Here is a 139,684-nt window from a genome sequence, read left to right on the forward strand (position 1 = left end):
CGACCAAACCTAAGTGGAGGCGTGTAGTGGTGATAGGGGATTCCCTACTGAGGGGAACAGAAGCAGTGATCTGTGGGCCTGACAAGATGTCTCGGGAAGTGTGCTGTCTCCCCGGGGCTAAGATCCGAGATGTAACTGAACGACTTCAAGGAATCATAAAACCCACTGATAAATACCCCTTCCTCTTGGTTCATGTGGGAACCAATGACACTGCAAGCAATAGCCTCTAGAAGATCAAAAGAGACTATAAGGCTCTGGGCAGGAAATTGAAGCAATTAAATGCACAAATTGTCATCTCATCTGTCCTCCCAGTTGAACAACGTGGCCCAGGGAGAGAGGGGAAAATAGTGGAAGTGAACAGCTGGCTTCGCAAATGGTGTAAACAGGAACGGTTTGGATTCTTAGATCACGGACTGCAGTTTCTTGAAGATAGACTTCTGGCAACCAATGGGCTGCACCTCACAACGGTTGGGAGGAATGTTTTTGCCAAAAACCTCAGAAACCTCATCAGGAGGGCTTTAAACTGACTAATGTGGGGGAGGGAGACAGTGCTCCTGAAGGTAGGAGTCTATCAATTGATGAAGATGATCATCCAAATGTCATAGACCAAATGGAGCAAACAGCACGCAGACCTAGTGGTGGGAGGAAATAATCCTTAAATAAGAGACACGGGGGAATGACTAATGGACTTCAATGTCTGTACACTAATGCACAAAGCATGGGAAATAAACAAGATGAGCTTGAGCTCTTGGTACAGCAAACTAAATATGACATAATAGGCATCACTGAAACCTGGTGGGATAGGTCCCACGATTGGAATGTAATAATGGAGGGATACAATCTATTTCAGAGAAACAGACCAGACAAGAAAGGAGGAGGAGTGGCGTTATATGTCAGGGATGTGTATACCTGTGAAGAGATCCAAGATTTAGAACCTCAAAGCCAAAGTGAGAGCATTTGGGTCAAAATTAAGGGAGAGAGGAATAACAGTGACCTCATTGTGGGAGTTTACTATAGATCCCCAAGCCAAACGGAGGACATAGATGATGCCTTCCTGGAACAGATGGCCAAGCATGCAAAAGGAAGGGAGATAGTAGTAATGGGGGACTTCAATTACCCGGATATTTGTTGGATGTCAAACTCAGCCAAGAGCATAAGGTCAAACAGATTCCTCACTGGCCTTGCAGACAACTTCATTGTCCAGAAAGTGGGAGAAGCAACAAGAGGAACAGCCATTTTAGATCTGGTCCTAACCAATGTTGATGACCTGGTTAGTGGGGTAGAAGTGGAAGGATCATTAAGCGCGAGTGATCATGCTCTTCTGAAGTTTACTATACAGCGGAAAGGAGCAGCCAAGCATACTAGGACTCAATTTCTTGACTTTAAGAAAGCCGACTTCATAAAACTTAGGGAAGTGCTGGGTGAGATCCCATGGACAGTAATACTAAAAGGAAAGGGAGTTCATGATGGCTGGGAGTTTGTTAAGAGGGAGATAGTAAAAGCACAACTTCAGGCAATACCAATGAGACGGAAACATGGAAGGTGCCTAAAGAAGCCAGGGTGGCTATCTAAAGAACTTTTAACTGAGTTAAGATTAAAAAAGGATGTGTACAAAAAATGGAAAAGGGGGGAACCACCAAAGAGGAATTCAAACAAATAGCCAGCACGTGTAGACCCAAAGTCAGAAAAGCTAAAGCACAGAATGAACTCAGGCTTGCTAGAGAGGTTAAAAGCAACAAAAAAGGCTTCTATGGGTATGTTCGTAGCAAAAGGAAGAACAAAGAAACAGTGGGGTCACTCAGAGGAGAAGATGGTGAAATGCAAACAGGGGACACAGAAAGGGCTGAACTCCTCAATGCCTTCTTTGCCTCAGTCTTCTCTGATAAAGAAAACAATGCCCGACCTGAAGAATTTGGAGCAAATGATTCAGCAGAGGAAACACAGCCCAGAATAACTAAGGAGATAGTACAAGAGTATTTGGCTACTTTAGATGTATTCAAGTCTCCAGGGCCAGATGAACTGCATCCAAGAGTATGAAAAGAACTGGCAGATGTGATCTCAGAACCACTGGCAGTCATCTTTGAGAATTCCTGGAGAACAGGCGAAGTCCCGGCAGACTGGAGGAGGGCAAATGTTGTCCCTATTTTCAAAAAGGGGGAAAGAGAGGACCCAAATAATTACCGCCCAGTCAGTCTGACATCAATACCAGGGAAGATTCTGGAGCAGATCATTAAGCAAACAGTCTGTGAGCACCTAGAAAGGAATGCTGTGATCACCAATAGTCAGCATGGATTTCTGAAAAATAAGTCATGTCATACTAACCTAATCTCGTTTTTTGACAGAATTACAAGCCTGGTAGATGAAGGGAACGCAGTGGATGTAGCCTACCTTGATTTCAGCAAGGCATTTGACAAGGTGCCCCATGATATTCTTGTAAGGAAGCTGGTAAAATGCGGTCTTGACTATGCTACCACTCAGTGAATTTGTAACTGGCTGACTGACCGGACCCAAAGGGTGCTCATCAATGGTTCCTCTTCATCCTGGAGAAGAGTGACTAGTGGGGTGCCACAGGGTTCTGTCTTGGGCCCGGTCTTATTCAACATCTTTATCAACGACTTGGATGATGGACTCGAGGGCATCCTGATCAAATTTGCAGATGACACCAAACTGGGAGGGGTGGCTAACACCCCAGAGGACAGGATCACACTTCAAAACGACCTTGACAGATTAGAGAACTGGGCCAAAACAAACAAGATGAATTTTAACCGGGAGAAATGTAAAGTATTGCACTTGGGCAAAAAAAAATGAGAGGCACAAATACAAGATGGGTGACACCTGGCTTGAGAGCAGTACATGTGAAAAGGATCTAGGAGTCTTGGTTGACCACAAACTTGACATGAGCCAACAGTGTGACGCGGCAGCTAAAAAAGCCAATGCAATTCTGGGCTGCATCAATAGGAGTATAGCATCTAGATCAAGGGAAGTAATAGTGCCACTGTATTCTGCTCTGGTCAGACCTCACCTGGAGTACTGTGTCCAGTTCTGGGCATCACAGTTCAAGAAGGACACTGACAAACTGGAACGTGTCCAGAGGAGGGCCACCAAAATGGTCAAAGGCCTGGAAACGATGCCTTATGAGGAACGGCTAAGGGAGCTGGGCATGTTTAGCCTGGAGAAGAGGAGGTTAAGGGGTGATATGATAGCCATGTTCAAATATATAAAAGGATGTCACATAGAGGAGGGAGAAAGGTTGTTTTCTGCTGCTCCAGAGAAGCGGACACGGAGCAATGGATCCAAACTACAAGAAAGAAGATTCCACCTAAACATGAGGAAGAACTTCCTGACAGTAAGAGCTGTTTGACAGTGGAATTTGCTGCCAAGGAGTGTGGTGGAGTCTCCTTCTTTGGAGGTCTTTAAGCAGAGGCTTGACAACCATATGTCAGGAGTGGTCTGATGGTGGTTCCTGCTTGGCAGGGGGTTGGACTCGATGGCCCTTGTGGTCTCTTCCAACTCTATGATTCTATGATTCTATGAAATTCATGTTGCACAATTATAATTGTTTGGAAAGTCTTGTGTAACGAACACTCTTTGCCTGAAGATTGGACTTTTTAGTGATAGGTAAAGTAATGGAAAAGTGAACTGGAAAGTATGGGATAACACTTGTCATTTAATATCACAAACAATTCAGAATTTAATGGTCATTAAATATCCAACATTGTCTAATCTCCTGCAAACCAATCAGAATAAATGCTGTAATAATCCAGTCATTTGGAGCCCCACTTCTATTTTGTTTCATGTAAATTGTATTCCATTGCTATTTCATGAGTGTTCAGGAAAGGAAAGGCGGATGTTGCCAGTCTACTTCTTAGGAAGATCCTTTGGTTAAATATGGCTTGGACTAATTAATTGAGGCTTGATCTCTTGACACCTGAATAGCTAACTGGAACATCCATGTAGAATGGCAGTGTATCTTTGAATACCCCATACTGATGAGAGGGGCACTTTCCAGATGCCCCCACCTGTTTGCTGCACTACACAGAGGTGAGGTTGTAGGGCTGCCAGCTTTTCCACTCGCCTCTGCAGCTTTGTCTTTAGCAGCAGTTTGATCAGCAGATATTAGCAAATGCTAATATCATTTAAAAAATGTGTTTTCTGTTTTCCCATACATCAAACTTACACTAAAGGCAGAAGAGCAGGCCACGCCAACTCTTTCTGGTGAGTTGCAAATCTCATATGCTGGAGATGAAAGTTTGTGCAGAAATCTGGACGTTCCTCTCCCTCCAGTAAGCTGGATTGTGTATATATCTCTTCCCTCTAAATAAACCTCATGTTCAATGTAAGCTTTAAAAAAGGTGACAGACAGAGATCTGTGAGCTGGTGCATCTCACCTTCAGCTGCAGTCTCTCAGCTGCTAACTGCAGTGAATGTTTAACAATTAACAAATATTTTAAAGGCAGAAGTAGTTGGCCTGCACAGTAGAATACTTAAAGCACTTGCTTCATATGTGGATAGTGCCAATTTATAATTTAATCACTAGTTTGATCACTTATTTGTAAAAGGTAAAGGTAGGTCAGGTAAAGGACCCCTGGATGGTGAAGTCCAGTCAAAGGTGACTGTGGAGTGTGGCGCTCATCTCACTTTCAGGCCGAGAGAGCCAGTGTTTGTCAACACACAGCTTTCACAGGTGGCTCTGTGGTCTAAATCACTGAGCCTCTTGGGCTTGCTGATCCAAAGGTCGGCGGTTTGAATCCCTGCGATGGGGTGAACTCCCACTGCTCTGTCCCAGCTTCTGCCAACCTAGCAGTTCAAAAGCACACCAGTGCAAGTAGATAAATAGGTACTTAGTTGTAGCTGGGTGGAGTCAGGCATTCCCTGTTACTGTTTATTGTCTCTCACCAACAAAAACAAAAGGTTTTGCTTAGTTTTCTGACTGGCGCATCCTCTAAGCCTGCCATTACAACTCTAAAACTTGTTTAGTCTTACTGAAGAGAATCATATTTGAATTGTTGCTATTAAATTCTAGCAGCTCCTGTTGGTACTTAATGTAAGCATTATTAGCTCCCATTGCCAGAAGACTTGTAAAAAAGAGGGTTTTTTGTAAATGTAAGGACTGCACAAACTGTTTCACAGTACAATTCCATGTGCCATCAGAGCTGACCTTACTGGGAACGGATGATGACCAGTTGGTTAGATGTGGACACAAAGCTCAAGTTGTGCAAACAGCTGACCAGCCACCCAAAGCTCCCATGTTCCAGACAGGCAGGAACACAAAATACTGCTGTGCTTCCATTCCATTGATGATGTGACTAGAGCTATTTGTGACTAACTTCTCTCACTAATTTCAATAGTGCCTTCAATGTGACTAGCTTCTCCTATGGATTTCAGTGGGATTTGACTGCAACTGACTTAATTTTCTGAATTGGGGCCATTGCATGTATTTTTAAAAACAAATGTTCAGTGGACAACACAGAAAACATTTAAAGAGAGACTGGAAAGGACACGACAGAAAGTATTAATGTTTATTTCTTTAAATAATGAGCACAGAAAAGAAGTTTATTTTATAGCATTTGATAAACATAAGTACCAAATATGGCAGTGGTTTTCTGTGAATTATATTGTTGTTGAGGTGAAAACTATTTACAGGTTTCAAGTTGAGGCAACATCAAGTCAATACTCCCAGGAATTAAAGTTTCAACTCAAGTTGTGTTAGATAAGGGAGAAGCAATTTTGATGCTTGTGATGAAAATGAATTGCAGTGTTTATATTCCAGAATTAGTCAATTGTGAAAGCTTCGTACTCTAAAATAAGTCAGTGTCTAACACTGAAATTCAGAATATACTGCAACAAACTGCTGCTGATTCATACTAGGGCTGTGTACACACTAACCAGTTTGTAGCACAAAATGATGTTTTTCTCAATCTGGATTCGTTCATGCGCATTCTCAACATGCTGCTTTCAATCTAGATTAATTCTAGATCCTGCCGTCCTCAAGGGTGGATGGGGTTACTTGGTAGGCATTTGAACCCACATGCCCAGGTTGGGTTATCCTTGTCTTTTCTTCCCTGCCCAAGCCAAAGGAGAATGAAGAACGAAGTGGCAATCACAATCTTAGTATGCACCCACCTAGAATGCCATTGGGCAGGTGTGGATACACCGCACCCTGCTGGGAATACCTACATCTGTTTCAAATGGGAACACTGCGGGGTAATGCAGAATCCATCTGCAATGAGCTTTTATTTTTGAAAGTTTTTAAAGAAGTGACAAAAAATATGCAGTAGCTTGTGTGTGGTCTATGTATGAAAAAGCCAAGTATTCAGTCTCCACTGATTCTTGCATAGCAGCCTAAGTGTTGTCCATGAGGCCCATGAGGGTCTCACTCTGGTCTATGTAAAGCTGCAGATTTTGGGCTAGATTCACACACACTTCAGACTGGTCGTCTTCTGTGCAAGCAGTCCATTAGGATTGAAGGCATGCAAATTCCACACAAAACCAGTGGTGAAGTTCAGTAATTTCAGACTCTGGCTAGAACTACAATGATCTTCTATAACGTTTAATGGTAGTTTCCTTTTGCCTCACTGCTCTGCAGCGCCCTCACATGTCACATTGTAATAATGCATTTTTATGTTATAAACCACGAGTGTAGATCCGCCCTTTGTCTTAAGGAGGTATCCCCTTTAAATGGTAATATGTATTACTTCACTTACTTCAAAATGTGGTAAGCCATCTGTGTTGTGTTTGAGAGCCCTCCTGCTCACTGAGTGGAGCCTTGGACTTCTGCCTCAAAGGAACCACTCTATAGTGCTGGGCACACGATGCCTATGTCTCATTATAATTGCCTCTCAATATGCTGGAGCTGAGTGTTGGGGAATTGTCTTTATTCATTGCAATTCTGTGTAGAAGGATAGCTTGAAATTGCTCATGCAATGCAAGTCCTGTCAAACGGTTATCAAAGTTATCGTCAGTTGGACCAGCTCTGCAAGCTTTTGACCTAAATATGGCATAAACACTGGATTGTGTAACCAAATATGCATTAAATATCTTTTCCAGTGGGGAAAACACTCAGAGCATCTTCTTCTGCTTTCTTTCCTACTTGCTCATGGCATCTGCTCTTACACAGGTCAATTTAACCGCCAATGAGTTCACTGTGCTTTGAAGTAACATACAGAAAGCTGGCATTCTTGTCAGCCATCAGGAATGCTACCTTAACCCAAACCCATATAGGTAATAACACAATTTCTAATCCATGTCAGTTGCCCAATGAAGAAAAATGGAATTGCCTAGTCAAGCAAGCACATAGAAATGTTCACAAATTTAATTTAAAAAATCAAAGCCCACTTCATATTTTGTGGAATTAAGACTATAGGAAATATGTAATAAAAATACTTTCTATAGGATTTAAAAATATGTACATATATAAGCCACCTTAATTTGAATGCCCTTATGATACGGGTATCAAGTGTACAGAACATAATGGAGCTTTCATGGCCTTGCCACAGCCTGGATAGAAGTCACTGGTCAGCAGCCTGAAAGGTTTGCCAAACTGCAACCTAGACATACCCCACCAATTCTCCTCCTGTGGAATAAACCTGCAAATTTATACATCAGACATGCTACAGCAGGTAGGAGAAGGTGGGTGAAGGGACCAGTGGACAAATTGGACAAGACGGGAGTTACAGCCTTTGCATCCTTTCCCACTGCCTCAGCCAAAAGCATCTCCAAGTGGCTGTCTGGATATGCATTGATCCATTCATTCAATCAAACCTCCTCCAGTTCATTGCTCTTCTGGCTGGAAGGGACCCAGCCAGCACAGAGCTATCCCAAAATCAGAACTATATAACATTCTAGCTGACAAAGAATAGATCTGTGTATTCTCTTCTGCACACAGCGATGAGCTTTGAAGTCTCTACATCCCAACGTGGAATGTTCTTGTTTGAGCCAAATGATCTGGTACAGCTTGAAAAGGATCCGATCCAGATGGCCTATAGTGTTTTGAGATTTATTTCAGTTGTAATTGAGGTCTCTCCTAACCAGACTGAATTATAATTAATCAATTGGCATGCTTAGAACAGGATTTGCAGAATGACTCTCGCAGCTCAAGAGTCTGCTGGTGGAAGTTTGAGAGCACCTTAAGTGCAGCTGGCAGAACCGCAAGCAGAGCCATGTTTGAAAAAGAGGAGTGACCCTCCTTGCAGTGGAGAAGGAAATCATAGACTCAGCTGCACGTTTATTTAAACATTTAAACAGCTTGTCTACAGTGGTACCTCGCAAGACGAATGCCTTGCAAGACGAAAAACTCGCAAGACGAAAGAGTTTTTTGTTTTTTGAGTTGCTTCGCAAGACGAATTTCCCTGTGGGCTTGCTTTGCAAGACGAAAACGTCTTGCGCCTTTTTCTTAAAACCGTCAATTCATTCCTATGGGAAACCGTCAATGCATTTCCTATGGGAAACCGTGCTTCGCAAGACGAAAAATTCACAAGACGAAAAAACTCGCAGAACGAATTAATTTTGTCTTGCGAGGCACCACTGTATATTGATTAGCATTGAAGGTAAGCTTTGCAGAAATAACTGGGAGGGGAAAACCCACCCCACCCTTAAAGCATTCAGGGGGGCCAACTAGAATAAAATATTTGGAGGGGGGACAGGTAATCCCTGTCCCACATAATCAATCACATGGCACAGTACACATACACCATTTGAATGGCAATGCCCATTAGCTGGGGGTGGGGCTCAAATATTGGGGGCGAAGACCTCTCAGCCCCTAGGAGTTGGCTCCTATGAAAACTATTAAGCGTCCCCCCCTTAATTTTAAGGTGTTAAAGGTAAAAGTGGATGGCTTCTAAGGTGAATGGAAAAAAATGGGTAGCCTTTATCATTGGTATCATGGTGTATCAGTCAATTAGATTTAAGGGTAATAATAACAAACTTTAAGAGACACAGATTCAGGTAGGTAGCCATGTTGGTCTGACGCAGTCGAAATAAATATAAAAATATAAAAAAATGTCCAGTAGCACCTTAGAGACCAACTAAGTTTGTTCTGGTATAAACTTTCATGTGCATGCACACAAAAGCTTATACCAGAACAAACTTAGTTGGTCTATAAGGTGCTACTGGACAATTATTGTTGTTGTTGTTGTTGTTGTTGTTATTATTATTATTATTATTATTATTATGAGATAAAGATATTCTGATTGACAGCATATATTTAAGTAAAGTTGGATTGCATTCTGGAAATGTTGGAAGAGAACTAGAAAGTTTGCATTTTAATTTTACATTAGAATCCCTTATCTTTGTCTGGAAACCAGAGTTTACCACATGCCACAAGGTCTTACTGAAATCACTGTGTTCATGCTGAGACTTCTGTCTGCATGGCCAAGACAGAGCGCACATGTTTTCCTATATCTTGCTCTTCCTTGGGAAGCTCAGACTGGCTTCCATGAGCTCTCTGGTGGTCTCCCAAGCCCAAACCTAAAGCAACAAATGCTAACTGACAATGTTGGGGGTCCAGTGTCCAGACCATTCACGGGGCCCAGACTCAAGCAGCTTTCATATCCGCTCAATTTGTCTCAACTGGATTTTTTTTTATTACCCTCAGAGGAACATGGCATATGGACCATCATGTTTATGCAGACTTTAAATGCATAAACATAGAACAGTCAATGATGGTCTTGAACTCATAATGTCCCTTTTGGGCTGTAAGAGAAAAGAGGAGAGGAGGGGAGAGGAGAGGAGAGGAGAGGAGAGGAGAGGAGAGGAGAGGAGAGGAGAGGAGAGGAGAGGAGAGGAGAGGAGAGGAGAGGAGAGGTGTATGCTGTGAAGTCACCAGCATCACTGCCTGGAGCACTAAAGCTGGCTTTATACTTTAAGGTAGGTAGCATGAGAGTTTGCTTGCTTTAAGGAGTTAGCATATGGGATCTGGCCTCCTACAGAGGACAGCTTCTCGCTGAGCTTTCGGTTGATCAGCTCTATGTGTCTGGTGTTCTTCCTGGATTGCCTGAGCGACCGCTTGACTTTCTTGACTCGGTCTCGCAGCTGCTTGTTGCGCTTCTCCAGGCTGGCCACCTTTTGCTGGAGCTGCTTCACGTGTTCTTCTTCGTCAAACAAGGCTTTTTGGACTGAAGAGCACATGAGCTGAAATGACATGCACAGAGTGACTGCTTTTAAGAAACAATTCCAGAAATCAGTTGATGGGGGACCAATGGGCATATCCTGGCAACCCTATCTTTTACAAAGGGGTTCTTTTATTGTATTTGCTATACTTCTGTAGCCAGCCCCCAGTAGATTCCCATCTGTTTTAGTGATGAAAAGGTGGCAGTGGCATTTTTGAATGGGAGCCAAGCTCCACTCCAACCCACAGTAGCCACTCGACATTTTAATTTACCCAAAATGTCATGTTCCAGCCCATAGATCTATGAAAGCTATAGATTTTATAACTCTACAGGCAGGTCTCAGACGAAGGTGTGCTCTACCAACCCACGTTCCCAGCATGTTCACACTCCTGTCTCAGCAACATCTATGCTGCCTTGGTCATGAACACAGAATGGAAGATGGCAGGATCCCCAAGGATGTGCTCTAGAGGTGTGAAGGGAATCCGCTGTACGGGAGTCCCTTGAAGGCAGCAGCAGTGCCTGGAGACAGGCAGGGAGGTCATGTAGCAGGTCAGGTCAGCTGTGACCAGAGGAGGAGTAACTTCTGGGAGGAGCACAGAGAGAAGAAATGCCATGGCACACCTGCATCAGCACAACCGGATGCCTTCATCTGCCCCACCTGCAGATAAAACATGTCTCTCCCGCATCGGTCTCTACAGCCACAGCAGGTGCTGAAAAGGTGCACTCTTCCATTGTCGCCCAAAACCGACAGGGTGCCAACAACATAAGGCAGGTCATAGACATTTTTGCTGTGTCTGCCATGACAGCAGCAGCAGCCAGGGGGGATAAATGTGTAGCCACATGGGCATTGGCAGCCCTGTGCAGAGGGGCTCCTAAAGTCTGGCACCAGGCCTGCCTAAAGTTACTGATCAGCTCTGCGCCACACTTGGCTTCCTCAGCGTGGCAGCCTCAGGGGCTCTCAGTTCATTCACTAAGGATAAAGAGGAAGAAGAGGAAGGGAACCCACGAGGCCACAGCCCAATGTTTAGAGGCTTAGAATCATAGAATAGAATCATAGAGTTGGAAGAGACCACAAGGGTCATCGAGTCCAACCCCCTGCCAAGCAGGAAACACCATCAGAGCACTCCTGACATATGGTTGTCAAGCCTCTGCTTAAAGACCTCCAAAGAAGGAGACTCCACCACACTCCTTGGCAGCAAATTCCACTGTCGAACAGCTCTTACTGTCAGGAAGTTCTTCCTAATGTTTAGGTGGAATCTTCTTTCTTGTAGTTTGTATCCATTGCTCCGTGTCCGCTTCTCTGGAGCAGCAGAAAACAACCTTTCTCCCTCCTCTAGGTGACATCCTTTTATATATTTGAACATGGCTATCATATCACCCCTTAACCTCCTCTTCTCCAGGCTAAACATGCCCAGCTCCCTTAGCCGATCCTCATAAGGCATTGTTTCCAGGCCTTTGACCATTTTGGTTGCCCTCCTCTGGACACGTTCCAGTTTGTCAGTGTCCTTCTTGAACTGTGGTGCCCAGAACTGGACACAGTACTCCAGGTGAGGTCTGACCAGAGCAGAATACAGTGGCACTATAACTTCCCTTGATCTAGATGCTATACTCCTATTGATGCAGCCCAGAATTGCATTGGCTTTTTTAGCTGCCGCGTCACACTGTTGGCTCATGTTAAGTTTGTGGTCAACCAAGACTCCTAGATCCTTTTCACATGTACTGCTCTCAAGCCAGGTGTCACCCATCTTGTATTTGTGCCTCTCATTTTTTTTGCCCAAGTGCAATACTTTACATTTCTCCCTGTTAAAATTCATCTTGTTTGTTTTGGCCCAGTTCTCTAATCTGTCAAGGTCGTTTTGAAGTGTGATCCTGTCTTCTGGGGTGTTAGCCACCCCTCCCAGTTTGGTGTCATCTGCAAATTTGATCAGGATGCCCTTGAGTCCATCATCCAAGTCGTTGATAAAGATGTTGAATAAGACCGGGCCCAAGACAGAACCCTGTGGCACCCCACTAGTCACTCTTCTCCAGGATGAAGAGGAACCATTGATGAGCACCCTTTGGGTCCGGTCAGTCAGCCAGTTACAAATCCACTGAGTGGTAGCATAGTCAAGACCGCATTTTACCAGCTTCTTTACAAGAATATCATGGGGCACCTTGTCAAATGCCTTGCTGAAATCAAGGTAGACTACATCCACTGCGTTCCCTTCATCTACCAGGCTTGTAATTCTGTCAAAAAATGAGATCAGGTTAGTCTGACATGACTTATTTTTCAGAAATCCATGCTGACTATTGGTGATCACAGCATTCCTTTCTAGGTGCTCACAGATTGTTTGCTTAATGATCTGCTCCAGAATCTTCCCTGGTATTGATGTTAGACTGACTGGGCGGTAATTATTTGGGTCCTCTCTTTTCCCCTTTTTGAAAATAGGGACAACATTTGCCCTCCTCCAGTCTGCCGGGACTTCGCCTGTTCTCCAGGAATTCTCAAAGATGACTGCCAGTGGTTCTGAGATCACATCTGCCAGTTCTTTTAATACTCTTGGATGCAGTTCATCTGGCCCTGGAGATTTGAATACATCTAAACTAGCCAAGTATTCTTGTACTATCTCCTTAGTTATTCTGGGCTGTGTTTCCTCTGCTGAATCATTTCCTCCAAATTCTTCAGGTCGGGCATTGTTTTCTTTATCGGAGAAGACTGAGGCAAAGAAGGCATTGAGGAGTTCAGCCCTTTCTGTGTCCCCTGTTTGCATTTCACCATCTTCTCCTCTGAGTGACCCCACTGTTTCTTTGTTCTTCCTTTTGCTACGAACATACCCATAGAAGCCTTTTTTGTTGCTTTTAACCTCTCTAGCAAGCCTGAGTTCATTCTGTGCTTTAGCTTTTCTGACTTTGTGTCTACACGTGCTGGCTATTTGTTTGAATTCCTCTTTGGTGGTTTCCCCCCTTTTCCATTTTTTGTACACATCCTTTTTTAATCTTAACTCAGTTAAAAGTTCTTTAGATAGCCACCCTGGCTTCTTTAGGCACCTTCCATGTTTCCGTCTCATTGGTATTGCCTGAAGTTGTGCTTTTACTATCTCCCTCTTAACAAACTCCCAGCCATCATGAACTCCCTTTCCTTTTAGTATTACTGTCCATGGGATCTCACCCAGCACTTCCCTAAGTTTTATGAAGTCGGCTTTCTTAAAGTCAAGAAATTGAGTCCTAGTATGCTTGGCTGCTCCTTTCCGTTGTATAGTAAACTTCAGAAGAGCATGATCACTTGCGCCTAATGATCCTTCCACTTCTACCCCATTAACCAGGTCATCGACATTGGTTAGGACCAGATCTAAAATGGCTGTTCCTCTTGTTGCTTCTCCCACTTTCTGGACAATGAAGTTGTCTGCAAGGCCAGTGAGGAATCTGTTTGACCTTATGCTCTTGGCTGAGTTTGACATCCAACAAATATCTGGGTAATTGAAGTCCCCCATTACTACTATCTCCCTTCCTTTTGCATGCTTGGCCATCTGTTCCAGGAAGGCATCATCTATGTCCTCCGTTTGGCTTGGGGATCTATAGTAAACTCCCACAATGAGGTCACTATTATTCTTCTCTCCCTTAATTTTGACCCAAATGCTCTCACTTTGGCTTTGAGGTTCTAAATCTTGGATCTCTTCACAGGTATACACATCCCTGACATATAACGCCACTCCTCCTCCTTTCTTGTCTGGTCTGTTTCTCTGAAATAGATTGTATCCCTCCATTTTTACATTCCAATCGTGGGACTTATCCCACCAGGTTTCAGTGATGCCTATTATGTCATATTTAGTTTGCTGTACCAAGAGCTCAAGCTCATCTTGTTTATTTCCCATGCTTTGTGCATTAGTGTACAGACATTGAAGTCCAGGCTTGGAAAGCGCAGGGACCCCTGGAGGGAAATCAGGCCAGGAGCCAACAAAGTATTTCAAACTACACCGTAAGGAGAAGTTCTGAAAGCAACTTGCAAGTGAAATAGGGAGTATTAATAGCCAAAAAATTAAACAAATGCTCCAACAGTGTCTCAAGCACAAAGCAACCACCTCTGCAGCCACCTACTGCTGTGACTCATTCTGTTCTGTATTACTTTTCTCTATAATTGCCATATGATTCATTTCTTTCTCTGTTTTTATTTTGCACTCCTCTGGCATGCTCTCAGGGAGTTTCCTGTTAAATATGTATGTGTACACACACACACACACAATTAAATAGTAGTGCAATTCAAGGTGGAAATGCATGTTACAAGGAACATGTGGCTGCTGCTGTAAACAGCACCCCAGAGTTAAATTCTGGTGGTCAGTTGCAAAGGCGACTCTGAGATCTAATTTGCACATTTTATTTGAGAATTATTTTTTATTCTGTGTAATAAGAAAATTTTGGTGGATTTGATCATGGTTTTAGTGCATATGTAGCGACTGCTTTCCCCCCCTTCTCCTTCTTTGGATAATGCCATCGTCTTTGGGTAGCACAACAATCAGAGGGGGCAGTTCCACACCCCAGCCCCTCCCCCGCAGCAGAAGCTGCCAGGGTGGGCAACAGCCATAGGAGCCAACTCCTAGGGGCTGAGGGGACTTTGCCCCCCCCAATGAAATATTGGGCCAGCCTCCCAAGTTGATGAGCATTGCCATTCAAATGGTGTGTGTGCACTATATCGTGTGATTGATTATGCAGGCTGGGACTCACCTGGCCCCTTAAATATTTTATTCAAGTTGGCACCCCTGATCACCCTCCTGCCCCCATCTGACAGGCCTGCACTCGCCCGTTTGTGGTGGGTGACAATCACTCCCCACTCCTCTCCCTCTGTGTCCGCTACTGTTGACGGGCAAGCGCTGGCCATGGGGCATGGAGGGTGACTTTCATCCTCCACACTCCCCGCCATCGACGGGCGAGGGCAGGTGCGCCAGGTGGAGGTGGAACAGGTCACGTGGCGCCAGCCCCCTCAATTGGGGGGGGGCAAGTCAGCACCCCTAGTTTGGGGAGTTTCATTTCAAGGTAAGGGGACAGGCAAGTGCCAGACTGCAAAATTCCCCTGGTGATTCCCTTTAATAGTTTGAGATGTACCGTTCTATGAACTCATCATTATTAATTGTTCTCATTATAACCAGATTAATCTGGGAGAGAATTCTTCTGGAAAAGTGTGTGTGTGAAAAACAGAAAGTCACACTTAGTACATTAAGCTGTATTGGCTATGTGACATTTAATCAACTGTTGTGTAGGTGTGAAAAATTACTGCTGGTGGTGCTTTAGTCAGTTTTATACTTCATGCTACAGTTTAATCTCTCCGCCCACTTACTGCCTGCCTTCCTACCAATTTCTAGCAATTCAGATAGGCACCCTTTGGCTAAGAGATGGTGCCAACCCAAATCTCTTGCTGTGATGATGAATAATTGCATGTTATCCTGCCTATTTTTTCATTCATTGTTTTGTAATATTTTCTTACAAGCTGAATGGGTTGGGGAGGGCAAGATATTTGTTTGCCTTGAAAAAGAACCATCAGCTAACAATCCTCTTGTATGAAAAGACTGGCCAGAACTGCCATCCACAGCTGGCGGCTTCAATTTGAGTCCCTATTACTAATCTGTTCTGAGTTCTCTGCATAAATAAAGCATTTCATCCACTACTTCCAGCCGCTACCTTTGCAGGCAAGACCCAAGGACGTGGTGTTTCACGTGTGTGTGCGCGCGCGTGCACACACAAGAGTATCTGTCAAATATTTTCTAACAATGCATGCCCATTTCAAGGAAAATCTGACTCAGACAAGGTTAATTTGCCCCCTCTAAACCCGCTGCATAAAACATATGTTCTCTCCCTATAAAGCTATTTTTTAAAGAATTGCCATAAACATTTATTTGCAAAAACTTCTATACTACCAACGTACATTAAAATGGCATGATTGTGAACAGCATAAAATCAACAATAAATTGCATCAACAAATAAATAAGTCACAGATCAGCAGATCAGTTTAATACATCAACATATCTGGATTGCCCCTCAGAGAAAGCTTGTGTCAGCAGATTTTAAGCAGGCTCCTAAATTTCAGACTTAGGCTGCTGGGGAAGGAACTCCTGAGGAAGTCCATTCCACCGTCGAACAGAATGTTCCTCCTGATGTTGAGTCTCAGTCTCCCTTCTTGCAACCTGACGCCATGGGTTCGAGATCTACCCTCCCTTGGGAGGTTCCTCCCCTAGTTCCTTCCCCCTGAGGCTCCACCGCCTTGCCTCTCAGGGCTCTGCGTGTTCTCAGAGAGCGCTGGTTTTGGATGGCTCTCTGCCACAGCCTCTTCCTGCTCACTGCACCCTGTTGCCTCTTCCGCTTCCCGCCCCCCCTTTCTGCTTTTGACTGCTCCTTCTTGTCCCACCCCCCATCTGAGCTGTGAGCCTTCTTCCCCTGGGGGCTCCCTTGGGTGGCGCCTCCCTCTGCATCCAGCCAGTCCCTGACCGGCAATCTCTCTCTGTCTCTTTCTCTCAGATCGTATTCCTTTAGGATGATTTATATCTGCATCAAGTTCAAAGGCAACTGGAAGCTTTTGGATCTTTTTGTGGGTTATATGTAAAAAATTAATAATCGGTTCCATATATTTATAAGGGTGGCCTAGTGCTTTCTATAAGATTGTAATGAAGGGAACATTTGAGAGTTCTTCTCATTTCCCTGGGTTTCTCCGGCTGGAGGATTCCCAACAATTTTCTGCTTCTGTGTATATTGCTGGAAAATGTGAGTATCATTTGCAAGTTTTGGCTAGCATGCCTATTGGCTTACCAAGATTCACTGACTCAGCAGAAAAGAAAAATTGTGGGGTGGAGAAACTCTCCCTTCATCTCTCTCCTCTGTTCATAAAAACTTGCTAGAAACTCTTTTTTAAATTATCTAAAAAGCACTGTGTTCAGCAGGCTTTGGGTTTTTTGGTGTGGTTTTTTAAAAAACCTCTCTAGAAAAAGAACTAATTCATTTAAAAGTATGATATTTGCTTCACTCGAATACTTCAGTGCCTGGTGAGTTTGAGTTCAATGCAGAAGAAGTATTAAAATGGTCCAAGGCCATAATTTCAAATGGGGAGCAGGGTTAGTAAAACTAAATGCAAAGAAGCTGAAAGACCCACTGCATACATTCAAGATTAAATTTTTTGGGGGGGGGGCAGGTTCTGAATTTCTTCTCATATTTTTTCTATTTTCATAGAATTATTGTCAAGAGACATTAAATAGTTTAAACACAAAGGAGTCATGTGTCATTTGTTTTTCCAAGGCTACTCCAGTCAGAATCGCACTTAGGCTGCAATCTTACTGTCTTTCCATCGGAGGAAGCCCCATGAAACAGAGTGACGCTTATTTTCAAGTAAGGATTAGGCTTGCCTCATAAGAAAATCTGCAGAGGGGTAGTCATATTCTCTTGAGGACACAGCACAATAATCTTGTAGCATGTTAACAAGATTAATTGTAATATAAACATCGGATGAAGTGAACTCAGTCCACAAAAGTTTTCAATCGGCTGGTTTTTGAGATGTCTCAAGATTCTTATTCTCTTAACAACTGTCATCTCTCAGCTTTGCTCCAGTGTTGCAAGTCTGAGAGACTAGTGATTGGGATACAGTGGGCCAGGCATGAGAAAGGATGTTTCTGTGCATCTGCTTAGGCCTGACGCTAAATGGTTGATGCCTTTCGTTATATGTATATCTATTTGTTGAGACATGTAATCCTAGAATTGCCTTGGGAAATAAATTGTGTTTGTGTGTGTGTGCACAATGAAAGGTTTGGGATATAGTTTATGAACAATTAGATTGTGGCATATATATTCCACGCTCTCACACATACAGAGCTACCTTCTCTGTTGCACGCTGTGCAGTTTGAGTCGAATGGAACAGACTTTCTGCAACCAGCAGCTACTGCTGCCAATGTTGGTAAGCCACAGGCTAGACTGTAGCATTACCTTCAGATTGTATGTCACCAAAACCTTTAAGTCTGCTTAAAAGGCACACTGTAGAATGTTCTTGAGGTGTATTTGTGTGTGAGAGAGAAACCTGTTCCAGTTCACTCTTTGAACCAAGACAGAAAAAGATATACTACATTATCTCTTTGACTTCATGCCCAGGTTTGGGGATCAGGGAGTACAGATCTTCATGTGACTCTCTCTGGGGATCTCTCCCAGGCTGTCTCTCCCTCAGAAAAAGGAGCCATAAACCAGATATTTATCTCCCCACTTTACAGGGTTGAATTTCTCATTCCTAGGCTGTGCTCATGCTCCCATTTACTCTGAATCGAGTATGCTCCAACTGCTGCTTTGGAAAGCAGTGTACACATGACATAAATACAATCCACATTTTTCTGTATCTATCCTTTCATGTTTTAAATGAAATACTATGATTTGATTCATTTTTCCCAACCTAGCTTTGGTCCAAATTGGGAAAAAGCATAACCTTGTAGTGCTTTAAGCCAGTGATTTGTACACAGATCTGTTGTGGAGACACCTTATAATAAATACCACCATCAGAATGGCATTGGAAAAGCCAGTTTGTCTTTGCCTCTGCCCGGATCCTGGCAGAAGGGGAGACCAGACACAAGTTTGGTGAGTTTTTACAATTGCCCTATGATCAGGCAAGGTGAAACACGTGAGAAGTAAGAGGGTTGTGAGCCCTGCTCCCAGTGACCACCACACACATGGCCAGCAAATGAAAGGGTTCTTCTATGCGTGCCCAGTTCTTTTGCCTGATGGGGGGTGCTCTGAATGAGCCCGTCATCCTCCCTCATGGGGATGGGTGTCACATGCTTAGAGCACATTAACAAAGCGCATAGATGGCAAGAAAGTGTACATGAATGCTGCAGGGGGGGGGGTTGGTCTGCATGGTTCCATAGTCCCCTCAAGCTTGCTTTCAGTGTGTGCATGGGCATGCAGGGTATTTCTGATACCCCCCCCCCATTATATGTTGCTACTGTTGTCTTCAGAATGCTGGAGAGTTCTCTAAGAGGTATATTCTCTGGGTGAACTCTTGTTCTTAAAAATGCTTTCAAAAAGAAATAAGCACCTTTGTACAGAGGGAAATGGTATACTATTTAAAGCACAATATTAGAAGATTACCCTCCGCTTTTAAAATCCAGTTTATAGTTCAGGAGCCATGTGAAAGGAAGCAAGTACAGTGGTACCTTGGGTTAAGAACTTAATTCGTTCTGGAGGTCTGTCCTTAACCTGAAACTGTTCTAAACCTGAGGTACCACTTTAGCTAATGGGGCTCCTGCTGCCACACGATTTCTGCTCTCTTCCTGAAGCAAAGTTCTTAACCCGAGGTACTATTTCTGGGTTAGCGGAGTCTGTAACCTGAAGCGCCTGTAAACTGAAGCGTCTGTAACCCGAGGTACCACTGTAATCTGATTTGCACAGAGCCCAACTGGATTCCCTTTGAGCCTATTTTGAATTTGTGCTAGGTTAATCTCAAGTTGGTAGAACATAGTTTCCCGGCCTCACCATTTTACAGAGCAAATTTCATCCCTAAAAGCTTTTTCAAGTACTTTATTAGTTTAATTTGCTGCAGGTACACAGCACATACTTTCCCCCATGTGGCTGCCATCTCCCTTTGAGCATATATGGTTTACGACATGTAAAGCTGCCTTGAGAGCAGGCTGGCACTTGCGTATGCTTTATCCTCTGCTTAGGATGATTGCTGTGCACCACTTGTGCATGTTTTTGCAATTATCGCATCATGTAGAAACCTGGAGAGGGGGAAAGAGAGGCTTTACCAGGAGTTTCAACAACCCATTAGCATGCTGCCGTCCTGAATTTTGTTTATGCAATCAATATCCGAAGGCAGGAACACAAGGAAAAGTGATTATCAGGACAGAAAGATCTCTAGGAACTAAAATGAAGGGAAGTGTGCCACTTTTTCATTGGATGCGCACAGACAAGCAGCCCCATGGCAGTTCATATTTCATAGTTTGGCACCAAATTCTCCCATGTCATTCACTGTAAAAGGAGGGAGGGATGCACACCATAGTATCTTCCTGTCGCTGTACGGGAGGAGGAGTTCACTTAGCTCAATAAAGATAAACCTCAGTAGAGAACTGTTTACACTCATGATAGTTCGTGTGGTTTTCCATGTGACTGCCCTGACTTATCAGAAACATGGGAGTTCCTTCATTCACCCTTCCAAGGGCATTCTGTACCAGGGGCTGCACCCCACAAGCCCACCAACTTCCCTTACCAAACTCCCCCCTCCCTTTAAAGGTAAAGGTACCCCTGCCCATACGGGCCAGTCTTGACAGACTCTAGGGTTGTGCGCTTATCTCACTCTATAGGTCGGGAGCCAGCGCTGTCCGCAGACACTTCCGGGTCACGTGGCCAGCGTGACAAGCTGCATCTGGCGAGCCAGCGCAGCACACGGAACGCCGTTTACCTTCCCGCTGGTAAGCGGTCCCTATTTATCTACTTGCACCCGGGGGTGCTTTTGAACTGCTAGGTTGGCAGGCGCTGGGACGGAACGACAGGAGCGCACCCTGCCGTGGGGATTCGAACCACCGACCATGCGATCAGCAAGTCCTAGGCGCTGAGGTTTAACCCACAGCGCCACCCGCGTCCCTCCTCCCTTTACACCTCACCAAAAACATCTCCTCCCCTTAGAGCTCACCCCTCCCCTTCCTTCTTGCCAAAACTGCTGCTCCTTCCCGGCTTAGACCTTGCTACAGCTCTGCAGCTCCTCTGGGATGCCTGCTTCTTTGCTCACCTGCCCAGCCCTCTCCCCCTCTGGGCTTCCCAAGCACCTGCTGCCACTGAGGTCAGCCTGGAAAGGAAGCCTGGAAAGAATACTAATGCTATTTTCTACAGATATCTATCCAACTTTGGAAATTCTTTCCCACAGCCTTTTCCTTGTGTCAAGGAGTTCCAGCCAGATGAGCAGGGTATATTGTTATTGTTATTGTTATTATGCTTAAAGCTTAAGCAAAAGCCTTATCCAAAAGATGCACGTTCAAGGGATGAGTTCCATGCAAAGAGGTCAAAGATGTCGAGCAAAGGACTTGTGGCATTTAGGGTGGTACCGTGAGAAAGGCAGGAGTCATGGGAGAATGAGAGTCAAAGACAGAACGACCGGCTGCAGCGTGGAGGGCTTTGCAAGGGACGGACAAAAGTCTTGTGCTGGGAATAGGTAGTAATTGTTTGCTTTTGCTGAGGATCTAACAAACAAGCACAGTTAACAAAAACCCATTTCACTTTACTGAAATTGAGTCACATACTGTTTATTCTAGTGGTGTTAGATGTATACAATACTTAGAAAATTTATCAGTAAAGAAATAGATGTCTATGATGCTGCGCTTGGAAATCAGAAATACATAAGCCCCAAACCAGAAAAATCCTTGCGGAGAAGCCCCATCTGTTAGATAGTTGCTAAAGGGCTCAAAGGTGCAACGGACATGCTGTGGATTGAGGTCACAGTCATACAGTAAGAACGCTGGAGGAAGCTTTGAACAGAAAGGTCTGTGCCTGGAAACCTTTCTCTGCAACAGAACATCATTTCAGCCTGACAACAGGAAAGAAGGCAACGCACTGAAAAGGAGACCTTGTTAGTTAGAAATAGGCTTGCTTGGCAAAATGGAATTCCCACCTTGTTCACAGCAGACTGAAACTGGTGGATTTGATAACATCCCATCAAAGCAACAGCTTGCAAATGAGAATTCTCTCAGCCTTACCGACAAAGATTCAGGGCACAAATGCATCACAATTGCTTACGCAACATTATATTAGTTTAAAAGTCATTCCTGCTCCTCCAAGTGGTTCTTTAATGGAAGTCTCAGCACCTTAGCAGAGCCACAGTCCCAAGGGTGGCTTTAATACCTGTTTTATTGTGTTTATTGTTTTTACACATTACCCTTCAGTACGGAAATTATCAGGGCATCTTACAGAATTAAAATTTAAAGAAGTAAAAATAAAACACGCTTCAGTGAAACAAAGCAAAGATGATGAAAAGAGGGGATGAAAAGAGCTTTGTTTCCAGATGTGTGACTGTAGGAAAGTTACCTTTCCAGTGCAATCCTATTTATCACAGGCTTGTAGAGTTAGAAGGGACCCCAGGGGTCATTTAGCTCAACCCCCTGCAATGCAGGAGGATGTCCAACCTCTGCTGAATTCAATGAAACATTTTCCCAGCAGTCAGGGCAGTGCTTGGGAAATTCATTTTAAATTGGAATTAGGGCAAGTTCAAGTTCATCCTGCCAAAAATAAACTAGTTCCAGTTCATACCTGCTTTTCTACATATCATTCAGGTTCAACTCAAGTTCACCCAGCTGAACCTTTTAATTCCTCGAATGTACAACTTGCTGTTGAAATGGAATACACAGGATGAGGAAGTGAAATCAGTAATGATTAAATGGGCACAAGATGTTGGTCATAACATAATGATGGCTGACTGGGAACGGTTATGGACCACTGGCATGAAATTTACGGCATGTAATGCCTTAAGAGAGAATATTATGAAAATGATATACAGATGGTACATGACACCAGTCAAGCTGGCAAAGATCTATCATTTGCCCGATAATAAATGCTGGAAATGTAAAGAAGCTGAAGGTACATTTTTTCACCTTTGGTGGACGTGCCCAAGGATTAAGACCTTCTGGGAGATGATCTATAATGAACTGAAAGAAGTGTTTAAATACACCTTCCCGAAGAAACCAGAGGCCTTTCTCCTGGGCATGGTCAGCCAACAGGTGCATAAGAAGGATAGGACATTTTTTATGTATGCTACAACAGCAGCAATAATACTCATCGTACAGTATTGGAAGACACAGGAGCTACCCACGCTGGAAGAATGGCAGATGAAAGTCATCGACTATATGGAATTGGCAGAAATGACTGGCAGAATCAGAGACCAGGGAGAAGAGACGGTGAAGGAAGATTGGAGGAAGTTTAAAGATTATTTACAGAAACACTATAAGATAATGAATGTTTGATGACACCAGATTGAATGTAAAAGGTTATTAGTAAAAAAGTGTAAAGATTAAGAAGATCTAATATTTTAAGATATAAGGAAATGTAATTATATTAAGATATTAAGATTATGATAAAATCAAAATATGACAGAGGGAAGGAATTTGCTGACAGAATATATGATCTGGAATACAGAGAAGGGAGGTCTGGGGAGGTCGGAGAAACAAGTTAATGCAAAGAATACAAGGAGATAAAAATTGTTTTTATTCCTTTTTATTTTTATTTTTTATATTTTTTGCTGTTTTGTGTTTGTATGTCGCTGTATTTTTCTATTTTCTGTTGTGCTGTATTTTATCTTTTGTTGTTTTATACTTACTGTAAAATCTAATAAAATATTATTATTTTTAAAAAGAACCTTTTAATTCCTCAAAAGTTCATCCTTGGGGGGGGGGGGAGTAAAATAAATTTAAATATTCAGAATGTTACAAGCTGCTGTGCTAAAGTGTAGGGACCAAAAGTAAATCAGGGCCCCCATACTCATAATATGATATATGACCCACAGAATGTCAATGGGTGACATTCTGTTTCCATGCAATGTCTATTAAAAGGACAAAGCCGCCTTCTATTTTCTGTTGTGCTGTATTTTATCTTTTGTTGTTTTATACTTACTGTAAAATCTAATAAAATATTATTATTTTTAAAAAGAACCTTTTAATTCCTCAAAAGTTCATCCTTGGGGGGGGGGGGAGTAAAATAAATTTAAATATTCAGAATGTTACAAGCTGCTGTGCTAAAGTGTAGGGACCAAAAGTAAATCAGGGCCCCCATACTCATAATATGATATATGACCCACAGAATGTCAATGGGTGACATTCTGTTTCCATGCAATGTCTATTAAAAGGACAAAGCCGCCTTCACTTCGTTTCTGTGCCTGTACTTCTTACTGCAAGCTGCTCCTGTTGGGAAAGAGCAAATCTCTTCAGCAGGGAAGATACAGGAAATGTCTCACAACCGTTCCTTCTGACTGCTTGGGAACAGTGATTAAATGACTAAGTGGCCGCAGCAAGAGCAGCTCCTCTGCATCTGCTCAATAAGCCTTAGAATGCTGTCTCCATGTTTCATATTCTAACTTCCTTTGTAGATGTTCCATTAATGTACTTTTAAAAAGAAAGAAACTGGTGCTGGATTCAACTAACACATTCACTAGCGGAAACCACCTAATTTGGCTCTTTAGTATAGAAGTAACCCCAGAGGGAATTTGAGAATGATGAGACTATTTCTCAGATAAGCCTCTGGCTTGTTCCAAATCCAGTGGGAGTCATTGGCTTACATGGTGATATCTCTGCTTATTTTGGTTTATAAGAACAGTTTTGGAATATTCTATTTATTTTACATTTTTAAAAATGTTTCTGAAAAGTGACTTATATTCTTATATGTTGTGTGTGTGTGTTCTTTTAAAGAAAAAGTGGTCCCTGCTGTCTTATGGATGGACAAATAGGCGACAATGAAATTCCTCTCGTGTTTCCTGGACTCTCCAACTCAGTGGTCTAAAGTCCTTTAGCCCCCAAGAGGCTCTTGCTTGATTCCCCACCTGCAGGCACATTCCTTGCTCTAGCAGCGACCAGCTGACTCAGCAGCTGAGCAATTTGCTGCTGCTGCTGCTGCTGCATTCAGAGGTTATGGACAGCCTGACCATTCTTCTTTAACCACACCATGTGCTTAGAGGCCTGCACTTCTCTTGCAACCATTCAGTGGAAACAATGGTGGGAATCTGAGGAAGCAAAACATGTTTGCTGACCAGTGAACATTGCTCTTAATTGCAAAACTAATAATAATAATAATAATAATAATAATAATAATAATAATAAATTTTACTTAAAAACACAATCCCAGAATGCTTTCAGGAGGGGCAAGATTCTTTCTCACACACCTACACTAGCCCTGTTGGTAGAGCATGAGACTCTTAGTTTCAGGGTCATGAGTTTGAGCCTCACCTTGGGCAAAGGATTCCTGCCTTGCAGGGCGCTGGACTAGATAACCCTTGTGGTCCCCTGCAACTCTACAATACTATGATTATATACCCACAAACTCCATTCCCAGGGCTCTAACTCAGAATCCTACTTGTACTTATTGTTTACCATTCTGCTGTATGGTCCAAAGGCACATGAGGCCACCCACTTGCTGAAGCTAAGCACATCTGGGACTGGTCAGTACCTTATTGGGAGACCATCTGGGAACCATGGGTACACCCAGTAGGGGATGGCGTGACATGCCTGCACCACTCACTGACCTTTGTGTAGCTGATTCGTGGCAGCACCCTGGGATGGAGAGGGCTGGTTGGTGGAGAAATACAAACACCGCAGCAGGATCATGAATTGGTTCTGCTGGCATGTTTGCACCATGCCAACCTCACTGCTGCCAAGCCCCTCTCCACCACAATACATGTCAGGGTGGGTGTATTTCACCATACAGTGGAATAATGTGGAATCCATTAAGAAAATTTGGTGATGGGTTAGTATTGTCTTTGACAGGTGTTAATGCAAGACAGATTTTCAAGATGTGTCTCCTCTTGCAACTTGCATTAGCCACAGCACAGTTAAAAGTGTCACAATGCTTTAAAATATCATACTCACATTGTAAATAAATAGCATTTCTGGTTGGGTTGTGCTCAGTCTTGCGTGTAAAAGAGTGCTTCTTGGTTCTGATTAAAAGCAAAATAGGCAGGTTTCTGGAATCTAATGTTTATGCACCATAAGGACTATTGCAAGATCCAATAGTAGTCATGGCCAGTAATATAATCAGGGTTGTTTGTATTCTGCAATTTCAGCAAGTGTTGAGCTGTGTATGTGCAAAATGTGATAAAGGACAGAGAATTTAAACTTCCAGAGAATCTTTCCTTTAGGCTGCAATTCTCTACGCATTTTCTCAGAGTAGACATGTATAGCAGTGGCATTGAGTGCCTTGCATAGGCTTCAGCTGGAAAGGGATAGCCTAACTTCTGTTGTCTTTGCTTGAGTAACCTCTACGTTAGATTATTGCAGCACATTATATGTGGGGCATCTGAAGACAGCTCGAAACTTCAGCTTGTGCAAAATTCAGGGGCCGCGTTGCTCACCAGGGCAAGACAGGTTAAGCATCTAACATCGATCCTGGCCTGACTACACTAGCTGCCAGTTAGTTTCTGGGCCTAATTCAAAGTGCTGGTTTTGACCTATAAAGCATTAACTGGCCCGGGACAGCAATACCTCAATGACTGTCTTTCCCCATATGAACTGACCCATCATTCTCTGAGGCCCTTCTTTGTGTCCCTCCTCCATAAGAAACCTGGAGGGCGGCAACTTGAGAGCAGGCTTTTTTCATTCTTTTATTTAAAAAGTTTGTTATCTTGATTTCCTATTTTTCTGGTAAATTTTTGCCATTTCTGCATATTCCCTAAGTTTTTGCATCCATTCTTCTTTTGCTGGGACTTCTTCTTCTTTCCCTTTTTGGGCAATGAAGTTGCCCATCCAACAGATAGCAGCACCTGGTCAGCAGACAAAGCTGATCCACAAGCCAGATGGTGCATTCTCAACTATGGTGAAATGCACTGTACTGATTTGTACTGGACTGGATGAGCTCCAGTAAACAGTTACTGAATCCCAAGAAGATGAAGGCTCTTTGAGTGGGTGGCTTCTGTGTCCAGGAGATAGGAAAGCTACCTGTTCTGGATGGCATCACATTCTCTCTGAAGTAGCAGGTGTGCAGCTGTCATGGACTTGCTGGATGCAGAGGAGTGGTGGGAGGCTGGGGAACCCCCAATGGAAGACAGCTCAGAGCCAGGGGAGTGGTGGTGGGATGACCATGAATGGTTGGCGGGAGCAGAGGAGGAGGTGATGGTAGCTGATGGTAACAGCGTTTAGTGAATTGGTACAGTCTGTGGCAGAGAGCAGTTCAGAATCAGGCAGAAGAGAGGCTGGAGAGGAGGGGGCCAAGAGACAGCAATAAGGCAGGTTGCTGAAGAAGCCAGGGGGTCTCTCCCTCCTGCTGCAACCAGTCCCCTTCCCACCTGGTCTCCCAGAATGAAAAGGGGACGGAGCAAAGACAGGCAAGGTGACGAAGTCTCAGGTTGCTTGGAAAGGACTCTGTGGGGAGCTGTGGGGAGACGAGGACCTTCAGTCCTCATAGCTGCCTCATTGGAGCAAGATCTACTGGCCTCCCAAGTTATCTTACTTATTTGAATAAAGAGCTAACTTCATTAATGCTATGTAAGTTATTGCTGACCTGCTCCTCACACAGTAGTTTGGGGCAATTCCTGGATACATCTTTGTCACTAGAGGCCTGTGTCCTCTGCGGCTAGGAGGGCCTTTTGCCCAGCACGTTTTTTCTTTAAAAAAAGGTTAGGGGTACTTTCATTTTCCTACTCATATTGAAATATTGCCCTTCAATGAGGCCAAACTTAGATTCACAAAATGTTATGGGGTATGCGTCTCCCTGGCGCCCCCCCCCCCGAAAAAAGCACTGCTTTTACCAGTTTTGTCTGGTTAGCTAGCTATGGGTGTTTCTGGACAGGGATTGCTTGGCCGCTGTAGTCCAGGCACTGGTAACCTCGAGGCTGGATTACTGCAATGCGCTCTATGTGGGGCTGCCTCTGGGTCTGGTTCAGAAGCTCCAGCCGGTGCAGAATGTGGCAGCCGGACCGCCAATGGTGGCACCATTGTTTGAAAATCTGCACTGCCTACTTATCTACTGCTGACCCAGCTTCAAAGTCCTTGTATTAATTTACATAGCCCTGAGCAACTTTGGTCCAGGATACTACAGGTAGCATCACTGAGATCACCTGAAGGAGTGTCATTTGACATGAGAAGAAACAGAGGCTTTAGTGTGACCAGCCCAGTCCTCCTCTGGTATACTTTGCCAGTAGATTCAGTATGCACCTTCTTTTTCAACCATTAAATGCCTGACGAAAACTTTGCTGTTCCACCAAGCTTATGCAAGCAATTAAGAATACCTATTTCCATAACAGTTAGTTAATGGTCTGATTTTACATTTTATGTGTTTTATTATATTATTGTAAACTGCTTTGTGCTGTTACAATGTAGTGGTATATAAATGTGTCTCCCCAAAAAGGTACCACCACTCCCCAGTTTGTCCACCCTTCATTCCCAGGCTGCACTCAGCTCTCACCTGTGGCTCCTAGAAGCCATCAGCCGGCAACCCCAGGAACGGCTTCCACTGGCCGGTTAAGCCAGGTGAGGGGAGCTGATGGGTCTCAAACCCTCAGTGAGTTAGGGGCTTCCCCTGTGTGGGAAGACAGCCTCCAGCGGATTGAGCGGATGAGATCAATAGTAGGTCCTGTCAGGTATGATGGCATTTCTGAGGTACAGACACCATAGAGTGTACAGAAGCTAACAGGAGTATTCTGGTGTATTCTAGCGTGTTTGGAAAGTTCCCACGGGAACAGAAACGCAGCTGCAATGAGATCACTTTGTTATCGGCTTCCCTCAAGGCCAAACTCCCCCAGGACTGTCTACAATTGCAGCCCAACTCATGTTATTCTCTCTCCCCCAGTTCATTCTCTCTCTCATTCTGTACTGATTTTTACTTGCTCAGTGTATATAGTATGTTTAAGTTTTATTTTACTGTTGTATTTTGCTGCAACTGGATTATTAAGAAACTGCCAATCCAGAGATCTGGTACTGAACTGTTAAGTTTATTTTTGCCTTAGTAAATCTTTACTAGTGTCCTGAGTCCTCTTTGGAGCGACACATCTTTTGGGAGCTGCTACTCTGCTAACAACTGAGCAGACAGGTCCCAGGGGTCTTTGGGGCATGAACTGTGCCAGGCCCAACGGCCAAAAGGAGGTTTCTGCACGTGCTTTGGAGGGAAGTGAGAGGCAGGTGGGGCTCATCAACCTGCGAAGGGAGCCCATCTAGGAGAAGGAAAACTCTTTGGGAGAAGAAAAAGCTAAGGAGTAAACCTTGAATAAATCTGGAGCAGAATCCATAAGATGGTTGGGTAGCACCCTGTACACCTCCTTCTGGCAACTCTTGCAGCCAAGCGTCTTGCTCTGCTTTTCTTGGGGCCATGTCAGCAAGGCCATGTTGTCTGGGCAGCCCAGAAGCTCCAGACACCCTGACCAGGCTTTCGCCCCAAGGAGGTCACTTCACCCCCAGAGGCGCACTCCATTGTATCTCGAGACAAGAAGATGCCAAAAAGGTATATAAATATTTTATAAATAAATAAATAATACCACCACATGCATAAAAATCGGGGTTCTGTTGTGTTTGGATGCCGTGAACAGGGTTCATACCAGATAAACTTCTATAGGTGATAATGGCCTCCACCCCTAAAGAGGAAACAGATGTGTGTTTCTCTTTCCTTGGCTCTCCTTTCTACGCTCCCTCCAGGCTGTCACAGAGGTCAATTTCCCCCTTTGATATTGAAGTTTAATTGCACCTCGCTCTTCCACTACTCTTGCTTTGAGTGGAAATAAATTACCCTTTGGTGCTGGAAGTGCAAAAGAGGGTAAGCTGAGGGATTTTTCTCCTTTATGGCCCCTGTAATGTAATGTACTAATATTCCAAACTAGAGAAGGAACCAGCAGTAAGTGTCTGTAGCCCAGGAAATGCTTATCTCTGTCTCCTCCTGATGCACATACACCAGCGTAACTGGGTGTCTTCATGCCTACCTTTTAGAAATAGAAGTAAGACTGTAAGAGGAGTCCTGCTGGATCAGACTAAAAGGACAATCCAGATCCCAGCCAGGACAAGCCAGGAAGCAGCAAGGTGAAGGCAAGAGCTCTTCCACAATAGTCTTGGCTGAGTGAGAATTCAAACCCTGGACTCCCAGGTCCAGCACTCTAACCATTGTGTCATGCTGGTTATGCCATACTGCCTTCTTGCTTCCTTTAGAAGTACAGCCATTGTGGGCTCCAGCTTTAGAGAGAGTTCCAAGCAAAGAACCAAATATAATGGGACCATAAGTCCCATCAAAAATGAGGACCATAAAGTGGAAGAGTATTGTTTGAGGGAGGGGCAGCCTTGCCAATGTTCTCTTTTGAAGGACTGCATGAGCCAGCCTGCGCTCTTGGGGATTATAGCTAGGGAAAATTATAGTCTCTGAAGATAGAATATTATAGATGATAGATAGATGATAGATAGATAGATAGATAGATAGATAGATGATAGATAGATAGATAGATGATAGATAGATAGATAGATAGATAGATAGATAGATAGATAGATATAGATGATAGGTAGATAGATAGATAGATAGATAGATAGATAGATAGATAGATAGATAGATGATAGATAGATAGATAGATATAGATAGATATAGATAGATATAGATAGATATACGGAACACTCACTGGTGCAACTGGAGCACACGGGATGTATTTTCCAGCAACAAAAGTTACCAGCAGGCAATATTTTGCAGAGTGTAGGGAGACAACACTTGAAATCTATGGCATTTTATAACATTGCTCATAAAAAATGCAAGGTGGTGTGAGAAGAGAGGACAGGTAGTTGTTGCTGGCATTTGACATGAGAGACAATGGAGTACACCTCCCCAGGGACGAAGTCAAACTGGTATATGAGTGACCTTCCCAGGGAACAAGCCTGGGCAGTGTGGATGGAGGTCCTGGGCTGCCCAAATGACAAGGGCCCCCTCTCGGCCTCACTGATGTGGTCCAAAGGAAAGCAGAGCAAGACATTTGCCACTAGCTTGGCTGTAGGAGTTGCCAGAAGGAGGCAGACAAGGTGCCATCCAACCGTCTTAGGGACTCCACTCTGGATTAGTAGAGGGTTTACTCCTGAGTCTTTTCTTCTTCTCCCCAAATACATCCTGCAAGGCAGCAGAGGGTTATCAGAGTTTTCCTTCTCCCAGATGGGCTCCCTTCCCAGGTTGACGAGACCCATTTGCCCCTCACTTCCATCTACAGCACGTGCAGGAAGCGCCTTCTTGACTGCTGGACCCATTCTTGGTCTCGCCCACTCCATCTGCCAGAGCCTATGTTGGCATGCAGGAGAAGCCCCTAACTCACTGGGGTTTGAGCCTCATCGGCTACCCTCACCTGGTTTAGCCGGCCAGTCGAAACCATTCCTGGGATGTGGCTGCTGTCACATGCTGACAGCTTCTAGGAGCCACAGGTGAGTGCAGTATTGGGACCAAAGGCGGACAAACTACCCCAGAAGGAGCACAACTTGTACCAGAGGTACTACTCCTCCCTTAACACCCTATAAACCCCACATGGAGTGAGAGTCATATAATGGCATCCATAAGACAGTTCAGCAAGCCAAGACTGTTGTTTGCCATCCAGTTGCTAAACTCAGTGTGCTTCTCTTGCAATCTCAAAACAAACTGCTCAGTTCAGCTGCCAGCCAGGCAGACTGAACGAGGCATATGCCGCAAATGTCGTAGCTGGCTGGTAGCACCCACCATTAAGCAAGCACCTTCAGACAGCAAATTATACAGATGCTTTGAAAGCAGGTAATTTTGCATATCCAAAGAGCAAGCTGGCAAAAATATTATGTCTTTAAATGCTGGTGAAATCTGATCTACCCACTCTAGAAGCATTTTCTCAAAGGAAAACATCTGTATCACCTGGGATAACTAAAATAACAACTGCACATTTATCATGCAAAATGGCCTTGAGATACATTTTCCCTTCAGCTTAAGGGGTGGGGGGAGCAAACGCCAAATTGGGTCCTTAGCCTGCTTTCTGCAAGTGGAATTTATGAGGCATAATTTTGATGGCTCACCTCACTCGGCAAGTGCATTTGTTTTCAATTGCAAACCCAGCAAAAGACAATGTGCTCCAAGAATATATTGGAGACATGCTCTCTCTCTCTCTGCTCCAGTGAGCAAGTCTATTTTCCCCAGTCCTTCTAAACTTGAATGACCTTTTAAGTTTATGCTTACTTCTCCTTTACAATTGTGATCTGGATGTGTCATATATGATCCCCCCTCCCCAAAAAATACAAATGGGTGAAGCTGATTTAAAGGTAAAGGTAAAGGTAAAGGTACCCCTGACCGGTAGGTCCAGTCACAGACAACTCTGGGGTTGTGGCGCTCATCTCACTTTACTGGCCGAGGGAGCCGGCGTACAGCTTCCGGGTCATGTGGCCAGCATGACTAAGCCGCTTCTGGCGAACCAGAGCAGCGCACAGAAACGCTGTTTACCTTCCCACCAGAGTGGTACCTGTTTATCTACTTGCACTTGATGTGCTTTTAAACTGCTAGGTGGGCAGGAGCAGGGACCGAGCAACGGGAGCTCACCCTGTCGCGGGGATTCGAACTGCCGACCTTCTGATTGGCAAGCTCTAGGCTTTGTGGTTTAGACCACAGCGCCATCCATGTCCCTTGAAGCTGACTTACAATGAGTTAAATCAGGGATTGGGAACCTGTATCCCTCCAGATGTGGCTGGAATTTATCAGTCTCAGCCAGCATGACCAATGGTCATGGATGATGGGTGTTGGCTTCCAACAAGATATGTAGTGACACAGGTACTCCACCCTGCGGACCACTGCTGCATTTAGCCCAGTATCGACCACTCTCTAGCTAGAAAGGCCAGGCATCAGAGATGATGGGAGCTGGAGCTCAACAACATCCAGGGGCCCAAGGCTGAGAAAGGCTGGTACTCTGACTACCAATGGATCTGTGTCTAGGAATAGGTATTTCCCATCATCTGCTACCCAATAAATAAATAAATAAATAAATAAATAAATAAATAAATAAATAAAGTTGTATGGATTGATATTTTTGTCATCTTTTAGCACATTGACACTTTGGTTATTTGTAATTATAATGGTTAAGACTATGTTTTTCAATTGTTGTATGTCATATTCAGCCTTGAAACCACTTTCAACCTTTAATAAATATACAGTGGTACCTCAGGTTAAGAACTTAATTCGTTCTGGAGGTCCGTTCTTAACCTGAAACTGTCCTTAACCTGAGGAACTACTTTAGCTAATGGGGCCTCCATTGCTGCTTCGCTGCCGCCATGCAATATCTGTTCTCATCCTGAAGCAATGTTCTTAACCCAAGGTACTATTTCTGGGTTAGCAGAGTCTGTAACCTGAAGCATCTGTAACCTGAGGTACCACTGTAATATATATTTAAAAGTATGTTCAAAATTTCTGATGCTGTTATTCAGGATTCTTTTGAGAGTAACCTTTTTGTCTTTGAAGTCACTTTTAGATAGAAAATCCCTAAAGCAAGATGACCTAATAATCAGGCTTATATAAATAACATTCTTAAGTCTAATCAATGCATGAAGGGGTTAAGGCCATAGAGCAAGCTGTCCTGCCAGGTTTGGCTCACCTTGGGAGCGACTGAGGATTCAAGCCTTTCTTCCCTTTTCAATCTACCTGCGAAGCTCAGCATATGAAGAGCCTTGAACTGGTTGCTCCAGCTCCAGTTTAAGCTCATGGCTCTTACAAGCCACTCTTGAGTTCCTATACCAAGTAACTAAGCCACGTTTTACTGCCTGTGCAACTTTTTTGCATGCTGTACAGAAAAGTTGAATCTGACCTTTGGAGACTTTGGAAAACCAATGTGTAAGACGGAATTTTTAGAATGTACAGGGGCATATTTTAAATATCTAACAGCCTATATTTCCATGCTTTACTTTGCTGCATGATTTGTGGTTTTAAATCTCTGCTAGGTTTTGGCTTCCAGGAATTCTCCTTCTATATACATACCTGTATTTTCATTGCTACGAACACTAAAAGTGGCATTCACCACCTACAAGGGGGAAATAACCATGTCTAAACATGCTGTGTCCCACATATTTCTATCCAATAAGCATAGGAAATGCCATGGGTTCATAGCTGTCAACTACAGATTTGAAAATAAGGGGCCAGAAGCCTTCAAAATAAGGGACCAGCAGCCAAAATAAGGGACCTGCAGCCTCACCTGTTCCAGGCACTCCAGTCTTCCTGTCCTCCTGCAGTCTGGTCAAACTCATGCTGGTAGCTTCGAGAACACTGTCCAACCAACTTTGTAACCAGAGGTTCAACTGAATAGAATCTGAATCACATGCACCACAAGGCCTATGCAGCCTCAACTTAAGATGGCTCCCTGGCCTGGCTTTGCATTGCAAAATTTGCAGCAGCACATCCAACAAAATGGCGTCCAGCATTCTAAAACCCCCTCAGCTTGCATTAACTAGCCACACACAAGGCATGCAAGCTCCACCCCCAGTCGTTCTTAGACTTCTTATTGGGTGAGCAACACAGCCAATCAACACAGTTGGAGCCTCCCTCCTCCCTGGCCGGCAGGGAGGGAGGGAAAGGAGCTGCTTCCTTTGAAATTTAAGGGACATCATTTAAGGGACATCCATCAATAAGGGACAGCAGCGGGACATGGCGCTGGAATAAGGGTCTGTCCCTTCAAATAAGGGACACTTGACAGCTATGCATGGGTTTCATGGTAAAGTTGCTTTTTAGAGGTCCCACTTTTGGATGAATATATACCTCCAATCCATTTATCTGCTTGGATGAATGTAGATTAAGATAAAGTAGTTGGCAGCAGGGGTGTTCACCCCATTTCCCCAAGCAGTGGGGTACTCTTTCCCTTCCAAAGGGCTTGTTTCCTTGCCAGGAAAAAGCACTAGGACTTAGGGGGGCTTCTGTATATCTGTGTCTACCAGCTGAGCATAGAAAAGCAGGCAAACTACCAGGTAGCATTAGTCAGTGAAGGGGCATTTCCAGAGCAAACAGCATGCCTTTGGAAACCCTCCAGTACCAAAGTTCTTACTTTTAAGTCAGCTGTAGTCCTCTTTCTTTCTCCTGCTGGCCTCTGTTCCTATTTTCCCCTGACACATAGGAGATCTGAGACCCCATTTAGGAAGCTTCCCCCACCTATTATGTCCTGTTGAGAAAACATCAGCCAATCTTTTTTTATTTATCCTTAGCAAGATCACCACCAAAAAACAAGTAGTATTAGATTCTCTGCTATAGAGTTGCCATATCTTGAAGAGCAAAAAAGAGGGCACCCCGAGCCACTGCCAGCCTGAGCTGGGGAAAGAGGCATGCGGGGGCGCAGGGCTGCTGCCGTGCCCATGTGCCTTTCCCCCAGCACAGGCTGTCCACTCACTCCAATGGACACATGAAGTTGCTGCATTCTGACACTATTGTCTTCTGACACAATGCCTTCCTCCCCTGACTTGCTGACACAGTTCCCATAAGGAAATAAAGTGTGTTTTCATCTCAGGCGCTAGTCAGATGTGCAGAAACGCAGCCTGTCATATTAATGGCAGGCATTTTGCTAGTTAGAAAGTGAGTTGTGTTTGAAAAAGCTAAAGCAGAAATCATCTTTGTAGAGCCGTAAGAATGCCTTGGGGGATTTTTCTATAACTATCTTGAGTACAATGGTGGAGGGTACTTTACTTCTTCATCTCCTTCACATCTGTTAAGTGTTTTCAAAAGCAGAGATAATTTATAATGGGGGAGATGCATTCCGGTGGCGAAAGACTGCCACTGACTTGGACAGAATGAAGGCTTGACATGTTCATATGTCAGCAGTTTAGTTTAATATAGAAGGGCTTTTGTTAGGGAGCATGACTTTGAACATTTTTAAAAGCAGGAAAGAGTGAATATAAAACTGTTCGGTGGATATATCTAATATCTAGCCCCAGTCTTGAAATGTAGCAAAGCATTAAGAAAAAGTATATTTTTTCTTTGTGGAAAAACATCCTGTAACCACGTGCTCTGCAGTTTTAAGTATAATCTTCAAGTCTGATGGAAGGGGAGCGAAGCATAATTATAGGAGGGGCAGGAAGATACCCCTCCCACTTCCCCTCAACTTCAGAAGCGGGGGTATAATTAATATAACCTTCCATTCCAAGTACAAACTCATGTGGCCTGAAGGCAGTTTGCATGGAGTGGTAAGTTATGGTTCATTCTATTAGCAGGATTGGGGAGCTTGCTAATGTGCATGGCTCAGCCACTCCCTTCCCTCCCATTTCATTCTCCCCCAGTGCAATCGGGATCAACAAGTCTCGGTTGGTAGAGCATGAGACCCTTAATCTCAGGGTTGTGGGTTTGAGCCCCACCTTGGGCAAAGGATTCCTGCTCTGCAGGGGTGGGACTAGATGACCCTCGGGGTCCCTTCCCACTCTCCAAGCCATGATGCCCAGCATTGCTGTTATGTCCAAACTGGGATTGTGGTTTATTTCTCTCTAACAAAACATCCTCAGCAAGTCAACATTATTATTATGGCTCATTGCAACATGAAAACAATGAGTGCATAGGAGGTGGATAACTAACTATATGTCAAAAACTTTTTTGGCTTTAAGATGGCAGCCTGAAAGGATGACCGTATTGTTTAATAACCATTTTTCTTGTGTTACAAAAGCCATCCAAAGCAGTAGTCTGCCTAATCTCATTTCAATTTTGTACTTTCCATTGTAAGTGATTTCCTTCACCCTTTTAAGACTACTAAAAGGACAAGTTGGTCAGCACATAACTGTGCAGTGTAGTTGAGCTACATAGTCAGCCATGTCCACAGAGTCATGAAATCCTATGGCATTGAAGAACTAGGACTCAACTATGCTCAGTCAATTATATTGGTATAACTGCGTTAAAAACATCCGACACCAGATAGCACTGTAGAGCACAAAACTATGCAATAATTATTTATAGTGTTTTTTCCTGTGTGTAGATCCAGCCACAGACCACCCCTGTACAAATATATCTGCCAAATATATCAGAAGTGAATCTTCAGGAAAAATAGCTTAGGAATTTCTAAGAACCTAAAAATGTCAAAACTTTTAAGTAACATATGGGAAATTTCTTAGTCAGGTTTTGATCCACTATTCTCCAGCATGTGTCTTCCATGTTCAGAAGGAAAAGGGATTTACACTCTTATGCTGGCCATGCCTGGGTTTTTTTGAGCTGTGCATGCGACACTGAAAAAGATGCAAACGCTCTTCTCTAAATTTCCTTTACTCTCTAGTCAGCAGGTTCTGCAGAGTTTTGAAGGGACTCTAAAAAGCTGTAAAAACTATTTTATCTAGGACTACTGTGGGTTCTTTATAGAAAAGGGAAAAAATGTGTATAAAATACATCCACAACCATGTACAACTAGAGTAACAATAGATCCACCATGCTAACTTTAAAAGTCTGAGAAACTGGTGCATGTACACAGCTTTAATAAAAGAAGTGCAAGGATCTTGTTTAAAACGGCTATGGAGATAAGGTGTTTCTTGTGCCTATGGGAAACCCAGAGGAAGGACTTAAGCACAACAGCCTTCTCCCCACTTGTGATCCTAGCAGCTGGTATGCAGAGACACTTTTGTTGGCATCCGTCTGCCTCAAGAGACCGCGGAGTGCACTTCCTGGGGTGAAATCAAACCACTGGAGAATCATCACACCTGTTGTGGATGCAGAGACTGGTGGTGCCTACTTGCTGCCTCCGGCCTTGTTTTTGCTTGCAGTAGCAAGGCCGGGCAGCGTGTGTGGAGGTCCTGGGCTGCCCAGATGACAAGACCTTGCTGATGAGATCCAAAGGGAAAGAGAGCAATAAATTTGGCAGCAGCTTGGCTGCAGGAGTTGCCAGAAGGAGGTGTACAAGACACCATCCAACTGCCTTAGGGACTCCACTCTAGATTTGTGTTAGGGTTTACTCCTTAACCTTTTCTTCTCCCAAAGACGTCCTGCAAGGTAGCCAGTACAGAATTTTCCACAGGATTTACTCCCGAAGCCTTTCGCACAAATGGGTTTAGCTGCAAGCTAGCAGAGGTTTTGGATCAGAGTTTTCCTTCTTCTAGATAGACTACCCTCTCAGGTTTATGAGCCCCATCAGCCCTTACTGTTATGTACTGAAGTTCTCACCCTGGGCCAGCAGGGGGATACTGTAGATAGTTATGCAAATAAGGGATCAAAAGTGACGTTCAGTGATTGGATAGTTTTAGAAAGTTGTTACAGTTACGTTGTACTGGAGCTCTATATAAGCAGGCTGACTGAACCCTTCAGCTCAGTTCTGTTCTGGCCTCTGAATAAACAAGAGCTGTTTGAAGAATAACTGTGTCGTCTGATATGTTCACCCACAACATAACACTTACCTCCAATGTTGGAGGTAGTACACAATCACCGATAGCTTTATCATCCATGAATTTGCCTAATCATTTTAAAAGAGTTTTAAAGCCATCCAGGTTGGTGCCATTACTGCATCTTGTGGTAGTTTTGACTATGCACAGTATGAAGAAATACTTCTTTTAATCTGTCATGATTCTTCCAATACTCAGCCCATTGTGTGAGCCCATTGTGTCTTCTGAGAGAGGGAGAAAAGGTTCTCAATATCTACTTTATCCACCCTGGGCATAATAATATACATCTCTATCATGTGTGCCCCCCCCCCCCCGCCTTACTTGCCTTTTTTTCTAAGGTAAAAGCCCCAAATGTCTCAGTGACATGGCAAAGTACGCTTCCCTATGCACAAATGTTGATGCTTAATTCTTGCGGTTACTGTCCTTCAGTTCAAGTATTTGTTTTGTCCTTTCTGCCTGCATCACAGCATCCGGTGAAGCACACGAGAACCAGCAGGACACTGTGTCTCTGAAAACTACTGAAATCCTGCCAGTTGCTGGTAAACAAGACCTGCTGTGTCGCCTGTAACCCAATCATTTTCCTGTGGCTTCAGGGAGATGCAATCTCTCAACCCCAGACATATTTTATCCTGCTCTATGTATTTTGACATTTATATAAACCTCTCGCAATCCAGTTTGGCAAACATGTGAAATGGCTAATGGAAGATACAGACGGAACCTCTTAAAAACCTGGAGCACACTTCACTGGAGGACAATGGTTCCAAATTCACCCAAAGTAATTTCCTTTTCCTAATGTCCTCAGATAGAAGCAAGGCACATAACTCCATGATCTTGGCGCATTCTTTGCGTCTCCAAATTCTCGGCACATTAAAAAGGGCAGAGCAAATCATGGAAAAATATGACAAAGTAGGACAGAAGGCATTGTGGTAATTGGGATTTTAATTCTAGTGGAATCCCAGTTTATTTTCACATCTGGAATAGTGGGATATGTGTGTTTCTGTTTGCCTCTTGCGCCAATCTTGTTTTTCAAGACGTCTATTATTTCCTAACAATCTGTTAAAAGAATAAATAAGCACATTCTTTTATTTAAATAGACATATCATGAGGAGCTTCTTCTTCTTACATAAATCTATGCAAAACTATACAAAATAAAATGAGAACCAGGCTTGTATAAGTTTGACTGAACCTATGGCTGGATCATGCAATTCACAGTGCCAAAATGGATGCTTGTCCAATCAGCACAGTCTGAGTGGTGGCCTCCTGCCCTGTATCCTTCTGGTAATGTGGAATACAGTCTGTGGTTTCAACCACCACAACCTGGTCTGTTTACAGACCCTCCAAGTGTCCCTGTTTTCTAGGGACAGTCCTGGATTCACAGAAGCCATTTCAGTTTCTGATTTGATCCCAGAATGTCCCTATTTTCATTGGAGAAATGTTGGATGGTATGGAGTTATGCAACCCCTTAGCCAAGGAGATAAGTAACTATGCAACCTTTAGAAGACATCTGAAGGCAGCCCTGGATAGGGAAGTTTTTTAATGTTTCATTATGTGTTTATGTATGTGTTTAAGCCAGTACAGATTTCCCTTGCTCCAATAGTCTGCATCAAGTGAGAATGGAGGGGTGCTTCACATTTTCTAAGAAGTGGTAACAGAAGAAGCATGACTGACTTCTGCTTCTTCTCCTACATGGCTGGGATGGAGGAGGAGATGTGTAGATATGTGTGGCCTCTCAACATGGGGCAAGGCAGGCATCTTTCCACATTCGCATAAGAACCAGAAACAACAGGAAAGGAAGCAGTTGCTACTCATGTCGGATGTTTGAGGCCCATATAATAATAATAATAATAATTTATTATTTGTACCCCGCCCATCTGGCTGGGTTTCCCCAGCCACTCTGGGCGGCTTCCATAGAAACAAAAAATACAATAAAATATCACAGATTAAAAACTTCCCTGAACAGGGCTGCCTTAAGATGTCTTCTGAATGTCAGGTAGTTATTTATCGCTTTGACATCTGCTGGGAGGGCGTTCCACAGGGCGGGCGCCACTACCGAGAAGGCCCTCTGCCTGGTTCCCTGTAGCTTTACTTCTCGCAATGAGGGAACCGCCAGGAGGCCCTCGGAGCTGGACCTCAGTGTCCGGGCAGAACGATGGGGGTGGAGACGCTCCTTCAGGTATACTGGGCCGAGGCCGTTTAGGGCTTTAAAGGTCAAGACCAACACTTTGAATTGTGCTCGGAAACGTACTGGGAGCCAATGTAGGTCTTTCAAGACCGGTGTTATGTGGTCTCGGCGGCCGCCCCCAGTCACCAGTCTAGCTGCCGCATTCTGGATTAGTTGTAGTTTCCGAGTCACCTTCAAAGGTAGCCCCACGTAGAGCGCATTGCAGTAGTCCAAGCGGGAGATAACCAGAGCATGCACCACTCTGGCGAGACAGTCTGCGGGCAGGTAGGGTCTCAGCCTGCGTACCAGGTGGAGTTGGTAGACAGCTGCCCTGGATACAGAATTGACCTGTGCCTCCATGGACAGCTGTGAGTCCAAAATGACTCCCAGGCTGCGCACCTGGTCCTTCAGGGGCACAGTTACCCTATTCAGGACCAGGGAGTCCTCCACACCAGCCCGCCTCCTGTCCCCCAAAAACAGTACTTCTGTCTTGTCAGGATTCAACTTCAATCCATTAGCCGCCATCCATCCTCCAACCGCCTCCAGGCACTCACACAGGACCTTCACTGCCTTCACTGGTTCTGATTTGAAAGAGAGGTAGAGCTGGGTATCATCTGCATATTGATGGACACCCAGTCCAAACCCCCTGATGATCTCTCCCAGCGGCTTCATATAGATGTTAAAAAGCATGGGGGAGAGGACGGAACCCTGAGGCACCCCACAAGTGAGGGCCCAGGGGTCTGAACACTCATCCCCCACCACCACTTTCTGAACACGGCCCAGGAGGAAGGAGCGAAACCACTGTATAACGGCCCAGGACTCTTGTCACCCTAGTGCAGGCTTCCAGATGTTTTGAGACTACAATTCCCATCATCCCTGACCACTGGTCCTGCTAGCTAGGGACGATGGGAGTTGCAGGCCAAAAACATCTGGAGGGCTGATGTTGAGGAAGCTTGCCCTAGTGGCACGTAAGGTGTTTGGTTGCCTGAGGTGAAAGACAAGGTGGCACCCCTGTTGCTGATATTAATATTGCAGTTTGAAGCAATTGGAAGCGTAAGAACTGACTCCTTTTGGAATAAATCATCGTCTAAACACGTAACAATATTATTCAAACTTTTACTGGCAGAACTCTTTAAAACAAAGCAGAATACAGCAAATGAAAGGTCTCTCTCTCTCTCCACGGAGCTGGTGAAAGGCGTGGCCAAGGGAGAGTCTCAAGGGCTGGAGAAAGAAGATTGGCAGGTGGTTTTGGCCCCTGGATCTGAGGTTCCCTGCTTTTGCTTGCCAGCTTCCCTGGGTTATCTGGTCGGCTACTGTTGGAGAAAGTGTTGGGCTGGAAGAACTTTTGGTCTCTCTTTAAATTTGGGGTGATAAGTAATGTTTAGAAACTAAAGTATGAACATCCTGGAACAACACATCACTCCCTTGTCATCTGCAGCTTAGCTACCCCAACTATTGTGCTTGTGAAAAGGAAGCCTGCTCTGTGTGACTGAGATACGCAAGCCCTGGTGGCATCGCTAAACCCTTCTGGGGAGATCAGACACAGCAGATCCTTGGGTGACATAGTGCACATTTGGCAGGATGTGTTTAAACTGCAGCCCTGTATAATTACCAGCAGCCTTAAGCAAAGAAGCAGAGTGTCTCTCCCCCCCCCCCCCCCCCGCTTATGAAAGAGTTCCCAGTTAACCCTTTGGAGGCCTAACATTTGTACAATGTTATCTCTTTGGCAACAAACGTCCGTATAGTAAAAGCTATGGTTTTCCCAGTAGTGATGTATGGAAGTGAGAGCTGGACCATAAAGAAGGCTGATCACCGAAGAATTGATGCTTTTGAATTATGGTGCTGGAGGAGACTCTTGAGAGTCCCATGGACTGCAAGAAGATCAAACCTATCCATTCTGAAGGAAACCAGCCCTGAGTGCTCACTGGAAGGACAGATCGTGAAGCTGAGGCTCCAGTACTTTGGCCACCTCATGAGAAGAGAAGACTCCCTGGAAAAGACCCTGATGTTGGGAAATATGGAGGGCACAAGGAGAAGGGGACGACAGAGGACGAGATGGTTGGATAGTGTCTTCGAAGCTACAAACATGAGTCTGACCAAACTGCGGGAGGCAGTGGAAGACAGAAGTGCCTGGCGTGCTCTGGTCCATGGGGTCACGAAGAGTCAGACACAACTAAACGACTAAACAACAACATCTCTTTGGCTGTTGGGTCTGCAAATTGCACACATTCCAGAAGTGAAGCATTGTTTAGTGTGCTGTGCCTGCAGGCTAACTTCTAAGGAGGCTGCAGATTTTTTTGCTCAGCCACATTCGAGAAATGGGTAGCAGTGATCTTAGTGCCTTTCACTTAAGAAACATTTTTTTTAAATCCAAATTGCATTTACTTTAGCTTCTCACAAACCTGTTTGAGACCTCTGAGAGTGACAAGAGGCATATAAGTAAGAGGTGGTCTGGTTGACTGTGATCTGACTGCCCTGCATTTTGAAGTCCAGGGAATAGGAAGCACATCCCAACACTGAATAAGCAGCTACTATATTTGCACAATATCATTATCCATATATTTATATTTCAGGAATAATATAGCACTGCTTGCAACCATGTTGGCTGAACCATGAGGAATGAAGGGCACAAATTGGAAATCCCAACGTTCCAGTTCCTCAGTTAGCTTGTTGCTGCCAGATGCCACTTGAGTCTGGTTGGCATTGCAAATGTAAGGAGTGGTGGCAAAAATGGACATGATTAATATCTGACAACCATTAATAATTAGTTTTCCTGTCTGAGGCTGTGTACACATTAGTGGCTTGCAGTGCAGTGAGTTTGTCCACCCCACCAGTACATTTCAAGTCACTTTCTTACACCAGAGAATGGAAGAGGATGTTTACCCGATTTGCTTCCCAGCCCTGAACTCCAATTCACTGACGCTGCCATCTGCACATGCTCAACAACTGCCTGAAATATACACACTTCAGCTGTGGGTGGGTGAACATATCAGATGACACAGCGATTCTTCAAACAGCTCTTGTTTATTCACAGGCCAGAACAGAACTGAACTGAAGGCCTCAGTCAGCCTGCTTATATAGAGCTCCACTAGAACGCAACAGTAACCATTTTCTGTAACTATCCAATCACTGAACGTCATTTTCAATCCCTTATTTGCATATGTGGACCTGAGTGAAAACTATCTACAGTATCCCCCTGCTGGCCCAGGGTGAGAACTTCAGTACATAACATCAGCTTAACTGTGGCTTCTGTTTTCCAATTGGATTGAGGGGAGGTGCCTCAAGAAGCTACAGGATGCAAGTGGGTACAGGCCAATGTCACATGCGCTTGGCTTCAAACACCTGCAGCAAGAGTCCACTGGGGGCAGAGCAAGTGGTAATATGGAGACAGCCTGTGTATTGTCACACACAAAGGTGCATTTGAGCTTCTGTTGTACTATTTATATAACTGTCTGGTCACAGTTCATGCCAAGGTGACATGGTAGATAAGGAGACAGATGGATAGGTTTGAATCCCAACTTGACCATGAAACTGATTGAAATGGCATCGCACTCATCCCTCCTCAACCTGGTCTCCTCCATATTTGTTTGGACTACAATTCCCATCAGCGCCACAGCCAGCACAGAGCAGAGAAGGCTGGGAAAGGCTAGCCATCTCACTGAACTGCTGGGAAGATAGAGTGGTACCACTGTCATGCAGGCCATTCTGAGCACCTCCTTGGAGGAAAAGTGGGATGCAATTCTAATTAATAATACACGGACACATGCAGGTTAGAAAGTGTGCGGAAGGCATTTGTAATGCAAATTAGCATTCTGGTCAACAGAGGCTTTGCATTTGTATTACAAGGTGACGAGAGCACTTCAAAGCCTTCTCTGAAAACAGCAACGTTGTGTGGGAAGAATCAGCTCAGGCAATCCCATAAATTTTAATTATCTCCATCTGTGAATGCAGATATAAATACCGTATTTTTTGCACCATAACACTCACTTTTTTCCTCCTAGAAAGTAAGGGGAAATGTCTGTGCATGTTATGGAGGGAATGCCTACGGGTGGCAGGAGGGATCTGCTGCAGTCGTGAGCAGAGGATCCATGGTTCCCCTTCCTTCCCTCCTTCGTGGCTCGCTTTGAAACAGCAAAGCGGGAGAAGAGCCGCTGAGTGGGGAGGAGAGAGGGACAGAGAGCCTGCTTCTTTAAAGGAGCAAAGCGGGAGAGGAGAGGAGCCGCTTACACGAGTTTAAGCGGCTCCTGTCCGGTTGGTTCCTTTAAAGCAAGCAGGCTCTCTGTCCCTCTCTCCTCCCCACTCAGCTGGCTAAATAGCAGCAAAGTTTTTCAGCGAGCCGGGGAGGAGGGAGAGAATCAAGAGCCTTTAAAGGAGCAAAGCGGGAGAGGAGAGGAGCCTTCTCCTCTTATACCCCTCTTCTGCATTATTAGCAGGATCCTTCTCCACCCACCCCATGCGTGTTCCTTGTCCCTTGAGTGCTTTTCCTTCCCTCCCCACTTAAAACATGGTTACAAAGCACGGATCCACATGGATCCTCAGGATTTTTACATTGGGTCACCCCAAATTCACCATCAGATCACATAGCATGTCCATGGCTACATCTTGCACCAAAAAAATCACGCACCCACTGTTGCCTGGGGCCGCAGTGGTGCAAAAACGTGGTTACAAAGCATGGCTCCACATGGATCCTCAGGATTTTTGCATTGGGCTACTCCAAACTCACTGTCAGATCACATGACTGTGGCCACAGCATGAACCACAAAAATCATACATCCACTGTTTCGTTTAGAATATTTTTTTTTCTTGTTTTCCTCCTCTAAAAACTATGTGCGTGTTATGGTCGGGTGCGTGTTATATAGCGAAAAATACGGTAAATGCTGCATCCACAAAAGGGAACATCCAACTATAAAACTCGGTCTACTTTGGAGGTTGATGCAGATTCCAAACATTCATCAGAAGGCATCCATTTTTGCTAATGTTAAGTGGATATGTTTCTAAAGTTAGGCATAGCTCATGATAAGCAGGTTATTTTAATTATGGAAGAAAGGGCAAGCACACTCCAGTAACATAATACATTTACACAACCAGTTTAAAGGGATGTTGTGTCATCCTAACTTTCATGGGTTCCCTGGGAATTACATGGTGTTTGTTTGGGGTGCTTTTGGGAATTCTGTGTAAGTGATCCGCAGTACCCTCAGGGAATCAAAGAGGTTCTAAGCAGAATTTGGCAATGTAAAACAGGATATATATTTTTGCAGTCTTGCAACTAAAAATGTATTATGCTATTAACAATCATGTAATTACGTATCTTAGCACCAAACTAATAAACAAAACATAGTTGTACATATCCATAAATGAAAAGGAGGAAATCCTGGTGCTGCAAGAGATCATATCTTATGTAGCCCTTGGCTCCTCTTCTGCGCCACGACATGTAATTTGCTCACACAATTTGAGTTAAAGAGGAATAAAATGAAAATAGTAACCTTTAAGATCTAGAACAGAAATTATTGCAGAATAATGCACATAATCCCAGACCTTTAAATAAAAAAGAAAGAAATAGAATTAGGATATGTAGCATTTTATTTTCTGAGGAGGAGGCAATCATCTCCATAAATCTCTTCCTCTACTGGTGTTGCCACTTCTTAAGGGTTCAGATTGATGGCGGTGGTTTTGAAAGCATAACAAGCTTTAAAATGTAATAAATGTGAGGAGCCTTTATTTGCCCTGTGGTTTCTGAGCCTTCTGGAAGACACTAACATCATGTATTCTCCTTATTCTTTATACTCATGCCAGATTTGATTCTGGCTATCCATTTACACAAAATCTGCTACCTTGCCACTGGCTTTTCGATCGCTGTCCTTTGCCCCTTCCTTGCATTCCAAAGTTGGTTTTCAATACATCTAAGAACTTCCTCACCAAATTATTCGGCTGTCAGTAATTATGGCATTCACAATATGAAAGGTCCCTTGTCTACTGCATCTCCACCAATTATCAGTACCCATATGTGAGAAGATGCGTAATGAATGAGCAAACATATGTCAAGGAGAATGCGGGGCAGACCTGAAGGATCTAGCTATGAAAGAGAGCTCCTGCCTTCAGGCCGTGCTTTGGGCTTCCCATGGGCATCTGCTAGGCCACTGGACCAGACAGGTCTTTGATTCCATCCAACAGGGCTCTTCTTATATGGTTAGATTCTCCAGTCATTTCTGCCAAAGGTTTCAAAAACCTATTCTGGGGTCCTATGCAGGGCTAACCCTGTTCACATGTTGAAGACATGGAATAATCATCTCATGTGGCAGGCACACCCACTGCCATGTCCCCATATGCCATGGGCTGGTTGGATGCAGAGGAATGGTGGGAAGAAGGCTAAGAGCCCAGGGAGTGAAAGCTGTCCAAGTGCCCCTATTTTCCAGGGACGTCCCTGATTTAGAGAAGCCATCCCAGTTTCTGATTTGATCCCGGAATGTCTCACTTTTCCTTAAGATGCCCCATTTTCATTGGAGAAAGGTTGCAGGGTATGGCGTTTTCTGACCACAGAGCCATCTGAAGGCAATCCTGTAGAGGGATTATTATTACTTTATGCTTATTTACTTTTATTATGTTTTTATATGTGTTGGAAGCTGCCCTGCATGGCTGGGACAACCCAATCAGATGGGCGGGGTATAAACAGTAAAATTATCATTGTGGAATGGGATGTCCCTATTTTCATCTGAGAAATGTTGGAGGGTATGGGAGTGGAGATGGGAAAACAATGAGTGGTCAGAGGGAGAAGACTGGGAAGAGGAGGTATTAGAAGCTGAAGGGGCAACAGGCTTAGTGAGCAGGGGGAGTCTGTGGCAGAGAGAAGTCCAGAATCAGAGGCAGAAGCTGAATCAGGCAAGTGGGAGGAGGGAGGCCAAGAGAAAGAGATGAGTCAGGCTGGTGAAGAGTCATGAGTGTATTGCAACAAGCTCCCCCCCCCCCGTCTCCCAGAGCCAGAAGAGGTGTGAAAAGGGCAGAGGAGAGGTTGAGTTGTCAGTAAGCTCCACTGCTACAGACATGGTCCCTAACTGCCACTGAACCCAGGGGGGGGGCTGGCTGGCTGGTGCTGCATATAGGCATGAGCCAAACATACACGTCCCACCTCTTCTATGTCATTCAATCATTGTTTTCCCTTTTTCCCTTTTTGAGTTTCAAACTTCTGAGCAAATTAGGAATGTGCAAGCAACTGCAGCATCCTGGTGCTGTGGTGAATCCTGGACGGATCAGCTGCACAGACCCCCCTCCCAGGCATCCTGCCCTGGGACTCCCCTTCACCCAAATGCACAAAATGGGGAGACTCTTCAGATTTCAGAATGCATCACCAATTCAGCTCAATGCCTTTCCCCATCCATGTGAGAATCCAGATAGGAAGGGGCTTTGCAGGGAGTTGTTTTTGCTCCGGTGGACCCCTCCCCATCTCCCCAAATCCCCTTCCTCTCTAGGAGTCTAGTCCGGTTCATTTTAAGCCACACAGAGAGAGCCAAACTTTGGGATAATATCTCTCTGCATCTCTTTCAAAGCAGGAGCCAAAGAGGAAATGCCTGCTCCACACACAGGTGGCAATGAAGAGCAAGGCAGCAATGCAAAGAAACTTGGCAGGAACCAAAGAGGTTTGGACACAGAGCAGACCCAAATGCTGGCATAGCTCAATCAACAGGGGTAGCACAACATTTCTGTGTTATGCAACAGTATATCTGGCAATCTTTTATATCATTGCAAATGTTAACTTAGGCTGCAGTCCTAACCTAATCATACTTCCACGGGAGCAAGTCCCATTGAACTGTTAAAGAGACACGTATAGGATGGCACGCTTAGGCAATGCCAACTTACCTGATAGGAAGCCTCATTGAACTGACCGAAACTTACTTCTGAAAAATCATGCACAGGATTTTCTTGCCTGATATCTCACTGATAGGTGGGTCTATGCAGCCACAGTGTTGAAGTCTCATTCATGCTAAAGAATGCATGGACAGAAGCTTCTTGAAAGGGTGAATTGCATGGACAAGGTAATGATTGTGTTTAGTTAATACATAGACTATCTAACCAAAATTAAATGAAGGGGGTGTTTCTTACTGAAAAATACAAGAGAAGCATTTTGGATAATGCATCAAGTCCAAGTCATGTCAGAGGGATAATGGCAGGAGACACAGAGCTAATGCCAGCAATTTTGCTCATACTACATCATTGCGGTGCTTTTGGCTTTCCAGGCTAGCTGTTTATATTTCTGTGAAAGCTGAGGTCTCCCTAGAACTGCCACATGAATGCACTGGCCCTTGATCTTTTGCACAGCACATATGCCAAGTTTGTTTAGTTAAGAAGACAAAAGTAAGACCATTAGCATATTTATGAAATGGGCTTAGCTCTCAGCATATCTGCTATGAACACAGAGAAAAAGGTTTCCAGGTTTGCCTGGTGCTTTGGCAACAGGGTATTGCCCAAGCAATCATCTGGAAAGACCAAGCCTAGCCTCTGCTACTGAAGCAAATGCTGCACTTTAGAGATGCTGCACTCTTTCCATTCAGAACAGCATCTTACAGAGCAATCCCAAGCCCAGCTGGTCAGGAGGGGGGTGTAGTGGAGCAGCACATCCACCCCCATATCTGCTCACATCAGTCGGGTCAAAAGTTGTCGGGGGGCGGGGAGCAGGGGACAGGCAAAACCAGCCTGATCCCCTCAAATAATGACCGCAACACTCCTGAAGAAAACCACAACTAAATGGACAAAGAAGTCTTCAATCAGAATCAATTGCATGAGGAAGTCTATAAAAGAACAGCAGATTATGGACAAATCGAGTTTCAAAAGCCCAGCAGCACACTTATCTTAAAAAGAAAAAAACACAGCCCACTGTTCACACAAATAAGGGTCTGGTTGTTTTTTAAGGATTGGGCATTCATTGCTATATAGTCTTTACAAATAATAAGCAGCCACTGTGTAGCTGTAGTTCTTGACAGGAGATGTGAAAGTGGAACTAGCATAAAAAACACAGGAAGTTGCTAGAGAAAACATAAAGCTCCTCACATTTCCACTCTCTCCCTCCCTGGTTGGGTCAGAATATCTCCTGACCTTTCAATCAGCATAAGCAGCTGTTTGACGACATGACATGACTGACAGTGCAAAAAACCAATGGAGCAATCCTGTATCTTTAATTGATTGCTTCGTGCCCCGGCGTGTCTTCCTTGAGACCCTTAAAGAATGCTGCAGGGGCCAACTGGCCTTAATCTCTCTTGTGATCTCTCTGCCTCCAGGGCTGGGAGAAAGTGTGTGCTAAAATTAGCTGTGTGTTTTCATTAGCTTTGGGAAGATTTGTCCACATGTCTTTGGGCATACCATAAACCCCGACCCGTGTAACTGCTGCAGCCTCTTGAAAAGTGCTGAGACATAGCAGCCACTTTAATTACTACAACTTCCCACTGTGGAATCTTTTATATATTTTGCAGAACTATAATTCCCAAGGCTCCCCAGGAGAAAGCCATAGGAGTTGAAGAATATTAAAGGAGTTAAACTGGCTGAAGTTTCTATGTTTTTTTAACAATTTGTTTTGATTGCTTTACTTCTTACAGGATAAAGAACATTTATACATCAAAAGAAACTTGCCACCCCATAGCTATGATACAGCACAGATTAAAGCCATGTAATACAGCAGATTCTCTAATACAATAAAATAAAAACAGCACAACATCTGGAATCAAACCAATCAAAAGATTTTATATTCTATAGAAAGATTGCTCGAAGTTTCTAGCATAGAGATAAATGCTATTTGTTTTGTCTGGCTTCCAGGCTGCAGTGTGTGTGTGTGTGTGTGTGTGTGTGTGTGTGTAAGGAAAAAACTACAATACCCAGAAATGTGGGGGAAATGTGCTTCAAATGTGCTTTAAAGCATAGTGTGTACACAGCCTGTGATTAAGAGCCAATTGGCCCATGCTGCAAAATCACATGCTACCACTTCAGCCTGCCAGAAAGGAGTCTCATGTTTGTGTGCCCTCGAGGGTGCGGAGTCCGCAGGGACCTACAGTGGTACCTCTGGATGTGAACAGGATCCGTTCTGGAGCCCCATTCGCATCCTGAGCAGAACGCAACCCACGTCTGCTCATGCGCAGGTTGTGATTCACCGCTTCTGGGCATGCACATGACGTCATTTTGAGCATCTGCACATGCACAAGTGGCGAAACCCAGAAGTAACCCATTCCATTACTTCCGGGTCGCCGCGGAACACAACCTGAAAACGCTCAATCTGAAGTGTCTTTAACCCGAGGTATGACTGTACTAGTATGGAGTAACTGCCTCTCAGTCTAACCTGCCTCACAGAGTTGTTATGAGGATAAAATAGGGGAAAGAATCTCCTTGAAAGAAAAGTGGGACATGAATGTAATAATAGCATATCCATCAACTGTCCTGATTTGAGCTGGACATACTGGAATTACAGAGGCCATCCTGGTTTCTGACTGGATCTCAAGATGTCCCATTTTGGCTCCCATGACAGCATGGCCCTGAAAGATGGGCATCCCAGTTTCCCTCTGCAGCATGTTGGAGGGTATGAAGACTATCCCAGGTAGCCAGTTGCTATGTCCAGGACAGAAATATTAGCAGCAATCAAATACAGGGTTCCCCAGCACTGCAGCCAAATGAAACTGTCCAGAAAAAACAAAAACCCTGCAACATGGTATTTTGATGCATGCTTTGATTGATTCTTAGATCCCCTTTTACCCTGTCAGCTGCATACGAGATGATGGATTAATTTTGCCCTCTAACTTGATTGCTCAAAAAGAGTACAACTGCTAACACTTAAGGTGTTACTAGGCAGTGACGGATGACTACCATCTATGCCTCAGGAGAATAACAGTGTCCCTAAAATATCTAGCCAACAAGCTCCCAACCAGCAAACTCATTCCAAAAAGAGGTCTTTGTTATATTGACTTATTTTAAAATACTTGCCACCTACCCTTCATTGTTACAGGCAATCTCAGAACAAACTACCAAACTCAAAATGAAACAGGTTCTAATTTCTGCCAAGCTCATTGCAAAACACACAAAAAAGGAAAGTGCTCATTTGTGATGATTCCTTCCAGAGGCATAAATTTGTGGAACCACAGAAGCAGCCTTTTCCTTAGCCTTTTCCATCGTGTGATGGTGCTGTTAGGAAGAGCGCTTGCTGCTGCTGCTTTCTTTTCACAGGCAACATGAATATTCATACTGTATAGTAAGGAAATGCTTACTATAAGGGAAACTCAAATGTTTAACAAAACCTTTGTTTAACAAAACATTTGCTGCTATACTCCATGGAAGGAGTCTTGCTTTTTTAAAAAATCATGTTTTTAAAATTAAAGAATATACACCTACCTCCTCCCCCGCCCCTTGCAGTCTGACAAGGGACAGCCCAGAAGTCAGCTATATCTTCCTACATAGCAATGAGCCCTGGGAGCTGTAGTCCAAACCATCTGGAGGAAGTCAGGTTGACTATATTCCAATACTGAACTGGGCTTTCTGAGTGTCATGGCTTATGTATCAAAAACAGCAGCACCATGCGCAAAAAGGAGGTATCAGCCAGCTTGAGGGAAACCCCAAAGTTTGCAGTACTGCAAAAAGATGTTTAGGTTTCTCACCCTAAGGGGGGAAGGGGTACCAAAAGCATCCACCATGAGGACTGATCATGCTCAGATGCTGACTGACAGTTTATAGGTTGCAGAAAACAAGGGGCAGATGGAATGGACTATCCAGGAAGAAGGTTTGGCTGGCTGAGTGGCTGAAACATAAAAAGAAACACTCCACACTGCAGCATTTTGTTGCAGGTCCCGTGTGAGTGTGTGTGTTACAATTGTAAGTAATTCTTACAATAGCCTTGCAAAGTACAATTATTCCTAATACTGCAGATGGAATGCTTTGGCTGAAAAAATTATTGCCTCTCTGATGAAGTTGCTTTGTGGATGGCAGGCGTTTTGGGCTGGGAGCCATACATTGGAAGCCCATTTCTCCTCTGCTGAAAAAGGAATCATTGGAACTGTAGTTTAGCCCCCCCCCCCGAGCTACAGTTCCCAGCACCCTTAAATCACTGTTCTCAGTGTGCTACCAACCCTACCCTGGAATCTGCCCCTGGGAAATATGATGTAGGTACTTCTTATGGTAAGTCATACACCGAATCCACTTTTTAAATGTCTGCGCAAAAATATTCTTGAGTGCAGGACATAACACGTTTAGAAATGAGCACTAAAATCTATCCAATGTTTTCATTATTCAAGGAAAATATTTGCAAAAGGAAGAAAGGAGCATGGCCAACGTGCTTGAAGAACTACAAATATGTGCCTCAAAGCCACTATTTAAATATCAATTCAAACAGCCGTTTCCCTGCTCTATAATCTGCTCACAGCTGCAAGAGGTCAGGGAGCAAAACAGCTGCGATTCAGCTTGTAACACATTTGTTACTCAGTTTCCAAGGTTGCCATTGGGAGTTTTGACATGTGTCCTTCCATTAGGAGAGTTAGTGTGCCTGATTCATTTCTAGTACAGAGCCATAGCACCTTATGGTACGATTCCCCCAGGAGAGCTTTGGAAGACAGCAGATGACAAATAATGAGCAGACCTGGATTTATTAATTCTGGATTCATTTTAAATTGGGAAGGCAAACGATGTTCTCTTCTGCCTCTCCACACACCTTGTCTAAATGTTTAGACTGCAAGGAACCTGACATGTCTTTTTTGCTGCTGTACTACATAAAGTGCCTACATAAATAAGCAGACCACAACAGTTCTTTCACTGAGATTCCAAGCATTTCTCCCTATTTCTCCGAACCCTTGGTTTTCCTGCTTTAGGGGGAGAGGGGAGTATATTGAAATCAGATGGCATAAACATTCCCACAACTGGTATCTGTGCCAAAAACATGCTGATGAAAAAATACGTCAGATGCCTGCAACCCTCAAGGTTGCAGCATGCGGTAGCAGCCACAGTAAGGGGGAGATGATAAAAGGGAAGACGGACCTTTTGCCATTCACTGTGGCCCTATTTGCACAACACATCTTAAAGCAGAATTAGTCTCCATTTTCTTTTCTCATCATTGTTGTTTTGTTTTTTTACAGCGTGTTTTTACTGTTTAAAAGGAAGGCTTGACAAAGAGGCAATGTATATTGAAATCTCACAAACCAGAGAAGTGGCTACATATGCTTCTTGCTGCTGAGCATGGTTCTACATAACTCCTTGCCCCTTCCCAGCCATGACAAGCAAAAACAGAAACTTCATAAATTGTGTTTTTATTTTGTATTTTTATCTTGTGAACCACCCTGAGATTTACAGATGAAGGACACTATACAAAGTTAATAAATACAACAACAACAAATGCAACAAACAAAATAAATGATGCAGAATTAGTGATCAAAGTAAGGCAGCCTTGAATGAAATCCAAAAGCTCCACCTCTTCCCAAGTCATGTCCCCCCACGCATTCTGAAAGTAGGAGCTAAGGCCGCTGTAACAATAGTGGCTAGACTGAGGCGCTACCCAGAGGCGGAGCTAGCTGCTCTGGCACCTGGAGCAGCACACATGCTGTGCACCCGGGGGCAGGGCGAGCCACCCGCGGGGGCGAGGCGAGCGTCCTGGGGGCGGGGGGATGTCAACCTCCCCCCAGGGATGACGGCCTGGGTGGGCCACACCTACCGCATTCCCCTTCCTCCGCCAGTGGCGCCACCTGCACTGTACGTTTCAACCAGTATCATACCATGTGGCTTCCCCCAAAGACTCCTGGGAACTGCAGTTTGTTAAGGCTGCTGAGGGTTGTTAGGAGAAGACCCCATTCCCCTCACAGAGCTACAATTCTCAATTCCTTTTCCCAGGTAAATTGTAGCTCTGTGAGGGGAGGGGTGTCTCAGCACCTTTAACAAACTACACTTCCCATGATGCTTTGGGGAAAGCCATGATTGTTTGAAGTGGTATGACACTGCCTAAAATGCATGGTGTACGTGGGGCCAGTGTTGAAGCTCCCTGTCATAAGATAGTGTGGAATTTGACTAATAAGATGTTCCTCTCAAACACAGGACTAAAAGCAAAGCCAGCTCAACTGATCATAGTCACCTCCTGAGAGAACACAACACCCAAAGTGCCTTACCCTGCTGTCCTCTTGCATCTCCCAGTCACTAGAGAAGGCCATGGAATGCTGTCCTTGAGTGCAGTTGGAAAACTGGAAAAGGCTTGAAAACATCCGTCTGTTTTCTTGGGTATCTGGAAATATTGCATCCTGGAAATTTACTCCATGTGGAAGGAGGTTATAATTCTCATCCATTCTGAAAAAGAAAACCAGGGATAAACATTAAGTAACTTGCAGCACAAGTCATCCATCTCTATATAGTGTAATGAGATTGACTTTCAGCAAGGCACACACTGCCCTGGTTGACACATCCTGATAAGCCATTATGACTGAAACCATGGTTTATTGCGAATGTGTATCTCCCGCCCCTGTCCTGTGCAGGGTCTGGACAGCTCAAATGTCATTGGTCTGCTGTGTCACCCAACCCAAATTGTATTCTTCCTGATTTATTTCTGTTTTGCACCCGGTGGTTTGCTTGGAACTGACACAACATGGTCCAGGTTCAGGTGAGAAGTGGGAGAACCCACACAACTATGGTTCAGCATCACATGCCCCCCCTTTTCTATCTTGCACTTAAATACCATTCCTGTACCAGGTAAAGTAATGTTTAGCCCCCCGATCCCCCAACCTGTCCCATATTTTGCCTGACTTGTCCTTTATTTTGCCCGACCAAAGGTGGCAACCCTAGTTCATATGGAATGGGGAGAGGCAGTCCTTGAGGTATTGTGGTCCTGAGCTGTTTAAGGCTTTATAGGTAATTAAAGATGGCATCAGGTTGGTTTCCCTTAGCTACAATAGTACTTCCTAGACTGGCATTGGTAGTCACATGGGCTGGTCCATTGGGGGGGGGCACAAGGAAAACAGCTTGCATATTGCCCATTTTGCTCCATTGACACATTCTGAGAAACCCACTGAAAGGTTCTGTGCCATTTGAACTCTTTCTCAACAGGTGAGAATATTAATGCTAGTTGTGTTTCCATTTCCTAGATGGGCCTGGCATTGGTAGATCAGAGTGAGTGATATGAAGAATAATCACATGGGGAGAGAGAGGCCTATGGGCCCATTGGGAAGAGAAAAAGGGGCCTGATCCATATTTGTGGCTTTAACAACAGCTTGGAATGCTTATTTTCAGTGCTGGGAAATAAGCAGTGTCACCTGTTAATATCTGCATGTAAAAACTACTCCCATCTTTGTCTCAACATTTATTCCCACTTGCCATTATATTTCTATTTTCAGCCCTTGAAAATGGCAAATAACATAGCGGATCCCACCTCTCTGGCTACCAATTGTGGCGGATCCCACCTTCATATATTCTACTTATAGCCACTTTGGGTTATCTGATGGTTTTTGTGTGAAGGTAAAACTAGATACTTGAAGATTCAAAGAAGTTGGACAAATTAGAAAGATTTATTTTAGAGAACAAAGTTGGTAAAACAAAGGATGTGTTTTCAGGAAACAGTTAACTTATTAATAATAATTATTATTATAATTACCGTGGCTCCATGGTGTAACGGTTAGCACTCTGGACTCTGAATCCAGAGATGCAAGATCAAATCTCAGTGGAACGTAACTTTTCATCAACTGTGTGGACAGCTCAGTTGGTTACAGTTTAGTGCTATTGCGAATTTGATTCCATATGGGACACTTGCATATTCCTGCATTGCAGGGGGTTGGACTAGATGATCCTCAGGGTCCCTTCCAACTCTACAGTTCTATGATTCTATATTAAACTCTAGTGGGTGTTTCAGGCTTCTAAACAAACTCAGCTTCTTTTCAACTTCAGCTGCTTATTTTCAGTTAATACCCTTCTGTTCAGTGTTACAGGTTTCCAGCCTAGATGGTCAATGCTCAGCTTCTCTCCCGTTATTTCACTTCAGTTCCTTCACTTAGTAGTTGTGTAGGTGTTTCAGCTTAAAACTTTGGTTCCTAGACAAGGGGGACTTTCCATCAGTTTCCCAACCTTTCCTCACTCCCACTTCTGAGGTACTTCCATCCCAGGGGATCCAGGGGATCCCCACACCCCTCTTAACTGGTCTGGGAGCTTCTCTGTCTAGAGGATCCCTCCCATCCTGACTGACAGGAGACCCAAGGAGACTTTATCCTCACAAACCCTACTTCTCCTTGTTCAAACTCAGCCTGCCTGTTACTCCTGTCTGAATACTCTCCCAAGATACTACACTCGGTCTTCGTATCTAAGCTGAGACTCCTTTCTCTAGCTGTGGATGTTCAGCTCCTCAGAGTGGATGTTCCACACACAGACCAGAACCAACTCTCCAATTCTTCCTCCAGTTCTTTCCCTCGGGGGCATTAGACTCCTTGAAGGTTGTGTTTACTTCACAACCCATCCATCGGCAACCGGACTCGGCACGGCTGTTTGTGGTGGAAACAGATGACTCGGATCTTGCGGTGGGGCCAACCCACTGCAGGCCACCCCACAGTCTTTGGTGCTCTTTCCCTGTGGGTACTACTCCTGAAAATGTCAACCGGCAGAGCGGAATTATGGCATTTGGGACAAGGAAGTATTGGCTATCCAAGTGGCATTTGAGTCGTGGCATCATTTGTTGGAGCGGGCCCGTTATCCAGTTCGGATGGACAATCGGAACCTAGGACAACTCCTGTCAGCCAAGAAGCTGAATCAGCGCCAGATCTAATGGTCCCAGTTCTTCTCCCACTTTGATTTCAAGGTTACCTATATTCCCAGCAGCCTGAATTAGAGAGCTGGAGCTCTTCTTGGAAGCCGCAGAGCACACCATCTCCACCAAGGAGGAGACAGGGGACTCCCCTGGGAAGGAGGCTAGTTCACCAACACAGGAGCCAGATATGTGGAGAAACGTGACTCAAAGAAGTAGGAGGCCCAGGGTTCGCTCTGATTGTTTAGAAATACACAATCGCTTTGAGGTCCTCTCCCCTAGCATGGAAGACGAAGAGCAGATTCCATTTGAGGATCTCTCCCTCATTACAGTCGATCAGGTATATGAAGACGAGCAGCAAAGTCAGAACTCAGGGAATGTGCAGGTGACCTTGGAACGGACAGCTCATGGAAGAACCCCGACCAAACCTAAGAGGAGACGTGTAGTGGTGATAGGGGATTCCCTACTGAGGGGAACAGAAGCAGTGATCTGTGGGCCTGACAAGATGTCTCGGGAAGTGTGCTGTCTCCCCGGGGCTAAGATCCAAGATGTAACTGAACGACTGCAAGGAATCATAAAACCTACTGACAAATACCCCTTCCTCTTGGTTCATGTGGGAACCAATAACACTGCAAGCAATAGCCTCCAGAAGATCAAAAGAGACTATGAGGCTCTGGGCAGAAAATTGAAGCAATTAAATGCACAAATTGTCATCTCATCTGTCCTCCCAGTTGAACGACGTGGCCCAGGGAGAGAGGGGAAAATAGTGGAAGTGAACAGCTGGCTTCGCAAATGGTGTAAACAGGAACGGTTTGGATTCTTAGATCACAGACTGCAGTTTCTTGAAGATGGACTTCTGGCAAGCGATGGGCTGCACCTCACAACGGTTGGGAGGAATGTTTTTGCCAAAAATCTCAGAAACCTCATCAGGAGGGCTTTAAACTGACTAATGTGGGGGAGGGAGACAGTGCTCCTGAAGGTAGGAGTCTATCAACTGATGAAGATGATCATCCAAATGTCATAGACCAAATGGAGCAAACAGCACGCAGACCTAGTGGTGGGAGGAAAAAATCCTTAAATAAGAGACACGGGGGAACGATTAATGGACTTCAATGTCTGTACACTAATGCACAAAGCATGGGAAATAAACAAGATGAGCTTGAGCTCTTGGTACAGCAAACTAAATATGACATAATAGGCATCACTGAAACCTGGTGGGATAAGTCCCACGATTGGAATGTAATAATGGAGGGATACAATCTATTTCAGAGAAACAGACCAGACCAGAAAGGAGGAGGAGTGGCGTTATATGTCAGGGATGTGTATACCTGTGAAGAGATCCAAGATTTAGGACCTCAAAGCCAAAGTGAGAGCATTTGGGTCAAAATTAAGGGAGAGAAGAATAACAATGACCTCATTGTGGGAGTTTACTATAGATCCCCAAGCCAAACGGAGGACATAGATGATGCCTTCCTGGAACAGATGGCCAAGCATGCAAAAGGAAGGGAGATAGTAGTAATGGGGGACTTCAATTACCCGGATATTTGTTGGATGTCAAACTCAGCCAAGAGCATAAGGTCAAACAGATTCCTCACTGGCCTTGCAGACAACTTCATTGTCCAGAAAGTGGGAGAAGCAACAAGAGGAACAGCCATTTTAGATCTGGTCCTAACCAATGTTGATGACCTGGTTAGTGGGGTAGAAGTGGAAGGATCATTAGGCGCGAGTGATCATGCTCTTCTGAAGTTTACTATACAGCGGAAAGGAGCAGCCAAGCATACTAGGACTCAATTTCTTGACTTTAAGAAAGCCGACTTCATAAAACTTAGGGACGTGCTGGGTGAGATCCCATGGACAGTAATACTAAAAGGAAAGGGAGTTCATGATGGCTGGGAGTTTGTTAAGAGGGAGATAGTAAAAGCACAACGTCAGGCAATACCAATGAGACGGAAACATGGAAGGTGCCTAAAGAAGCCAGGGTGGCTATCTAAAGAACTTTTAACTGAGTTAAGATTAAAAAAGGATGTGTACAAAAAAACTAAGGAGATAGCACAAGAATACTTGGCTAGTTTAGATGTATTCAAGTCTCCAGGGCCAGATGAACTGCATCCAAGAGTATTAAAAGAACTGGCAGATGTGATCTCAGAACCACTGGCAGTCATCTTTGAGAATTCCTGGAGAACAGGCGAAGTCCCGGCAGACTGGAGGAGGGCAAATGTTGTCCCTATTTTCAAAAAGGGGAAAAGAGAGGACCCAAATAATTACCGCCCAGTCAGTCTGACATCAATACCAGGGAAGATTCTGGAGCAGATCATTAAGCAAACAGTCTGTGAGCACCTAGAAGGAATGCTGTGATCACCAATAGTCAGCATGGATTTCTGAAAAATAAGTCATGTCAGACTAACCTGATCTCATTTTTTGACAGAATTACAAGCCTGGTAGATGAAGGGAATGCAGTGGATGTAGCCTACCTTGATTTCAGCAAGGCATTTGACAAGGTGCCCCATGATATTCTTGTAAAGAAGCTGGTAAAATGCGGTCTTGACTATGCTACCACTCAGTGGATTTGTAACTGGCTGACTGACCGAACCCAAAGGGTGCTCATCAATGGTTCCTCTTCATCCTGGAGAAGAGTGACTAGTGGGGTGCCACAGGGTTCTGTCTTGGGCCCGGTCTTATTCAACATCTTTATCAACGACTTGGATGATGGACTCAAGAGCATCCTGATCAAATTTGCAGATGACACCAAACTGGGAGGGGTGGCTAACACCCCAGAGGACAGGATCACACTTCAAAACGACCTTGACAGATTAGAGAACTGGGCCAAAACAAACAAGATGAATTTTAACAGGGAGAAATGTAAAGTATTGCACTTGGGCAAAAAAAAATGAGAGGCACAAATACAAGATGGGTGACACCTGGCTTGAGAACAGTACATGTGAAAAGGATCTAGGAGTCTTGGTTGACCACAAACTTGACATGAGCCAACAGTGTGACGCGGCAGCTAAAAAAGCCAATGCAATTCTGGGCTGCATCAATAGGAGTATAGCATCTAGATCAAGGGAAGTAATAGTGCTACTGTATTCTGCTCTGGTCAGACCTCACCTGGAGTACTGTGTCCAGTTCTGGGCACCACAGTTCAAGAAGGACACTGACAAACTGGAACGTGTCCAGAGGAGGGCAACCAAAATGGTCAAAGGCCTGGAAACGATGCCTTATGAGGAACGGCTAAGGGAGCTGGGCATGTTTAGCCTGGAGAAGAGGAGGTTAAGGGGTGATATGATAGCCATGTTCAAATATATAAAAGGATGTCACATAGAGGAGGGAGAAAGGTTGTTTTCTGCGGCTCCAGAGAAGCGGAGACGGAGCAATGGATGCAAACTACAAGAAAGAAGATTCCACCTAAACATTAGGAAGAACTTCCTGACAGTAAGAGCTGTTCGACAGTGGAATTTGCTGCCAAGGAGTGTGGTGGAGTCTCCTTCTTTGGAGGTCTTTAAGCAGAGGCTTGACAACCATATGTCAGGAGTGCTCTGATGGTGTTTCCTGCTTGGCAGGGGGTTGGACTCGATGGCCCTTGTGGTCTCTTCCAACTCTATGATTCTATGATTCTATGAACCAGTGGGCTGATGCCCTTTCTTGGAAGCCAGAGTATGAGAGGTCTGACGATGCGTCACGTACACCCATGATATTGCCTCCTGGCAGTTTTGCTATGGCCCAGATTCCTAGGGACTTTTTGTGGGAGCTGCGGGAGCAGCAACAGTGGGACGCCTATGTGCAGCACTGGTGGAAAGAATTGGCTGACCAGGCTAGACACTCTCCTCACCACTGGATGGTGCACCAGGACTTGCTGCGGTTTGGGGGCCATTATTATGTGCTTCCTGGTCCACAGCGGGGAACTGTTCTGCAGTTATGCCATGACAGTCTACCAGCAAGGCATTTCAGACACTTCAAAACTCTTCATTTGGTGGCCTTGTCTTTGGGACAAGGTGGAGCAATATGTGGCTTCCTGCCCAGTCTGTCATTGGGCTAAAGACCTCCCTGGCAAGCCGGCAGGACACCTTCTACCTCTCCCAATGCCTGAATGGCCCTGGCAGACCGTGTCACTGGACTTTATCATGGACCTGCCTTCATCCCAAGGGGTGACTACCATTTTGGTAGTGGTGGATACCTTGACCAAGATAGCACATTTTCTCCCTTGCACTGGCCTCCCCTCAGCCCAAACAAGTGGAGACTTCTTCTTGAGAGAGGTGTTCTGCCTGCATGGTGGCCTGCTGCAGCAGGTGGTATTTGATAAAAAAAGGTAAAGGTACCCCTGCCCGTACGGGCCAGTCTTGACAGACTCTAGGGTTGTGCGCCCATCTCACTCAAAGATGCCAAGGGCCAGCGCTGTCCGAAGACACTTCCGGGTCACGTGGCCAGCGTGACATCGCTGCTCTGGCGAGCCAGAGCCGCACACAGAAACGCCGTTTACCTTCCTGCTAGTAAGCGGTCCCTATTTATCTACTTGCACCCGGGGGTGCTTTCGAACTGCTGGGTTGGTAGGCGCTGGGACCGAACAGCGGGAGCGCACCCCGCCGCGGGGATTCGAACCGCCGACCTTTCGATCAGCAAGCCCTAGGCGCTGAGGCTTTAACCCACAGCGCATCTCTCCTCTGCCTACCACCCCCAATTGGCTGGGCAAACAGAATGTGCAAATAGGATCCTGGAACAGTACCTGTGGTGCTTTGTCAGTTTCCATCAGAACAACTGACTCTCATTCCTGGCGGCGGCTGAATTCTCTTATAACAGTGCTCTCCACACTTTGACATGCCTCTCCCCATTCTTTGCCAACTATGGGTTCCCCTGCTTCTTTTCCCTGCTGTCATCTCCTTCCATGCTTCCGGCAGCAGAACAGTTTTTGCAGGAGCTGCGGACCATCCATTGGGTTCTCCGCAAGCAGCTCCAATGGTCTAAGGAGGATTACAAGCATTTTGCTGACTGACATCAGCAAGCCAGGGGGCCCCTGGCAGTGGCAGTGGGGGACTTGGTCTGGCTCTCCACCAGGCATCTGCCGGTCCAGAACCCTTCACGGAAACTGGGACCCCAATTCTTCAGTCTCTTTCCTGCAGGCCAAGATCAACCCAGTGGCCTGCCGGGTCAAGCTCCTGGCTTCCTACAAGGTACACCCGGTCTTTCACCATGCCTTGCTCATCCCTGCGGTCCCTGCCAGTCTGCAGCAACCGGAGCTTCCCCCTCTGCCACTCCTCTTTGTGGAAGGGGAGCCAGAATTTGAAGTGGCACAAATTATGGACTCCTGTCAATGCCAACGTCTCCTGCAGTATTTGGTGGACTGGAAGGGCTACGGCCCTGAGGAACGCTCATGGGAAGATGCTTCGTATGCCCATGCTCCCCAGTTGGCCTGACAGTTCCACCGTTGGTTCCCCCATAAGCTGACACACAGCCAGCGGGTCGGGGGGGCACCTTGCAGAGGAGGATAGTGTCATGGGCCAGGAGTCAGCTTCAGCTGCTGAGCAGCAGCCCGAAGGAGCAGAAGGCAAAGTAACTCCACCAGCTGCAGCCTTCTTGCTCCTGATGAGAACCAGCTGGCCTCACCTTTCTTAAGCAGGGTTTCTAGCCTTGGTCAGTTGCTGGAAACAACTTTTGTCCTTCCTGGCCAGACCTTGCTCCTTCTTGCTTCTCGTAACCTTGGACCCTCGGCTTTCTTGACCCCCGGATCATCTGACGACATGAACTGAGATGCTCCTGAGCTTTGGACTGGACTGGACCTTGCATATGGACTCTGCCACCAGGCGAGTACCTCCCTGAGACTACAACACCCACAAACAGAGTGAATGCTTATTCATTAGCCAACATGAATCTTTCTGCAAAGAAATCTGTCGTGTATTATCTAGTAAAGATTCCTGCAATGCAGTAGTTGGACTAGATGACCCTCGGAGGTCCCTTCTAAGTCTACAATTCTATGATTATATGAAATAAGGATGATGGTCCAATAAACAGGCAGTCTGGGATCAGCCAGTGGAGGCTTACTGTTTTCAGATGCACAGTTGCAAAACTCTGTCATGGAACTTCTCAAACTACAATTAAAGAACACATTCATCATCTCAGATAATCTTTAAAATGAAATGCCGCTGTTGAGTCACCAGGCTTCACAAACACTTAAACACAGAATTCCATGTGTAAGCAAGAGCGCACATACAAAGCTGGTTTACATGGATAACCATCCAGTTTCTGTCTCTTCCTTTCACTGCAGTCTATAAGAATATCAGGAATTGTGTTTTTGTCCACTGATCAGTTGGCTAACTGCAAAACGGGGCTCTTGCAACAGTTGCATAGGAGAGAGGCTTGGACAGATGAAGCTCAGCAGGTGAAAAAAGAAAAGAAAACCAACCAGCACCTGCTTAAATCCATCCTTTTACGCAACCACCAAAGAGACGGGAGTCCTGTCTTCCTTTGCAGCTGATCACCACAGTAGGAATAGTTTGGTAGGAAGCTGCTATTCACGTCTCTTGCTGAAGGACAAGCCCAGCCATGCGGTCCGACATTCCTTTCCAAACCAATAAAAAACCTGCATGCGTTGACCAATTATGACATAACACCTGCCACGTGCTGGCAGTCACAGAACCATTTCCCAGAGTCATCTTATATATTGAAATACTGCATCTCAACTGGCCCATTAATAAACACAGGATAAGGAAATTAAACTTAGCAAGGTTTGCCACCTTGGGCTCCTTTGGGAGGAAGGGTGGGCTATATTAAATTTAATGAATACATAATAAATACACAAGAATCTGAATTTTAACCAGAACTGGTTCTAAGTATACAATCTTCCTAGGAGAACAAGAAGTATACTAAGCTTAAGTTTGAAGTGAAATATATGATGAATAAAACAACTTTTTGAGAGAGACTGACCATTTTTAAATGTTTCCCAGACACAAAAAACTACAACTGTACTAAACAAACTTTAATAAGTTGTATTTATTAAATACTCTCTCGCCCAATGATAACACTGAAATGAATTTATAACAGAAGTCTTGTGTCCCAAGCTTTAAGCTCTGGAAATCCTTATTGGAACTACGATGGTGGCGTCGAATTCAGCACAGTTAGCAAAGAGACAGGAGCCATTTTCTTTGCAGCTGATCACCTCATTTGAAACAGTTTCATAAAACAATTATTGTTATTCCCTGGTGACAGAAAAACACTCGACACATGTTCAAAGGCACACTGCACCTGCTCAAAGACACCCATTTACTCACACTAAGTCTAAGGCAAGCTGAAGTGATTTGCCTAGACTGGTCCAGACAGCCAAATCTTCCTAATCTATTTTTTTATTCTTTCTATAGGCAAGTTAGGTAAGGAGAGCAAAATGGTGAATTCTTGTGGATCTCATTTATATCCTATAACTTTTGCAGTATAAATCTTTAATCCCATTTTATCCTCCCAAAAAGCCAGGGAGTTAGGTAAGACTGAGAGTAAGCAAGTGCCAGGCAAGCGTTGTGGGTCAAGCAGTGGGCACACCCAGGGTTCCTCTTGCCCCCTCGCCCGGGAAGCTCGCCAGGTAAGCGTGAGCCAGACGCAATATCTCAGCCTGGCCTGTCTCACAGGGTTGCTGTGGCCATTTAAGAAGAGGGGATGATCCCACCTTGATCTCTTTGGAGGAACATCCATAAATAAACAAAATGGTGGCTGGACATGGAGAGCCATGGAGAGATCAGATCTGAATCTCACACGGCATGAGATGCAGACTAAAGTGGTAACAGCAGAGTCTGTCACACAAGAAGACAGTTGTGCATATCCTATTTTTGAACGCTCCATTATGTTGAAAAAAAACCAACCACCACTACGTGTAATAAAACTTGAACCTCGAGGAGAAAGACAGAGCTCTCCCTGGTATGTTGCTTTATTACGCACAAAGAGCTGTTTACGCATAGAAATGTTTAAAAGTTGCAACTTCCCAACACACACACACCTGCAGCTTGAAGTGGCCCAGTCCATCATTCCATCACCTTGCCCTGCACAATATCTTCATAGTTCTAACTCACCATGCATCTGTCCTCCCCCGCCCCCATCAAGCCACTCTCTCAGCCTCCCATCTCCAACGCTGAGATGATATTGACCGGCCTTACCTGAAACAAGGTATGTGAAGTGTTTTTAACATTCTAGAGCGCTACCAAAATGCCCAGCATTAGTAATATTAAATCCACGTGTCATTTAGCAACACTAGGCAACGGTATCTTTTTAACATTATTATTACTATTAATTAGTATTAGGTATTGGTGAGTTTTCTAGAGGTACTCACCTGAGGAAGAAGAAGTAGGAGTAATCCTGCATGACTGTGTGAGAGTGGCAGGAGAAATACCCAAGTCCCGTCAGGTTGAGCCGGGATCCCGCAGGGACTTCCAGCATGCTTCCCCAGGCCTGATCACAGAGCATCTCAATCTCGGCTGAGTAAAAGAGCCCCCCTTCTGGGGCTTCATATTGCCAGGGCAAATAGTTGAACATGCTGTACATATCCTGATGCAGTGCCAAGACTTTGGCATAGACGATGATTTCTGCCAGCTCAGCCCTGCAGCTTTCGCTCAGGGGTCTCCACTCTGACGGCAGCTGACAGCCCCGGCTGGGACTGAGCTGATTCCCAAAGCACAGGAGCAGGAGCAGCCGGATTTGCAGCATGATGGATTCGAGAGGAGGAGGAGGATGCAGGCTTCGCTCACTGGATGCTAAAAGTTTCCCCAGTGCCTTTAAAAAAACCACACAGCACACTCACAAAACCTGAGGCTAGGTTTGTGAAACAAGATCCCTATGAAATGAATCAACTGATTGGCAAGAGGCTGGGGCCAAAGGCTCATCAGTGGCTCAGCTTTTGCCCAATAGGAGCAGTTCTTCAAAGGGAGGGAGGAGCAGTAACCAGAGAAAGGAGAGTTCTGCTGTATACATACTCTCACTTGAGCTGCAAACTGTTGCAGTAGCTGCAGCAGAGCCGGAGGTGCAGGGCGTCTGTAAACTCCCAGAGCCATGGGCTGGGAAGAATTCTGCCCTGCTTGTGCAGCTGAAAAGAAAGGGAAGTGTCAAACAGCAGAAGAGCATCTTAAGCTGCTTGTTGGGTGCTGTGTTTCTTCATCACCATCCCATTTATATATTCATCACCATTTTGTAGCACTTAAGCTCTAAGCACCTTACAACCGTGAAAAGAAGTCAGGACCTGCTGACAGCCTGTCAGAGTGAAGGGGATGGATGAGAAGCAGAAAGAGAGGGAGGCCAGAGACACTGCTTTAAAAACAGAAGAGGCAGGGTGGTGATGCACAGTTAGGAGCCAGCAAGGGAGATGGAATTAAATTGATGCCCAACCATGTCACAAATTTCATGAGCAAAACGTTGACGGAATTGGGGATGGGTGGAGTCCAAGGTTTGATGGTTCAGTGATTCCCTTCAGATGTTTTTTTGAATTATGACAGCTGTCAGTCCTAACCACTGGCCATGCTGGCTAGCTGGAACTGACAGTGGGTTGCAACTATTTAAAAATACAATATTAAAAACAGTTACAACAGGTTACAATCAAGAGAATAAGGTGGGTCCTAAAATATATTTTTCAGATGCCAAAGGTCCAGCAGCATCTGGCAACGTGGTGGGCTAATTCTTACATGTATTGCAGGGGTATGTAATAAAAAAATGATTTCTCTCCTCCCCCCCCCCAAAAAAAGCAAAGCTTTGTTGCTGAAACAAGTGCAAAATCAGCATTTTTCTTTCACAAGTGTGTGAATGCAGAGATGTCCCAGTATTGTGGAATGAAGTTTTGTTCACAAGATTATGAAATGGAATCTTCATCCTCAAAATACATTTGTTTCTCCTTAAGATGGCCCCAGAGCTATCTCTGAAGCACATTGTCCCTATAGAGCACACCATACTGTTTCCTCCCCTGGACCCCCCCCCCCCCCATGTTAGCCATCTTCACACCAGGGGTCCTGGGATAAGCTCACTGAAGGGCTTTGAGAAGAGCCCTGCTGCATTAGACCAAAGGTCATTTGGCCCAGCATCCTGTTCCCATTTGGCTGCCCTCCCTAATTGGATTGGCTGTTGATTCTTGCTCCATTACTGTTGAAAGGAAAGTTACCTTCCACTCTATCAGCAGCCAGCAAGATGCCTCTGTGCACTAGCCAGCAACACAGGGATGTGACTGCCTCCTCTGGTTTGTCCCTTGCACCTGGCATTCAAGAGTAAGTTGTGTTCAGGCGTGGAGGTTCCATGCGCACATCCTAGGCATCCACTTTCCTCCCTTAGTCAAGGCACTGAAATGTAAAAAGCTCTCCAGCTTCTGAACTGGATTCTGCACATAAGAAGAGCCTATTGGAACAGACTAATGGCCCCGCTAGTCCAGCATCCCATTCTCACAGTGGCCAGTCTAATAACAACAATAACAACAATAACAATCATTTATACCCCACCCATCCGGCTGGGTTTCCCCAGCCACTCTTTTGGGAAGCCCAGAAGCAGGAACTGAGCACCACAGCACTCCCCCCCCCCTTGTGGTTCCCAGAAAGTGCCCTTCGGAGGCGCAGTGACTCCAACAGCAGAGGCAGAGCAGAAACATCCTGGCCAGAAGCCACGGAAAGCCTTATCCTGAATGAATTGGTCCGATCCTCTTTTGAAGTCCTGCTTGCTGATGGCCAAGGTTACTTCCTGTGGGAGTGAATTCTGTGGTTTGTGCACTTTGCAAAGTGAGGAGAAGAACTGCTTTCTGCCCTTAATCCACCAGCATTCAGCCTCATTGGATTCTTTTCACTGTCTCCTAACTCTGGACAACAAGGTATCAGTAATATAAAGTGGTGGTTTTAAAAACCCAGCTGAGAAGCTCACATTTTTCAAATCCTGTGTTTGCTGTTTCTTCACAGGGGACCTGAAGGTTGATCTGAAACATTCTTCTGAGTAGTTTGCATAAAACTCTTCCCCCACATCTGAACTCAGCATGGATCTGACAAAGCAGCTTTAGCCAAAACTAGCTAATCAGAATAAACTCAATAGAGCCCATTACTGCTGGGCCCATGCTCTTAGCCATTCATGCATGTGGTCCCCCCCCCCCCCCCGCCTTGACTTCCTTTTCTCAGATAAGTGGGAAATAGACCTCCCCACCCCCAAACCCTCAGGCATGAACCATCTTTCACTTCCACTTCTTGACATTTCCTTCCCTGTTTCTGTAGTAATGCAGTTGATTTCAGAATGTGAATGCCACTTTGCCTGTGATGCCTTCATGATGTTGACCACTAGGACCAGGTACCAAGCAAAGGAAGTACAGTATTCAGGAACTGGTTGATGGGCATAGGTGACCTGAAACTGTGATCCAGCTGTCTTTCATTTCCATATCCGCACCCATCCCTTTGTAGTCTGGGGCACAAGATATCAAGCACAAGTTTCCCCACCCCAACAGCTTTAAACCTGAGAATCTACAAAGCTAGATAAGAAAGCAATTTTTTTAGAAGTCATCTCCTAATATTTTTGTTGCATGTGCTTTAATGTTCTCATATTATCCATTTCTGGTGGTACTTCCTTATTGGAGCAAACAGCCCCTTCTTGTAAAGAGTTCTTTACTTTGAGAAAACATACAAATGACCTCAGATATGAGGATATGAGGATATGAATCAGTATATGAATCAGTAACTTACAGCTCTCAAGTGTGATTTAGAAGGGTGCAAGCCTGTTCTCCAGAAAGCCCAAATTGGATAGGGCTGTTTCAAGGCCCCTTACCATAAGAAGCAACCTGACCACTGACACAGAGAGGGGGTCATTTGAGCTGGAAGGGACAGTGGCACAGACTGGACATGCTCTGGACATTGACGCCAAATCCAGCTGCTATAACCTCCCATGACTGCAACCCCGCCAAAGTCTCACAATGATCAGGGTTCATACATGAGTGCAGATCACATACCCAGTGAGAACTAGCTGATGTCTAATGGAATCCTGTTTTAAGTTCTACTCGTCAGAAAAGGGGTGGAGTTTATGACATAGCTAAGAACTCAGATGAAACTAGTTGTTGGAACAAGTTGTCTGCTCTGTGAGATCTGTCCAGGGTTCTGAAAGACCTGTCTCCTGATTGCCCTTGTTTCCCTGATTTCTTGACCCACAACTGAACGTTGCTGGTCAGTAGCCTCCCCAGATAACTTGTGAAATTGTGTTCTTCCAACAACTCTGTGGGCCCAGCTTCTTCAGGATTTGGCACAAGTGTCATACAGCACAGTCAGCACAAAATAAGGGCTTTGATGCTGTCAGCACAAAGGTTCTGGGCTACACAATTGTGCTGGCTGTACAACCCAAAGCCTTACTCAGCACAGAAGTGGGTGATGAAAGGGGAAGAGGAGTCGTGAAGTGAGCTGCAGTCCTAACCACTCTCATATGGCCAGCCCTCTCCCCCTTGCATTGATGTAGCATTCAGCACAGAGAACACAAGTGCAAATCATGCTGGAGTTAACAAAGGAAACCCTGCCCACCATATTATGTGTCTTGAGACAATGAAAGTTGGAGGATATAAAATCAGACAGGTCTTAATTTTTGCCTTTGGCAAAGTATCCATGTCTAAGACCTTTTGCCACCTAGCAAGCAATATTATTTATTTCACAGTACTTTAGGAACAGGGAGCACTGTCAACTTTTTGCCTGCCATGTTATGAGTTTGGCTGTCTTGATGATTGTGAATGGGCCTATCACAATGGTTTTGCCTGGCTAATTTGATGGGAGATATTTAAAAAGGTCAGTGAGCCTAACAAAATAAACTTAATGGTCTGAGATCTCTTTCCACTTCTTGGGATATCATACCCATCAGAGTTTGCAGGAGTGACGGAGAATCAGCTGGAGGGACTTTGCACTCTCAGTTTGGTCAGAATTTTAGCTCAAAGTTGGCTAAAATTGGAGTGCCCTCAGAGGGCAGTTCTTTAGGAATGTGATTCAGGATTGCTAGTTGTGCTACTTGATGTAGAGCCTGCTTATTTACAAGTATGAAGCAGAGGAAGACATCATGAGTCTCCAGGGCTGGCTTTAATCCAAAAGAAACGAAGTTCCCCAGAACTTCTTGCCATTCAAAAAAGTTGGGAATGCACGGTGACTGTACTAATGAAACAACTGTTGTGTTAATAGAAGCAAAGTGATAAATACTTACCTTGCGGTGTTGTTCATCATCCACAGGAAGCTAAATCTAATTAATTTCCCTTTGATAACCTCTGCAGTGAAATATGTGTTCCTTTGCCAAGGACCCAGAGGGCAGCAACCCCAACCCCAGGGAGATAAGTAGAGCATTCTATACGTGCAACTTTCTAACATCCTGTTTTTCTTGGCAGAACCATAACAAACTTGATTTTTTAACAATCCCAAATATGTGTAAACTAGCAATTCTGAACTTGTGAATTCATAGACTTAAGGTCTTTATTGAAACAGAATATAGTTCCATCTGAATGTTCCCTGCTCTGTGGTAGTGCAATTGAGACCAGGATAGGTGTGCCATCTATGTGACAAGCCAGTTATCTCCTTGTGCATTTTGGCGGGGAATTGTTAAACACTGCAAAGAAGTGTTGATTAAAGGCAGTTTTGGCAGAACTTGCACTCTGTATGACTGAATTAGAAATGTGCTCAGGTTTCACAACCAGATCCTCGTTTGATTCTCTTTTATGTCTCTTTACACTTGTCTGGCTCCCTGCTGAAACTAGAATTACCAGTCCTCCCAACATGCTTATGGCATTACTGCACCTTTCAGTGAACAAAAAAAGTATGTTCACTTGTCTTACTTCAGGATTATGTTTACAGCCAACACCTTGCTTCTTCAGCTCAACCAAATAACCCTTCAAAGCACCATGTAGAAAAGGACTGCCCAGCTTGTGAGCCACTAGACTGAACAGACTCCACCAGTCAAGTATGGAAGCTCACCATCGCCTGCTACAGGTGCCCATCTGGAATGGATGTGACAGAGGGTCATCAAGCACTGGACAGGCCACAGCACAGGAGTGGTGGACTGTGCTCAGGTTGGTGGGTTGCAAGTAGGGATGTCAGAGAATTCTGGCAAAAACAGAAACCGGAGTGGAAATTGCCAATGCTCACTTCTTCGGCCCATGTCTAGAAAATCCAGCCACCAAATCTTGCATTATAGTTTAATGTATGCCAACTCAGTCGCATGGTTTGTCTTATTACAGAGAATGAGAATCCACAGTGGGTGAAAATGGATAATTTTGACCTAAGCAACAGTCCTTTAAGTGCCCTTTCCTTTTCCTTTTGTAAATATAAATTCTACCCTCTGTGCTGCTTGGAAAATTGTTTTTCATTACTTTCAATATTTTGTTGGAAGCCACCCAGAGTGGCTGGGGAAGCCCAGTCAGATGAGTGGGGTATAAATAATAATAATAATAATAATAATAATAATAATAATAATAATAATAATAATACAAAATCTGGATTAAATGGGTGGCAATCCTGGCACCTGGGATGTTCTTGTTTTCAAAACAAGAATATGTCATGCAAAGTTGAGCATAATCTGTTTTGCCTACTTGATTTTTATAAAAATAGTGTCCTCTGGCTATTGAGGCCACAAACTCCTTGGTGCCAGGGTCCGCAATGCCCCTTGACCAACAGACAAAGTGTCAGTCTCTGAAGGCAGATTTTGTTGCCAAGTCTGTCCCTCAGAAGATGCCATTGTATATGTATGACAGCAGCCCAAGAGACTTGGATCTTTTAGGTCTGTTGTAATGAGAACATGAATAGTGAGAAATAAATGTCTGGTTCCCCCACCCCTTATTTCTACACTGAGGTAACTGAAAATCTTAAGAAAAACTTCAGAGACTTGGGGAAGATTGTAAGCCAGTGAATTTTGAAAACAGTGAAAAAAAGGTTCACTTTTTCTTTTTACTCTACAAGACAACCTTACTGTCAGGAAGGCAAAAGGAGGCATGTTGTATAACAAGAGGAGAGTTTATTATATACCACTCTAACAGACAAGGAGGACGCGGGTGGCGCTGTGGGTTAAAGCCTCAGTGCCTAGGGCTTGCCAATCGAAAGGTCGGCAGTTCGAATCCCCGCAGTGGGGTGCGCTCCCGTTGTTCGGTCCCAGCGCCTGCCAACCTAGCAGTTCGAAAGCACTCTCGGGTGCAAGTAGATAAATAGGGACCGCTTACTAGCGGGAAGGTAAACGGCATTTCCGTGTGCGGCTCTGGCTCGCCAGAGCAGCGATGTCACGCTGGCCACGTGACCCGGAAGTGTCTTCGGACAGTGCTGGCCCCCGGCCTCTTGAGTGAGATGGGCGCACAACCCTAGAGCCTGGCAAGACTGGCCCGTAGGGGCAGGGGTACCTTTACCTTTACCTTTAACAGACAAGGAAGAGCTATGGAGCAGAGGCAGAGGATACCTTTGCAGAAAGAGGCCCCAGGTTCCAGCCTTCAGAAGACTAGTGTTCTTCAGCCATTCAAAAATCTGATGGTCAAAGCAGACAGGATGTTAAGCACATATTTGCATTTTGCATGTAGAGGTTTCTTAAATATAGTGGAGTGGAGTGGTGATTATTGGAATTGCAATGTACTTTTCTCTGTCTTTTAACTGCATGCTACATGCAAATACATATTTAATGGCACATCTCATTTAGCCCAAAGGTAAACTTTCCCCCTTAATTTAAATAGTCACTTGAAGCCTGAGCCCATGGGCATCAAAATCTTGGATAGATTCTTTGAAAAAGTATAAAATAAAATGTAAATGCCCCATCCAAGCTGCCCTGCTTGCCCTTTTGAACTTGTAGGGCGTTCAGACGGCCATTTTCCAAACTGAGGAATGTTTTACAGTGAGAGCTTCTATGACTCAGAAATGGAAGAACTGACTGGACTTGATACTCTTGTACAAGAATATATGGTCTCTGGCTATTGCAGAGAAAATAACTCACAGCTTACACATTTCTAAGGGTAGGAGAAACCAGAAACATTTTGCACTGTTTGGTTTGGTGGGATTTCATTTCTTGCGTGTCAAATTCAGATATACAAAACTCTTTCCACACCAAATCATGAAGTTTGGTTTTCATGATGTGTTTTGCTGCTTTTATTCTTCTATATTACCTGCTCTGCATTTATTTGTAAAATACAGCCTCTGTACTGCTCCTGTGTTTTGTATCTCTTGGAGAAAAGTTGCTAATAAAAATGGACAGCCCTCGTTTGATGTAGCTTTTGTGGCATGCCTGCTATATTGTCAGTTATTTATCACAAGTTCCATCTAGAAAAAGTGTTTTCTTCTCTCTCTCCCAGTGATGATGCTGTGGACAAGGCTACACCAAGAAATGTTTTCACTAGTTGATCTTGATCCCTGAACAGTCAGTCTGGTCTTCTGAATCCCACTCACTGTTTCTCTTCTCAGAGCAAAGTGTTGTATCTTGTAGGAGAAAACAGTGAAATTAACATACCCCACACACTCTTTTGCCTTTGAGTTACTAAATGTGAGGTGGGAAGCATTTGATAAAAGTGCTGCCCAGGTTCACATAGTCCTCTAAACAACAACTCTGTATAAATCTGTGTTTTTGATTCCCCAATAACTACAAGAAACCTGAAAAATAGCATACTTGGGCAATTGCAGGTGCACTCCCCCCCCCCCCCGCATCCCTTTCAAAATCTGTTCCGCATCGCCCTGGGTACATGGCCACTTTGGGCTTCATTAATCCTGCCATGTCAGAGGCAAGCTTTGGTTAATACACGACAGAAGCAACGTCATCACAGAGCAAATTGTACATAGGGTGTGGCTGCTATGTTTTAAAACTTTCATGGCAGCCTTTCTAAGGGCACATTAACACCATTGGCTCTGACTGACTTAATATTTCTCTGCTCTCTCTCAGGAATCCTGGAAGCCATAGCTTGGTCAGAGAAGGTAAGGGTATCTAACAGAGAGTCCTTAGAATCCTTATTAAACGACAATTCCCGGAAATCTTTAGGGGAATAATTCATGAACCTATATAAAGTGGATACAAAATGCAGCTATGCCATGAATATAAAAGCATCCATGGGCGGCTGTTGTTTTTTTGAAAAAGGAGGCTCAGTGGTATTTTTCTGTCTTATCAGGCATTGCCATGTCCTTTGCTGGAACAGGTTGTTGCATCAATGCACCGGCACCAAATCTACACAAAAAATTCACTGAAGGTGCCCACCTCTGCCCACCACCACCCGCTGCCTTACCTCTGGCTCTCTGGCCCTGTGGCGGCCACTGGGCTGGGGCCTCCACCTCTACCACAGGGCCTCTGTTGGGGCCAGCTGCAGCCACGGACGTGCACCCCTGTTCCGCTGCCCCACCCCCACCGCTGCAGAAGCGTGGAAGCAGCACCAGAGACCAGGGGCGGCAGCACAAGCCGCTGTGGCATCATGACATCACTTCATGTACGTGTGCCACTGGGCACCCACGGTCTGAGGCCAAGTCAGCGCCTCTGCTTCAATGAGATGCCTTTCCCCCCTTTAAGCAATTGACTCTGCAATTCAGAATATGATCCCCCAAAAAGGAAGAAAGGGGAGTATCTACCATAAGGAATTTACCATCTAAATTTCAACAGAGAGAATGGGAGGTGGCAGGCAGAAGGGATGGGAGGAAATATTTGAGTACTATTTGATTGTTTTTTAAAACCTGCAAATGCTCATTGACTAAAGGCAAAATGGAAATTTAAGGCCTTTCCCCTTCCTAACTATTGCTGCTTGGTCCCAGATTAGTCACCTGAATGTTTCCCACCAGTCTTGGCCTTGGTAACTGGACAACATTACTGATGGCAAATGAAGTCCATTCAGGGAGACAATGAACACATTTGGAACTGATAGTTAAAAATGGCAGAGTAACTAGCAAAAATATTCATGAAATCAGTCAGTCCTTTTGGCTCAGCCCTGGAAGGGCATGGAAAGGATGGGCAGCATGTTCTACTTTTCTTTTTGGATATATTCAGGTTGTATTTTAACAAAGAGCAACTGTTTAAAATAAGCAAATGTTATGGGTGGAAAGAAGAGGAAGCACTCACAGGGCAAATATAGCATTCGAGCCAGCAGGGCAACTGAGAGCTTTATCCCCTCCTTCCTTGTTCCAGATGTAGATCTTCCCTGGCAGGGGCGGCATCATTTGGTGGTTTGCCTCAGGTGCCAAAATGCAAAGCCAGCTTTTAGCTGGTCTGGGTAAAAGTGGGAGGGAGAGAGAGGAGTGGAGCTCACCTCCATCAATGTGAATGACACACCTCTGTATAAAGAGGCTGCCAAGCAACCAATATCATCAGGCACTGTAAACCTCCAAAATATATTGGCTGCTTGGCAGCCTCTTTATACAGAAACTTCTATCTCAGACTCCAGAATATGCCAGCAATCTCTTTTCTTGATCAAGATGAAGAATGTTCTCATGTTTATATATAGAAATAATAAGACTGCAGAAGTAGTCTGGGCCAGAAGGTCATCTTCCCTCTTCCCTCCAAGTTGCTTAAGTAAGGAATATACGAGGGAAGAGCTGAAAGGCCAAAGCTCAAAGAGAAGTCAAGTTAGATAATTAGCATGGAAATTAAATGAGAGAGAGAGAGCTCTCCATGGGAAATTCATAGAACTCCCTATAAATGAATGGGTTAAATCACATTCTTGAAGATAGTCCAAAGCTGAGGAGTATCTCATGCACAGTACCCCTGAAACTGCAATGCTGCCTATATACACTTCAGGATTTCCCATGAGCAATTAGGGCTGTAAACATTTTTGTGTCCAAACATTCTGGCACCCTTGAGTTAAATGCATCTCACACAAGGGACCAGTTGTCCATCTGTCTGTTACATCCTTGCCTCCTCCAACTCTCAGAGGCATGGTGGGAGGAAGCAGCTGGGGAACCCCCAAGGGAAGAAGGCTCAGAGCCAGGGGACTGGTGGTGGGACAACAATGAGTGGTCAGAGGGAGAAGACTGGGAGGAGGGGGAGTCGGAAGCTGAAGAGGAGAGTCTGTGGCAGAGAGAAGTCCAGAATCAGAGGGGGAAGCTGAAGCAGAAGAGGCAGATGAAGGAGGCCAAGAGGCAGAGATGGGCCAGGCAAAGGTGTCTCTGCCCTCTGCTGTGGCAAGTTCCCCTCCCCCCCCCCCCTGGTTTCCTAGGACCAGGAGAGGCATGAAACAGGAGGAGTAAAGGCAGGCATACAGGGACAGTCTCTGATTGCTTTGGAAAAAACCCTGGAGAGGAGGGGACATAGGCAATTGTGAGGAGGCCAGAACTTCATAGGAGCAAGACACACCAAAGAAGAGTTGCTGTGCTCATTAGGCCCAGCTTCCTTGTGCATGTCCTGTTTTTATAATAAAGAGTTAACCTACCTTACTCTGTGTGATTTACTGTGGGCTCACTCCTGACAACCATTCTGGAAACCGTTTACTATTACAAATGGTGTGACACAGGACGCCTTCTTATGTGACATAAGGGCATGTATAAGAAATGGAATACAGTCATACCTCGTGTTGCGTTAGGTTCCTGTTGCATCTTTTCGGCTTGCAAACGCAGCAAACCTGAAAGTGTGGAATTGTATAGACCAGCTGGAATATGCCACAGCTCTGTTATTAGGTATGCTATTAGAATAAAAAATATTCCTGATATTCTCAAACTACTGCTCAGTATGCTGACTTTTTTTTAGTTGACACATAAAATGAAATCAATATGGTTGCCTTCCTTTTGTCAGGTTTAAAAGCTTTTAAAAAATGCTTCTTTAATTTGAGAAAATTTAACTCCCACATCTCCCAGGGGGATCCTGTTACCTCTCTGCAAGAGACAAACCATTCCCACTGAAGCTTTCAGAATCTTGCTTTCTGTCACCCGCTGTGACACCCTTCATTACGCACAAGGCTCCCCATATGTTGCCCTGTCTTTCCAGAACATTAATGCATTCCAGCTCACGAGTGGCTCGGTTAACTCAGTTTCCTACTGCTTTGAAAAGCCTCCTGCATGCTGGGCCACTGAGAGCCTGCAAATTCAACAGTGACGTGTATTGCAGCATGTAAGCAAGCAGCGTGCGCAGTGAGGGGTTGACAGCAGGGCTGTCCAAGGAAGGAGCCAAGAGGGCACATTCACAATGCTAGACATTTTAGTGTGAAACACAGCGCCAGGTCCCAGGGGCCAAGACTGCCGTGGCTCCCACAGCATTTTGAATGAGGGGGCAGGGCACCCACAAAGTATGGCCCCGGGCACCCGCAATGGTGGGGGCAACCTGGTGTCACTGTTGTGAAAGATCCTTTAGTGGCGTCAACCACAATTTGTGGTACTAGAATCATGGCCAATAACACCTGCCCACTGATATTAGTGAAAGTTGTTTGACTGGGCATGCTCATATATTGGAATCCAGTCTAGGAATATGAAGGTCAGCAAGCAAGTATTACTGTAAACAGTTGCTTGCCAGGTCATCCATGGTGAGCAAATGGCACACACAGGTAATCAGGAATGAAAATCTTCTTTCAGACCATGAATGTATCATAAAAGACATGACAAATGCCTATGAAGCAGTGTTGTGGTTCTGGGCTGTCAGGAGTTAACACTCCACGAGCGTTCTTATCACCTGGGTGCACTGCCCACAGGATCCTTGGTTGTTTTCCTTTGATCTGTGCTCTGTGGGGGCTGAGCTCTCTCTGGGGAGCAGTCTGTCTGAAAACCTTAGCAAGGTCCTTTCGGTTTTTGTTAAGAGGCAGAAAGCTGCGAACATGCAGCTAGATTCTCTAGGATTCTCTTTTCTGTTTTGAATGCTACTAAATAGAGAGTTTTAGATTAGAAGCCTGGTGTCGAGCTGAGTTATTGAGGACACCATGTCGACACAGACAAGCCATTTTATGCTGCGTATGAAACTCTATTACCCGGCAACTGAGGAGAGTGGCAGCGCACAGAGTGGAAGCGTGTGGGCGCCATTGGAAGTTTGTCGGAGTGGCAATAAATCAAATTTATTGCAGGGCCATTGCAGCAGACTCAGTAGGTCAAAAGATATACAACTCAACAAACTTTAACAAGCAGGCCAATGAGTATCTTAATGGGTGGGTAATTTTCACATTGGATTTGATTAGAATCATAGAATCATAGAGTTGGAAGAGACCACAAGGGCCATCGAGTCCAACCCCCTGCCAGGCAGGAAACACCATCAGAGCACTCCTGACATATGGTTGTCAAGCCTCTGCTTAAAGACCTCCAAAGAAGGAGACTCCACCACACTCCTTGGCAGCAAATTCCACTGTCAAACAGCTCTTACTGTCAGGAAGTTCTTCCCAATGTTTAGGTGGAATCTTCTTTCTTGTAGTTTGGATCCATTGCTCCGTGTCCGCTTCTCTGGAGCAGCAGAAAACAACCTTTCTCCCTCCTCTATGTGACATCCTTTTATATATTTGAACATGGCTATCATATCCCCCCTTAACCTCCTCTTCTCCAGGCTAAACATGCCCAGCTCCCTTAGCCGTTCCTCATAAGGCATCGTTTCCAGGCCTTTGACCATTTTGGTTGCCCTCCTCTGGACACGTTCCAGTTTGTCAGTGTCCTTCTTGAACTGTGGTGCCCAGAACTGGACACAGTACTCCAGGTGAGGTCTGACCAGAGCAGAATACAGTGGCACTATTACTTCCCTTGATCTAGATGCTATACTCCTATTGATGCAGCCCAGAATTGCATTGGCTTTTTTAGCTGCCGCGTCACACTGTTGGCTCATGTCAAGTTTGTGGTCAACCAAGACTCCTAGATTAATATGGTCCCTGTCTGCCCAGCCCACTGCAAGTGTTGCAACAACCCCATGTCAAGAACCACATGAAACAGTCCAACCAGCACTTGATTTCCTGAACACCACACAAGTGCCCCAGCTACTTGTTCCCAATCTACAGTGCCTCCGATGCATGCAGTGCACAGCAAAAACTGTGGCGTTGAAATACCATAGCAACATCTGCTCTTTTATTTCATGTACTTAAATGAGGGACGAGGGACTTGTGGCCCTCAAGATTTTGTTAAATCTGCAGCTCCTGCCACCCTTGGCCATTGGGTGTGGTGGCTGGTGGGAGTTGGAAAGCAGCAATTCTGGTTTCTTAATCCATGGCTTGTTGTCTCATTCTATGGTGCTTCATGTTGGTTCTTCATCGCTGCCTCCCTTCTAAGTCTACTCTTCTTCCATTCCCCACCTCCACCCTAATGTTCTCTCTTCTCCATCCATGTGGAACACTTGCCTCCCACCCAGGGCTTTTTTCCAGCGAGAACTTGAAGGGACTCAGTTCCAACACCTCTTAGGTGGGCTCCATTACCATTCTAAGAGAATAAGGGAGGTATTCATGATGAGCTCCAGCACCTCTTTTGCTAGAAAAATAGCACTGATCCCACCATGAAAATCTGTGTCTAGATTTAAACAATGGCTACACACCCACTATTATTCTCAGGCATTTCCCCCCTAATCATCAACTCCTCCATTCTCTTACCTTCCATGTGTCACATACTCCTTGGCTAATTTTGGTCTTTTATAGATTTTTTTAAAGCATGCAAAGCATTTACGCTACAACCCTAAACACAATTACTAGAGAGCAAGCCCTATTAACAAGGTAGGACACACTTCTAGGAGCAAACACTCATAGGACATGTCTCTATTTAGGCTTTGTTTAAGCTTTGTAGATAAATATTATCATCGCTAAAGAAAAGCCTTTCCAGATATTCAAGCAGGTACGAGGCTCTCCCTCTTAAAAGTTTGCTCCCTATCAACTGGTCTTCAAAAGCAATGCCACCTCCTTTGAAAATGGAGAAGCCTTTCATCGAACATTCTCTATATTTCCATTGCTCAGGTTGTGAGCGCTGATGTTTATGCAGCCAAAACCACCTACAGGCAAAATGGAGGTAGCCCCAGAACTGGGCACATTTGTGGACAGGAAGAAGCAAGGGCGAGTGACTCCTAACACAGCCCAGTGAGGACTGAGTATGACCTCTGGGGTAGGAATGGAAAATCTGGATTGCAAGGGACACCAGGAATGGTGTGAACACTGAAATACATGCCCTTCATAAATTTGGCTGATACCCATCTAAAGTTTCCTTGTGACAGTGAATTCCATAAATTCACTGTATGAACAACTTTTTAATCTGTCTTGATTCTGCCACCAGTTAATTTTGTTGGTGGCACTTACAAAGTGTTAGAGAGGGATGTTTCTGCCTACTCTCTTTGCACCAGTCATTATTTTATAAAGTATTTCCATAACCTGCATCTCTTTTCATGTGTTCATGTTTACTTGGAATAAAGTCCCACTGAGTATATAGGGCGGCAATCTTAAGAAGCAACCCTGAGTCCCAAGCGGGAGCAACAGGACTGAAGCCATGGCAGAAAGCTGTCTTCTGTTTGCATCCACTTCAGGCTACCTCAGCAGAAAAACCTAGATCAGGTCCATCCCCCGTAGCTGAGTCATCTTAGGATCCAGCAGATCCTTGCCCACAGCAGCTTCACCCCCCCCCAAATATCTCATAGTGGGGGGTGGGGATCTGCTGGCAGTAATACCACCAGCATTGGTTTCCACCTGTGGTATTGGCAGGTGCAGCAGGGATCTCAACAGCAATGGACCCAGTGAAGCTTGTCAGAATTGGGCAGAGGGGCACCTCAGCCACAAAAGCCCACCCGAGGCAGGGGACTGCGAGAGCTGGATTGATCCTTTTCTAAGTGAAATAGGCGCACAGCCACACACCATATACAGGCATGTCCAAAGTCCATTTTGGGGGGCCTAATCTGGCCTGCCGGTCAATTTAATCCGGCCCCCATGGCAGTATATGTCCTGGGGCAACTTTGGGGTAAAATCCTAAACTTAAATCCTAAAAAAAGCTGAACAACTTTGGTCAGCTCTCACGCATGTTCACTTTATCAAATCTGGCCCTCTTTGAAAAAAGTTTGGGCACCCCTGCCATAGAACATGTGGTGCCAGAATCATCCACTGTTAGAAGCACACACACACAAAAACTTTATTGTAGTCTATCGACCCAAAATACACAGTAGAACAATTGTAAATATCAAGAGTTATCATTGAGGTGCAAGATCAACCTTGCTAGCCAACAGAGGAACTTTAGCCCGTACATACTGATTTCTGATTTTTACTGCTTCCGAGAGGAATTTTGCTATAGCCAGGGTAATAGTATCAAACTTATCCTCAAGAAGAACCTTGACATAAAAAGAGTCAGCAATTCCAGGTTGTTCTGTTAGCATTGCATTGATTAGATGCCATCTAGCCTGTTTATTATACAGACTACAGTGAAATGTGTTTCTCACATTCAGCATCCTGGGACTATGGGCACAGCCTATCTTGGTATGGGACACGGCTGGAAGCTGTTGCTGCGAATCACAGCAGAGGGGAGGCTGTGGCACTCAGGGGCTGCTTGCGGGCTTCCCATAGGCATCTGATTTGGCTCTTCGTATGTGGAATCTGCCATGCACAAACTTCCGGTTGTTCTCAGGCACCAGCATTGAATTTGTTCCATTTAACTGCTGTTTGTCTCATCCTGAGAAAATAGCATGCAGCTGGTGTTGTCTTTCCATCCGCTTTTATTTTTTTAACCAAAAGCAGCACTGAAAGGATGAGAAGGATGGAATACCAAGAGCTGGGCTGCTGCTTCACCTTTTTCCTTCCACCCAAAACGGAACCTTAAAAATATCCCCCATCTGCTTTTTACTCCTGGAGGGAAAGAGACAAAACAATTCCTTCTGGTCCCCCAACCCAAATAAACATGTTTATTTGCAAGCATTTAAATGCATTTAATATCCGTATTTGAAGAGTTGTACTGCCATGCATTTAGCAAGCCTAATATAGCCCAGCATTTGTCCTTGGGCCCATCTCCAGGGGGAGGAAGGGCCCAAGAGCCCCCACATCTTTAATTGTTAGGAATGAGCTCTTGACAAAACCCAAAAATGTGGTCTGAAAGAAAAGGACTCCAGCCCTATTAGTACCACTATGTGCTAAACCAAATACAGTGGTACCTCAGGTTACATACGCTTCAGGTTACAGACTCCGCTAACCCAGAAATAGTGCTTCAGGTTAAGAACTTTGCTTCAGGATGAGAACAGAAATCGTGCTCCTGCGGCGCGGCGGCAGCAGGAGGCCCCATTAGCTAAAGTGGTGCTTCAGGTTAAGAACAGTTTCAGGTTAAGTTTGGACCTCCGGAACCAATTAAGTACTTAACCCGAGGTACCACTGTATGAAAATTATTTTTTCTTTTTATAATTAGATTAATCCTATTATCCACAGGAAGCAGGAAGAAATGATCCTTTTTAAGTACTGTAGTAATTTCAGACCAGCAGCATTGGTCTGAACCTAGTGGAATGGACACACACACACTTAAAACAGACAATCTAATAAAAATCATTAATAATAATAAACTTGAAAATCATTATTCAATTTATGAGTTTCCTAATCAAACTATTCTCTCAGCTACGGTAAAACAGGCAATATTAAAACAGCTCATATAATAACTTAATAAAACCAACCCCAAATTCTGCTATAAAATGCAACATAAGCAGACAGAAAACCTCAGCAAGCAATCCAAAAAAGCTCAGCTCAGCTACAAAAGCTAAAAGCCAGCCAAATTGTCATTATTCTGCCATTTATATATGAAACACTGATATGTGATGCTCTTATCACATAAGAGCAATTATCAAGCACTGGTCAGAATGGCCTACGGACCTCTGGGAAAGAACTGCCAGCCAGGTTCTACAAATCTGTTTCACCTGCAGCAGCACATAGGATATTTCAGGGCACTAAAGAGGCATCCTGTGCCTGGCAAGGTATAGCAGTCTTACTTACAATGCCATCAATTACAACTGTGGGATACACTGTGGAATAGGCATGGAAATGAGAGCAGAAAAAAAGCACTGATCACCCCAAAGGAACATCAGTACCCTAAAGTCCTCCCCCAATGCATATCCCACCCAGATTCCAAACTGTTTCTGTCCCCCTCCCCCGCATACTTCCACTGCTGGTAAAACTAGCCCCAGCCCCTGGCACTTGGGGGCAACTCAAGTTCCTGATGCTTCAAATAGCCAGCTGTTCCTTAGTACTTATTGCCTGCTCTCAATGGCCAAGCATAGGAAGAGGCAAAACAAGGAGACAACTGCAAACTACATTTAACTGAATCTGCCAGCTAAACTCGAGAAAGCATCAAAGGAATAAGGGACCATAATGTGATATTGTGAAAAGTGTTATCTCTGATCTGCAGGAGGATGAGTGAGTTTTGACTAGGTCACGTCATGCTGTCATCAGGAATGGGCAGCTAGAAAGGAGCATCAGCATCACAGCTCAGGGCAACTGACAAAGCAGCTCTGCGGCTCTAAAGCGGCCTTTGCTCTTTCATCTTCTTCGCTTAACCTGCGTGGCGTCTTTGATGTTAGTTTTACTGAGTCCTGCTTTCAAACATCAAACCGTTTCTCCTATATTTATTTATTCTTAAGCGTGTATCTGAGAGGGTCAAACAACACGCAACACAGAACTGTGATCAGATGCCCGTTATGTTGTTAGAATCATAGAATCATAGAGTTGGAAGAGACCACAAGGGCCATCGAGTCCAACCCCCTGCCAAGCAGGAAACATCATCAGAGCACTCCTGACAAATGGTTGTCAAGCCTCTGCTTAAAGACCTCCAAAGAAGGAGACTCCACCACACTCCTTGGCAGCAAATTCCACTGTCAAACAGCTCTTACTGTCAGGAAGTTCTTCCCAATGTTTAGGTGGAATCTTCTTTCTTGTAGTTTGTATCCATTGCTCCGTGTCCGCTTCTCTGGAGCAGCAGAAAACAACCTTTCTCCCTCCTCTATGTGACATCCTTTTATATATTTGAACATGGCTATCATATCCCCCCTTAACCTCCTTTTCTCCAGGCTAAACATGCCCAGCTCCCTTAGCCGTTCCTCATAAGGCATCGTTTCCAGGCCTTTGACCATTTTGGTTGCCCTCCTCTGGACACGTTCCAGTTTGTCAGTGTCCTTCTTGAACTGTGGTGCCCAGAACTGGACACAGTACTCCAGGTGAGGTCTGACCAGAGCAGAATACAGTGGCACTATTACTTCCCTTGATCTAGATGCTATACTCCTATTGATGCAGCCCAGAATTGCATTGGCTTTTTTAGCTGCCGCGTCACACTGTTGGCTCATGTCAAGTTTGTGGTCAACCAAGACTCCTAGATCCTTTTCACATGTACTGCTCTCAAGCCAGGTGTCACCCATCTTGTATTTGTGCCTCTCATTTTTTTTTGCCCAAGTGCAATACTTTACATTTCTCCCTGTTAAAATTCATCTTGTTTGTTTTTGCCCAGTTCTCTAATCTGTCAAGGTCGTTTTGAAGTGTGATCCTGTCCTCTGGGGTGTTAGCCACCCCTCCCAGTTTGGTGTCATCTGCAAATTTGATCAGGATGCCCTTGAGTCCATCATCCAAGTCGTTGATAAAGATGTTGAATAAGACCGGGCCCAAGACAGAACCCTGTGGCACCCCACTAGTCACTCTTCTCCAGGATGAAGAGGAACCATTGATGAGCACCCTTTGGGTTCAGTCAGTCAGCCAGTTACAAATCCACTGAGTGGTAGCATAGTCAAGACCGCATTTTACCAGCTTCTTTAGAAGAATATCATGGGGCACCTTGTCAAATGCCTTGCTGAAATCAAGGTAGGCTACATCCACTGCATTCCCTTCATCTACCAGGCTTGTAATTCTGTCAAAAAACGAGATCAGGTTAGTCTGACATGACTTATTTTTCAGAAATCCATGCTGACTATTGGTGATCACAGCATTCCTTTCTAGGTGTGGTACGGAAGCTGTACTACCCAGGACAGGATGGGGTTGTGCAGGGTTGTTAAGGCAGCAGAGAGCATTGTTGGCTGCCCACTCTCCACCTTAGAGCAGATTTATGCCACAAGGTACCATAGGAAGGCACTGGACATAGTAAAAGATCCATCGCATCCCGGTCACTGTCTCTTCGAGCTCTTGCCGTCGGGACGGAGATACAGGACGATGAAGACAAGAACGAGCCGTCTTAAGAACAGCTTCTTCTCCAGAGCTGTTCTTATACTGTATTGTTTAATTAGTGTTTTTATGGAGCAGTCCCCGAAGGGGGCAATGACAATAAATATATTATTATTATTATTATTATTATTATTATTATTATTATTATTACTACATTCATTTTTATCGCAGCAATACGGCCTAGCAGTGAAAGCTTCAAGTTTGACCAAATTTCTAAATCTTTTTTCACTTCCATCCAACATTTTTCATAATTGTCTTTAAATAAATTCCCATTTTTAGCTGTCATATTAATCCCCAAATATTTCACTTTCTTAACCACTGTTAAACCTGTCTCATTCTGAAACCTCTCTCTCTCATTCGCTGTTAAGTTTTTTTCTAAAACCTTTGTTTTTGACTTGTTCAATTTAAATCCTGCAACCTAACCAAATTCTTGAATCAATTCCAAAACTCTTTTGGTACTAGATTCTGGCTCCTGCAATGTCAATACTAAATCATCTGCAAATGCTCTCAATTTGTACTGTTTATCTCTGACCTGTATACCTTTAACCAATTGGTCCCTTCTAATCATGTTCAACAGAACCTCCAGGACCAATATAAAAAGCAATGGGGAAATTGGGCAACCTTGTCGTGTTCCTTTTTCTATCTTGAATTCTTCCGTCACAACATTATTTACAATTAATTTAGCCTTTTGTTCAGAATAAATTGCACTTATACCATTTCCAAAGCCTTGTCCTACCCCCATCCCCTGTAGATTCTTCTTCATAAAACTCCAAGAAATATTGTCGAAGGCTTTCTCCGCGTCCACAAATATCAAAACTGCCTTGGTATTAATCTTCTCTTGTAAAAATTCCAAAATATTAATTATGTTTCTCATATTGTCAGTTAAATGTCTACCCGGGAGAAAGCCTGCTTGGTCTTTATGAATCTCTTCTACTAATACTTTTTTTAGTCTTTTCGCCAAAATATCTGCAAAAATTTTATAGTCCACATTTAGCAATGATATAGGGCGGTAGTTCTTAAGCTGCGTCTTTTCAATCTCTGTTTTCGGTATAAGTGTGATATACGCTTCCTTCCACGACTCTGGTGCCCTTTTCCCTTCCAATATTTCATTACAGACTTCCTTTAGAGGTTGTACTAACCATTCTTTCAAAGATTTGTAGTATCTAGAAGTCAGTCCATCCGGTCCTGGAGATTTCATAGAATCATAGAATCATAGAGTTGGAAGAGACCACAAGGGTCATCGAGTCCAACCCCCTGCCAAGCAGGAAACACCATCAGAGCACTCCTGACATATGGTTGTCAAGCCTCTGCTTAAAGACCTCCAAAGAAGGAGACTCCACCACACTCCTTGGCAGCAAATTCCACTGTCGAACAGCTCTTACTGTCAGGAAGTTCTTCCTAATGTTTAGGTGGAATCTTCTTTCTTGTAGTTTGTATCCATTGCTCCGTGTCCGCTTCTCTGGAGCAGCAGAAAACAACCTTTCTCCCTCCTCTATGTGACATCCTTTTATAAATTTGAACATGGCTATCATATCACCCCTTAACCTCCTCTTCTCCAGGCTAAACATGCCCAGCTCCCTTAGCCGATCCTCATAAGGCATTGTTTCCAGGCCTTTGACCATTTTGGTTGCCCTCCCCTGTACACGTTCTAGTTTGTCAGTGTCCTTCTTGAACTGTGGTGCCCAGAACTGGACACAGTACTCCAGGTGAGGTCTGACCAGAGCAGAATACAGTGGCACTATAACTTCCCTTGATCTAGATGCTATACTCCTATTGATGCAGCCCAGAATTGCATTGGCTTTTTTAGCTGCCGCGTCACACTGTTGGCTCATGTTAAGTTTGTGGTCAACCAAGACTCCTAGATCCTTTTCACATGTACTGCTCTCAAGCCAGGTGTCACCCATCTTGTATTTGTGCCTCTCATTTTTTTTGCCCAAGTGCAATACTTTACATTTCTCCCTGTTAAAATTCATCTTGTTTGTTTTGGCCCAGTTCTCTAATCTGTCAAGGTCGTTTTGAAGTGTGATCCTGTCTTCTGGGGTGTTAGCCACCCCTCCCAGTTTGGTGTCATCTGCAAATTTGATCAGGATGCCCTTGAGTCCATCATCCAAGTCGTTGATAAAGATGTTGAATAAGACCGGGCCCAAGACAGAACCCTGTGGCACCCCACTAGTCACTCTTCTCCAGGATGAAGAGGAACCATTGATGAGCACCCTTTGGGTCCGGTCAGTCAGCCAGTTACAAATCCACTGAGTGGTAGCATAGTCAAGACCGCATTTTACCAGCTTCTTTAGAAGAATATCATGGGGCACCTTGTCAAATGCCTTGCTGAAATCAAGGTAGACTACATCCACTGCGTTCCCTTCATCTACCAGGCTTGTAATTCTGTCAAAAAATGAGATCAGGTTAGTCTGACATGACTTATTTTTCAGAAATCCATGCTGACTATTGGTGATCACAGCATTCCTTTCTAGGTGCTCACAGATTGTTTGCTTAATGATCTGCTCCAGAATCTTCCCTAGTATTGATGTTAGACTGACTGGGCGGTAATTATTTGGGTCCTCTCTTTTCCCCTTTTTGAAAATAGGGACAACATTTGCCCTCCTCCAGTCTGCCGGGACTTCGCCTGTTCTCCAGGAATTCTCAAAGATGACTGCCAGTGGTTCTGAGATCACATCTGCCAGTTCTTTTAATACTCTTGGATGCAGTTCATCTGGCCCTGGAGACTTGAATACATCTAAACTAGCCAAGTATTCTTGTACTATCTCCTTAGTTATTCTGGGCTGTGTTTCCTCTGCTGAATCATTTCCTCCAAATTCTTCAGGTCGGGCATTGTTTTCTTTATCGGAGAAGACTGAGGCAAAGAAGGCATTGAGGAGTTCAGCCCTTTCTGTGTCCCCTGTTTGCATTTCACCATCTTCTCCTCTGAGTGACCCCACTGTTTCTTTGTTCTTCCTTTTGCTACGAACATACCCATAGAAGCCTTTTTTGTTGCTTTTAACCTCTCTAGCAAGCCTGAGTTCATTCTGTGCTTTAGCTTTTCTGACTTTGTGTCTACACGTGCTGGCTATTTGTTTGAATTCCTCTTTGGTGGTTTCCCCCCTTTTCCATTTTTTGTACACATCCTTTTTTAATCTTAACTCAGTTAAAAGTTCTTTAGATAGCCACCCTGGCTTCTTTAGGCACCTTCCATGTTTCCGTCTCATTGGTATTGCCTGAAGTTAAATTTCCCTAATTGCATATTCTGAATGGCACCTTCTACCTCCTGCTCAGTTATTTTATGGTTCAGCATCAACTTGTTTTCTTGAGAGATTCTTTGTAATCCATTTATTTTCAAAAATTGATCTATGTCAATTTCTTTCTGTGGCCCTTGTGTATATAATTGTTTAAAGTACCTCTGGAAACAGTTTCTAATCTCAACTGGGTTCTGTATGATCTTTCCTTCCACTTCTAAATTTGTAATGGTATTTAATTTTTGTCTTTTTTTCATTTGCCAAGCCAACAATTTCCCACATTTGTTAGCCGACTCAAATGTTTTTTGTCTCATTTGTTTAATTTTCCATTCTATTTCCTGATTCATCATTTGCATATATTGTACTTGATACAGCTTTATTTCTCTCAAAATCTCCTGCGACTTTGGTTTTGCTCTCAATTTCTTCTCACTTTCCTTTATTTTCTCCAAAATTTTGTCTTTCTTCTCGTTTTGGGTTCTCTTCTTTAGTGCATTCTGTTGTATCAGAAACCCTCTCATAACCGCTTTACTTGCGTCCCAGATTACTCTTTTTTCCACCGTGGTGTTCATGTTTATCTCAAAATAGTCTCTCAAAGTTTTTTGGGCCTTCTTGATCACTTCTTCATCTCTAAATAAGGTGTCATTCATCCTCCATCTGAAAGAGCCAGTTGGTATTAAGTTCATCTCCATCTTCACAGCATTATGGTCGGAGCAAGTTTTGGGGCAGATTTCCACTTTTCTTGTCTTTGGTGCCATTCCTCTAGTTACCCATATTTGGTCAATTCTTGTCCATGTCATTTGAGCTTCAGAAAAGAAGGTTCCCTCTCTCCCCAAGGGGTTCTTTATTCTCCAAATATCAACTAAGTCCAAATTATCTGTCATCTCGAAGAAAGTTTTCGGTAATCTACCATCCTTTGTGACTACCTGTCTTTGTGCCTTATCCATATTTGTAGATACCACTCCACCCTTTCCTTTTAGTATTACTGTCCATGGGATCTCACCCAGCACTTCCCTAAGTTTTATGAAGTCGGCTTTCTTAAAGTCAAGAAACTGAGTCCTAGTATGCTTGGCTGCTCCTTTCCGCTGTATAGTAAACTTCAGAAGAGCATGATCACTCGCGCCTAATCGCGCCTAGGACCAGATCTAAAATGGCTGTTCCTCTTGTTGCTTCTCCCACTTTCTGGACAATGAAGTTGTCTGCAAGGCCAGTGAGGAATCTGTTTGACCTTATGCTCTTGGCTGAGTTTGACATCCAACAAATATCCAGGTAATTGAAGTCCCCCATTACTACTATCTCCCTTCCTTTTGCATGCTTGGCCATCTGTTCCAGGAAGGCATCATCTATGTCCTCCGTTTGGCTTGGGGATCTATAGTAAACTCCCACAATGAGGTCACTGTTATTCTTCTCTCCCTTAATTTTGACCCAAATGCTCTAACTTTGGCTTTGAGGTTCTAAATCTTGGATCTCTTCACAGGTATACACATCCCTGACATATAACACCACTCCTCCTCCTTTCTGGTCTGGTCTGTTTCTCTGAAATAGATTGTATCTCTCCATTATTACATTCCAATCATGGGACTTATCCCACCAGGTTTCAGTGATGCCTATTATGTCATATTTAGTTTGCTGTACCAAGAGCTCAAGCTCATCTTGTTTATTTCCCATGCTTTGCGCATTAGTGTACAGACATTGAAGTCCATTAATCGTTCCCCCGTGTCTTTTATTTAAGGATTTTTTCCTCCCACCACTAGGTCTGCGTGCTGTTTGCTCCATTTGGTCTATGACATTTGGATGATCATCTTCATCAATTGATAGACTCCTACCTTCAGGAGCACTGTCTCCCTCCCCCACATTAGTCAGTTTAAAGCCCTCCTGATGAGGTTTCTGAGATTTTTGGCAAAAACATTCCTCCCAACCGTTGTGAGGTGCAGCCCATCACTTGCCAGAAGTCCTTCTTCAAGAAACTGCAGTCCGTGATCTAAGAATCCTTTCTCCTAGAGGAGGGAGAAAGGTTGTTTTCTGCTGCTCCAGAGAAACGGACACGGAGCAATGGATCCAAACTACAAGAAAGAAGATTCCACCTAAACATTAGGAAGAACTTCCTGACAGTAAGAGCTGTTTGACAGTGGAATTTGCTGCCAAGGAGTGTGGTGGAGTCTCCTTCTTTGGACGTCTTTAAGCAAGAGGCTTGACAGCCATATGTCAGGAGTGCTCTGATGGTGTTTCCTGCTTGGCAGGGGGTTGGACTCGATGACCCTTGTGGTCTCTTCCAACTCTATGATTCTATGATTCTATGATTCTATGATTCTATTCTATGATTCTATGAATCCAAACCGTTCCTGTTTACACCATTTGCGAAGCCAGCTGTTCACTTCCACTATTTTTCCCTCTCTCCCTGGGCCATGTCGTTCAACTGGGAGGACAGATGAGATGACAATTTGTGTATTTAATTGCTTCAATTTCCTGCCCAGAGCCTTGTAGTCTCTTTTGATCTTCTGGAGGCTATTGCTTGCAGTGTCATTGGTTCCCACATGAACCAAGAGGAAGGGGTATTTGTCAGTGGATTTTATGATTCCTTGCAGTCGTTCAGTTACATCTTGGATCTTAGCCCCGGGGAGACAGCACACTTCCCGAGACATCTTGTCAGGCCCACAGATCACTGCTTCTGTTCCCCTCAGTAGGGAATCCCCTATCACCACTAAACATCTCCTCTTAGGTTTGGTCGGGGTTCTTCCGTGTTGTTTTGATTTACTTTAATATGGGTCAGTGAGCAGGGGGGATTATTTTAATTGTAGCTGCTGTGCTGTGTGGGGGAAGATTGAATCATTTCCCCCTTAATTTAAACTGACCCCTTCTCTCTCCCTCTGGCTATTAGCTCCACTAGGGTACATATCATGCATGTATTTCCTGCCCAACAGGATTAATAAATAGCAGCTTAGGGTGGAAGTAACCTTAGAAAGTGGGAAAGAATGCAGAATGCCCTCTCCTTCAGCACCACTGCTCTGATCAAAGCCAGAGTCTCACCAATTAGATGTTTTAGAATTGGAGAATTGGAGAATTGTAAAGCTGTAGAGATGGAGGGAACCCCAAGGGTCATCTAGTCCAACCCCCTGCAATTCAGGAATCTCATCTAGATCATCCATGACAGATCACCATCCAATCTCTGCTTAAACACCTCCAAGGAAGGAGAGTCCACCACCTCCCGAGGGAGACTGTTCCACTGAGAAACAGGTCTGTCAGAAAGATTTTTTCGTATGTCTAGTCGGAAACTCCCTTCCTGCAACTTGAAGCCATTGGTTCAAATCCTACCTTCCAGAGCAGGAGAAAACTAGCTTGCTCCATCCTCCACGTGACAGCGCTTGAGATATTTGATGATGGCTATCATATCTCCTCTGTTTCCTGTTTGCCAGGCTAAACATATCAAATTCTCTCAACAGTTCCTCATAAGCTTCGGTTTTACAGGTGTTGCTACTGTTTAGATTATAGGCTAGCCTGTCACATACCTCTCACTAGATGGGTTGTTTGTTCCTTAGCTTGGACTGTTCAATTTAGAGAATTTTCACTCATCCAAGGGCCTTAACAGAAAACTGAGATCTGTGCTAAGATCATTTCTTTGAATGTTCAGAAATAGCAGCCATGGAAGTGGGTAATTCAGATGAGATCTAGACAACAGTTTTCCCATTGAATTTGCCCATAGGGAGAACCTGGAAGGGCATTACATACTGTATCTAATAGAGCAAACTGTAGATTTGGCTGGGAAATTCTGCTGGGACCAACACACATAAAGTATATTAACTTAATGATGGCAACTGCTCCAGCTGATCTATATTATCTAATGCAGTCTGGTGCCCTCCAAACGCTTTGAACAGCCTTGAACAAGTCATCTTGATACAGTGGTACCTTGGTTTAAGAACAGCTTAGTTTATGAACAACTTGGATTCTGCAAACCCAGAAGTAGGTGATTTGGTTTGTGAATTTTGCCTTGGAATAAGAAAGTTTTGCTTCCTGTTGAGTGTGTTCCATTTGTAAATTGACTCCCCCACTGCTATGGGAAAGGACACCTTGGTTTAAGAACACTTTGGTTTAAGAATGGACTTCCGGAATGGATTAAGTTCGTAAACCAAGGTACCACTGTACATTCAATACTGTGGTACCACAGGATGTGAACGGGATCCGTTCCAGAGCCCCGTTCACATCCCGAACAGAACGTAAGACACAACAGCGCATCCGCATGTGCCTCGTTTTGCCGCTTCCGCGCATGCACGTGATGTCATTTTGACCGTCTGCGCATGGGCAAGCGGCGAAACCTGGAAGTAACGCGCTCCATTACTCCCGGGTCGCCGCGGAGCACAACCCGAAAGCGCTCAACCTGAAGTGTATTTATCCCGAGGTATGACTGTATTATCAACCTGTGTAATCCAACCTGCCTGCTTGATCTAGCTAGATTATCAGTGCCATCTGCTGGAGACATGCAAACATGACTTGAAGTTCTTTAATTGTCATGATAATTGAAATATTTTGCATATGATGCTATTCCTGGGATGGAGTCTGCTACCTTCTGCACACAAGCTAATAGGCCCTCCCTCCGTTTTCCTTATTTTCACAGAATACTAATTTGCCTTACCACTTGAAGACAAATGAAATGGGTCATTTGCAAACAGACTGGATGCTCATTGGCAGCCTTCATGTACTGCCTGAATGTTGAGACACAGCCTCCAACACTCTGATGATTTCTTTTTTAAAAAAAGAAGTTAAAATTTGTGTAGTTATCAGCTCAATAAGGATCACTGGCTAATGTACATACAATCAACAGCAACTGCTGTATTCCTTTATTTTACAAGAGCCTCTCCTGCAGTGATGTAAGCAAACAGAGTACAGTGTCTATTCTTCTAGGCAAAAATAAATGGGAAAGCACAGTGCCCTGCAGGAAAATGCTGCAGCTGAAGTGCTCATCAGGCATTTCCAGACTGGTGTTATTTGGCAGGTGGGATTCAATCACATCTTGGCAAATTGAGATTGCAGAGTTTAAAGTAGAATAACAAATTATTAGGAAGGAATGCTCAATAAACAGCCAGCATTTTTGAACCTTCCCACAAACTTTGTGTAAATATATCAGGATGAATCCTCAATAAACAGGCTAGTTTGGAAGTGACCCTATTCAAGATTCTGGCCCAAGAACCACACCTTTCTCCAGTCTTTTTCCTCTTCCTTGTGGCTCATTGCCATCCCCAACATTCATTCAGCATTCCATTAGCACTCAGCATGCTCAGCCATCACCAGGCTGTTTTTGAGTCCTGTCCCCGCTCCCAGATTCTCCCCCCTAAAGTGTTTTTGTGCTTATGCCAGTCTTGGGATTCTGAGCTATGGTCCTTCCCCATGGTCAATGAACAGATATATCTTTTTTTAAAAAAATCCTAACATTTAGACTTGTCCTTTAAAAACCAAAGAATAGGTCCTAGCTCATTCCACTAGCTGAACAGCAGTTGACAATGATTTTTAAAAATGCATTAATTATGCTACCACTCCATATGATGTGGTGACATTCATTCTGTGATACTGCTGGGGAAAGCACCCAACTTTCAAAATTATATTTAAATTTGGAAAGGTCAGCTCTTCATGGTGCTTTAGGTTCCCTGCTGCTTGGGAGAAAAGCTCAGACAGTCTGAATGCATAGCATACTCTTGTCTTGGCAAGAAGACAAAGATATTTAACTGTGCCCGTTTCTCTGCAGTTTCCTATCTGCTCTTTATATAGGCTGCTAGAAAAGCAATGCATTTCTCAGAAATTGTTAAAACTAATTTGCAATTTACTGCAGCACTGATGTTGACGATTTGAGGTCATGGCACTGGACCAAAAACTAGAAGTAGCAGAGGAAGACTGCAGCTGAGATAAATAATGGCCTTAAGTAAAGGCTCCCAAAAAGTGTGTGACAGCTCCCTGTCTCAAACAAAGAATCACAGCACTGCAGAGCTGGAAGGAATTGTGTAAGCTGGAAGACATTCAGTTTGCAGCAAGGAAACATCCTCCATGTTATACAATTCCTAACAGATTGTTCCATTTTAATAGAAGAACAGAGCTGATAATCACACACACTGGTGCCCTCCATCCAGTGTTATGGACTAGTGGCCGAGACGGATGGGCGTTGTGGTCCAAAACACGGTTGGTGGAGGCCAAGACACATGCAGAGCTAAGTCTGCCCAAGTATAAAGCTAGTCGTGCCTTCCGGCTGGGGCTGCATGTCGCATGATGTTGGATGAAACACTTGCCACAAAATTAGTTTCTGATTTCTTTTTTAACAGCATGTTTTTACTGTTTAAAATGTAGGCTTGACAATGGAGCGATGCCTGCTGAAATCGCAGAAGCCACCAGAGAAATGGCTGCATAACCTCAAGAGGAAAACGGAGAGTTTTGCATTGCAAAGGCTTGAAGGAAGGCAGGACCCATAAGAAGAGAGACCAAACAGGCTTAGTTGGGGTCATGAAGAGTCTGACAGGACTAAACAACAACTTTTTCTCATCTTCCCCCTGCTCTGGGCATCATCAGAGGCTGAAGAGGTGCCTATTGCTTTGCAGAGTGCTCAACTTACAGGGCCCCTTGGCCCGTTTATGATCCGCATTTGTATCCCTTCCAAGGACCTCAAGGTGTCTGGGCGGCGCAGCCCTGCTCCCCGGGAGGCCAGGATCCTCCTCCCTCGGACTTGGCTGCTCCAGCCACTCTGGGCGGATGCCAACATATAGAAACACATCATAAAGCTTTAAGCATTTTTAAAAAGCCCTCCCTAGCTCCTTGGCTCGGGGGTCGCGTCACTTCCCCGGACTCTTTAAACAGCCCGACTCCCCCTCAGTCGAGAGCTAGGGATGGAGAGCGGGGCGCCGAGGGGGCGCGCTTGGCGGGCAAAATGCGGCCAGTTCCGGGGAAGGAAGATCGCGGCCCGGAGCCCCGGCGCCCGCGGGGCCTGGAAACGGAGCCGCCTCGGGGCGCTGCGACGCGCGGGGCGCGGAGGAGAAGGGCCCGACAGGCGCCGGAGCGAGGAGCCGCCGCTTCCGTCAGCTGACCGGCCCGAAGGGCAAGGCCGGCCTCCCGCCCAGCGCCTCCCGCCGCCTCTTCCGCGTCGCCGCCCGAGGAGGAGGAGCGCCGCCAGCTGCGGAACTCGGGCCAGAGGAGCTGCGGGGCCGCGGCCTGGTGAGGGGGGCCCGGGCAGAGCCTGCCGCGGCGCGGGGAGAGGCGGGCCCAGGGCGGGTCCGGCGGGGAGACGGGGCGCGAGGGGAGCGGGCCAGGAGGCGCAGCCGTGACGCGGCCGGGAGGGCATTGGGGGGTCGGGCGGGGGCGCAGATGCGGGAGAACTTCAGGAGAAGAAAAGGCTCCGGAGGAAACCCCAGACAGAGCCGCCCTTGGCCCCTCCTGCAGCCCCGCTGGCGCCGAGCGGAGGGGGGTCTTGTCGCCAGGCTTTGGTGCTGCTAGCAGTGGTTACCCCCGGAGGCACACTCCATCGCCGGCTGTGCCTCTCCGGTGGCTGGGTGTACAACGTTAATGAGAAATCTTCCCTGCAGTTGTGAAGCCTGCGCCCATCAGGGCTCCCAGCTGCAGTCAAAAAAACACCCAGTATGCAGCCCTTTCTCACTAACATCCAGTACCTGCCTTGGTGGGCATGGTGTGATCCTGCTCTGCCCCCCTCCCCTTGGCACACCTGTCCAGAAACTTCTCAACATCGTTCTGACCAATGTCTACAGAAGGGCTGATGAGAACTATGTCTACTAATTAGTACAATGTTTTCATTCATCAAAATTTCATAGCCCAAAAAACTCCTCGTGTATATAAACCACAGCCCAATGGAAGGTGTATTATGATTATAATTATCTATCTTTTCTTTCTCTGCAAAGTAACTGTAGCAATGTCCAAGAAGCCATTAAATTGTCTTGCTGATAATGGGCGGTGTAGCAAGACCGAGGTGGAAAATGGGCATCCAAGTGTGCCACCTCCCCCCCTTGGCACATCCACGGTTGAGGAGATGGTCCAGCAGATGAAAGAGCTCATTACCGAGAACAATGAGCTTAAAGGTGAACAATTGACATTGCATGCACTTCCACATGGCTTCACGGAGATGGCCTTGAAGTAAACTTGTTTGGCCTTGAATGCTCGGCTTGCTTGAGCCAGTTGCCCTCTGACTGAGTGCTGAGTGCTCAGCTTGGGGCAGGAGGTACGTGAGGCAGCTACTTCGGTGAAGCTAAGCAGATCTGGGTCTAGTCAGTGGAGACTGCCTGCTTCTATGGTGGCATAACTGGAGAGGTGCATGGTATGAATGTTAATATATCTGGGACTTAAGGTGGCCTGAACAACGTGCTTTCTTCCCACCTCACAAACAGCCCATCTTTATAAATGACTTAGATGGTGGTATTGAGGGGGCGCTCATCAAATTTGCAGATGACACCAAACTGGGAGGGGTAGCCAGTGCTGCAGAAGACAGAATTGGGGTTGGAGAACTGGGCCAAAGGTCTTTCAGTAGGGTCAGGTGTAAGGTTCTACACTTAGGCAGGAAGATGGGGGACACTTGACTTGCTAGTTGTACATGTGAAAAGGATCTAGGGGGTCTTAGCTTATGAGTCTGTGTTCCCTTAGTTCTTGATGCTAAGACCGTCAGCTGTAGTTACTCACTAGCAAAGCACTGTGCGTGAGTGCTCAGAGGCACTCTCTTTCCCAATTCTAGTTGTCCTCCCCACCTGCTGAGTTCTACAAAGCCATCACTGAGACTCAAGGTAGGAGCTAACAGGCAGTGCCACCCCCCGGATAGGTTGTAAGTAAGAAAGCAGGCAGATGGGGCTGGCCAAAGGCAGTCTGAGGTTGGCAGAGCAGTGCCCCTTTCGCCCTAGTGGGCCAGGCAGCACTGCAAAAAGTGCAGTTTCATCCATGAAACTTTCCAGGGCCCATTAGGTGTGGTGAGGCAACCACATCAGGTGGCAGGATCCACAGGGGCAGCAGATCCTGACGTAGAGCTTCATTCCCCACTTGTTCACCCTCTCCTGCTTCCCTGGGGGGGAGAGGGGGAGCCCGTTTGTGTTTTGCCTCAGGTGGCAAAGTGTCTCGGGCGAGCCCAGCCCTCTTCAGTGAATTTTGCCTATATCCAGGTTCAGATTTGGGGAGGGAGAGTAGCTGGAGTATATTGATACATGCTAATGCACTATTTTGGCATGTCCCAACAGAAGCCATGAGGCAGCGTAATCAAGCTATGAAGGATCGCTTTGAGGAGCTTTCCACATGGAGAGAGAAGCTGAAAGAAGAGCGGGAGTTCTATGAAACTAAATTCAAGGAAGCCAGGCAGTGCTTGGCAACCAAATGTGTAGAGAATGAAGCCCTGAAAGAGCAACTCCAGACTCTGGAAGAGAGAGAGGAAAGGTCCACAAAGGTAAATAAAACTATGATCGTGTGTGCATGCATGGGGCACAGCTATAAAAACTGGCACAGCTAGAGAAACTTTTTTTTATTGCCGGACAAACAACAACAGCAGCAGAGACACTGTGAATAGCTAACTGTCCAAGGCTGCAGTTGTAAGTGCAGTTCATATTCTTTATTACATTGATTTGTCACTAACTACATAAAATGCTTCGAAATGACTTGCAGTTTTGTTTTGTGTGTGTAGACACACACACACACACACACACATATATATATATATATACACACAGTTGTACCTTGGTTCTTGAACGTAATCCGTTCTGGAAGTCTGTTTGACTTCTGAAACATTCAGAAGCCAAGGCGCAGCTTCCAATTGGCTGCAGGAGCTTCCTGCACTCAACTGGAAGCTGCGTCGGACGTTCAGCTTCTGAAAAAAAGTCGTAAACTGGAACACTTACTTCCAGGTTTTTAGTGTTCAGGAGCCAAAACGTACGAGCACCAAGGCATTTGAGAACCAAGGTACAACTGTATATGCCAAAAGTTTAAAACAGATCAAAGGAATAAAAAAATAAGATTTACAATCTGCAGTATTATAAAAGGGGAAGATAAATACATAGGCACTAGATGGCTGGAATAGAAATTTTAATACAAATAAATAAGGTGGCAGGGGCAGAGAGCTTGGGCTTACATGAACTCAATGTCCAGTTATTCTTGTTGTTATTATTTATTGCATTTATATACTGCCCTATACCCAGTGGTCTCAGGGCAGCTCACAGAACAAAATCAAAATATAAAACCACAATATATATAATCAAAAGAAAAACAACAACCCAATAACAACCCCCCCAAAAAAGAACCACATTTTAAAAGGGCCTAGTTAATATGTGGCACGTCCTTCACACTCTCCTTCTGTATCTCCTGGCTTCTCTCACCCTCTCCGTCTAAACCGCTTCTAGGGATGCACGGTTTCCCAAAAGGAGATGGCCCAGGAGCTAGAGCAGCTGAGGATGCAAGTGGTGAAGCTGCAGGCTGAGAAGGCCGATCTGGTTGCCATCATTTCAGAGCTGCAGCTTAAACTCAACATTGGAACTGATGACTCATTTGTGGAGATCAGGATGCACGTAAGCAAGAGCTGTCTCTTCTCCCAGAGAAAAAAATGCATGGCAGGTGCTGTCGGTTGGTCTGGAAGCAGTTGTGCAGTTGGGTAATCTCTGGGCTTCATAGTCTTATGATGTGCCCCCCCCCCCCGACTTCTGGTGGTAATGTTCATTATTTCAAAATGTGGGAAGTCAGCCCACTGATGTTGGAGGGAGATTAATGCAATGCATCACATAACTGCAACATGTCAGATTCGGAGTTGTCATGTTCTCCCCTTCCAATTTTCCACAGGAAGGAGAATTAAACGGAGGTGTGAAAGAAATTCAAGACCTTCGTGGCAAAACAACGAGGGATGCAGCTGCCTATGGGTAAGTAGAATTCCTGGGCTGCTCCTAATGCTAGATTTTGATTTGTGGTACCCTTCCTAGTCTTCTGTTAGAGAAAGGAATTTAAAAGAAGAAGAGTGAAGTGCAGCACTCCAGCTACTGCTGTGCTCTGCTCTCTTCTATTTTGTGAAAACAGGAGCAGATCTCTGGATGAAGCAAAAAAAAAGTTGGAAACCGAAGAGTTGACTGTCAGCCAGCTTCTTCATTGCCTCAGGAGCGAGACCCAGAAGAGAGAAGCCTTGGAAAAGGAGCTCCAGGAGCAGAGGGAAAGGTGGCAACCATCTATAGTTTATAATTATTGGATTGACAATAATGACATTAGTCATACTCAGAGGAGACCTATTGAAGTTAATGGACCTCAGGTGGTCATGTCCATTATTTTCAATGGGTCTAAGCACTGTTACCGTTGAATACAATCCATTTTCAGTGTTTTGATGTATAGATATGATCTCAAACAAGGCTGTTAAGTCCTGAACTTAAAATCGTAATGCTGAGTGTTTCCCCTAAGCATTTCACACATGTTGACCCTGTCATCTGTTCAGCTATACTGTAAGGCAATTAATGCTGTTTTTGTAAGCCCCTAATAACCTAAGTTGCATCTAAAGTGTTAGAGACTTTAATATTTATATTTATGGCATTTATATCCTGCCTTTTTCTCCAAGGAGCTCATGGTTCTCCCCCTCCTCATTTAATCTCCACAACAACCCTGTGGAGTAGGTTAGGCTGAGAGGCAGTGGCTGGCCCAAGGTCACCCAGTGAGTTTCATGAAGGCTGAGTGGGGATTTGAACCCTGGTCTCCCAGGTCCTACTCCAAAACTCTAACCATTATACTACTTTAAAAGGTAAAGGTAAAGGACCCCTGACAGTTAAGTCCAGTCGCGAACGACTCTGGGGTTGCGGCGCTCATCTCGCTTTACTGGCCAAGGGAGCCAACGTTTGTCCGCAGCCAGTTTTTCCGGGTCATGTGGCCAGTATGACTAAGCCGCTTCTGGCGAAACCAGAGCAGCACACGGAAATGCTGTTTACCTTCCCGCCAGAGCGGTACCTATTTATCTACTTGCACATTGTGCTTTTGAACAGCTAGGTTGGCTGGAGCAGGGACTGAGCAACGGGAGCTCACCCCGTCGCAGGGATTTGAACCGCCGACCTTCTGATCAGCAAGCCCAAGAGGCTCAGTGGTTTGGACCACCGCGCCTCCCGCGTCCCCCATTATACTACTTACAATCTTACAATTTTTATATATTATACTACTTACAATCTTTATATATATATATAAAACACCTTTTAAATGTTTTAGTAGCATGAAAAAACAATTACAGTCATACCTCAGGTTAAATGTGCTTCAGGTTGAGTGTTTTCAGGTTACGCTCTGCGGCAACCCGGAAGTAACGGAGCGCGTTACTTCCGAGTTCCACCACTCACGCAGATGCTCAAAATGACGCTTCAGGACGCGAACAGGGCTCCGGAACAGATCCCGTTCGCATCCAGAGGTACCACTGTATTCCTCTTAGTTCACTGGCAACTGTTTGTTCTACTCTGCAAGAGAGAATGCCCTGTAGGTTTTGACCTGTGCTACCTACACATTCCCCCAAATGCAGCAATCTTGTATTCTTGTGTTGACAGTGAACAGATTCCACAATGAATCCCACTTGCTTTAGGAGTGGAGAAGGGCTTCTGGACTGTCACATGTTCTCATGACCTTTCCCATCAAATCTATAGCAATATGACTTACATACTAATATGTTTAAATTGGGATTGGATTCTTGTGTTACAGACTTCTCTTAGAAAATAAAACTGCAGAGAAAGGCACTCAGATGGAACCTGAGGAGGAGGAAGTAAAAGAGAGAGCAGAAAGCGTAAGTGTGGCTCATCTATTAATGCACCATGCCAGTCATGCTTGTTTGTTGATAGCTTTTGGGTAGACTTGTCCTTCCTACGGATGGGCTCTAGAAGGCTCGTCACCCAATGGGCTGAGTGAACTTTCGAAAGTTTCTCATGCCTTCATTTGCACGCAGCTGCCCACTAATGCAAATGCTGATCTGGACCATTGGGTCTCAGAATATCTCACACATTCTGGGTGATGCTGTAAACTTGCCTCTGGGAAACTTGACAGGCAGAGTTCCACGGCCTCATTGAACTGGAGGTGACACCACCTATATTTCACCAATGGTTTGACCGTACCCATGTAGACACCAAATGAGGGAGGTCAGGGGAGTCGGTGTGGACGCCTTGCAGCTCAGGGTCTGTGTGGCTTCCTCAAAGAGATTCATCTTCCCTCAAGCTAGGAACAATTGTTTGCTTGGTAGAAACAGTTGGGAATGCAAATTGGTTTTGCAGAAGCTGCTTGCCCCATTATAGAAATGGCTCTTGTGCCTATCTTGCCTCTGCTGCAGACAAGAGGCTCTTTCTTATGTGTATATTCAGAATATTTAAACTCAAATCTGCTACTAGTGACATGCCTTTCTGACTAATTATGCAAAAAACTAGAAGCATAATAGCAGGGCTGTATTGTTAATTCAGTCTGCAGTAAGTGTATGGACTCAACCTGTGTTTTTAGGTGGTTTTGCGTGTTTCTTGCAGGTGGGTGATGAAGTAGAGACTCTAAACCTACAAGTGTCTGCCCTGTTCAAAGAACTTCAGGAGACACATGCTAAATTAAAAGATGCTGAGATAATCCAGAAGAAGCTGCAAGAGAAGTAAGAGTGCTGTTGAATTACATATCAGAACAGGCCTTTATATTTTCTTGAGGCAGAACATCCCTCAAGGGGTGCAACCAGTTTCTGGCAGAGCATTTCTCTCCCTCCATTCACTCCTTGGTGAAGTCCCCCATGATCTCCTTCCCAGGTGCCAGGCTCTTGAGAGACAGCAACATGGTGAAAGTGCTGGAGACTTAGATGAGAAGCAGCAGCTGCTGTACACCATTAAGAAGCTGGAGCTTCAAGTGGAGAGCATGCAGTCAGAAATCAAGCTGGAGGAAGCCAGAGCAAACGAAGAGCAGTGAGTATGGGCTCAGGAGCAGGTGGTGAGAAAGTGAGACTCGAAATGTGGCTGCGATGCACGCCTTCTATTTCCGCCTCCATGATTGTCACTGCTGATCTGCTAAACTGAGCTTGCAAAGAAGAATCTGACCCCCCCCCCAAAAAAATCCTTCTCTTTAGGGAAACCCGTGGTGCTGATTAGGTTTCCAACTGAAATTGCCCTACCTTGGTTATTCCTTGTTTGAAGAAAAGGTATAGGGCCTCTTCTTGCATTGCATTTTACAAGTATACATTCAGTCTCTCCCCTCTCCCCCAATATATGTAGAGAAAATGTGAATATGATAAAATGATACACTTGTCAGAGGATTTGCTGTAGATCCCTGTCCTGGTGTACATTATGTGACAAGCCCCGGTTTGTTGAAGTGCAATATGTGAAAGGGTCCTAAGGCTGCCACACAGTCTACATGTATTTTGTTGTTGAAATTTAATACACCGAGAAATTATCTCTGTTTTATTGAGGAACTGTGAAATCATTGAATGACACAAGTGAACAAAGCAGAAAGTCATCAAATAAGCCTTTCTTCCTAAAATTGCTTATTTTCATATGTACTTGTCTTCCAACAGACAGAAATTTAACACATTGCAGGATGCTTATAGCAAGCTTGTACCTGAACTGACCAAAGCAAAGCAGACAGTTGAAGAACTAAAAGACAAAGAGGTAAGCCTTGCTCTAAAGAATAGTCCCAGTGCTATGTAAGGAAGTGGAATGAACAGCATTTCCACCCCCTTTGTGAAAGTTCCTTCGGGGTTCAATAGGGTCAGAACACGCAGGAGGTGCCCATATCTCCCAGTTGCTCTGCTTGGTTCCAGCTGTGTTGCGCAAAGTGCTTTCTTCCATTTGTATTCTTAATAATAAAATGCAGCAGCAAAAATGACTAAAAACAGCAACATTAGACAGTACTGAGGTTTAGCACAGCATTAATAAAGACTTCCCTGATTTAAGTAGTGTAGAAGAGAAAAAAGAAAGAAGACTAAAGAAGAAGTGTAATTGATAAAAGATAACTGTGGGAGAGGAAGGTTATGACATGTGCATTTATGCTTTAGAGTATTTATTGGTATGGGAGCAGAAAATGGGGAGGGATGACGGCACTTAGGATGATGGTATCCTAAGGAGAGATCATGGTCTCCTTCACCTGCAACAGTGGTGGAGCCATTCTTTAGTACATCGTTTTCCAATCAGGGGAAGTAGAACTGGATGCGGAGCCCCACATAACCAAGCTGTGACCACAGTGTTTTCCCCTCCTGATTTTTGCATTGGGAGCAGCTGCTTGCACTGCGATGCAGCTCATTCACGGGTTTAGACTGCCAGGCCACCAGAAGCCATAAGATGTTTCTGATTGCACTGTGTTCCCCGCCCTGATTAAACCTGCTGCAGGCTGAAAGGGTCAATAAGGCTACAGCTGAGGAACTCATTCACAGACTGGATATGGCAGAGGAAGCCCTAGCTGCCAAACAGTTCCAGATAGATGAAATGAAGCAGACCATTGCCAGGCAGGAGGAAGAACTGGAAACTGTGGCTATCCTCCGAGCTCAGGTATGGTAAGGACACCTGTCGTGTGGTGGTTGGGTGAAATCCTGCTCCACTCTTAAGCAGAGAGAATGAAATCAATTGACTTAAAATACTTGAGCCCATTCATTTGAGCGGGTCTACTCTTAAGTATGACTAACATTGAAGATAATCCGTTTATTTTGTAAGCTGCCCAGAGTGGCTGGGGAAACCTAGCCAGATGGGCAGGGTATAAATAATAAAATTATTATTATTTATTTTTTTCCCTTTAAAAAGTTTTATTTATTATAACAGGCAAACAAGAATTGATCTTAGAAACTTTAGATATTACTCATATGCATGTATGTATGTGTGCCACTTAACAAAATAATTCAGTACATAAGGATGGACACCCTTGGCGTATATCACTTTGTAAATTAAATTGGGAGGAGAGTGAGCCATTTACATAGACTGTTGTTTGAGGGTTTGTACTACATTAAAGTAATCCAGTTTTTAAACTGTGATCCTGTATTATGCTTATCAAGGCAATGATTCAAGAGTATTATATAAGAAATACCATTTTACATGGTCAAAAGCTTTTTACACGTTGGGGAAAATAACTGCTTATTGTTCTTGGTTTGACTGTAATATTTTTATGCAATTAATTAGGCATTTGATGTTGATTGCAATTTTCTGCTTTTTAATAAATCCAACTGATTAGTGCTAAGATTATTCAGTCTTTCGGCTATGATTGTAATCCAAATTCTGAAGTCTTGATTGTGTAAAGAAATGAGTTGTTGCTGTTGTTAATTTTCATTTCTATACTGCTTTATTTTTTAAGAAAAAAGTCTCAAACCAGTTTACAACCTAAAGGATCAAATAAAACAATACTGAAGACAGAGAAGTATACATTCAAGGCTACATAATTAACAAGAAACTAAAATATTATCTTAAAAGATTTCAAGAGAAAACATTACTAGAGGAAGTCGAATATAAAATGCACAACTAGCAAGAGAATAAAATATTATCATAAGCATAGAACATACCTGCAGCTGTTGCTGCCAATGGTGGTTCATGGCGGATGATGGCTGAGGAAGCTTGGTGAGGCAGGATCCTTTAGCTAGTACAGCCACCCTTGATTTGGAACAGGATTAGGGCCGCATATTAACTCAGATTGACTCATTTATCTCTTTTTAAAGCACGTTGTGATCTTTATTCCTGTTTGTTCCCTGATTAGATGGAGCTCTATTGTTCTGACTTCCACGCTGAACGAGCAGCACGGGAGAAGATCCATGAGGAAAAGGAGCAATTGGCTGCCCAGCTAGCGTACTTGCTGACAGAGAAGCAAGACCATGAAGATCTCGGAAGGTGAGAAATGGATCACTGAAGCTACTGAAACGTTTTCAATATTTTGTGAGAGGAGAGAACAGTGGGACTATTTTAAAAAAAATAAGTTTATTGGGCTGCATCTTTTCTCTCCATTTTCAGTTCTTCATTGCCATGCTGATTTGGGGGGGGGGGGGGAGCCATAGAAAATGAGGGCAAGGCATTAGCAATCTCTTTTTCTCTCTCTCTAGGAATATGCTGGCAGAAATGCAAACTCGGCACAGACTCCCATCAGATCAAGGCCAGTCTCACTTTACTCAAGGAGGTAAAATTAAAAGGGCAAACTGAGAAACTTGCAACACCACAGCTCTTGGTTCACACAGCCAACTCAGGGTGGCATCCAAATAACTTTTACTCCAAGTTGTTGTTGTTTAGTCGTGTCCGACTCTTCGTGACCCCATGGACCAGAGCACGCCAGGCACTCCTGTCTTCCACTGCCTCCCACAGTTTGGTCAAACTTACACTAGTAGCTTCAAGAACACTGTCCAACCATCTGGTCCTCTGTCATCCCCTTACCCTTGTGCCCTCAATCTTTCCCAACATCAGGGTCTTTTCCAGGGATTACTCCAAGTAGTAGACCCATTGAAATAAAGGACTGTGACCAGACCATTTCATTACCGAGGAGACAGGTTTAGTTGCTATTTGAGGACTATCCCTACCTCTGGGTCTGGTCTTGACCGGACAGATACTGGAATCAGTAAGGGAGACCCACATGACCTGAAGGTGCTGCTGTGCAATGCCAGGTCAATGATTCACAAGACCACTGCCATCCATGACTTGATCATGGATGGAGGACTTGACCTGGCATGTGTGAAGGAGACTTGGTTGGATGAAGCAGATGGGCCTGTCCTTGCTGCTGCTTGTCCACCAGGTTTCTCTTACGCACAGCAACCCAGGCCTTGTGGGTAGGGAGGGGGGGTTGCAGTGATTTTTAGGAAGTCATTAGCTTGCATCAGGCATCCTATTGGGAAGACCCAGTTCTCTGAGCACATGTTTTGGAAGTTGGGCAATAGGGGCAATACAGGATTCCTTTTGGTGTACCAACCTCCCCGCTGCACCAAAGATTCCCTGCCTGAGCTGCTTCAGGTTGTGGCGGATGTTCTCCTGGAGACACCTAGTTTGGTTGTCCCAGGGGATTTTAATATCCATGCCGACACGACCTTACAAGGGGCCGCTCGGGACTTCGTGGAAAGCATGACCTCCATGGGGCTGTCCCTGAATAAGTCTGGCCCAACTCATAGCCGCGGACATGCCTTAGACCTGGTGTTCACCTTTATGGATGTTGGAGATCTGACACTAAGTAAAAGTGAAACTAAAGAAGTGCCATGGTCAGATCACTTCCTGGTACAACTGGACTTCTCCGCGACCCATCCCCTCTGCAGGGAGGTGGGACCGATTCGGATGGTCCGCCCCCGCCACTTAATGGATCCAAATGGTTTCCAGAGAGTGGTAGGGGATGCTTTATCCTATGTTGATGGCCTTTCAGCTGATTCCCTGGTGGCCCGCTGGAATGCGGAGTTAACCAGGGCTATCGACTGTCTGGCTCCGAAGCACCCTCTCCTATTGCATGGAACCCAGACAGCCCCGTGATTTTACCTGGAGCTGAGGGCGATGAAACAATCATTGAGACGGCTAGAGCGCCGGTGGCGGAAAACTCATTCTGAATCAGACCGGACACGGGCTAGAGCTCAGCGTCGAGCCTACCAAGTGGCAATGGCGATGGCAAAGAGGGCCGCCTTCACCACCTCTATTGCGTCTGCAGAAAACAGCAGCAGGAGACTTTTTCAGGTGGTTCGCAATCTGTCGGAACCACCTGAGTCACCAGAGCCTAGTAGGGACCCAAGATCTCCTGCAATGCTTTAGCAAAGTTTTTTGCAGATAAAGTCGCTCAGATTCAGAAGGAGGTAGACTCCACCGTGGGAGCAGGACCAGGGCAGGAGAGTGCTAGAGTCCTGTCTAGTCTTGTTACATGGGATCAATTCCAAACTGTTACCTCCGAGGATGTGGACAGGCTGCTTGGACGAGTGAAACTGACCACCTGTCTCCTTGATCCTTGCCTCTCCTGGCTGATAAAAGCGAGCTGGGAAGGGCTGGGCAGTGGGATCTGCGGAGTGGTGAATGCGTCCCTCTGTGAGGGAGCCTTCCCAGACCCGCTGAAAGAGGCGGTCATTAAAGCGCTTCTTAAAAAAACATATTTAGACCCGGCCAATATGGCCAACTATCGCCCAGTCTCAAATCCACCATTCTTGGGCAAGGTGATTGAGCGAGTGCTTGCTGAACAACTCCAGGCACGCCTGGAAGAAGCGGACCATTTGGATCCCTTCCAGTCGGGATTCAGGCCTCATCATGGGACTGAAACTGCCTTGGTCGCGCTGGTTGATGATCTCCGGCGAGCTAGGGACAAAGGTGAGAGCTGTTTCCTAGTTCTGCTGGATCTTTCAGCAGCTTTTGACACCATCAACCATAACTTCCTTCTGGACCATCTAGAGGGGTTGGGAGCTGGGGGCACTGTTATATAGTGGTTCCACTCCTTCCTCCTGGGCCGTGTTCAGAAAGTGGTGGTGGGAGATGAGTGTTCAGACCCTTGGGCTCTCACTTGTGGGGTGCCTCAGGGTTCTGTCCTCTCCCCCATGCTTTTCAACATCTACATGCAGCCGCTGGGAGAGATCATCAGGGGGTTTGGGCTGGGTGTTCATCAGTATGCAGATGACACCCAGCTCTACCTCTCCTTTAAACCAGAACCAGTGAAGGCAGAGAAGGTCCTGTGTGAGTGCCTGGAGGCGGTTGGAGAATGGATGGCGGCTAACAGATTGAGGTTGAATCCTGACAAGACAGAAGTATTGTTTGGGGGGGACGGGGGGCGGGCGGGTGTGGGGGATTCCCTGGTCCTGAATGGGGTAACTGTGCCCCTGAAGGACCAGGTGTGCAGCCTGGGAGTCATTTTGGACTCACAGTTGTCCATGGAGGCACAGGTTAATTCTGTTTCCAGGGCAGCTGTCTACCAGCTCCACCTTGTACTCAGGTTAAGACCCTACCTGCCCGCGGACTGTCTCACCAGAGCGGTGCATGCTCTGGTTATCTCCCGCTTGCACTACTGCAATGCGCTCTACGTGGGGCTACCTTTGAAGGTGACCCGGAAACTGCAATTAATCCAGAATGCAGCAGCTAAATTGGTGACTGGGAGCGTCCGCCAAGACCACATATCACCGGTCTTGAAAGATCTACATTGGCTCCCAGTACGTTTCTGAGTACAATTCAAAGTGCTGGTGTTGACCTTTAAAGCCCTAAACGGCCTCGGTCCAGTATATCTGAAGGAGCGTCTCCACCCCCATCGTTCTGCCCGGACACTGAGGTCCAGCACTGAGGGCCTTCTGACGGTTCCCTCACTGCGAGAAGCCAAGTTACAGGGAACCAGGCAGAGGGCCGTTTTGGTAGTGGCTCCCGCCCTGTGGAACGCCCTCCCACTAGATGTCAAAGAGGGGGAAAACTACCAGGCTTTTAGAAGACATCTGAAGGCAGCTTTGTTTAGGGAAGTTTTTAATGTTTAATAGACTATTGTATTTTAATATTCTGTTGGAAGCTGCCCAGAGTGGCTGGGGAAACCCAGCCAGATGGGTGGGGTATAAATAATATATTATTATTATTATTAATTATTTAGGTTCATTAACTTCAGTGGATAACCTCTGAGTAAAACTCAATTGATTGGCACCCTCAGATTTTTGCCATCAGAACTTACTTTTTGCAAACCTATCTATTCCAGCAGCTGTGGATAGACTGTAATTGCTCACTGACTATGCTCCTTGCAGGAGGTCAGAGGACTACCTTGCATGGTAGGTCAGAGGACTACCATGTGGATTATTAGACACATCCAAAAAATAGTTCCTCGTGTCGCATATCTGTTGAGATTCCTATAAGTCCAGTTCTCACACAACAGTTTAAGACAAGCTTCCTTAACCTCGGCCCTCCAGATGTTTTTTGGCCTACAACTCCCATGATCCCTAGCTAGCAGGACCAGTGGTCAGGGATGATGGGAATTGTAGTCTCAAAACATCTGGAGGGCCGAGTTTGAGGAAGCCCGGTTTAAGAGATAAATCTACTCCTGGCCTGTGTGGCTTCAAAATACATACGCAAGGACTTTTGTATGGTACAGCATTTGAGTCCCATCTGCACTATGCATTTAAAGTAGCATCATATAACTCCAAGCAGTTATGGGCTCCCTCCCCCCCAAGGATCCTGGGAACTGTAGTTTGTTAAGGGAGCTGCAGTTGTTAGATGGCCCACATTTTCTCTTAGCAACTGTCTCCAGAACTCCAAGGGCATAGGGATTGGCTTTGAAATCCGCCTGTGAACCCACTTATTTATCTACAAATGTATTCTGCAATTTGTTGGTTGCTTTATTGTCATGGGGGGCGGGGGGAATCATGAGGACTCATGCCATAGGTCACTGTTATTGTGGTAGTTTTTTTTGGCGGGGGAGATATGATGTAAAATCATGCAAGTTCAAGAGGATCCATTTCAATTCTATTGGATCTGACTTTTACTGAGACCCAGTGGGAAAAAGCAAAGTGTGTGTGTTCTCTCATTCTTTCTGTGGAGGTGACTTGCGGGAGAGAGGAGAAAAGTTACCTGAGGGGTTGGTGCCCACAGCTGTCTCTCAAAATTCCCTATGTGCCCACGAGTGCAAAAAGATGAGCAACACTGACTTTTCAACAAGAGGACCTGACCATCTTGATGTTTGTTAATATTATATCTCTTCCTTTCATTCTCAAAAATGAAATTTGTCTCTGCAGGAACAGAAGATCGGGTTTGGCAGCAGCAGCAAAGGAGTGTCCAAATACATTCTTGTCCAAAGTGTGGAATGATTCTTCCTGATATGGACACACTTCAGATTCATGTCATGGACTGTATCATCTAAGCACTGGTCTCAACAATTCTCAAAGATGAGAAATGCACTTTTTAAACAGAATATGTCCTTAGCCTGATTTTTGAAATTTAATAGTCTTTTTTCTATTTATTTCAACAGGAATTTTTAGGTTTTCATTTTATGTCTTGTGTGGGAAATGGTTTCCCCCTTTAAAAAGCCAGTTAGCCTCTTTTTTTCTAAGCTGGCTAAAGCTGAGGATGCCAACACCGTAATGATTATTTGAACTAAAATATTTATAAGAGGTAGAATATAAACTCCTTTGGGTAGTGTTATTGTTTGAGAATCGAAAGGTTGTGCATTTATGTATGTGCGTGAACATGTGTGTGTGCCCATTTTAGCAGTCTTTGGGGCATCTGCAAGTGCAACTGAGCCTATGCAGCTGTTTGTCTGCCTGCATGAGCTCAGGTGCTTCATGAGAGTCCATGTTCTCTGCCTATACATATCTGTGCTTATATACATACAGAATGTGGATGAAAGTGGTGGGTTTAGAGAACTTGGTTCTTTAGTTCAGAGGCTATGAAGGTCCCATTTATAAAACTCATGCTTGCTACATGCTCAAATGTGGCTGTTCTTGGTCTGGCCCCTAGGAGCACATGCCCAGCACTTTTCAAGAGGATAAAGGCCTGCGTAGCTTTGGAATGGAATTGAGAACTGTGATAGGAAATATCAAGGAGGCAAAAGTGCATCTGACTTCATTTGCTGTTTCACTTAATTCTATTCGGGGGAAACTAAATTGTGGGTTTAATAATACAGTATATTTTAGTAACTGAATACTTGAAGAGGAAATCCTGTAGTCCCTCCAAAGGCACCTTAATGATACAATTGCTCTTTTAAACTATAGACCAAGATCAATTGGTCCTAAAAACATTGTCATGTTGGTATGTTGATAAACCTGGTTTAATATAAAAATAAATGTTTTTTTTAAATTCACCTAACTTTGAAAAAGAGGCAATTTTATGCTTGAAGAAGAGATACTCAATTAGTTCTCATAATTAACAGCGATCCATCAAAAAATAAAATTACGTTGCAAAACCTGGTTTGTGTGGGGGTTTTTTCCATTACATTTGCCAGCAGGAACATTGATGCAAGAGACTCTGAAGAGTCAGAGCAGGTTTCTCGAAGCAAGTTGTTACAGCGAGTGCCACACTTTTAACATTTGGGGGGAAAGAGATGCTGATATTGCGTACCTTGAGGAGCGCCAGAAAAGAAGCTCTGCCTGTGACTAGAAATGCCCAGTGGACTCCATTGCAGGGCTGTCCTGACAGTCCTTCCGGCGCAGGCTCGGCCCTTCGCCCTCGCTGCGTGTGAGAGGCTTGTTCTCCTGGGCACTTCCGCCATGGGGAGCACCGGTTTGGCAAAGCAGTGCAGTACATCCCGAAGGAGCCCGGAAGCTTTCTCTCTAGCAACCTGCAGAGCGCCTCTTCTCCTTCCGCCCCTTTCTAGCTCTAGGATTCCGGGGCAGGCGAGGGGGCGGGGCCTCGGCGGGGAATTCTGGCGGGAGCGCGGCGCGCAGGAAGGAGGTCGGAGCGGGGCAGGTGAGGCGGAGGCCGGGGCGCGCGGGAAGGCCGGGGGCGCCTCGGCCTGGAAGCGCCTCGCTGGCCGGCAGGCAAGCGGGCCCCGGGGGGGGGATCCCGTTCAGATCCCAAGGCGGCTCACGAACAGCAAATTGCTGCAAGACGAAGCAGCAGCGTCGCAAATACAGATGCCTGGACTAGTCCCCCCGCGCGCCCGCCCGGGTCTGGCGCAGCGAGGGCCCCGCGGGGTCCGGGGCAGGAATGCCGCTTGCCGCGGATCCCGAGGCTGGGGGACCAGGCGCAGGGGGCTGGGCTAGATGACCCTGGGGGTCCCTTCCGGCCCTAGGATTCTACGACCCGCTGGAATATGAAAGGCAAGGGGAAGATCCCTGTCCCAGGAGCCGGATCCGAGCACAAGAGCATCTCTCCCCTCCTGAGGTTTCCAGCAGCTGGAATTCAGAAGCATTGCTGCCTCCAGCTGGGAAGGCAGAGGACTGTATTTTTCGTCTATAAGACACCCCCTATTTTGGGGGACTCCAAGAAAATGGGGGGAGATGCATCCGTGTATAAGACACCCCTATTTTTTGGCATGCCTTCTAATTTTATGGCACTCCACAGAAATTAGCTTCATTTATTAGGCATTACATGTTTATATTGTTGTTCTTATGTGTCTCTAGGGTACGTGAATTCTTCAGTAAAGTCTCTGCTGGAAAAAATATGGATGGTGAGTTTTGAATTTGTCTACTCTTCTAAAGCCATTCAGTTTCTTCCAGACTTGAAAATGTTGTCACTGCTCCATATGCAAGGTAGAACAAACCAGCCAGGAAGAGAAGGTTCTTGCCAGTTGATTTGGAGGCAGTCCCATTCTGTTTTTTCAGCCAGATGAATGGCAGTGCTGAGGCACGTGGAGGGATGCTTGAAGAACTTGAACTTTGTGAATTCCTGTGCAGAATTATTTGATGTGCTCTGCTGCTGAACTGCATCCCCATTTGTTTTCGGAACATCATTTCTGAGCTGGCTTGAACACTGGAACTAGATTAAACACTGTCTGTTTTCTAATCAGGGCTCTCATTAGATGCACACTTGCATTGTATTGGGGCTGGGGGTTGTGTGTCATCTGAGCCCTGGTAAGTCGCTCCTTTTTATTTATTTTTTTCCAGGTGATGATAACTTGGACCTGCTAGCCTCCCTGTTAGAAGAGAATGAGGCAGCTGTGGGGCTGGAGTGTGAGGAGAATGGTGTTAACGTGGCTTCAGATGGAGAGCCGGATGAATATAATGAGCTATTTGATGCAGAAGATGATGAATCCTATACCGAGGAAGTGGAAGCTGACGAGGGAGAGTCCAGTAGCGGCAAAGAAAATGTGTCTGAGTTGTTTGGAGATGTGGGTGACCTGTCTGAGGAAGAGGAGGCGAAAACTGTGCAGGAAACATCTCATTCTCTAGCTGAAAAGGAGAAGACCAATCAACATCTGCAAGGTAAAAATCATTATTTCATTTTGGATGGTTTAAAGTTGCTCACCTTGCAAACCTGAGGCTTTTGTCTTAACCATACCTATGAATACAAAAGATTTTCAATGCATAATCCGCCCTCGGCACATGAGCCGAGTCTGCCCTCATGTGAAGGGCCTCTGTGCTGTGCTCTAGGCTCCTCTGTTCTCGGAAGATTTCCTTCTGTGCCTTCTAGCTTTTCGATTTGAAAGCAAGTGGGAGGATAGGGAAATAATCAAGGGCCTCAAGACTCAAACATCCCTGTGTTCTGTCATGGCACAGATTAGGAAGGATAGACCTAGGGAAAGAGTAGTGGTTGTGATGACACTTTGGAAAGCCAGGCATTTCCAAAGTCCCTTTCGGGGCCCAATCCGTCCCCTGTGGCAGTTTATTGGCCCTCATGGCCCTTCACTTCATCAAATCTGGCCCTCTTTGAAAAATGTTTGGACACCACTGTGTTAAGCATTTCACATTGTTCAAGGCGGCAGAAATGATGGTTTGGGATCAGAGAGAAATCCCGTATGGTGCGGTGTTAAATGGAGTCTATTATATCACAGGCGATCTCTCCTATCAAAGCCTGGCTCTTGGGGAGTGAGAGCTGGGCACTTTACAGGGAACACGGTGAAAATTTGACTTTTGGTTATGCACTTTACTTTTTACCGAAGTTATTTTTATTGATGACAAATGGCTGTTTAATTAACCATGTATTTAAATAAGATACTTTTAAAATGTCCATTTATTGTTTTCAACTTAGATGAACTGAGGAAATTGCGGGAGCAGATGAAAACACTCCAGGAGCAACTGCAAAAGACAGCAATAGGGCAGCCTGCTAACATGGCCCCTAGCAAGAAAAGTTCTGGTAACTGGATTATTTGTTTTATGTAGCTGTTCAGCATCTAAACTCAAGCTTATTGCTAGGTTATTGTGGTAATCCTTAGTGCTATCTCTTAGAATGCTTTGATATTAAAGGCTCCAATTTGATTGTGTGGATTTTTATAAAAGCCAGCCTGAGCAAGTTGTTAAATTCACTACATTAGAGCCTTGCTGGTGCATTCCTGAGATTATCAAGATAATAACCAGACTTCCATATTACCCATGAACTTAAAGGTTGGTGCATTGATGTCCCAAAAAATCCCAATTGAAAAATATGGAAACGTATGCTTCTTGTCTCTCAAAATGTACCATCTCCATTTGGGAGTAAACATAATGTTTTTGTACGCCAGCAAATATTGCATGCTAATCCCTCCACTGCTGCTTTGGCTGCATAAGGAGTAGAACTGAGTTTGCTAGTAATATACAGGATGTTTTATTTAAGAGGCTTGTTTCTTCTCTGTTGCTCTAGCTCAGATGCCTGGGGAACGTAAGGCTGTGTCTAATTCAATCATGAGGTCTTTCAGATGTTGCTGGACACCAGCTACCATCATCCCTGACCATTGATCATGCTGGCTGGGAGTGGAGTGATGGAAGTTGGAGTCCAACCAACTGCTGGAAGGCCACCGGCTGCCCACCCCTGGCCCTAACTTGAGTTTACACACTATGTTTCACCATCTGGGTCAGTTCATAATTTATTATCAAGGAAGCCATTAGGGCTGCAGTCTTTAAATGCACTTAACTAGGGAGTAACCCCATTACGTATTGTAAATATGTGGAAGAGTGCACTGTAAGTCTTTTAAATATTCTTTCATTTCTTAACCAGGTAAGTCTCCTGCTGCCCCCTTAAAGCAAAGGAAGCTTCACGAGTCACCTTGTTTCTCAGCCCAGCTCAGCTGTCCTGCATTGGCCGCAAACACAGGTCAGGGCCAGAAGATGAAACCTTCACTGTCTGGTACAGTAGTCAATATTTGTTCTCAGTCACGTCAGTTGATGCACGATGTTTTGAATTTCATTTTCACAGAAATGATAAATATTACTTTGCTTGTTTTCCGAAATAAATATTGCTGAATATTTTTGATGCTGCCAATGTAGATATGTTGTCAAAAGAATTGATCTTATGTATTGTCTTGGCAGCATGACCAGTAATTGCAACTGAGTGGAAAACAACCCTGAATCTTACACTGGGTGCTTAGTACCACTTACTCTGGAATAGAGCTATAATGCAGAAGGTCACACATAATCCCAGATCACCCCTAGAGAAAAGGGGCTTACTACCTTGTGAATTCTGCAGCAAGAATGTACCAGGCAGGCTGGATATAATTCTGCCTGCAGAGTTTGAAATGTGTTGAGCATGGGAAGCCTGTACATGTGTGAATTACAGGCGTGTCTGCTGAAGAGGGACTGATGCTGAGGGAAATGGTGTTTACACCGGAGAGCCCTGCTGGATCAGACTTGGGCCCAACTAGTCCAGCATCCAGTTCTCACCACCTGGGTACCTGTGGGAAATTGCACAGAGGAGATGAGCACAGCAGCCCTCGCTTCTTGGGCGCCCCAGCAGCTGGTACTCAGAGGTTCCTGGTAGCACACAGCCACCAAGACTTCTTGTGTCCGCCACTGCTTCTAGCTTGTCCTCTGTTGCTCAAAATGACTAGCTTTTGGCAGCAGATGGGAAGGTGAAAACATTTTAATGCAGAATTAGTTGTCTGTCTTGGCTCTGTGACATGACGCACAGCTTTTGCCAAAGATTATTTTTCTGAAAAAAGTTCAACTGTGTTTTTCACAAGGTATGACTTTTCTGTTTTTCCCCTGTTCCTCTTACAGAGAATAAAAGACATGCTTCAAAACCAGTTTCAGGTTTGTCGCCTCAACCTCTGAAGTCCATGACTGGGAACAGACCTGATTTGGGCACCAGTCAGAGATCCCAAGGGCCAAAGAATGCCGGTGTGAATAGTCAAGAAGTCTCCTTTGAAACCTTCTCTGGACTAAGGCTAAGGTCAGCAAGCTTATGGGGGAAATGTTGGGTTTGTTCCTTGAGTATAGCTTGTGGCCTAAAACTGTTTAGATACCTTGCTAATATTATTATTTTTTTAAATCAGCACCACAGATTTATGGATTTTGACTTCTGCATGAAAGCTGCAAATTAAGTGCATCATTTCTTTTGAATATTTTTTTTAAAAAATACTTTATTGAATTCAAACTTAAACAGGATTACATAATAGCAACAGCAAATGAAACTCGTTCCCACCCTCCCTTTTACGTCTTTTTGTCATGGCAAAGGACTGTGCAAAGCACCAGATTTCAGTCATTGAAAAGCTTACAAGTTAGTTTCTGAGACTAAATTGTCTTCATGCATATATATTTTAGTCTTAATAACTAGAAACATGTCTTTGTGTCCTTTTTAAAAAAAAACAATGAAAGTACAGATGCTCAGTAAGCTGATTTTTGCATCCCATTCCCAATTCTGAGCTCTCTGTGTATTTTTGAAACTCCACACGCCTCCTTTCCCTGGGCTGGAAATGTTTACACAGACTAGTGATGAAGCCCCTCTTGTTGCCCTGAGTGCAGGGTATTTAGTGGAGCTCCACAGAGGGGACTTGATGGAAGTTTCCCTATCCCTTTGTCATTCTAATAGTTTCCTCCTTGTTTTCATTGCAGGAAACCCCGTGTATCCTCTGTTGAGATGGAAAGAAAAATGACAGGCCGAAAGTTTATTAGACTTTCTCAATTGCAAGACAAGCTTGCTTCAGTAAACCTTGAGGAAACAGACTGGGTAACGTTCGGAGTCATCATAAAGAAAGTCACGCCTCAGAGCTCCAATAACGTAAATGGTTTTATGATGTTATGTCCTCTCAAGTATGACATTTTGTTGAAGTAAAAAATTGGTTACCATCTCAAAATTCTTGTTTAATGTATGAATAAGCCTACAGTCCTCTTGGGCATCTGGAATGTTGCCCCCTGCCCTATTGCAGTACTGGTGCTGTAAACACCATCCCAGGTAGGGCTGTCCTCTCCACATTCCTGGTGAAGCTGAACGTTGGCAGATAAAAGAAAGTACTTACTCATGCAGCACATAGTCAGTATATGGAGTATAGACAGTGCTTGGCTGAAAACAAACCATAGTGGCTGCTATGTTTAAAGCATTCAAAGTAGCTGCTTCCCCAAGCAGGTCATCGTAAGCATCCTTACTAGGAAGCAAGCTCCATTGAACACAGTGGGACTTCTGCGTAAATATGCATAGGATTGTGCTATTAAACACCATTACAGCAGACATCTTGCTGTGTATATAACATTCTCTGGTGATGGTAATTATTTTAAGGCTGACTCAAAGGATTGTAGTTATTTTGTTCTTTTTATTTGCTCCCACTCTGCATTTCCAGGGTAGAACCTTCAGCATCTGGCGCTTGAATGACCTGCATAACTTCAGCCGCTGTGTCTCATTGTTTCTGTTTGGTGATGTTCACAAAGATCACTGGAAGACAGAGCAAGGCATGGTCATAGGACTACTTAATGCTAATCTCATGAAACCGAGAGAGGGATCAGACGAGGTGTGTGTAGATCTGTCTCTATATAAAATATATACAGTGGTACCTACGCTTCAGGTTACAGACTCCGCTAACCCAGAAATAGTGCTTCAGGTTAAGAACTTTGTTTCAGAATGAGAACAGAAATCGTGCTCCGGTGGCGTGGCGGCAGCAGGAGGCCCCATTAGCTAAAGTGGTCTTCAGGTTAAGTACAGACCTCTGGAACGAATTAAGTACTTAACCCGAGATACCACTGTATTTAAAAACAGGTGATTTTGGTTTTTTGACATACAGTTTATTGATTTCTCCATAGGGAACTCTTTCAACCATATTGTATAACGCTTTGCATAGACATCAGTGTAGAAAAGATGAGGAAATCCTTTGTTTTCTCTGTCTCCCCATATAAATATTCCTTCTCCTTGGCCACAGTTGAGTCTGTCACACAGGAAGTCTTTGAAGGCTTCTCTTTAACCACGTCTTGAAGTAGCAGCCCCTTGCCTCTCTTGATGGCTGCTCAGTCCCTGGAGGGTCTTTGACTACGAGGGAAGCAAGGGCTCTGCCTTTGTATCCCCTTTGTGGAAACCTCTGTAAAGGCAAATAGCATAGCTGAACCGTGCAGCTCTGATCATACTGGCTGGCTTCAAGTTATTGTTCGGGAGATGAGGCCTGGTGGCAGTTAGCTGCGGGAAGCAGCTCATGAGATTGACTAAGAGAAAATAGAGCTGTAACAAGTTTGCAGAAGGCTTTGATTTGCAAACAAGTATCCTATAAAGCAGTTCTCTTTACTTGCAAATGCCTCGCCCTACAGATCCAGAGTCGCTTTCACTCTGCTTTTTTATTGGATCTCTCACTCACCTGACCTGACCTGATCCAGCCTCCTTGCTGAGGTTTTTGTTAAGCAGGGTATGGGGTTTGTTGGGAAATGGCAATTGTCCTGACCATGATGTGTAGCAATGAGGCAGTGGGTGGGAGGCAGATGTCATAGACCCACAGAGGAAGGATTATGCACCTGTGTGTGGAAAATCCTCCCACCACTTCTCAAGTTTTTAAGGAAGAAGTGGCACAACCCTTGGCAGAGCATGACGTTAACTTGAGCCCTGGACTGAATCCTTGGCTATTTTCAGTTCAAAAGAATGCGGTGTATGAAAAGGATAACATTGATGAAAAAGAAAAAGTTGTGTTTGTCCTCGGACTAAATCTCAAATAGTTACTGGCAGGGCATCCCCGTCACATCCAGGTGCCCAGTTGAATGCGATCCTACTCAAGGCTGAGGAAAAGCTGCATTCTTTTCACCTGATGGCAGCTATCAAGCCATGGGCGAAAGGCGTGGAGGTGGAGAAAATGCAAGTGCCTGCCAGTATATATTGGAGTAATATTGTGTTTTTTGACTGAAATATTTTTTAGAAACCCTTGCTGGCAATGAAAAGAAGCAGAGAGTCCCTGTTTCAAAATAGCACCAGGCGGCATCTTGGCTGGGACCCCGTCATGACTTGAAGAGGGGATGCATTGCTACAAATATACACAGCCTATCTACCATTCTCCCTCCCTCTGTCTGTCTATCTATCTATCTATCTATCTATCTATCTATTTTTTTATTAAAAAAAACACACAACTTTGCTGGGGAGCAAACAAAAGGAACACACATTTTCCTGTATCTTTTCGGAGCAGGAAATGGGAAAGCCGAGCCTTGGTGCTTGCTAGAAACAACTGGTGACCGAGCAGAGTCAAAATTTGTGGACCCCTACTGACTTCTCACAGCAACACAATTTTTCACTTGCTAATGGCACTTAAAGCACTACCTCCAGTGAAAGCTAATGCCCCTGGCTGAGACGAGTCCCTTCATCTCTCTGAAGCTTGTTGTACTTCTTCTGGTTAGGTGTGTGTGTCTGTCGATCATCCCCAGAAGATCTTACTTCTGGGTGAGGCTATGGACTTGGGAACCTGTAAAGCGAGGAAGAAAAATGGCGAGCCCTGTGCACAGATGGTTAACCTGGTATGTATAGCTCATCTGACATTACACTGTGCTTGGTGTGAGCTTGTGCAGATGTCACCTGAGAGCTTACAGTTTAGTTTTGTGATTGTGCTAGTCACAATTTATAGCAGAGGTTGCTGACTTTTGGGGCTGATGGGCACATTTGCAAGCTGGTGTGGGCACCACAACCTACTGTGTTGCATAGAGTCTAATGCTACTTCCAAGCTTGATTTCAGAGTGGGGAGGGGACCCTGTGGTCACCAGGAAAGGCTCTGTTGGCACACACCGTACGTGCCCACAGCCACCATATTGGTAGCCCTTTATATCAGAGCAGAGATGGTGCCCTCACGTGTGTTGGAGGGCCAAACTGTCCACCCAACATATGGCCAAAAGTCACACATGTTATTTTTCTCTCCACTGAGAATTTACCAGGTTTTGATGGGAAAGGGCAGAGGAAGACAGTAATAGGATTTCTAATCTTCCCTGCTCAGTCCTAATGTGTCCCCTTCCATATTTTTCCTGCCAAAATCCCTTGATCAATACCACTCCTCCCAGTTGCGGGTTCTTCTCTTTTTCCATTTGCATGTACAAATACCTGTGCTACCGGGAACCTGAGAGACTGCAGAAAGTAGCTACAGGTTTGGAGCAGCACACACTAGAGATGACTGACTTTAATTTGATCAAAGCTTTTCTCATGGAGGAGATTTAAGCCACCTTGTGTACTCCTGCCTGCCATAAACGGCTATAGTTCTTTGTATTTTAATTATAATTATTTTTGTTAGTTGTTTTCCGCAAGGCATCTCAGAGACAACTGGCGCCTTACTTTTTCAAGCTTAGTGTTTGCCCGTAGCTTCTGATTTCCACTAGAGCCCAATGCGTCCGCAAACAGAAGCATGTTTCCTTTTCTCATATTTTGCTCTGTTGTGACGAGTACACAAGGGCGAACTCCCTCGTCTTTCTCTTTCTTCAGAATGAATGTGAATATTGCCAGTACCATGTCCAGTCCCAGTACCGGCGGCTCAGTTCAAAGCGGGCGGACCTGCAGTCGACCTTCTCAGATTCCCGAGCTCCGAAGAGAGCAGCAAAGAAGAGCCTTGGCTTGAAAGAGAGGCTTTGTCAGGATGGCTTTTACTACGGCGGGGTTTCCTCAGCTGCTTATGCAGCTTCAGCGTAAGAGAAACTACATCTCAGTGTCCTTCTGTGGAAGTTCCCTTCCGGATGAATGTGAACGTTGTTCACTTGCATTTTTTTCTGAATTTACTTTATTAGATCAGTTTAAAACAGGGGCGGGGGACCTTTTCAGCCAGAGAACCACATTCTCACTTGGGCAACCTTCTGGGGCCACAGATTGGCGATGAGCAAGGCCAGAGGCAAAAGTAAATTTTCCCTTTGTATGGAAGACTCCGTGGACTTGTGCTGGTGCAAAATGTTTAACTGCTGCTCCACATTGTGTTAAATGTTTTGTGTTGCTGGAGGTTTTAGTGGTTGGTTTATTGGTCTCTACATGCTGTGAATGGCCCACAGAATGCAACTGGATAGTAAAAAAACAGATACAGTGGTGCCTCACAAGACGAAAAGCGGTTTTTTCGTCTTGCGAAGCAACCCCATTAACGGATTAGCACTATTAGCGGTTTAGCGGCTATTAGCGGCTATTAAAGACTTAAGGGATTAGCGGATTAGCTGCTAAAAAGCTATTAGCGGCTTAGTGCCTTAGAAAAAGGGGTTGGGGAGCGAAAAAAAATCTCAAGACTCGCAAGACATTTTTGTCTTGCGAAGCAAGCCCATAGGAAATTCGTTTTGCGAAGCACCTCCAAAACGGAAAACCCTTTCGTCTAGCGGGTTTTCCGTCTTGCGAGGCATTCGTCTTGCGGGGCACCACTGTAATTAGGCACAGTTTTTGACTACCCTACTATAATCACAACCACGGTGATTCCCCTTATATGGGTAGTGTCATTCCCTCTGTTGAGTTGCGCTCTGCTTTACTTCTTCAGTGCAGCAGCTGCCGCCCCAAAGAAGAAAATCCAAACAACTCTGTCCAATTTGGTTGTAAGAGGAGTTGATGCAATTCTACAGGAGACCAAGCAGAAACTGGGTAACACGTTCTCTTCTGTTTTCTTAAAATGTCTTTAACATCCGTCAAACATGGATAGCTCAGTCGGTTGCGCAGGAGACTCTGTAAACCATGGTTTGCAGTTGGGAGCCAGCCTTGGGAATGTATAATCTTTCACCCTCTCCCTTTCTCTGTCAGGTTTTTGCACAAGCCATGGCCAACCCTAACCATGTTTCCTCAGAACCTGTTTCAAATTGTGGCTCATGAATGAAACTTGGCTGGTGTTCATGAGGGTTACTTTTGGTTCACAGGTAGCAAGATACCATGGTTAATACTTCAAAGGGAAGAGAGAGGGAGGAGATGTTCCAGAGACTAACGAAGGAAGAACAAGTATATTTCCAAGGCAGGCTCCCAATTTGAAAAGTATGCCTAGGCCAGTGGTGGCCAACCCTTTAGCGATCAAGGGCCCAAACTGCAACCCAAATCCACTTCTTCATCACAAAGTGCCAAGACGGCAATTTAACCTGTATACAGTGGTACCTCTACTTACGAACGCGATCCATGCGCAAAGTGCGTAGATTGCTTCTGCACAAAGCGCAGGCAAACTCGGAAGTAAACACTTCTGGGTTTGCTGCATTCATAACCTGAAAGTTGCGTAACCAGAGCGGTACGTAACTAGAGGTATGACTGTATCTCATTTTTTCTGTGTGTTTCACGTTTCTTCTTTATGACTGCTGGTGTAATAAATAATCCTTCATAAAAGTTATTACATAACATTCTTCATTAAGTTATCTTTCCATTCATATATAATTTTATGACCTAACTCAGTGCTTTTTTTCCTTTAAAAATGATTAGGCGTACTCTAATTTTGACTCAAGAAAATCAGTTCAAATTGGGAAAAATAAATACAGTGAATTTCTTCTGTTAAATTCACAAAATGTATAGGGGTATGTGTCCCCACGTAAAAAAGCACTGGTATTAGTCCCCAAAAAAATGGTGTTCTGAGCCATCAAACCTCTGAAATACACTTTTCCCAGAAGGTTCCACCATTTTGGCCACTACACTAGTGTACACTGGAGGGCTATACTAAGAGGCACCCTCTCCCAGTTGTTAATTTGAGATAATAATAATTGTCTGTGTACGCACATACAAATAATGTGTGTGTTTGTGTGTTTATATAAATAATATATATATTCCCCCCAAAGAAAGAAGGCTTGAGCTTCATTATGAGCCCTGTCTTTGCATCAGATGTCAAAGAAATAAACAACTGTTTGACTTTTAGAAGACATCTGAAGGCAGCCCTGTTCAGGAAAGTATTTTGCATTTGAAGTTTCCCCCCCTGTTTTTAACATTCTGTTAGAAGCCACCCCGAGTGGCTGGGGAAACCCAGCCAGACTGGCGGGTTAAAAATAATGTATAATAATAATAATAATAATAATAATATTTTTGCCACTTCTTCAGCTGCCATTTGATCGCAGCCTCTACGGAATGAATTCCTTTGTTGGCTTCCGTGGTACAGCCCAGTGAACATATAAACCTAGCAGTCCCTTCTTAGGTTGCTATCTTTATATGCTTGCTGACTGACCTGGGAGTTAAACCCTGTTGAACTCAAGGCAACTTACTCCTGAGTAGAAACAGACTGGAGAGAAGCCATGGAGCATCAAAAGTCACACCTGTTCCGCACCTCGCTCACACGCCAGTGTCATGTGGCTCTAAACGCGCCCAAGAGCAGAGCAGGAAGGCGGGTTGGGCACAACCAGACTTGATGGCAGGGAGGCGGAGCCAGTCCAGAGGCAGCCGTCAGGTTTGGTTGCAGTGACCTGCAAGCCCTCCTCCTCCTCCTCCTCCCACCCCCACAGAACAGCTGGTCGCAGGGAGGCAGAGCTGCAGGCTTGACAGCGTTCCTGCATCACAGAAGCCTTCCTCTACTCCTCCCTCCCCCCCCCCCAAGGGGAAGTGGCCAGGAGCTCCTAGGCGACTGCACACATGCCCACAGAAAGGGCGCTGAGTGCCCTCTCTGACACGCGTGCCGTAGGTTCGCCAACAGTGGCCTAGGCTGTTCTTAATCTGTGTGCTGCTTTCATCCCAGGTTTAGGCTTCTTTGTGTGTGCTTCGAGTAGTATAATTTTGACTAGTCACAACACACAAGTTGTGTTCCTTGAGGCTGCATTGCCTTAGAGTTGCCAGCCAGTGGTGATCTATTTAGCTATCTCACAGGCTTCTGCAGTTTTAGTAGGGATGGTTCACTTGTCCAGTTTTAAATATCTCTTAAGGGCTAGAAATTTGTTTTGGATTTTCTTTGAAGGGCAAGCAGGACTCAGCGTCATCAACCACCTGTGACTAGTCTGTGAGTCTGCTGCATTGTTACATTGCATGTTCTGTTTCAGGTTTGCCAAAACAACCTTTGCCATGTTCAGAGGAATTCAAAGAACTATTGTCAGTGCCCTCTTTTGGAGCAAGAAACCTGAATAAACACCTAGCCAAAGCCAGTGCACCAGGTATGTCTGCGGAGGGAAAGCAACCTATTTGACTCCTGCTGAGCAACATCTGACTCACCTACAACTTTATTTATGTCCTCCCCAGGATCTGTTGGGAAGCAAAATCCAGCATTCCAGTCCATCTCTGCTTCAGCACTGATTAAGCAACAGAAGCAGCAAATGCTGGAAGCCAGGAAAAGGAGGTCCGAAGAGATGCAGAAGAGGTAACACCGTGATGGTCATGTGAGGACATGGTTCAGTAGCCCAAACTGCTTCTTTTTGAGTGTTATTCACTGTCGGTGTGATACACTCAGTAACCTCGAATCATAGAACTGTGGAGTTGGAAGGGGCCATGTGAGCCATCTAGTCCAACCCTCTGCAATGCAGGAATCTTTTCCCCAATGTGGGGCTTGAATGCACAGCCCTGACATTTAAGAGACTCATGCTCTACCAACTAAGCTATCCAGCATCTATTAATTTAAGTGAGTCAGCTCTGAGTGAGACTTAGTTGGATCTCACCCCATGCTATTTCAAATCCAATATTAAATATCTAGCATATATAATGCATTTTTATTTATTTCTACTGTTTACTCAACTTGTTGGTCCCTTTATGCAGGTGTCTCAGGATGACTCACAGAATAAAATCCAATCCAATTTTTTAAAGAACCAGCGCAGAAGCTCATAAAACCATTAAAAAATATCCTTCCATTTTCCAAACTAACTAAACATACCAAGGAAAGTTGAAGTTGGCATATCATGAACAAAAGGGGGGAAGCCTCCAGTAAAATCCAAACTGGGTCATAGGAATCTGCCTTCTATCAAGCCAGATCTATTGTCCATCTGGCCCTTTATTGTGTATCACAGGGATTGGGGTTAATGAGACCCAACACGTGTCCCAGTTTGGCCTGCAAGGCCATTTACCCAAACCATGCCCACCTGCCCCACACCTGTCATCACATGTAGCCTGGGAGGTGGGGCAGGTAAGGGAGCCTTAAGATGTGCTCTCAGGGGCTCTTTGGCAAGGGAGCCTTGCTGGCGCCACCAATCGGCTGATGGGCTCTGACCTCAAGGCCTCTGGGCCACAGCGCAGGCTCCCCATGGAGACCTCCGTGGCGCAGCTGCACCTGCAGACAGCAGGGCTTGGGAGCCAGCGCTGATGAGCTCACCTTCCATGAAACCTCCATGCATTGCAAAGCACTCAGTAGCATGTGTGAATTGAAAAAGTGTGGCCTCCAAACACGGCACGCCTAATTGTGCAGATGCACCTTGCGCAGGTGGCCCAGCTGTCTTTCAGGAAAGCTTGTCTGTCATTACTGGTTTTCTCACTGAGAAACCCTGATGAGCTTCTGAAGAGCTCCCGGTTTCACAACAGCCTGAAAAGCCCCTTCTCTACAGAGTCTTAACAGGATTTTTGGGTCAGAGAATCCTGTTTTCCTACACTACCTCCCCAAGCAAGATGATAATGGATTTTGTCCTTTTGTTTAAGGTTTCTTCAAAATACAAGTCATGCAACTGTGGCAGCAGTGCCACCTTCCTCAGGACCAGGGGTGCTACGCTCTCCAACTCCCGCTGCAGAGTTTCCCAAAGCTGCCAAACTGTCAAGCCCCGAAACTCCTAGACTTGGCACAGGCTTCTCTGAAGGAGACGATGTTCTCTTCTTTGATAGTTTGCCTCCTCCGGTGCCCAAACTGAATGGCTTGGCAGAAGCTAAAAAGGTATCAGCTCCTCAAATTCTCCCTAACTGCTGCCCCATGGGTAGGGTGCAGAGTCATAGTACAAGGATCAGTCAAGCTGCTAATAGCTTGTAACTTCGTCATTCCAGGTGGGCTTGGAGACCAAGCATTGGGTTGTCAAAGATTTCTGATAAGGTTGCCAGCTTTTTAGCCCAGCACAAAGGACTGTGGGAGTTTTCAGGACTGGGCATACACTGTGCTAAAAGACAATAATAGGATGGGTTTTATTATTTTAAAATGATTATTTCGATTGTAGCTTTTGCCTTGTATGTTCAGTTGTAATAGACTTTTAGCCAATTTAGTTGATAAACAGGAAAGTAATTCTGTGAGTTTTGTAACTTATCATAGCAGCCTTAACAAACTACAGTTCCCAGGATTGGGGGTGGGGGGTCTGATCTGTGCAATGGGGTGTTTGTGGGTGGGTGATATTTGTGTGTGATGGAGAACAAGCATTGGCCTAGTTTCCACAAGGATATTGACAAGTGAACAGAGTAAGAGGTAAAATGGAGAGAAGCATACTCACAAAAATAACTCTTGCTAAGTCTGACCTTTAAGACATTGAACCGAAATGACTGAGAATTGTAAGTAAGCAACGAACTTTACTTTTCTTTCTTCTTCGCTCTCCACTCCCCTGCTTCCTACAATACTCTCTAAGGTGTATTAGGATACTTCCAATTATTGTGGTTATTGCTTCTAATCTCCACTATGGGCCATGGCAAGCGGCCAAGGGACCTGGATGAGGCAATGCCTCCCCCGAGGCCCAAACAGTCCAAGATTGATACTTTTTTTCTTAACTGTAATAGAAATAATGAGGAAGTTAGCTACATGGTTGAAACTCACAATCGTTTTAATCCTTTAATTGACCTCGCAGCCGATATAGAAGTGGAGGGGGTGAACTCGAAGACAACGAATAATGCCAACGATAATGACAAAGAGGTGAGAGCCACCTCGAAGGGGGAGCCCGAGTTGGCCCTCGGCGATGGCATGGGACTCGATCATTTCCAATTAATAACCAGGACCCTGCGCTGCATCTTTAAGAGCATAAATGGGATCTCCACGCAGGTGGATAATCTCCACCAAAAGCTTGAGGCCCATTTGCTAGAGCTCCAGCTCAACCACACTCTGCCTCCGAGGGATTTAAAGGGACAGAGGTATACCTCCCTTATTAGACATGAAAGTGGTACTGGTGGTCACCTCCTAAAAACTCAATTGGACTCTCAATCTCTGATTTTACAACCAAACAAAATATGTCTAACTATACACAGTAGGGACCCCAGGTCCCCAAGGTGGAATAATTCGAGAGATGTCAAAGATCATCTGAGGCAACTCCTTCAGATTTGGCCTCCGCTAATAGACCTCAGTACAGTGAAACTTTTAAACTACCACCATCGGCTCCAAAAAGTATTGCTCTCCTTCCAGTCTCCAAAAATTCCCTCCATACTGGTTAGGCGTAAAGCGTTTCTGGCCACCTGGGGCATCTTCCCAACAAGAGTCTTTAATGACACCAGGATTAAACCTCTCTTCCGCAGCACCGTACAAAAAGGTAGCTGCCCGCCAGACAGGCGCGACTCAGTCTTGAAACTCAAGTTGTCCACCCGGGAACCTCACCCTCCCTCTCAGCCCAAGCTTCCTGGTTTATCTACTCCAGCAACAAAGAAGCATGACCAAAGCGGGCCCAGCCATCTGGATATCTCAGAGGAGAGGGACCTTATTTCATCCTATGGCGAGTTGCCATTAGTAGAACAGCAGGAAGTTATAAACAGGCTTGATACACTCAAGCAGCATCTTACACATGTACTTCAAGAGAAAATCTCCTCAAATCCTGGACATAGCAACCTATTAAATCAAAGGAAACCAGTTATGAAGGGGCTAACACCCCAGAAACCCCTGCCAAATACTGGGACTCCAATAACGGATGATTTGGCAGTCTGCCTGGCGGAAGCTCCTTATACACCGTCGCAACGCAGACCCCCTTCACCTCTACTAATAGATCTGCAATCAACTACCTCGTCCTCCGCCTTAAAGAGTAACGCGCCAAACACACCTCATCCTGGTAATCTGTCAATGTCCTATTCTTCTATGCCTGACCTGGAGTCTTCATTCAGTGCGGTCCAGTCAAATGACTCTATATCCTCGTCTTTTGCCAGTCAACCTCTTCTGGTAGAACCTCATTTATCCGCAACCTTTTCAAGCCAATATATAAACGTTAAGGAACCCACTGTGCAAAGAGACAACTTAGGTTTTACTGAAGACCCTGCTGGTCACATCAATCAACTCACCACCCCTTCGATACCTTCGGTAGTACCTCGCCTGGAGCTGTCTCAGACCCCTGGCAATGTCCTTCCCACCAGCAACCAGAGCAATTGACTAGCACATAGTCCCTCCTCAAATTGCTTTAATGTGCTATCCTGGAATGTGGCAGGATGGACGTCCAAACAGGATGACGGGGATATGAAAGAGTTTTTAGCGAAATTCCAGATTATGGGTATACAAGAGACCTGGTGCTTAGAATCTTCACCCCCCCCATCCCTACCGGGCTATGACGCCTTTGTGATTCCTGCGACCAAAACACACTTGTATGGGCGCCCTAGTGGAGGCCTGGTAACATTTGTTTCGCAGGAGCTTCAGCTTAATATCTCTCCTATCTTTTGGTTAGAGAGTAATTACATTCAAACTTTGCACATCACTAACAGCTCGCTTGGGGAATTCATATGTGTAAACTTGTACAATCCATCTACCTACTCCTCCTCTCACTCAAATCAGCTTTGGGAGGATTTAAGATTTATTCTAGATAAATCTGGGGCTGAATTTCCAAAGTCAGAGATCCTTATAATGGGGGACTTCAATGCCAGAATCGGAGCAGATATAAGCTTATTCACCGATAAGTCGCAATTATTCATAGAAGAGGAGTGGTTTCCTACGTGGAATTCACAGGACAAGACCATTAATAGGGCTGGCATCATACTGCTGGAGTTCACTATAAACTGCGGGCTGCACAGCTTGCACGGCACACCCAAAGACTGGTCCGGGGGATACTATACTTTTCTAGGATCTAGAGGGGCAAGTGTTATAGATTACATCTGGTCCTCCTCAGCATTTAATGATGAGGCATACTGTTTCAATGTGTTCAACAGAACCGAAAGTGACCACCTTCCAATTGCCATCTCCTTTCACCACACACAGCTGGGGCCTCCCAGCTCACCACACCCCCAGGATTCATCGACCCTGGCCCCCGGACGCAAGAAGTGGGACATCTACCTGGAGCAAGACATAAAAGTCCTCCTAAATTCCCCTGAGATCCTAGCCCTGAAAGCTCAGCTGTTAACAACGAATGTGAATCATTTCTCAATTTTCCAGCAAATTCTAGTCTACTTGCTCCCTTCGCTTACGAAACCTTCCCGTGCGATTCTATCCTGGAAGAATCAAACCTGGTTCGACCAAGAATGCAAACAGTGCAGAAGTAGGCTTAGATTTCTCCAGTCAGACATGAAAGCAGACAGCACTCAGAGCAAAATCAGGGAGTTAGCCCAATTTCGTTCATACTATAAGAAGCTGCTCCAACATAAGAAATTGCTCTTTGCGAAAGAACGCTGGTCGGCTCTGTCAGTGGCCATTAAAACCCGTGACGACAAGAAATTTTGGAATTTAATTAATGCAGGTCTAAGACCCCCCTCATTCATTGTTAATAACATCACAGCAGCCAGCTGGCACTCTCACTTTGCTCAGCTGTATTCCACCTCAGATTCTGACGTAAATGTAGTCACCACCCTTCCAGCATCTGCCTTGCCCACCTGGGAGCCAGTCTCCCCAGAGAGATGTACTCAACTAATTAGCATGCTATCAGGGGATAAATCCCCGGGGGAGGATATGATACCACCTGAGGTATTCTTATCGAACCAGTCGTGGTGGGCCCCTATCTTAGCATCTCTCTTTACCACCATTAATGCTACTCTTAAGATTCCACCTAACTGGAAACAGAGCATAGTTATCCCAATACATAAAAAGGGGGACCCACAAGATCCGCGCAACTACCGACCTATCAGCCTGTTGGACATATCATACAAGGTTTACTCTAGATTCTTGCTAGAGAAATTAATTGAGTGGGCAGAAGAAACAAAGCTATTCCATCCGGAACAGGCTGGCTTCCGCAAAGGTCACAGCACATCTGGCCAATGTCTTGTTCTATTTACCCTGATTGATAAATACCTAAACAGGTTCAACTGCAAACTACACGCGGCTTTTGTGGACCTGACCTCCGCCTTTGACTCCATTCCCAGAGATAGGCTATGGCAGAAGCTTAGTCATACCAGCATAGATAAGAGACTCCTCCTCCTTCTTATGGAAATTCATAATGACATATCGGCCAGAGTAAAATTCGGCCCTCTGGGAGCTCTTTCTGATTCTTTCCCTCTGAATAAAGGGGTCAAACAGGGCTGCCTTTTGGCCCCTTTTCTATTCAATTTCTATATCAATGACATCGTCACAACTACGAAGGCCCTAAATCAATCTGCCCCCTCCTTACAACAGCTCAAGATCCCCATATTACTCTATGCGGACGACATGGTGATACTGTCATTAACCAAGCTGGGCTTAAACAACATGCTCAGAGGGCTCATGACATATTGTGATACCAACTCCCTTAAAATTAATTTCGCCAAAACCAAAATTCTTACTTTTGGCATGAAAACTCGGAAGTCACTCTGGAATTTTGAGGGCCATTCTATTGAACATTGTTCAGCATTCAAGTATTTGGGTATCATTTTTCAGCATGGGCTTAGCTGGTCAGCTCACCTAAATACAACCATCCTGGCTGCCCGCAGAACCATCAAAGCCTTGGAGAAATTCTACTATGCAAAAGGCGGCCAGCTGGTTCCACCAATCAGAAAAGCATTTATCAGCAAAGTCCTCCCGATGTTATTGTATGGGGTTGAAATCTGGGGGTGGAATTTAAAAACACTACAACGGCTGGAGATTCTACAAAACTCTTTTGCACGGAAGATACTGGGTCTCCCCAAGGGCTCGGTTGCAGCACAGTTAAGAACAGAACTGGGCCTCCCCTCCATTGTTGCGAGAGCCCACATTAGAATTATTAGCTTTTATTGTAAATTAATCAATGCCCCAGGTCCCCTACTAGCCAGGCAAGCCTTTTTAACGTGTTCTCAAAGCAATAAATGGTCCAAGGCCATGGTGACTATTACTGCACGCTACTCTCTCCCAAATCTTGACTCGCTGTCCTCTTGGGACAAACATAAAATCCGGGCCTGGATTCTTACAAGAGACGAGGCCATGGACCGGGCACAGTCCACCTCAGCTCGCCTCTCCATGTGGCTCCCTAAAGTGAAAGTGGTAAGATCACTTGCCAACTACTTGATAGACCTGACGGAGCCCAACTTGAGAAGAGCGTTTACTATGGCCCGCTTCCATTCTATACCCACGGCCTTCCTGCAGGGGATTTATTCTAAGACCCCTATTACCCAGCGTCTATGTCCATGCACAATGAATGAAGTAGAGGACTTCATACATTTCTTTTTCTACTGCCCTATTTATGAGCCAATAAGATCTAAGCTCCTCCTTTTGATCCCGTCCACCATTACATCTAAGGAAGACTGTTTGAAATCGCTTCTTGTGGACGCAAATCCCCAAATCTCACGTGGGGTGGCAATATTCATAGTGCAGGCTCTGAAACTCAGGGCTACTCTGACAGGGTAGCGTGCCCTAGACCTGGACCTGTTTTAATCTTTTTATTACTTTTAACTCAATATGCTGAGTCTGTTCTGGGGCCATTATGTGCTTTATATATACCCGCATACTAGTTTTTGGGCGCTGGCTATTATATCTTTGCATTATTGTCTTCGGGTAACTTAAATGTCACTACGCCAGCCAAAACACCTGAATTTTGCTGGGTTGCTTGTCTCTAGTTTGTCTTTTTTCTTTTTTGTATTGTCTTATTTTGCTATGGCAGTTTGCTAATGCAATAAAGGTTTTGACTTGACTTGACAAGCACAGTAGAGCTGTGAGAAGGGGTTATATGGTCTTCAGTGACATTTAAGGTCTACTCAGTATTGATCCAGAGCAGATTCCAGTGTATAGTGAGCAGAGTAAAAACTTAAACACATTGCCGGGTTCCCAAGAAATAGACAGAGGCAATTATATTTCATCTAGCAGAGCTTTACTGCTACTGAAGGCAAATGATTATAATGGTCACAAATCCAATACATTCAGGATTGGAACTGTCCATAAGAAATCCAGTTGCAGCAGATTTAACTTAAGCTTACAGTATAATAAGACTAAACCTTAACACAAAGCATACTATGTACAGAACGCTGCGCCAGAAGGAAAAGAGATAGAAAGAGAAAGAGAAACCCAGGCTCCTTCTGGCCTATTATTATAGTCAGCATGACTCTGAGAGAAAGATAATAGGACCAGTTTAAAGCAGCTGTACTCAGCTTCTCTGAAGGAATAACCCAAACATCATGAACCTTATGCTTGTTTCACACAGAGAAGCTCCCAGAGGCTCCCAGAACCCTCTTGAATTAATTACACATCAAATCAATACTTTCTACACTAAGAAATGCAAACTGACATTCAGCTCCAGTGATCCTTGCTGGCTTTTCATACTGGTTTTAATTGCTGACTTTTGCTACATGTCTTGAGTCTTTCTTTTGTTGCTTTTAGATGGCAGCTATAAATAAACTACGTGCAAAAGGCCGGGTCCTCGCCAAAGTGGACCCAAACAGCATAAAAAGGAAACGATCCAGTCTAGACATTCCGGAGATTTCTGAGAGAGCTGAGAAAAACAACCCTCTGTCCCAAGGTATGGAAAGTCTAGAAACTTTTTACAAAGATAGCCACAGACTTGCATCAGAATTAAGTCGCTTGGGTCCAGCCCAGTGTTTCAACCAGCTGGTGTCAAGCTGAATGGTTTGGCTTGAAGTTGCTCCCTGAGACATTGGGCAGAAAACAGCGCAGACTACAGGCAGCGGGCTTCCATCTTTCCTTTCTCGCTTAAATGTCTGGTTACGGGCTACATGCCTGCTCTGTGGAAATCCCTGAGATTTCTGTGCTGGAAATCACTGGTTTCTATGCGAGCAGAATTGAGGTAGCAAAAGAGGACAGCTCTCCTGACTTCTAACTTGATTCATAACATTTGTATAAACTCCCTCGACATAATTTGCTGCCTTCCGTGGCTTCAATATTCCTGCCAGTAGATATATATACAAATTTTGAATTCTCTCTTCCTCATCCATTTTTAGAAATTCATTCCCCACCACTGGCTGACAGACCCATTTACCTCTGAGCAGATCTCATTCCCTTTTCCTCTGTTGTCAGTCATTGGCTGTCAAGTGGCCTCTTGAGTTTACCCTGAGAGTTGCAGCTGAGATGCATGACCAAAAATACCCCCACAGCAGCAAGAGTTTGCTCCTTGGAATGACTGGGGAAATGAAGGATCTTGGCAGGTTATGTAATAGGTTCAATGTATATTGTTGAAATAATTTCCCTGTTGGATCCAACCAAAGGCCCATCTGGGGTATCCCTTGTCTCCAGAAGTTTCCAGCCGGATGACCCTGAGGAATCTGGTAAGCAGGGCATGGTGGAGAAAGGCGTGCCCTTTTTTTTGTCTGGGGTGATCCAAGCAAATCGAAATTCTGCACATTGGAGAGGCACAGGTAAAAGATCTCTGTTTGTATGGCACACTATCTATGCAACACCTACTGTCATCGGAATGCATTACCTTAGTTTCTGTTGAAGCAGAATATCCTTTGGAAATAATGGCTAAGCACGTGTATATGTTTCTCTTCTGTTTCTGTAGATGTTGATGCAGCAGAACCTGCCGGGAAGAAACTACGCCAGCAGCTTGCGTACTTGGAGTCTGATGAATTTCAAGAGATCTTGAATGCTAGATCCAAACACACGGGTGTCCTCAAGGAGGTAAGCCCCTCCCGCATACAAGGGAACTGGCTGGGAATGCCTGCATGTGGGTGCTATTGGGAGCGTGTAGCAGAAAATAGGACTGTGTCATCTTCAAGAGACATGCCTAACAGTTTTGCAAGAGAGGCATTACTCTGATCTGATCTGCTGGCCTGCATTGTGTGTCAGAATTCACTACCAGAAATTCAGCATTGACCATTTTCAGTGCAGAAGAAGAGACTGCAGTGGGCTTCACATCTGACCCCTCAACTGCGTTTCCCAGAAGTCTGCTTTAAGAATGTGGCAAGTATTGAAAGGCCAAGCAGACTTCTGGGAAATGTAGTTGCTGACCAAAGAAGAATCTGAATGCAGAGAAACATTTTTCTGACAAAGGCAAAAATATGAGTTCTTCATAAGTCTGCAAAGCAGGGGTGGGGGCCTCAGACCCAGGGGGCCAAATGAGGGCCCCTGGGCTCTCTGTCTGGCCCTTGGGACCCTTCCCAGACTATACCCCTCAGTGGCCCTGCTCTTTCCCCTCCTCGAATGGCTTTGCCTGGCTGGAATGTGTCCTTAAGCTGCGACCATGCCTCTTGTTTGCGAGGTGGGCGTGAGTTGCCTGTTGCTGCACTTTTACCTCTGGCCTGGGCAAGTGTGCCTCTGAGGGAGAATGGCCCACAGGCTGAAAAAGGTTCCCCACCCCCACTGTCACATGATTACACAACTTCATTTTTTGACATCAGACTTTGTCTTATTTGTTGATGTTTGCAGTGGGAGGAGCAGGTGCCTGGTTTATTTTATTATTTGTTTTATTCAGCTTTGAGTACCATTAAATATCCCAATATATGCTTTTTGTCTTTAACAACTGACCCTTGTCTTTTCACAAGGCCTCTGGCTTTGCTGTTTGTTCAGTAGATGGCACTCTTCCTCTGAGTCAGCACTGAATCAGTTCCCTTCTGTTGTTTTGGAAATGCATGCTGCCTTAGGCATCATCCAGCAGACCCTGCAGTTTTCCTTTTTAAGTGTATATGAATGCAGTTGCCTTTATCAGGAAATTCTCTGCAGGCTTTTGTGTGTCCGTTTCTGAAAATCCTTTTTTCAGCTATGTGGGGTTTTTTAAAGTTTCATTTACAGTGTTGACAAGTTTTATATTAGCTGTTTACACATCTAGATTAAAGTTTCATCTCTCCTCCTGCCATAGTTTGAGGCTGAGCTGCAGGAACGCTATTTTGAGCCCCTGGTGAAGAAGGAGCAAATGGAAGATAAAATGCGGAGCATCCGAGAAGTGAAATGCCGTGTTGCAACGTGCAAATCGGTGAGTGAAGCAGACCCTGGAAGTGCAGCTTGATCAGCGTTGGATGAAAAATTCATTTTGACCCTCAGGAACCTTTCCTCCAGAAATCTGCTCAGGAGGGGATCCAGGGCTGCCTTTTTCCTTTCATGATTACAGCTGCTTAGAACAGCTCCATGGCTGCACAGAAAAAAGGTTGCTTTGAAATGACTGCATCAAACATGCAGTCCCTTTCCTGGAAATTGTGCAGTCAAAAAGATGGCAGTGTCCCTTGTAGACTTAGAAGCATTTTAAAACCACTTCTTCCCTTCCCTCCCCCCCCCCCCCTTCTGTCACAGCCGCGGAGGAGGTAGTTGCACTCTTTACAGCTTCAACATGTTTAAAGAAAGGAGAAGGAAGCCTTCTGGCCATCTCATAAGTACAGTGTGGACCAGGGATGAGGAACCTGTGGCTCTCCAGATATTATTGGATGACATTTACTCCTATCCTCCCCACCATTGGCCATGCTTGCCGGGGCTGATGGGAGTTGTATGTCAGCAGCATCTGAAGGGTCACAGGTATGGATGCATGCATGAATCGGTTCATCGATTATGTGGCTTAACCTGAAGATCTATATTCTGATCCATGCATGGGTCTGATGGGCAGGCAAAATAGGTAGGTAGGTTCCAAAATATGAAGTGAGCTGCAATCCTCCCATCCTTAACCCCAATAAGGCATGTCAAGGACTCCACGCTCCGCACTGCATGTACTCACGCTCCTGCAAAAACACAGCGCATCCTGCTAGGGGCTTCAACTGCATCTCCCAAGCATATCAGGATGTGACCCGAGTTTTGAAGGCAGCCCCAGGTCAGTGGAAAGTGATCCTCCCATGAGGTGCCATAGCATTTGAAAAAATAATAGCATTAGCGGAGTGGGTTGGTGCTTTTCTGTGCCTCTCATAGCACATGAAGCCCCAGGGAGGGAGAATGTCCTTGTTGGATCCACCAACAAGGTTTGTGGCCTCATGCACAGGTCAGTTTGCTCTCCAGAAAGGAATATTCACCCTTAAAAGCCCACTCTTATTTCTTACTACATTTTCACCCCATCTTTCCTCCAAGAAGCTGAAGGTGACGTGCACCATCCCTCCTCTCCTATTTTAGCCTCACACCCACCCTGTGAGAGAGGGTAGGCAGAGCCATAGTTCCTGGCCCAGGGCATGGCAGAGTGGGCTTGAACCTTGCTCTCCTAGGTCCTAGTCCAGCATTTGCAGTCTCATAACCATCTAAAGCTTTGTAGCCAAGTCCTGTTGAATACAATGATAAGCAGATCCAGGTTGTATTTTTCACACTGGTATCCTGTCTTTCCAAACAACCCAGAATAGTGAAACCTTTTGAGGTAGGCTAGAGTGAGAGAGCAAACTTTTCAGTGGCCAACTCATCCCTGTCCAAGTGTAGCATGTTGTTGTTATTTATTAAATTTGCATATCACCCTTCATCTGTAGCTCCCCAGGTCAGTTCACAGCATAAAAACACATTATTATTATTATTATTATTAATTTATGTATACATACATACATACCCGCCCCGCCCCGCCCATCTGGCTGGGCTTCCCCAGCCACTCTGGACGGCTTCCAACAAAATATTAAAATACAGTCATCCATCAAACATTAAAAGCTTCCCTAAACAGGGCTGCCATAAGAACAAGAACAAACCCATCACACAGCATTTCATTGTATTAATTGCTGGTGATGTGGCTGCATATTTGTATTTAAGACTTGCAGAAGATGGACCTCTTTTCCATCATTAAAATGCCCTGCTCCTTTGGTGAGTTTCACCATTGATGCAGATAGCTATTGTGCGATCTGCATTTTGCCAGGATTTACACTGTGGCGACAGAGGTGGTCTTAAAGAGGAAGAGGGACCAGTGTTGGGGGAGCAGAAGCAAAGAGTTCAAATGGGATGTCCTCTCAGGTGTACAATATAGCTGTTTCCCTCTGGTTCGCAGAGTAATTTGCTCTTCTGGCACAGCAGAGGACTGGGTTTTCACTACGACAGTGACACGACAGTGACTTTGAAGAAGTTGGAGAAAGTGTGTGTGACTCTGTTTCTCTCTCTCTCTCTCTCTCTTCTTTTTACACAAGTGCAAGTATACCTATTTCAAGCTCCTGGATTCATGTGTGGAACAAAATCATGACTATCACTGGCATGATGGTGTAAAACGATTTTTCAAATGTCAGTGTGGAAATAGAGCCATATCTCTTGACAAGCTGCCGAAAAAACACTGCAGGTAAGAGGAGCTGCATTCTCCCCTTCTCAAGCAGACTGTTGGGCAATTTCTCAACCCTACTGCATTTTATCTGCAAAGGTTTGTCAACGTGCATCTCTCATCCCTGGCTGTAGACTGAAAAGACTTGCTAAATAATAGTGGTCTGGTTTATTCATTTTGTTTGGTGGGCAAGAGCTCACTTCACCATTTGTCTAGACCAGTGGCCCTCAAACGGTGCAGAATGCCACCCTGGTGTGGCAGGCGAGGATGGCAAGAGTGGCTGGAAGATTCAAGGACAATTAAGCATTTAAACATTTCAGTGCAGTATAGTATAGTGTAGTATCAAAATAATTTTTTAATATGCAGAATATGGATAGATATCCTTTTAAAATGAGAGCAAGAGCCTCAAGTGATACTGTGGACAATCCTAGTTGTGTTTTCCAACTGTCTTTCTTGTCAATAAAACATTGGATGTGATGCAAGAAGATTTTATTCTGCAAGTGTGGCCCAGAGAGAAACATTTGAGACCAGTGGTCTAGGCAGTCCTTTCCAATGAGAAATGGCTATGAAGAGGCATGAAGATAACGCCCAGAGTAGTGGAATGGGGGGGGGGGTTCTTGGGCACTTAAATGGCAACGTTCGTGTAGGAAATGAAACCTTAAAACAGTTTGGTGCAGCACTGCTACCAACAGCTACTGAAGCAACCCTGATTTTTCTGTCTTCCCTTTTCAGCAATTGTGGTCTCTTTAAATGGGAACGTGATGGAATGCTCAAGGTAAGAGGAAACCCAAGGCTGCCTACCTACATTAAGAAGCTGGGGAAGCTGTGGTTTATTTTATTTTTTTTCCATTTAGTCCCACTTTGTCCCTTTTATCAGCCCAAGGGTCCCTCATTAGGAACATACTTAGGGGTGGCATGCCAGTGGCGGGTGAGGCTGGAGCCAGACAGTCACACACACACAGCCATCCGTTCCATTTTCCTTTCCCCTCCCCTCCTTCCCTCATCTGTTTCTTCTTCCCGCTCCTGCCCCAGAGCAACTGAGCTTTTAGAAAAACCTCCTGGGACCCAATGATGCTTCTGAGAGCTTGATTGGTGCTGGGGGAAATCCTAATTGCAGCTGAGGAGGGAAGGGTTAGGCCTCCCTGTGTCCTGGGACTCTCCCAAAAATAGCCCCATACACTTCAGTATGAGTGAGGGAAGAGCTGAGTATTCCTCTCCATTGGGCCTGGGCTGGGAGCTGAGCTGAGGAAGGGGGAGAGGAGTTCCATCTTTGGAATTGTCCTCCTGTACTAGTTGGTTTATATCTACACTCCCCTGGGGTGTTCTCCTGTGTGAGCCTCACTGAAATGAATGAGGATTGCATAGCGGGTGAACTTTCTGGTGAGTTTTACCTGAAGAAGATTGTATCCCTGTGTTTTGCTTCTTGATAATTTATTGAGAATTATTTATTGAGTGCTTGTTTATTGAGCTGGCTTTTATTCTACCATATTGGACACAACCTCATTGTACGTTTCTCCTTTCTAGGAGAAGAAAGGCCCCAAGATTGGTGCAGAAACTCTTTTACCAAGAGGGGAAGAACAACCGCGATTCCTCAGCAGTATAAAATAGCTATGAAAAGTTCTTTCTCTCCTTTACACTTGCCTTTTAAACTTGTCTCTCATGTCTGATAGGGTGCAAGTAGCTCTGTGTTTCAGAATGACTGAGGAGTTCCTTCTGAAAGACATAGACTGCAGTAGCAACCCCACTTACCTGACAGTGAGCCCCATCCATTTCAGTGAGGTAGATGTCGCTAGAGACCCCCAACCATCTTTCTTTCATGAAGTCTGAATGATCCTTTGCTTTGGGCTGTCTTTGCTCAGTCTGTAATGTTGAATGGGTGAACCCGGTCATTCTTTAGGATTTGCTTGTCACTTGAGGAGAGCTATTTTCCTAGACTGTGTGTTGTATGTTTTCCAAGGAATTAGAGGGTGCCTCTTTAAAACTGCAGTTTCTGCTAATGTAACTGTAGCCAAATTCAGCTGTATTATCTGACACTACTTCAGAAGTGCCACAAGAAATATTGACCAGACTAGGCCCATGTCTAGAGAGCGATATCAGCATTAAATAGTCCTTTTTATTTCTAGAACTTACACCGAACTGTGTGACTGTTTATATATTTGTAATATGCGCTCTACATTAATGTATTTCCCCAAATACCCACCTAGAATAATTTTCCTATTGAAGGGGAAAGTAGTTTGTGATTTTTAGTGAGGCAAGTTACCTTGTTTTTATTTGCCTTTGCTTTTAAAACTTTTTTTATCTAGCTTAATGTTTAAAAATTCTTCTAAATTTGGGTCTGGAATCTTTTATCAATAGTTTAGAGGATACAGGCTGTTTCAGACTGTGAACGGTCTGCTGCAAAAACATGATCTTCTGTGGAAGAAGTCAGAAAAACCTATATTTCTTCTCTCCAAACGGCTATAAGGTTTCTTATTAAACACAGCAAGAAACAATGGAATCCCCAAAATTAGAACATACGGCTGTGTGAAATGGAGCTAAAACATCATAAAACAAAGGACTTTTTTCTGAATGTATGCCACGTTGGCTCTTCTGTCGTCCCTTGTGACATTATGTAGAGAGGGACTTTGAGATGTGGCTTAGAAACGTTCCTATCTATTCATCAGTTATCACTAATTAATTTGCTTCCCTTTCAGTTGTGCCCATATGTACTGCGAATATCAAAAGTGTTTCCTTCAATCACTAGTGTATTTTGTTCAGTGAACCAGTGGCGTACAATTTCTTGGC

General features: G+C 44.9%; 3 protein-coding genes and 1 long non-coding RNA gene across 8 annotated transcripts; 3 read left to right on the forward strand and 1 right to left on the reverse strand.

Annotated features, from left to right (window-relative positions):
- Window positions 1-456: 456 nt before the first annotated feature.
- On the forward strand, window positions 457-60,253 carry LOC310658340. Its single transcript, XR_014502250.1, has 3 exons — window positions 457-2,052; window positions 47,710-47,791; window positions 59,258-60,253. It is a non-coding gene; the product is annotated as an uncharacterized lncRNA (long non-coding RNA).
- Window positions 9,131-65,735, reverse strand: CCDC3 (coiled-coil domain containing 3). Its single transcript, XM_083400053.1, has 3 exons — window positions 65,231-65,735; window positions 54,323-54,497; window positions 9,131-10,128 (listed from the first exon to the last, which is right to left on the reverse strand). Exons 1-3 carry the CDS (start codon window positions 65,602-65,604, stop codon window positions 9,853-9,855), a joined length of 825 nt encoding a protein of 274 aa, XP_083256179.1. The 5' UTR covers window positions 65,605-65,735; the 3' UTR covers window positions 9,131-9,852.
- A 29,099-nt stretch (window positions 65,736-94,834) lies between these two features.
- Window positions 94,835-110,862, forward strand: OPTN (optineurin). Of its 4 annotated transcripts, none has more exons than XM_083399721.1 (14): window positions 94,835-95,304; window positions 96,003-96,179; window positions 97,320-97,522; window positions 98,469-98,633; window positions 98,902-98,978; window positions 99,133-99,267; window positions 100,771-100,852; window positions 101,577-101,692; window positions 101,841-101,993; window positions 102,599-102,692; window positions 103,410-103,568; window positions 104,758-104,888; window positions 105,098-105,171; window positions 109,697-110,862. In XM_083399721.1, exons 1-14 carry the CDS (start codon window positions 94,980-94,982, stop codon window positions 109,819-109,821), a joined length of 2,016 nt encoding a protein of 671 aa, XP_083255847.1. In that variant the 5' UTR covers window positions 94,835-94,979; the 3' UTR covers window positions 109,822-110,862. The 4 variants fall into 4 exon arrangements, with proteins under 4 accessions (XP_083255847.1, XP_083255849.1, XP_083255848.1 ...); XM_083399723.1 differs by having other exon boundaries at window positions 95,192-95,304; window positions 105,098-105,147; XM_083399722.1 differs by having other exon boundaries at window positions 95,227-95,304; window positions 96,012-96,179.
- A 223-nt stretch (window positions 110,863-111,085) lies between these two features.
- MCM10 (minichromosome maintenance 10 replication initiation factor) lies at window positions 111,086-139,406 on the forward strand. Of its 2 annotated transcripts, none has more exons than XM_083399583.1 (20): window positions 111,086-111,365; window positions 112,022-112,068; window positions 112,505-112,822; window positions 113,589-113,693; window positions 114,531-114,659; window positions 115,529-115,700; window positions 116,363-116,528; window positions 117,085-117,252; window positions 119,105-119,221; window positions 120,171-120,370; window positions 121,192-121,292; window positions 123,638-123,748; window positions 123,834-123,951; window positions 125,214-125,442; window positions 132,136-132,274; window positions 133,271-133,389; window positions 134,567-134,680; window positions 136,776-136,921; window positions 137,633-137,675; window positions 138,425-139,406. In XM_083399583.1, the coding sequence occupies exons 2-20, from the start codon at window positions 112,062-112,064 to the stop codon at window positions 138,506-138,508; spliced, it is 2,586 nt and encodes an 861-aa protein (XP_083255709.1). In that variant the 5' UTR covers window positions 111,086-111,365; window positions 112,022-112,061; the 3' UTR covers window positions 138,509-139,406. The 2 variants fall into 2 exon arrangements, with proteins under 2 accessions (XP_083255709.1, XP_083255710.1); XM_083399584.1 differs by having other exon boundaries at window positions 111,298-111,365; window positions 114,531-114,626.
- The last annotated feature ends 278 nt before the right edge of the window (window positions 139,407-139,684 follow it).

The sequence above is a fragment of the Podarcis tiliguerta genome (genome assembly GCF_965153285.1).
Source record: "Podarcis tiliguerta genome assembly, chromosome: 10".
Lineage (NCBI taxonomy): Eukaryota > Metazoa > Chordata > Lepidosauria > Squamata > Lacertidae > Podarcis > Podarcis tiliguerta.

What these genes read in the sequence shown, in the direction of transcription:
- CCDC3 (XM_083400053.1), bottom strand. Translation starts at nt 65,604, where the DNA reads ATGCTGCAAATCCGGCTGCTCCTGCTCCTGTGCTTTGGGAATCAGCTC. An exon ending in TCCTACTTCTTCTTCCTCAG is followed by an intron (nt 54,498 to 65,230) that starts GTGAGTACCTCT and finishes TTTCTTTTTCAG; the next exon opens with AATGGATGAGAATTATAACC. An exon ending in AGATGCAAGAGGACAGCAGG is followed by an intron (nt 10,129 to 54,322) that starts GTAAGGCACTTT and finishes ATGTCATTTCAG; the next exon opens with CTCATGTGCTCTTCAGTCCA.
- OPTN (XM_083399721.1), top strand. Translation starts at nt 94,980, where the DNA reads ATGGAGAGCGGGGCGCCGAGGGGGCGCGCTTGGCGGGCAAAATGCGGC. An exon ending in CGAGAACAATGAGCTTAAAG is followed by an intron (nt 96,180 to 97,319) that starts GTGAACAATTGA and finishes ATGTCCCAACAG; the next exon opens with AAGCCATGAGGCAGCGTAAT. An exon ending in TAAAAGAGAGAGCAGAAAGC is followed by an intron (nt 100,853 to 101,576) that starts GTAAGTGTGGCT and finishes TGTTTCTTGCAG; the next exon opens with GTGGGTGATGAAGTAGAGAC.
- MCM10 (XM_083399583.1), top strand. An exon ending in CGAGAGAGGGATCAGACGAG is followed by an intron (nt 117,253 to 119,104) that starts GTGTGTGTAGAT and finishes TCTTCTGGTTAG; the next exon opens with GTGTGTGTGTCTGTCGATCA. An exon ending in AACGTGATGGAATGCTCAAG is followed by an intron (nt 137,676 to 138,424) that starts GTAAGAGGAAAC and finishes TCTCCTTTCTAG; the next exon opens with GAGAAGAAAGGCCCCAAGAT.